At 38.6% G+C, this 144,179-nt stretch overlaps 2 long non-coding RNA genes across 2 annotated transcripts; both read right to left on the minus strand.

Annotated features, from left to right (window-relative positions):
* Window positions 1–29,208: 29,208 nt before the first annotated feature.
* LOC129147707 (uncharacterized) lies at window positions 29,209–92,329 on the minus strand. Its single transcript, XR_008554975.1, has 3 exons — window positions 92,221–92,329; window positions 89,703–89,811; window positions 29,209–29,357 (listed from the first exon to the last, which is right to left on the minus strand). It is a non-coding gene; the product is annotated as an uncharacterized LOC129147707 (long non-coding RNA).
* Window positions 92,330–135,288: 42,959 nt separating this feature from the next.
* LOC129147709 (uncharacterized) lies at window positions 135,289–137,251 on the minus strand. The gene is made up of 3 exons (XR_008554978.1): window positions 137,210–137,251; window positions 135,610–135,654; window positions 135,289–135,469 (listed from the first exon to the last, which is right to left on the minus strand). It is a non-coding gene; the product is annotated as an uncharacterized LOC129147709 (long non-coding RNA).
* Between the last annotated feature and the right edge of the window lie 6,928 nt (window positions 137,252–144,179).

The following is a 144,179-nucleotide window of genomic DNA, read 5'->3' on the forward strand; positions in this document are numbered from 1 at the left end:
CAACAAGGGCTGAATCACATATGTTATTGCCTGCTGGAATGGCTAAAGGCATTTCCCAAAACCTGAAAGGGATGCATTAAATTGATTGTTTGCTGCCAGACACCTCAAGGCATCTTAATCTACATGTTATTGCCTCCTACTGGCCAAACACATGAACAGCCATAGGCTATTCCCCAATCTGACAATGGACTCTGTAGACTAATCCTGGCCTTTGAAGTGTATATCTCCACCTTGCCTTAGGACAAATCCTATCTAATAAAAGAGTAATATGCAAATTGATCATTACTCCAACACACAAGATGGCTGCCCCCATGTGATCAAAGATGGCTGCCTCCATGTGGACACAAGATGGCTTCCACAAGATGGCCAGCAGGGGAGGGCAGTTGGGAGGGACCAGGCCTGCAAGGGAGGGCAGTTGGGGGTGATAAAGTCTGCAGGGGAGGGCAGTTAGGGGTGACCAGGCCAGCAGAGGAGGGAAGTTAGGGGTGACTGGGCCTGTAGGGAAGGGCAGTTGAGGTGGGGGAACCAGGCCTGCAGGGGAGGGCAGTTGGGGGGGACCAGGCCTGCAGAGGAGGGCAGTTAGGGGTGACCAGGCCTGCATGGGAGGGCAGTTAGGAGTGACCAGGCCTGCAGGAGAGGGCAGTTAGGCATAAATCAGGCTAGCAGGGGAGTGGTTAGGGGGTGATCAGGCTGGCAGGCAGAAGCCGTTAGGGGCAATCAGGAAGGCAGTCAGGCAAGCAGTTGGGAGCCAGCAGTCCTGGATTGTGAGAGGGATGTCCGACTGCCAGTTTAGGCCCGATCCCACCAGGCAGTCAGACATCCCTCAAGGGGTCCCAGATTGGAGAGGGTGCAGGCTGGGCTGAGGGACACACACCCCTGTGCATGAATTTCATTTACTGGTCCTCTAGTTGTGTTAATAAAAAGCAAGGAATCCTGAGACAAGGAGAACTTGGTTTTCTTCAGCCAGGCTCCTCTGACCCCCAATGTCTTTCAAAATTATCTTTCGTCTCTGGATTCTTACTTCATTTACACACAGCCTTTCTCCAGACCCTGGCATCTAATGATAATTATTCAGCAGAATTTGGGTTTTAAAATCAGCTTCTAATTATAGTAATAGCCTGTTGTGGCTGGTCATAAGACTTTCCCTAGATACTGCTCTTTATTTAAACAAGGGATGGTACTCTCACATTTGTTCTAACTACAATCTTATTTCTATAGAGTCCTTGGACATGGATATAATGGTAAGGGGAATCTCAGTAAATAATTGTCCTTAAACTTTGCTCTACCCACTCATAAACAGCAGTTACTAAATGTCAATTTAACCAATAATTATTCACTTTCCCTTGAAACTCTGCCAATAATAGTTTAGACTGAATGTGAAATGATAACAATGAAACTTCTCTTTGTATACATTTAAAATAAAACAAATGCCACATGTTTTTAAAATTAGAGCAAACTATTTTTTTTCATGTTTAAAAAAGTGAGATCAAGTCCAAATTATTAGAATTTGAATAATCTTTTTAAAAATCCTGCCAAAGAAAATAATAGTCACAATAAATAGAAACAAACTATTTATTCAACACAGATGAATCTTAAATACATTATGTCAAGTTACTAAGTGAGATAAAAATTACCAGGCCTAAAAAGCTATATAATACATGAATCCATTTACATAAGATTCTGGAGAAGACAAAGCTATGGGGCTGAAAAACAGATCAATGGTGACAGGGTTTAGAGAAATGTGGGGAGGGGGTAATTATTAAAAGATATCACAAGAACATATTGAGGATGATGGAGCTCTTCCATATAAAACTGGGAATACATGCTGTATGTGTTTGTCAAAACAAATAAGATTGTACACCATAATGAGTAACTATTATGGTATATAAATGTTAAAAACATATAAATCAGAGTATAGAGAGAAGATAGGAGGCACAGTGTGGCAATGACTCTAACTGTATTACAAATAAATCACATAACTACACTGAGGGAAATGGGGGGGGGAAAGGAGCCGTTCATGGCAACTTTGGAAAACAGTGTTGTGAAAGAATACTGTATGGCTAGAGACAAAATGAAGTGTACATGAACACTGTATTCCAGTTAGAAATTGATTAGCAACTCTTACATTATTTTATTTGTATAGTATGTTTAAAAAATAAGTAAATATACTGTTGATAATCAGAGCCAGTTTTCTCAAGAAAGTATAAGTAAGAAAAGAGGGGGGGGGATAGACTGAACCTTATGATTCTAGAATGATTTGTGTGTGTATGTATGTAAGCACATACGTAGATAGATGATAGATGATAGATAGATAGATAGATAGATAGATAGATAGATAGATAGATGTGTGAATGAATATATTAATATATATTCATAAAATTTCTGTCTCTAACCTCTGAGAGCTACTAAAAGCAGTGACACCTCACTAGAAATCAGTATTTTAGCTCCCAGTTCTTGGTTTCTAAATATCATTTTTTAATGAAAATAATTATGGCTTATTGGAGACCTGGGTCATTACAGGGCCAGGGCAAGAAAAAATATTATGAGCCTAGAGTATCTTGTGGTGCTGAAGTTAAGGCAGTGCTCAAAGCAAACAAACCAACCAACAAAAAAAGAAGGATGGGAACATGTCAGAAGGACACCTGAACCAAACTTAATGAACAATCTGATAAAGTTTTGTTGTTCAAGCTGAACAACATTAGTGACAATAGCAACAATGAAAATAGTTCAAAGAATAAAGCAATCATACATGATTCTATGTTGTTTAAAAAAAGAACTGAATAATTGTATTTATTTAATAAAGAATTATTACTGCCCTCGATGGTGTGGCTCAGATGGTTGAGCAACCTCCCGTGCACTGAAAGGTTGCCAGTTCAATTCCCTGTCAGGGTACATAACTGGATTGCAGGCTTGATCCCTGGTTGGGGGTGTGCACAGGTGGGAGGGGGTCCCTCAGCCCGGCCTGCACCCTCTCGCAATCTAGGACCCCTCAGGTGATGTCTGACTGCCAGTTTAGGCCCAATCCCTACAGGCAGTCAGACATCGCTCTCACAATCCGGGACTGCCCGCTTCTAACTGCACGCCTGCCTGCCTGCCCGCTCCTAACCACTCGCCTGCCTGCCCACCCGCTCATAACTGCTCGCCTGCCTGCCTGCTCAGTGCATGTCATAGTGACTGGTCATTCCAGTCTTTCTGGTCATTCCACCCTTCTGGTCGCTGGGCTTTTATATATATACTAGAGGCCTGGTGCATGACATTCGTGCACAGGGAGGTGTGTCCCTCAGCTCAGCCTACACACTCTCCAATCTGGGACCCCCTCGAGGGATGTCCGACTGCTCGTTTAGGCCCGATCCTACCGGAACTGCTGGCTCCCAACTGCTCACCTGACTACCTTCCTGATTGCCCCTAACCACTTCTGCCTGCCAGCCTGATCACCCCCTAACCACTCCCCTGTCAGCCTGATTGATGACTAACTACACCCCTGCCAACCTGATTGATGCCTAACTGCCCTCCCTTGCAGGCCTGGTCACCCATAACTGCCCTCCCATGCAGGCCTGGTCACCCCCAACTGCCCTCCCATGCAGGCCTGGTCACCCCCAACTGCCCTCCCCTGCAGGCCTGGGTCCCCCCTAACTGCCCTTCCCTGCAGGCCCAGTTGCCCCCAACTTCCCTCCTCTGCCAGCCTGGTCACCCTTAACTGCCCTCCTCTGCAGGCTTTATCACCCCCAACTGCCCTCCTTTGCAGGCCTGGTCCCTTCCAACTGCCCTTCCCTGCTGGCCATCTTGTGGTGGCCATCTTGTGTCTACATGGAGGCAGCCATCTTTGACCACATGGGGGCAGCCATCTTGTGTGTTGGAGTGATGGTAAATTTGCATATTACTCTTTTATTAGATAGGATAGATAAAAAATTCTAACTAATAAATGTAGGAGATATAGAGGAAATAGCATACTGCTAATGGAACACCACAGTTGCAGACTACATCTACCCATAAATGAGATTAGTGGGCAAAAGTTTAAGTAAAAACAAGGTATTTTCATAGATTGAAAGTATTTCTTCCAAAATATTTAGTATATGCAAAAAAAACCCATACTGATTTTAATTGTATAGCCATAGCACATACAATTTTAACCAAGTAATTGAAGTTAATATCCCAGCTCTACATACTGACATCCTGTGCACACTAATATAATGCAGACAAAGGTCATATTACCTCCATAGATCCTTACCAATAATGCATAACCTCAGTATAATCATGAGGAAATACAAGGCAGATGCAAATTGACAGACATTCAATAAAATAACTAACCAATAATAATCAAAAGTGCCAAGATCATGGAAGACAAGGAAAGGCTAAGGGACTGTCACAAATTGAAAGAACATAAGGAGACATAAAGAATAAATGCAACTTAAGAAACTGTATTGGAGCCAGGAGCAGAAGAGGAGCATTCATGGAGAAATTGGTGAAATCCAAATAAAGCTCTAATTTAGTTAATATAAATGTATCAGCCTGACCTATGAACCAGAAGGTTACAGTTCGATTCTTGGTCAGGGCACATGCCCAGTAGGGGCTGTGCAGGCGGCAGCCAATCAATGAGTCTCTCTCATCATTAATGTTTCTATTTCTCTCTTCCTCTCCTTTCCTCTCTGTAGTCAATAAAAATATATTTTAAAAATAAATGTATCAAAGTTATGTTCTTTCTTTAAACAATTGTATTGTTATGTAAGATGTTAACATAAGGGGAAGCTGAGTAGGGATTTACTAGACTTCTTTGTACTGATTTTGTTACTCTTCTACAAATTTAAAATTATCTCAAAATAAAAAGTTAAAAATATTTAAATTCCAATTATTGGTATTTTAAATCTCTTTTTTTAAATAAAATAAGTTCTACAAAAACTTGTATAAGAATGTTGTGAGGCTTAATAGAATTCTTGGCAAATAGAATAATTAAGCATAAATGGCTTCTAAGGAATCCTTTAAAAATATATTTTAAAAGTATGTCGCCAATCTCTGGGTTAAGGAGGATAAAAATAACAATAAAGTGATAAAAGAATGATGAAAAGTTTAAAAATAGACATTGTTGGTAACATATTCAACTAACCATTCAAATAATATTCAATATACCCCTTTCCCATGGATTTTATATTTACAAAACACCAGCAACATTTAAGACATTTATACCACAATGGACTTGTGGGTTGAAGGTGGAGTGGGGGAGGGAAGTAGGAAAGGGTACAGTTAATTTAAGGGGACTAATAAAAAAAAACAAAACACAAAACTTACCTGTGAATCACATCTGGTTTTGTTCTGAGACATTTGAGTTTATTGTAATGAATAGAATGCCAATTTTCTCATAGCCGTGTAATGTAAACTAGAAAATGGTTTTCGAAACAAATAGTATACTGTTGCAGACATATTTAACAAAGCTCCATGGAAGTGTATTTTATTAGGGTGTTGCCTGTTAAAAATCCTATTTTAGGATTTACCCAGATCACTTTAAAATTACATCATGGGGCAAAAACAATTAAAATGAAACTTTGCACTTCAACTATTTGGACTATGTGCCTAGAGTACAATAACCACAGTAGGAAAGGTAACGCTGGACATGTATAATGATAGAAAGCAGGCAAGAACCGGGGCAGAACGGATACAGCAGCTTTCTTAGCTTCTGGATGGATCCAATTTGACTGAAGCCTCTGATTCCGAGAATAGAGATCTAACCAACTTCCCTGATGCCCCCCCCCCGCCACACCCCCAACCAACCAAATGTGAGCTTTATAGCATCAGAATTTTGCAGACATTCAGAAAAGGTTTATGAACACCCTGGGCTCCATACTTGGAACTAGGCTTGAAAAATGCCAAGTATAGAAAAAGTTAACATGGGTTTAAAATGTCAGACCCGCCCTTTGTAAAAAGCAATCTCACTATTCATGAACATAAAATGACATAAGGAGGTTGTGCATGGGATTTTTAAGCTGTGAATTATATAGTATTCTAACATGTTACTCCAACAACCTAAAGTATTTCATGAGCTGTTCTGGCTGGCAAGACGCATGCCTTATCGTCATGAGTATTCTCATTTCTAAGCTGGTTTGAGAGCAGAGATTGGCCATCCCTGAAAGAATAGAATTGCTTTGGGGACAAAGATACATGGATTCATTTGTTCTCCCACTGGGTCCTCCATTTCAGTCTTTGGGACATTTGGTGTATTTCTAAACCTGTTCCATGGCACAGAAACACTTGGTGTTTTAACTCCAAGTATGAGAACAAGGGTAGCAGACATATTATGGGCTTTGACCATTTTTCTATTTTATTCCCACATCATTAAAAGAGGACATTTCTCAGAGAAGCATCGATCAGACTGCCAGACCTCAGAGGGAAGATAGGGGAGGGTGGGGGAAAGGAGGAGAGATCAACCAAAGGATTTGTACGCATGCATATAAGCCTAACCAATGGACATGAACACCAGGGGGGTAAGGGCATGAGTTGGAGGGGGGGTTGGGGGGTTAATGGAGGGATGAGGACACATATGTAATACCTTAACCAATTAAGAAATTAAAAAAAAATAAAAAATAAAAGAGGACATTTCTTTCACTGACCCATAATACTATTCAAATGTAAAACACTAGGGCAAAGGGCTGTTTTATGATTTGGTGTGATTAGTTATTATGCTAACCATGCCCACTGATACTTGGTTACAGAAAATAAGTTTTTTATATACTAGGTATGTGCTCTACAGCAAAACGAGGCTTAGAGCCAGGGTTTTCAGTGTAATGAAATGATACTTGCTGACATTTGGCTGAACAACATACACAGTTAAAGCAAGTCACACAGTTGGCAAACAGTCTAAGATCCAAATATAGTAGGCACTTCAGTATAATTTGGTTTATGAGCAGATTTTCCTTAGATTAGGCACATGGCAAGAGTTCTGTGTTTTATTTTATGCCCTAAGGAAGGCAGCTGATAAATACTATGCAGCTTTCTCCCTAGGGGGCAAGGTGATTCTTTAAATGTGAATATCACAAACAAATTAGGCTAGAAAAATATTTCTCTTTTCTTTTACTATTATTAAAACCACCTACTTAATCTCAAGCCTCTAGCATGTCACAATATTACCATTCTAAAATAAGGTATATATTTATTATATCCTATAGCATATAAGAAATAATGAAATATTCAACTACATAAAGTAGAAAAAAACTTTTGATTAAAACACTATTATTTTAAATTGAAAAACAAATAGCAAAACAAAATCGATGAGAATGGTCTTTCTACAGTTAATTAAATATCATAAGTGAGCTCTTTCAATTTTGAAAAGAATATCTTAATTTAGTGCTTGGTTTGCAGATCTTATGTTTTATAGGTAAAATAATCATAAATAGGGAAAAAATAAACTTGATTTTTAAAAATCTGTTGTTTATACATATTGAAATACAAAAATATAACATAATATTCCAGGTTTTATTTTTAAATCTATAGAAGCTATATCTACTTGGACAGTGGATCTCTTTTTTTGTCCCTTTATTTTTTAAAAACAAAAGACCCTTTTACGTTGTCCCCTGACGTATAGAAAAAGCTTGAGGATAGCCTAATACACCTCTATTCTTCACTGCTGAAAATGATTCACCACAGATGAGTCATGTCTTCCATTTTCAAGTAAGATGGCATTTTAGATTCACTAGTGACCTGGTACTATATTGGGAATACACGTTTTCAGATAAAACATTAAATGATAGCTTTGACATGCAGTTTGTTTTTTAAGGGGCAGGTACAGCCCAAATCAAGTAATTTTGCTGGGATTAGAGGATGATCAAAAGGATTTTAGAGTCTATTATTTTAAGAAGACAAACATGAAATTGCAACACCAATTGCTGATGGAAGTAGAGTGCTCTTTAATAAATGTAAATCACACTAATTATTAAATTAGAATCAGACAGAAAATAAATATCATTATTCACAGCTCTAGTGAACAATTTCCTAATAAGAAGGTCTGTATAGAGATTGAGGAACAAAACTGTTCAGAGACAAAAGATACATTATTCATTCCAACCAACAACTTATCTTTTCAAACAACTTGAAATGTCATACTTTCTTCCTTTTTTCAAAATGGAACAAAATTTGTGCTTTCAAACTAGATTGTCATACTCTCTTTTGAAGTGAAACAAAATTTGTATTAAGTGAAATATTTACTTTTTTGGTGACCAAAGGACTTTCAAAAACTCAAAAATCGTAAGAGTAAGAGAATATGGTTAATTACCAGGATTTACATTAGTTTGTCCTAGAAAGTCAATGCTAAATGTGATAAGTAATAGGACATTGGCCCTCGTTATTGCTTTGCCTGTTTTACATAGTACAAGCCTCTTGGAGGGGATGTGGAAGGGTTTGTATTACATTGCATTGTTTTCCACAGTAGATTAACACCACGGGGAGACTGAAGGCCATGACAGACTTGTCCTGAATTGAACCAGTTAGAAAGCAAAACAAACTGGCAGTCAATGACTGAGTGAAGTGATATTTTAAGGACAATGCCAGATGTTTTGACAGGGATTGTTTTATCTAAATGTTGAAAGTGGGAACCCTGCAAATATCTCAGGATTAAAAAAAAACAAAAAAAAAAAAACCACCCAGGACTGAGTTGATAGCAACATGCAAACATTTCAGCTCATAAATTTGAACAGCCACGGCACATGAGTGGGACTAAGTTGTTACACAGTCATAATCTAAACATCAGCGCTGTTCCTGGCACTCGGCTAATACTCATTTCTTCCACTTAGAGAGGTCTTTGCAGCTTTCACCACAAGCCACAGGACCCTCTCAAGCAGAAGGAATGACTGAAAGGGACAGATCTGAATAGGATCAAGCCTCAGAACATATCCAAAATGAACCTTGGGGGTTCAAATAATTTCCCTGGTTCTGATTTTATCCTTGACCAGAAGGGTAACAGTTAGAAACAGGTAAAGAAAAGACATGGAAGCATGCAACAGAATGAGGATACTCAGGAGGGTGGTGGTGGGAGGGCGGGGGGAAGGGGAAGAGATCAACCAAAGAACTTATATGCATTTATGCATAACCCATGAACATGGATAACAGTGGGGTGAAGGCCCGGGGAGGGGTGTGGGGAGGAGATGGTCAATGGGAAGAAAAAAAGGGGACATCTGTAATACTTTAAACAATAATGATAATTTTTTTAAAAATCTATTATAAAAGTGGCTGGACTCAATTAAAATATTATCTTATTATGTTTTTAAACCCTTTCAATGGAACATATTACACTCAGAAGAAGACAAGACTTTATAGTACAAACTCAATTTGTTATTCATAAACTGTTGGTTAGGAAATCAGAATGTCAGCCTATGGGAATAGAAGACATGATTTTCAACCTTGCAGTCTCAGTGGCATTGATGGGATTATGAGGCTCTGCTTAGCTTGCTTACTTTACCATAGTGACCTAAAATCTACATTGGCTATAAAATTATATATGTATGTATGTATGTATATATGTGTATATCTCCTATCTAACAAAGAGAGAATATGCTAATTGACCCTCATGCTGTTGCAAAGATGGCGGCACCCACAGCCAATAAGGAGGGAATATGCTAATTGACTGGCCCGCCCTCAAAAATGGCAGTGCCCACAGCCACAAGATGGCGGCTCCCAGTCCCCTCAGCCCCACCAGGGCGGCAGGCGCGTGGCAAGGCTGGACCCGCCCCCAGGCGGGCCTGGATGCTCGCGCCTGCCTCTAGAGTTCACCAGTCCCCTCAGCCCCCCCCAGCTGCCCAGGTCTGGCCCAAGGCACAGGCAAGCCTCAGATGGTGGCTGCCCAGGTAACCAGGGCTGGCCAAGGCTTGCGCTTCCGGCAGTAGCAGCAGCAAAGGTATGATGGGGCATCGCCTTCCCCTGATCACTGGGTCGCCTCCTGCCCCTGAGGGTTTCCAGATTGTGAGAGGGGGCAGGCCAGGCTGAGGGACTCCCCCCTCCAGTGCATGAATTTTCATGCACCAGGCCTCTAGTTGTGTGTGTGTGTATACACACACACACATACACACACACACTGGGTGGCCAGGTTATTACGATCTCTGAATGCATAATAATCTTGCCACTCAGTGTATATTCTATATAATAAAAGGCTAATATGCAAATTGTACCCTGGACCAGGAGTTCGACCAGCAGGCCGGCCGGCCAACTACCCGTGTCTCCTCCCCCTGGCCAGGCTGGCTGGACCCCACGCATGCACGAATTCATGCACCGGTGCATGAATATATATATATATACACACTGAGTGGCCAGATTATTATGCGTTCAGAGATCATAATAATCTGGCCACTCAGTGTAGTTTGTTCTCCCTGTAGAATAGCTCAGCACACATAAGGGAAAGAAAATTCTTTTACTGTTGCTCTGTTCATCCAGTGCTGGTCTAAAAGACTTCAAATCTCTCACCTCACATGGCTAAACTGATGAGATATGGAAGAAAATATAAATTCATTGACATATGTGTACTACTAGTATAAAATGTCCCCCACATTCACTTGGGGTATGGACACATTTTAAGGTGAGCATAAATAGTTTAATTCACCAAGTCTTGACCCAAAGTCCTTAATCCTTTAATACATGTGGAAGACATGAGATAAGAAACCAGACAAAACAGATGGCTTGTCAAAAGTACTTAGAAGATAGATAAATGAAGTAGGAATCTCACAAATATGTATTGTTTTATCTCTCACCCTGATTATGACTACAGGAAAATTAGATTCTGGTTTCATTATTTACAAATTGAGTTCAATATTATTTATTGACACCAAACAGATTAACATGTTAAAATATTTAAAGTCTCCAAAAATATTTGGAATTTCCTAAAATGTTTCCAGATTTTGAAATTTCTTAACTCAATGGAATGTAAACAAAACTTGCTTTAATTTTCCTTCCTGATTCTAATGTGCTATGTCAAATGTCTTTTCTTTGTCCTTTGATAATGAGAGCTCAGGAGAGACTCCTGGCTTTTAGGTCATGTTATTTATTTATTTTTTATTTATTTTTTATTTATTTATTTTTTAATATTTTATTATTGATTTTTTACAGAGAGGAAGAGAGAGGGATAGAGAGCCAGAAACATTGATGAGAGAGAAACATCGATCAGCTGCCTCCTGCACACCCCCTACTGGGGATGTGCCCGCAACCAAGGTACATGCCTTGACCGGAATCGAACCCAGGACCCTTGAGTCCGCAGGCCGACGCTCTATCCACTGAGCCAAACCGGTTTCGGCAGGTCATGTTATTTATTAATACAAGTGTGTTTTGATAATTACTATTGCTCTTGAGGTGTTTAACTTTCCGATTTAATCCAAAATTTCAAACCTGTATCTAATTCAAGGCTTCTTCTTTCTTCTTCATTTGTTATATTTTCCCCTAGCTAGTGAAATCAACATGGCAGAATTGTTAAAGCCCTGGGTTTTGTTTGTTTTGCTGTGTTGTCTACCTCTCCTCTTAACATACTTCATCCTCCTGAATTGAGAGAAAAATAGAGTGTTTAGAGGAAGAGGACACATTTTTTTGCATCTCGGTTGGATTATTTGCAAACTTTCTTTCATTGCCAAAATCTCTGTGTGTGGCACACACCCAAATGCTCTCTCTTCCATGGGCTGTGTTAATAGATTCCTCAAAATTTATCTTTTGAGAATGTACACAGTATAATTCCCTAATAGGACTCTCTGCTGGCTTCTTATAAGCCAGCTTTGTTTCCTGGATTCCTTGTGGAATCTCCCTCCAGAGGGAGGTAGTTCAGGCAGCTAGCTCTTAAGTGATGCCAGTTATATGCCATAGCATCTGCTTGACCTGCAGGAAATGCATACATTCATGCCAGAGTGCATTTGCTTGATAGATTATGGGATTGGCTGTGCATTGAACAAGTTGAGTGACTGACCCCTACAGTGCAAAAGGGACGTACTGGCTGCCATGGCAAACACTGGGAATGTAGGCAACATCCTGTTATTGCAGGAAGCTCCAGAAAATCTTCAACCTGGAGCCCAGAGAGAACAACGAACAAATAATTGTGCTCTTGAACAATCTAGAGTTTGTATCTATGGGAAGTTTCTTTATAATGGACTTAAAGAGAGCTAGCTATATTTAAGCAAGTCCTGAATGTTACTGTCTAGCTGTGTCTCTTTGAATATTGGTGTGGTTCTCTAATATTTTCGCTGCTTTTGAACTTCAGCCAAAACTTTGTGAAAAATGCTAAATACCCCATTCAGTACCCATCTACATTTATAAATCAACACGACAATTTGGGCAAAGTCTAGTCTTGCTACATGTGTTATGTTATGCTCATGTCCACATTATGAGTTTAAAGCTAATGTCTCAAATGTTCTGCCACCAAGTATGATGCTTGAATCAAGTTTCAAGCCATTGTTCTTTGTCAGATTTTAAAAGTTTCTTTTGATTTGTACTTTGATTTTAGATGGCCATCTGGGATGAGTAGATTTATTCATCTCAAAAAAATTTATCGTTTGCAGTGCTGTCAGCTGTGGATAAACAGGAAAGAAAACTCACTACAACTTAAGCATGTTTTCTTTCTCACATAAGAATGAGTTGGGAGATGGTATTAGATTGATCTGATTTGTTTCTTTAACATGTAATCAGGGATCCAGGGTTTTTTCATCTTTCACTGTGCCATCTTGCTATCCTCATCTAATTATATCTCATGCTCATGCTTTTACCTAATTGTCCCAAGGTGGTTGCTAGAATTTCAGATATCACATCATCATTCAGAAAAAGAAGAGATATGGAAGGGTGTTTCCAACACTTCTGTTCCCTTTCGCTGGGAGAGAAAAAGTTTTTCACTCAAGCACTCAGGCAAATTTGATACTATCTCATTGATTGCAATTGCGTCAAGGGAAGATATGAAAGAAAATTTAAAGGATAAATTAGTTACCAACTAAATATGCTTTTTGTTAGAAGGCAAGAAGAGAGAAATGGACATTACGTAGGCATATAACTTGTCTACAAAAGCATCCTTGAAAATTCCTAGGTTAAAACCAAATGGACTATGATGAATTTTTATGTTAATATTATCTTTTTTTATGTGGATTATTTTTTTTTAGTCTTTTTATATTTTTTATAGTCTGGAAAACTTTATAAAGTTGTGGAGTTGTTCTTCAGATATTTAACTGAGCCAGCTTGAAATACACTCTATCTCAAGCATAAACAATGCATCCATGGGGTTTCCTTTAAAAACTATTCACTTGATGCTCTAAAGATAAAGGTAAATTTATTTAACCTTCCATTCTGTTAATATGCACCAGCATATTTGTTTATTTGCCCTTCACAAAACTGGCTTTCTAGCATGGCTGGATAGAAAGATCCTCAACTAAACAAAACATCTGGTTTTGTTTGGTTTTCTTAAAAAAAAAAAAAAAAAAAAAAAGACAACTCCACATTCCTCTCCTCCACAAGCCTAGAATAATACATGACAAATAGTTCACAAGGCCATTTAATCACGCTCTTGTACTTTACCACTTCTTTCTGTCAACCATCCATGTAAATACAGCTTCAGGAGAACCATGTAAGGATTATGCTCACAGAAGTGCTGAAGCTAAGGACAGCTGACTGAAAATAGAGAAGCACAAAAGGACGCCCCGTGCTTTGCTTGTCATATGATTGCAGATGTGCTTCAAGTGTTGTGATTCAGCAAGTAAAGATATTCAAAACACACAGAGCAAGGCCAAAGCACCCGAGGCCAAATGCTGACCAGTGTCATCATGCCCTTAAACTAAACAATGTGTTCTCACCTCATGCTCACAAGGAACATGCCTTTGCACCTAATGCAAACACAAAAAGTTTTGTTTCCATGTCGTATCTTTAAGACGGTATATATTTCTCCTCCTATAGGATATAGTAAGTACTTTTCAAACGAATCGTGTTTGGGAGGAAAAACTGAGGAGGGCTAGTTCTTTTCTTGGTTTTATTTGACATTATATACATAACTAGAGGCCCAATGCATGAAATTCGTGCAAGGGGCTTGGCCCTTGCAGCCTTGGCCAGCCCTCACAGCCCCTTGCAGCCTTGGCCAGCCCTCACAACCCCAGCTTCATCTGGAAGGTTGTCCAGAAGGATGTCCTGAAGGTCGTTCAGCTGTTTGGTCTAATTAGCATATTAGCTCTTTATTATATAGGATTACAAAGTCCCTACAAGGGACAAAAGGACTCCAACTCTCCTGCTTTGTGACTTGCTATTTTGTAAATAGTGCTTACTAGGAACCAAACACAGTTTTAAACCTATCCATAACGGTTCATTTAATCCTCATACATTCCTGTGTGGTAAGGACTACTTTTCCCTCCCACTTTAAAGATTGAGGATTTAATAACTTGCCCCCAAATGAAACAGCCAGTAAAAGGAAGTGCTGGGATTTAAACTCAGTGTTTGCCTCTTGGGTGATCAAGCCTGAATGAATCTGCTCTGTCTTTGAACAACAGGAAGAAAAATTAGAAGAGTCCTCCACACTTCTCATTAAAGGATATAGATTGAACAGGTGGTATTTGAGTCCAAATCTGAGACTGACTCCTCAGGAAAATCTACAACTCAGGAACATTTCCAGGTGGTCAAGAAGTGAAAGCACCATATGGTTAATCTAACTCATCTTAATTTCTTCTTTAATATTTTAAAATGATATCAAAATTTAAAAGTATAAGAACATCTTTAAAACAGTGAAAATATAAAAATAAAAATGTCATTCATTTATTGAAGAGTAGCAGAAGTTTGGAATGCCATCGGTCTCTATTAGATGGATTGAATTTAGTTACCCAAATGGTTACATACTCTTGCTAAAACAAAGTATAGTTTTCATCATTTGCATGTGTGAATCCATGTGTTTCTACTGTGTAGAGTGAATATAAAGAATTAACTGTGTCTATTCCTTCTTTTGTAGATGACTGACACGGTCAGTAATTCAATCTGTCCTGCTACAAAGAAAGAGGAAAACATTAGATATTTCTATATTCAACATAATAATTTGTTGCTTTTCTTCTTTTATATCTATTTTATTATGTGTCTGATGTGTTTTCAATGTATTGGAACTGAGTGCTCTAAATCTAGATTCTTTTTTAAATTTCAACTTATTTTCTAGAGGCATAGTTCAAGTAACAACTAGGACAATCTAGATCTATGTTTTATTTGCTTTGGCTATCACAGCATATTTATTTCCTTTACTCCTCTAATATAATTATTTGATCCCCAAGTTTATAACTTAAGAGATGCTGGTAGGGACTACACATAGTAACATCATCCTCAAAGATTGCAAGGTCAAATTTCATTTCTTCTCAATTGAAAACATTTTGTAATGCCAGATACAGATTGAGTGGGGTTGTGCTACACAAGGTTGATTTTATAGTTTCTGTGAGTCAAGCTCATTGGGTGGTTGGATTATGACAGTAGAGATTCTTGTATTCCAATGTGGCATGGCATAGACATCATAGATTTACAGTGTGTTGAAAGGGACACAGCTGACACATTGTTTTGCTCAGTGATAAAGACAGTATAAGACAGCAAACGTTTCCAAGTACTTATAAACTAGTAACACTTGGCACAAAATTGTTCCACTCATTTTCTTGTATCTGCATTTTTGATAGAAGATAAAAATTAGATAAATATATTAAAGTCACTAAACTTTTCTTAATTTAAAACATGGTAATGTTTCTGAGATTTCAGAATGAATCCTAGTAATTACTCAGTAAGTAAACAATTAAAAGCTGAAAAGAATGGAGGATTGAACATTTAGTATTTAATAAGACTGAGATGCATAGACTGACCCTATGGTTCCTTCTCCCTGTATAACTTCATAATGTTTTTAATTGAGCCGTAGTTTGTTTTCACTAATTTTTTTTCTGCAGAATTTGTGCTCCTGAGGACAGGGACTCTGATTTTTGCTAAGTTGTCTATCCCAAGCACCAAGTACAATGTTTGTCAAATAAAACATAAAAAATGAACACAATCAACATGGTGAGTGACTCACCTAAGAGTATACAGCTGACGAGTAGTGGAACCAGCAATCACATCCAAGACTACCTGACTAAATTCCCAAGCCAGTGAATACGAGATTCCACTGCAAACACTATTTGATCATGATATCTTTATTTTGAAGTCTATTTGGAAATCTATCTGAAAGCATCTTTTGAGTGAGGCTTACACATAGAGAACTAAGGGAAGAGCTCTATATTAGAGATTTGTAAAGCTGTAGCACACGGGGCAGCATGGAAGCCACTGAGGTCTCCATGGAAACTGTTACTGATAAGAATCCATAAAATGGCCAATTTTCCAAAGTTCAAGACTATGGTTTGTGTTTTTAACAGAAGCACTTTAAAAAGATATGGCATTTCTAAAGTACTTAATACAGATTGTGAATTAAAGTAATGTACCAGTTTGGCAACAATTGAGAGTGAAATAATTGGTCTTAATTCTTAAAAAGAAGATACTGCTGGAAAAGATGTACAGATAGGGATGCATTCTAATTATTGATATTATATTGGTTTAATTATTAAAAAATGCAAATTATTTTCAAGCCTGTTCATTTATATTTAATATTTGAGGTGCCTTAAATAAAATATTTTATTTCCTGGTTTGAGTATGTTTGAAAATAGCTGTTATATTTTAAATGAACTAAATGTCTATCCTCTCAGCCTTTAATGCCCAAAGGAAGAGTTCAAATTCTATTTGAGTTTGGAAATCGAAAAAGAAAAAAAAAATCTATGCATAACAATAAAAATTCATTAACTTAAATTAGCTCTCCCAATCTCATTTGAAGCAGCTTGATATTCAAATCCTAATATATAAAAACCCAGGGTCTGTAATGACCGACCGAAGGCTGGACTGAACACTGGAAGTGAGTCCTGCAGTCAGTGCTGGGTTGCCATGGCGACCCAGCACTGACTACCACTGGTGCGGGCGTGGCAAACCAGCACTAACTGTTAAGGGGGCTATAGATCAGGCCCAGAGAGAGGCCTGAAGAGAGAGGCAGGGTCTGATCCACAGCCTCTGTGGCAGCTGTTGATCAGCTATTGCCTCTCTCTTTCTCTCTGCGCTTTGCCAGCAGTCACGCCTGTTTCTCTCTGGGCCTCCACCTCTGTTTCTCTCATTCCCGCCTCTCTGATAAGGCCTGGATATAGGCCTGGAGACACTGACTGGCATAGAAACTGACCAATCAGAACCAAATCTGGGTGAACTGTGAGGAGCCAATGTCTGCCTAGGAGGCAGAGCTTTTGATGCTGACTAGCATAGAAATCGACCAATCAGAACCAAATTGGCCTGCAGGGGAGGGAAGTTGGGGGTGATATCAGGCTGGCAGGGGAGGGCCATTGGGGGTGAGATCAAGCTGGCAGGGGAGGGCAGTTGGGGGTGAGATCAGGCCAGCAGGGGAGGGCAGTTGGGGGTGAGATCAGGCCGGCTGGTAGCTATGATGAGCACTGACCATGCTCAACACAGAAGCTGCTCCCTGGTGGTCATTGTGCTCCCACAGCCAACCTCCCTCAACCGGCCAACCTCCTGTGGTCCCTCCCCTGGCCAGGCCGAGGAACCCCATCAGTGCACAAATTCATGCACTGGGCCTCTAGTGTATTACATAAGTCTCTTTTTTGCCCCATTGACCTCTCCCCAGCTGCCCCCAACCTCAAGCACATGCCCTCACCCCCCTGTCCCCCGTCTGAGTCCATTGGTTATGCTCATATGCATGCATTCAAGTTCTTAGGTTGATCTCTTATGCTCCTCTTCTTGTCGTTCTGGCACCCCTATTATGCATATGTTGCTCTGTTTCATGTTGTGCCAAAGCTCCCTCAGGCTCTCCTCCTGTCTTTTGACGTTTTTTCTCCAATTGCAGTTCAGATTGCATGTGTTGTGCTTCCCTGTCTTCCAATTCGCTTCTCCTAGTCTACTGTTGAAAGCTTCCACAGTGTTTTCACAGTGTTTTTTTTTTTTTTTATTGTAGCTATATCACTCTTTATTTTCTCCTGATTCTTACATTGGTTGTTGATTTTCTCATCCATCTGGTTTATGAACTCTATAACCCTTATTCTGGATTCTTTTTCTGACATATTTCATGCCTCTGTTTCATTTAGTTCATTTTCTGATGATTCCTTCTTTCCTTTCCTTTGGGGGTTGTTCTTCTGTCTTCCCATTTTTGCTCTCACTGAAGGATCTAGGTGTCAAATCTCATGGGGCCTGTGGCTGCAGTGGGGGGTCTGCTGGAAGGTGGCACAGTCGCGGACAGTGGCTGCTCTTCTCGCAGTCACAGGGAGGCTGCTCCACAGGCAGTCTTGGAGTGGCAGCTTCACCCTGTGTGGTCATGGGTGGCGGCTGCTTGTTCCCTGCACCAGTTCTCAGCGGTGGCTGCTCAAGCGGCTGCTGCCGTGGTCGTGGTGACCAGGGCTAAAGCATCTGGCTGGCGGGAGGAGAACACACTCTGGAATTCATAGTAGCCCTTAGCCAGGGAGGTTAGAGTCTTGGTGTTTGAGGGTTTGCAGCCAAGGCAGCAGGTCGCTGGCCAGTGTGGCTGTAGGGTCCCGGGTGGTGTCTGAGGGCATTCCGGGTGGAGGTGAGGCTGGGCTCCCAGTCACAGCAGCTCTCCCCTTCAATATGGCACAGCCTCTGCAGCAGAGCCAGCGCTCTGGGAGATATTACTGCAGTAGCAGAGGCTGCCTGGTTAGGCAAGCCTGGTCCACCAGTCCCTGAAGGTCCTGCAAGATCTAGCTCACTCAGACACACACATACACACCAAAAGTCCACACACTCCCCTTTCACTCCTTCACTCACTCACACTCTCTCTCACTGCCATCCTCCCAGCTGCCATCTTGGAATCAATGAGTAGTATTAAATTTAAATAACTATTATACTTATGGATTGTGTGGGTCAGAAATTCACAGGAGGCAGACCTATATAGGTGTCTCTGCTCTGTAATGATTGGATTCTTAACTTGAAAGACTCAGATATTGAGTGGCTCCCAGGGCATTTAAAGAGGCATGAGGCCGGCTGGCCATGACTTTGACGTGCTTGAGAGGCTAGAGCAATCTGGAAGTTTTTCATATCAATTGACTGGCCTTGATAACTGTAAAGACTAGGGCTCAACTTCCTGCTCTCTACCTTAGCATCAGTATGCTGTTTTCCCTTATGGATTTCCTCCAAGTTTCGGTTTCTTAAATAATAGCCCCAGGCTCAAAGAGCAAGTGAACCCAGCCTTGGACGTCACATAGTGTCACTTCAGCCATACTGTGTTGGTTGACAGCCTGATGGGGAAGAGGACATAGATCCACCACTAGGTAGGAAGAATGTCAAATAATTTCTGGCCATGCTGTAGAGCACACACACTTATTCCACACTGTCAGAATATATCACTCATCATACTGATTGGCCCTCAGGGGCTAATATGATATTTTCATGCTGTGGTGTATGTCTGTGCTTTTTGTGCCTGAGCTATTTTTGTGTGGAAGTTTAAAATTTACTACTTTCTTTTGACATTTATTTTTGTGCAGCAAAAATAAATGACCAGATTAATTAATTTCCATCAGTTCAACTGGTATAGAGGTGCTTTGGGAGCTGTCTCCAAAGGTAGAATTGCCATAGTATAGTGATTATTTATTTGGTATCAGACTCAAATATGCTCTGCATAATTTGGAAGTTATTTTAAATTCTTTGCACTTCAATTTCCTCAACTTCATATAGGAGCCCAAGTTAATACTAAACATAGGGTTAGTGTGAGGATTAAATGAGAGAGTGTAAATAAAAGTACCTGGCATAGAACCTTTTACTTGGGAAGAAAACAATAAATAAGGAGTATCTCCTGGGCCCAAATAATGTGATTCCCTTAGCAAAAGGAATTCTATCAAATAACACATGATAACATGAATTCAGCCAACTGTTCACATTCTTTCTTCAGATTTGAAGGATAACCATGCAGAAAAGAGCCCGCTGAAAAATCAGTTTTCTCACCCTAAAAGTCAATTAGATTTTTACTTGAAACAAAACAGATTCCAAAATTATGGAGAACAAAGTTGACTCATAAAATGCCTTAGCTTTTGGTTCTACTTAAAGTGTCATTTTCACCTGTACACTTTTTTTTTAATCCTCACCCTAGGATATTTTCCCACAGACTTCTTAGGGAGAATGGGAGAGGAAAAGACAGAGAGAAACATGGATGTGAGAGAAACACATCGATGGGTTGCAACCAATGTACATGCCCTTGATCAAAATCAAACCAGAGACCCTGTGGTCCGCAGGCTGACATTTTATCCACTGAGCCTAACTGGCTAGAGCAACCTATTCCCTTTTCATTCGCTTCTGCAGTTGAATCTTGCTGGGCCAAATCGGTTCTTAATTTACATTTGAGCTATGTCCATCAGGAGCAAAGTATTTTCTTTATATCGTTTAGCATCCTGGAAAGTCTCATTCCAAATATGCATTTGGTTGAAGTTTACAGGGTGGATTTAGCAAGTGTAAACCAGCCAGGTTGAGACTGTGCATGCCTGGTGGGCGCAGGTGGAAAAGTCTCCACCAATAGGCTGGCATGACTTGCTGTAGCGAGCTGTCTTATGGAACTTGCATTTTTGAAATAGTGAGTCACACCTTTAATAGCAAAGTGCCTTACACTATACTTTGGCATCATTAAAGACTTTAATGCCATCTGGAAAGGAAGGAGCGAAAGGTTTCCTAGTAGGTGGCTTAAAAAACTCTTAAGATATTTAGTGATCACATGTAATGTTGAAACTATTTAAGGCACTTTTAAAGGAGCTATTTGAAGCACGCCAAATGATTACCTCTCCTAATTCACCAAGCACTTGCATGATTTGGGTTTTAACAAGCAAAACTGGTTTTGATTTATGAAGTGCAAAAAAGGCACCTGAAAAAAAAATCTACTTGAATTTTGCTTCTTTTTAAAAAGACCTGAAAGACAGTTTTGTAAAAAAATAAAAAATAAAAAAAAATAAAAAAACGTAAATTTTCTTGGGGTAATATTTCACATGCCAGGTAGAGCCTGGAACTCATTTATAGCTGTTTTATGAGTCATTAAAATAGTAATTTATAATGGAAAATATGACAATTTTAGTTATAACATGATGTACCAGGTATTATAATGAGCAAAGATAATTTCTCAAACATGTATAGTGTTTAACCTTTGCTAAAGGGCTGGTAGAGTGCCCATTATGATCATAATTCTCAGTTATGCCTAGATACCTACCTGCAAAGTTTCTTTTCTTAATAACTATTATCATTTTTTTTTACTTTTCTATTTCCCAAAGATGAAAGTGCTACAGCAAGATACTTGTGGAAAAATGAGAATCCTACTTTACCTATAAAATAAGGGCACAATATTATTAGGCAGTACAACATGCAAAATTCAACAATCACATGATGACAATTATTTTATAAATTTATTTTATAGTTATAGATTTTATCTACTAGCATTAGACTCTGGGGTAGCACTTGCATACCCTTCTCTAAAAGCAGACATCAGCCATCTCCCAGAAGTTTGCTGCAGGGGTCGTTAAGTGCTCTGAGAAGTCATAATTTCTTTTCTTTTAAAAAATATATATTCTTATTGATTTCAGAGAGGAAGGGAGAGGAAGAGAGAGACAGAAACATCCTATCTAATAATAGACAAATATGCAAATTGACCATACCTCCGACACACCCACAAGCCACGCCCACCATCCAATCAGAGCGAGTATGCAAATTAACCCAAACCAAGATGGCTACAGTCACAGAGGGCAAGGTTTCCTAGGTAACAGAGGAAGCCAAGCTTTCCCCCTGCCCTTGCCAGGCCTAAGCCTCCACTCAAGCTATAAAGTTTCAATTATAGAAGGTAAACAAATTCAAACAAATGGCGGCAGAATGGAGCTTGAGAGAGCAGGCCAGGGTTGCCGCTGGCAACAGGGGAAGCAAAGCTTTCCACACACCCTGGCGGGGCCCACCTGCTTAAGGCAACAAAGTTTCAATTATAAACCCAACACAAATGGCTGCCGGCCTTGGAGGGAGCCCCAGGCTTGGCTCCGCTCCAGGCTACAAAGTTTCAATTGTAGAAGGAAAATAAATTCCAGATACCAGGGCCTCCACTTGGGTTGCCAGGGGGCGTGGCTGGCCTGCAAACCACCACAGGCCCCTGGGTCAGGCCGCCCCACACCCCAAGGGAACCCCCACTTTATCCGGGATGCCCTTCAGGGCAAACCAGCTGGCCCCCACCCCTGTACCAGGCCTCTATCCTATCTAATAAAAGAGTACTATGCAGATTGATCATCACTGCAACACACAATATAGCTGCCCCCATGTGGTCAAAGATCCTGTCCCCATGTGAACACAAGATGGCAACCACAAGATGGCCAGCAGGAGAGGGCAGTTGGGAGACACCTGGCCTGCAAGGGAGGGCAGTTGAAGGTGATCAACCCTGCAGGGGAGGGCAGTTAGGGGTGACCAGGCCAGCAGAGGAGGGAAATTGGGGGCAAACAGGCTGGCAGCGGAGTGGTTAGGGGGTGATCAGGCTGGCAGGCAGAAGTGGTTAGGGGCAATCAGGAAGGCAGGCAGGCAAGCAGTTGGGAGCCAGCAGTCCTGGATTGTGAGAGGGATGTCCGACTGCCTAAACGGGCAGTCGGACATCCCTCAATGGGTCCCATATTGGAGAGGGTACAGGCTGGGCTGAGGGACAACCCTCCTCCGTGCATGAATTTTGTGCACTGGGCCTCTAGTCTATGATAAGAGAGAATCATTAATCGGCTGCATCTTGCATGTCCCACATTGGGGACCAAGCCCGCAACCTAGGCATATGTCCTGACTGGAAATTGAACTGCGACCCCCTGGTTCACAGGTCAATGCTCAACCACTGAGCCATGCTGGGCGGGCCAGACATCATAATTTCTAAGCTCTGACAAGTACAGGGGAGGGGAGAACCACCAAGGAAGGGCCCCTGGTTGTTAGAGTAGATGAGGGACCCTTCGGTCAGTCTACTTCTACAGGATCAGGAAGAGAGAAGGAACTGAGAAGTCACCCCTTGTTGCATGGTAAGAGTGCGGTGCTCACAAGCTCGTGATTTTGAAACTGGATTCCACAATGAACAAGTGTCTTTGTAAATAAAAAATGACAAGTAAATAGAAATAAATAACAAATTAAAAATGATTAGTAAGTAGAAACATCTTAATAAATACAAAAATGATTATTAGCATGAATGTCAGTGAAGGGAGACTGTGTTTATTATGACTTTAGCAGTGTGACCTTCCATGAACTATAATCCTACCTAATAATAGACAAATATGCAAATAATAGACAAATATGCAAATTGACCATACCTTCGCTATGCTCATGATTGGCCAGGAGGCGTGGAGGGGCGGGACTCGGGGTGGCTAGGGTTGCCGATTGGGCCGGAGGGTTGCCGATTGGGCCTCGAGCTCAGCGTCTGTGTCATGGCTGTGCTGAGGCACAGAAGGGGCCTCTGGGGCAGCGAGCTCACGTCCCGCTGCGGACCATCAAAAGCGGGGGAGCTGGGTGCCTGTCCGCTCCAGCACCAGGCCTTTCAGAAACCTCCGCTGCGCAGGAGGCTTCTGAAAGGCCTGGTGCACCAGAGGACAGGCACCCATCTCCTCCGCAATCGAAAGCGGGGAGCTGTGTGTCTGCTCCCGCACCAGCGGACCCCCTGCTATCAAAAATGGGGAGCAGGCTGCTAGCAGTGTCCACGGAGCGTGCTAGGCTTTGCGGGGCAGTGGATATGGCCTGGATGGCAGGTTAGGCCTAGGGGACCCTACACGTGCATGATTTAATCATGCACTGGGCCTCTAGTTAGTTAATATCACAGTAATGCACAGCCTAAAATGTGACTTTTTTTAAAATTTAAAAGTATCCTATATTTCCATCTCTTTAATTCCTGAAATTGAAATAATTTTATGGAGCACTTTGGTGTGAAGATTTTACTTGTTTCATTCTACTGAAAAATCATTAAATAGCAACAATACATGTAGGTATTATAATTATTCCTTTGTGTGCCATCCTGAAATATTAAATAAAATATAAAATATGAAATATTTAATAGTAATCTAATATGACCATTTAAAGAAACAGAGGACTGTTTCTATGTATAAAACTCCAACAATCAGAAACCTATTAAGTAAAAATCATAAAAATATTACAGGTATTTTATTACTCAATTTGGAGAGCATAGTAATTGAGAATTCTAAGTTTTATCAATGCCTTAGGTCATCTTGTAGACCATATCCTAGCTTCCTACCCACATTATTTAACTGTAGCTCTAAGCAATGATGATGGGTTGCATAATAAAAATATATAAATATTTGTATAATGCATGTTATTGTTAAGCCATTAGGAAAACAATGGTCATATTATGGGTAGTTCGGATAAAAACTGGTTTGCGATGGGGATGCCCCCTAATTTAGTCATGTCTAGAGAAATGTGGGCAAATTAAATGTTTTCCTGAACTGTTTGTAATTCACAGAGGTTTTTAATTACTGATTAAGATCAGAAAGTTACAAAGACTATTTTAAATTATAGGAACATTTCAGAGAAAAAAAATTCACCAATTTATTATAAACAGTGTTTGGATCGTTGTGGTCTATCATTTTTTCTGGCCTTCCTACTTAGTGGTCTTCTTTACTTTCACTTCAACACTAATGCATTGTGATGAACTTTTGCCATTTTAAGTAATGAATCTTAAATGTCTCATATGTGCCATGGGGATACATAAAAAAAGAAAGAATTAGGCATAATTTCTGTCATCAAGAGCTCAAAATACACTGGCATCTCTCTCAAAATATGCTGCAACAACCAATAGTAACATAAAAGTGTTAATCAAAAGTAAAATTAAAAAAAAATGATTATTGATAACCTTTCACATATTAAATGTTACACAGAATTATTAATACCATGTCAATTTTGGGCTCTTAGTGCTTTACAACAATGATTTAGTTCTCTCTCACACAACTGGTGGGTTGAGTGGACTCAGATGGACATTCTCACTTGGATTCTCTCATGTGGTTGATATCACATGGCAGCTGGAGCTGGGCTGGTTGTCCAAGATGGCACACTCACTTGGCTGGCCATTGAGTGGCCTTGACAGTTTAGCTGAGACTATTGACCAGACTGCCTACCTACGGTTTCTCCACATCACATGGACTTCTCACAGTATGACAGCTTCTTCGAGCTGGTATTCCAACAGACAGAAACAACTGGAAGCTGCCATCTCTGAAAGCCTGGACGGACACAGCTTCCCTTCTCCTATGTTCTATTAGGGAGCTTCCCAGATCCAAGGAGAGGGGATAAACATCCCCCTTTCCCTCACTGGGAAGAGTATAAAAGGATTTGTGGCCATTTTTTAATCATACATTTTTTTGTGTGTGTCACCAAATCAGGGTCTCTGGGATTCACGCCCTATTCAAGCCACTGCCGTGCTAATTAGTTCCCTTCAGGCTCTAACTCATTTTGCACAGACACGACTCAACTGCATCTCACTGTGAGCCTCTGACTTCCTGCCCTGGGCATCTCTGGCACTATTTTGTGAAAGGCCCATGGGAACCCACTCAGCATGAACCAATGTTTAACATGAATGTGTAAGAGAGTCAAAAGATGGATGTTCCTCCCTTCTCTCCAGGCAGATGGCTCTGGGATACACATTGTAAGACTCTCCGAATATTCGGTAGGATTGAGCAACCTGGTGCTCCCAATGGTAGCAGGAGTACAATATGCTTATATCAAGCCAGACATAAAATGCTAGCATGACACTATAAACTGCATTATGTCTCCCCCAAATCCATAAATAGAAGCTTCAACCCCCGTGTGACAGTATTTGGAATAAAGAAGAAATTAAGATTAAAAGAGATTAGTCTCCTTATATAAAGAGGCAGCAGAGAGCTCTGTCTCTATCTCCCTAACATGTGAGGATGCTTTAAGAAGGCATCCACAAACCAGGAAGTAAGTCCTTAGCAGGAACTGAATCAACTGACACCTTGATCTTGGACTTCTAGACTCCCAAACTGTGAGAAAACAAATTTCTGTTGTTTAAGCCACTCAATTTATGGTATTTTGTTATAGCAGCCTGAGTTGACTAAACAGATGTGTAGTAAACAGTCTTATTTAAATAAATAATTTAGATAAAATCACTCTTAAAGTAACATTGTCCATTCCCTCATGTAAAAAGGTAAGCCTGTTGATTCTCTCTAGGTTTGTGAGATGCACTGGAACATTTCTTAAAGGATGGTAGCATGAGCTGATTTTTTTTTAATGGAACATTTAAATGTGACATGGGGGTTTGAAATTAAGTCATATCTTTGCAGAAATGTTACAAACAACACTTCAAATATTTCTAAGTCACTCTAAAACTGACTTGTATACACAAGCCTCTACTTATCATCCTGTACAATCTATTATTTGGTTTTTATTCTCCACTATGACTGATGCATTGATTGGCCAGCTGCAATAATATGAGTCCAGGCTCTGAGAGGGTGTTCTAATGTTTAATCATAAAACAAGGTGAAGTGAGTAAAATGATAAGTCCACTGAGACTGCTGAAGTTCTGTGAAGTAAAAATTACTCCTTTAGTCACTGCGAAAACACTCAAATTGGTTTTTTCTTAGTATTTTATAGAAGATTTTTGTTCGTAAAGCTTTCAAACAGTTGTGAAAAAATATCCACCCTCAACTCCCAAATAGAGGTCTCTCTGGTAGTTCTTGTCCAGTAGCATATCCAGTATATATGGCTGGTCATTGTTAGATGACTCAAGTTTGCACAGCCATGGAAAATGCAAGGAATCCCACAAATCAATTTTTTTTTCCCATTTGAGGAACCCAAGGCTCAGAGAGAGAATTAAAGTATGACCAAGATCATAGAACCAGTTAGTGATAGAAACAACTAAGATATTTTAGGTTTAAGATTGGTACTATTTTCACTGTAGCTGTTATTCCTTCTCCTTCCACAGGTAGAATTATTTTTGGACTCTCTCTCCCTCTCTCTCTCTCTCTCTCTCTCTCTCTCTCTCTCTCTCTCTCTCTCTGTTAAACAACTATTGAAACATAGCATTAGCTTGGTGTGGAATTCTTCTCCTGGCTTTCCCTTCATTTTGTTTACTTAATTCACCTCTGGGATACCAGAGTACTAAATTAGGAATAGGAAAGATGTAATGTAATGCCATTTTCTTACATTACAATGAAATCCTCATTTCTAGATTGTTGTGCCCTGCTTTTAAGAGGAAGAATATGTAACAATAGGTACCAACACTGTAACCCACCCCTCTTTTCTTTTAATATTATTCTTGTTAAATGTGTTTTTTATTAAAGATGAATTGTTAACTACTATGTAACCTGTGGATAAGTTGGACATTTTTGTAAGAGCTCCAGAAACTAGCTTCAGGAAAGGAGGTCCAGCAACTGGATGTTCTGGCTTCGGGAGACTTGTTGACTTTCAATCATAAAAACTGGACCTCTGCTTGACCAGTTTCAAGATAATCATTGGAGTGGACTATGCTGACTTACACATAGAGAATTTCCCTTACCCTGTCTGCACTGACATGTTAAGATGGGCTATGGGAAGAGGATCCCCCCATCCTCAGGTGGCAGGCACTTGAATAAACTGCTTTCCTTTCCAACAGGACCTGTCTCACCAGTTTGGCTTTCCTTGAAGCAGACAGCTGAACTTGGGTTTGGTTACAACACTATAAAATAAAATAGTGTTTAATATTGTTTATGGTTAATATCTATATTGCAAAAAGGACAACATTTTATATTTATTCAGTACTAACAAAAGAAAGAATTTTTCTTAGTTCAGTTGAACCTCAGAAAAAATAAGTATATGTGTAAAAACAGTGAATTTGCAAAGTTGTTTTTGCAATTATATTTCCCCATCTTTTATAAAATAATTTAGAAAATTATGATTTTTTAGGGGAACGCAATAAACTATATTCTTAATTTAATAAATATTTTGATGGTGCTGGGAGGAAGAAGACTGGTGTCATTTGAGCTATTTAGACTTAACCTTTTGCACTTGGATGTCGAGTGTGACTCGACACGGTTAGCATTAGAATAAAGGAATCGAGAAAAAAGCAAGTGAGTGCAAAGGGTTAACTCAGGTCTCTTGTATGTACCGCATTCTTACCTCCTCTCCATTGGCTTTAGAGACTTGGATCAGAAAACCATAATGCAATAGTGTAACCTCATGTGTCCCAGACATGCCAATCTGAATCCAAACCATGCCTCCTTTGGTTATTTCTATTTGAAGTTAAATGGAATTTTAACATAGTATCACTTTAAACCTAACTCTAAAAGTAAAGTGCTCTTTCCAACTCTTGTTCCACCAATCAAATAGTTCATTTATTACCAATATTAATAGTTACATCTTTTTCATTCCAGACTCCAGATTAAGGCTGTTAAAAATAACCACCACCAGCCCTAGCTGGTTTGGCTCAGTGGATAGAGCATTGGCCTATAGACCAAAGGGTCCCCAAGTTTGATTCTGGCCAGGGGCACATGCCCGAGTTGCAGACTCAATCCCCAGTGGGGGGCATGTGGAGGCAACTGATCAGTGATTCTCTCTCATCATTGATGTTTCTCTCTCTCTCTCTCTCTCTCTCTCTCTCTCTCTTCTGAGAAAAAATAGTAAATATGGCAAATTCATGTGGATACTGGGTTTGGTTGAAAATCTTTGAAAGAACATTCACAAATTTCTTTAAAGACTTATCACAGAACTCTTAGATGGATTTTTTTCTTTGTTCATACATCATTTGTATTTCTCTAGTGTTTTTCTTTTCTTTTAAAAAAAATATATAAATAAAATTTTATTTATTTCAGAGATGAAGGGAGAGGGAAAGAGAGAGATAGAAACATCAATGATGAGAGAGAATCATTGATCAGCTGCCTCCTGAAGCCCCTCTCCTGCCAGCTGCCCCACAACCCAGGCATGTACCCTTGATTGGAATAGAACCCAGGACCTTCAGTCCACAGGCTAACACTCTATCCACTGAGCCAAACCAGCTAGGGCTATCTAACATTTTTCAAGAGATAAATTCATAAAATAGTAAAATCCTTAAGATGCTTCTATGTATATTTAGAAGTTTATGACTCTGTCTCTTGCAAATTAAAAAGAAAAACAACACAGTGTTTAAAGAAAGAGATTATAGATTACTGCTCATTATGCTGTTATTAATTTGGACATGTTAAGACTTCATGTTTTATATCTTCAAACAATCTCCCAGTACTTAATGTACATTTATATTGCCTAAGAAATATTTAGTTATGCTTCACCCCAAGGGTCACAGCTCCTTGTTAATCTTTGTTTCTGAAGGAAGTCTTGTTTGATTTTCTTCAATCAGGATCTAATATACACCTCACAACACTTGAAAGTCCCTGGGAAGACAGAGCATAATCAGTGCTAGCAATACATTGTAAAAGCCATTGGGGAAACAAAAACTATCTGTAATAGAGTAAAATTTTATCCAAGAAAATAATTAATGGCCCAGCTGGCATGGCTCAGTGGTTGAGCATCGACCTATGAACCAGGAGGTCATGATTCAATTCCCAGTCAGGGCATATGCCTGGGTTGTGGCTCAATCCCCAGTATTGGGGATGCAGGAAGCAGCCAGTCAATGATTCTCTCTCATCATTGATGTTTCTATCTCTCTCTCCCTCTCCCTTCCTCTCTGAAATCAATGTGTGTGTGTGTGTGTGTGTGTGTGTGTGTGATAAAAAAATAATTAAAAACAAAAAGACCCACTAAAAACAAAAATAAACAAAAGCCTATCTAAAAAGCTGTGTTTAACTCATCATAAGGGAGTAGAATTTTCAGATCCCATTGTAGAAGCTTTCAAACATACTTTATACAGACAATGGAACATATCAAACCATGCAACCCCTATTCAGTGAGATAATGGCAGTGAAAAACATTTATTTGTCAGTGAAAAACATTTTTCAAGCTTGAAGTCTGGAATATTTTTCCCCATAGACTTTGGAAAATCATTAATGCATTGGTCTATTCAACAATAAAACCATTATAAAGCACTTTAAAATGTCTTTCTCATATTGTTTTTTCATGTCAACATATTTATATGATAAAATAATACATATATTTTTATCATAAATTATTTATTTGAAAATAATTATTGATTTTTTTCAATATTGATGTACATTTGTTGATTTTGTTGACTGGTAACTATATTAATATTAAACTGTTAAACATATATCTCTAAACAGTTATACTAAAATATGTATATTTCATATTTTGCATATATATGTATAGATATATTTTTAATATGTCAGTTATGCTCTTCATTTCAGTTGCCATTCCTAAAATTCCTAGCCAAATCATAAAATTTAAAGTGATTTTCAAGTAACTTTGTTTCATGGCTAGTTCCAGTGTTTTGTTCCCAGTCTCATCTTCGTTCCCACTTTCACTCCTTTAAGCAAAAACTTCTCTTTAAATCCTCAAAACTATTTTAGCTTGCAGCCAGTTTCAAATGTTGACTCCTTTCTTTCCAATTTGTGTACATAATTAAGCGGCTCGGTTCACAACATCAGTGGTGTTTGAAGATTTATGCACACTCCGTCCAATGGAAAAGGAACAATACTGTAGAAGTGTCTAGTCATTTTTCTCCTGGTAATTGCTATCAGGCATGTTACATATGTGTGAAGTTTGTTTATGTTTTCCTCTACCACAATATGAGGAGTCCATACAAATTGCATGTCAGAATGAGCATTGTTGGGTTAATTACTCCACCGGTGACGCAGTGACAGTAGTACAAGTCTTCCTTTTACTAGTATAATACCTCTCTGAATTTAGCTTGGGCAGGGAAGAGGATGTAAGTCACTGGGTCACCCTCTAGTTTTAAACAACACAGTCAGAATGAACAGCAAAGAATATTCTCTGAACTTGTTCCTTCTTATCTGGGAAAGGATTCAACTTAAATTTCTCCCTCGGTGTTAAATCCACTTGTTTATTTTAAGAGAAAAATATTTTACTACCTCCAAGTTTCACCTGAGAATCCCTTTGGACAATGATTGGATCAAGATGATACATTCTTGGTAAATAAAGCAGAATCCATAACCAGCATATTTGGGGTTTGGTTTCCACCCAAGTTTCAATAGCTGGCTCTGACGGTAAGTCCTGCACTCATTTGTTCAGACGCTTGATCGTTGTGATGGCTGAGGGCAAAGTGTTATGCATACCTGGCTAATGATTGTGTGTAGGTGGCTCTAAGGAGAGTTGGCACTAATTGGCAGGAAGGAAGGGATTTTAGAATGAAAAGTTCTGTTCATGGAGAACTGTTATAAAAACTGTTATTAAAAAGTACAGTTTTCTATACTTTTAAAATGATCTCCCTAAAAACTAACGTCATAGTAAAGAGTCTGGCAGATGGTAGCAAACTGACAAAATTGTGTGTAACAAATGAGACTGACTCCAGCAGATGTGTTTTATCACTGTGGTTAACTCTGTGTAGCATCATTGCAATGAATGGGAATCATGCCCTGAGGATTTTGATGTGGAATTTCACTGAATATTTTTACACCTTTCTTTTAACATGTGCCTCTTTCACTATTTCTAAATCTTCAGTGGGTTTCCCAACAAAATCTCGTCTCTTAATTAGCGAAAATAGTGATTCTAGTAATGAATCTAAAACAAAATGGCCAACCCTTATGCCACCTGATAGGAAAGAAAGCAAACCGATGTCTCTCAATCCACAGGACAGCCATGTTCCCCTCGTACTCTTATGCTACATATTTTCTTAGTCCTTACTCAATATCAGGCAATAGTAAGAGTTTGAAATCTCATTTTATCTTCTGGTTACTAAATGAGATAGGTACCACCAATTTACAGCTGAGGAAATCAGAACCTAGCGATGTGAAGTAATTTCATCTAAGTTATACTTTTGTTAAGTTTAGGAAAGGGGTTCTGATTGCACAACCTGTAACTTACAGTAAAACACATATGTTGGATTTCTCTTAAGGCCTTGTCACTTAATGAAACAACACAGATACTACTTATACTGATGGTCACTTTAAAAAAAAATCAATGTGTTGTTCAATTCGATCTGTTAACATATTTCAAGTGAACTTTGTTTTGCTTTCTTGATGCTATTTATATGTTCAAAATTATTTTTACATTAAAATACTAATATTCATAGAATTTCATTTTGAAAATAGAATTACACATTTCAATTCTTCAAGGCTATAATAGTAGGTTCAATTTTCTGGAATACATAAAGAAAATATGGACTTCTATTATTTAAAATGAGTTAATACACATTTACAAGAACAATTGCTGCATTTTGGACCCAAAATAACCATGTGGAAGATACTTCAATATTGAGCATATCTATTTCAGAATTTCTAATTTCATTAAATCAAAAATTTCCTGAAGTTAGTTTTCATTTAGATTCACTGATGATACCCTAAGATCTCAGTTTAGAAGCACACACATTGATTGAAAATTTCATTTACACTCTTCAAAGTTTTTCAATCAGTAAAATTTATTGTAATTTTCATAAATATAGTCACTAAAATAAATCTAACATTTTATGATACTTGGGTTGCAGTCCCTCCTATATAAAAGCAATACAACCTTGTGCTATTCCTAGTCCTGATTCTATACCCACCTGTTTGTTATGACAATACAGTGATGGCAAATCAAATAAAAATACTGAACTAAGTTAAAAACTACATCACATGTAAGAAAATCAGATTTTATCCTTGAACCTGGCTGAAGTTTTTTAATCTTTTTCTGATGTATAGTCATATTTAAAACTGAAAAATACATTTTGGAATTTAACTAAACAATTGAAGTATATATACACTGAGTGACCAGATTATTATGATCTCTGAACACATAATAATCTGGCCACTCAATATATATATATATCTATATATATATATATATATCTATATACCTATATATAGATATATATAGATATATATACTAGAGGCCCGGTGCACGAAATTCATGCATGGGGGCGGGGGGGGGGGGGGGTGTCCCTCAGCCCAGCCTGCACCCTCTCCAATCTGGGACCCCGGATCGGGCCTAAACTGGCAGTCAGACATCCCTCTCACAATCCAGGCCTGGTGCCTCCCAACTGCCCTCCCCTGCTGGCCATCTTGTGGTGGCCATCTTGTGTCCACATGGGGGCAGGATCTTTGACCACATGGGGGCAGCTATCTTGATCTTGTGTGTTGGAGTGGTGGTCAATCTGCATATTACTCTTTTATTAGATAGGATAGAGGCCTGGTGCACAGGTGGGGGCTAGCTGGTTTGCCCTGAAGGGTGTCCTGGATCAGGGTGGGGTTCCTTTGGGGCGTGGAGAGGCCTGGGCGAGGGGCCTGTGGTGGTTTGCAGGCCAGCCACGCCCCTGGCTACCCAAGCAGAGGCCCTGGTATCTGGAATTTATTTACCTTCTACAATTGAAACTTTGTAGCCTGGAGCAGAGCCAAGCCTCCTGCTGGATCCGTGGCTGCCGTTTGGATTAGTTTACCTTCTATAATTGAAACTTTGTATCCTTGAGTGGAGGTCTGGGCCTGCCAGAGTGTGTGGAAAGCTTGGCTTCCTCTGTTGCTGGGGAAACCCAAGCCTCTCTTCTGGTAGCCATTTTGGTTGGGGTTAATTTGCATACTTTCCCTGATTGACTGGTGGCGTGGCTTGGCTGGTGGGTGTGGCTTATGTAGCAGAGTGATGGTTAATTTGCATATTACTCTTTTATTAGAGAGGATATATATATATATATATATATATATATATATATAATTTTTATATTTACACATAAAATTATAATATTTTTCATGTTACATGTTATAGTTAAATATGATCCAAAGAAACATAATTTAATGGTGTCACTATAAGAAAAATTAGGAAACAATAAAATTCTTATTCTTTAAAATGGAAATGTATAGGCAGAGTGTAGCTCTGATGTAATGGTACCCTAATGGTACATTTCAAAATATCTGTAAGCTTTGCTGCATAGTTCATTTCCATGGGATTGTTTTGGTGGGCTCTGAATTGAGTTGGCTTATCAATTAGATGACCTTTCAAAGATTCTTCTAGGCCTCTGTATTAGAAAAACAGAACATGAAATTTTAAAAAAGGAATGTGATCTTCTGTATTGTGGGAACTGCTTACAGTGTGAGTATATGGCCACTGTGTCTATGTCACATGCTGGTCCTGGCCCAGAACTTAGAGATGCTCAAGGTGACCAAATGGGAGCTAAGGGGTCTGTAGGCCCAGCTGCTGCCCCAGCGCAGGGAATGAATCAGAAGATCCAGTGACAATAAGTGTGAGCTACAGAAGCTGGTAGAGCACAGAAAATAAAGAAATGTTAAAAGGGAACCTATATAATAGACTTGGATAAATATCAAGTGATTGCTTATGTAGGAATCTTATTTGCGTCTTGATCCACATAAACTAATTATAAAAGTAACAATTTCCCAACAAATTGTTGAATTTTTGCATCTGACAGGTGAAAATGGAATAGTTTTTTTTTTCTATTTTTAATATGGAAGATTTTCATATTATTTTAAATTTGTATTTATCTTAATGTTAGTTTGAGCATCTCTAAATATATTTAAGATCCCTTTTCATTTGTTTTTCTAAGAACAGGCCTCCAACTTTATGATTTGCCTGCTGTTCATTTTGAACATTTCTCTCAAATTGTGATCCACAGAAGCAAATACACTTTGGTCAAAAGTGGTTATTTATGTTTAAAATCACAAAGACTTTTTGGAGAACATTCTTCATGTGCCATACGTGTTTAACATGATTGCATCTTCATATGTTGATTTTTTGCATGTTTTCTCAACCATCTTATAGATGTCTTTTCCTTGGTCAGTCCTCAAGGAGCTGTCGGCTTTTTATGAAAAGAATAGGAAGATAAAAGTAATTGTTAAATGTTTTCATCATGTCTGAAACAAGCTTCTGAAATCACTATGAAGGAGCAGATGAGAAAAGAACACAAAATCTATAGCATCATGTAGAGCTGGAAATGGAAGAGAGGAGGAATGAAACAATCTGGTGCCACCTGTCCCCTGGGAGCAGGACTGACTGATGATCTTGCAGGAGGTAAATGTTATGAGAAGAGAGAGTTCAGTCTCAAAATACTGGGGGTTACCTTCTTGCTTGGTTGCAGGCAGCTTTTTGGCAGCCTAGTCAACTCCCAGGCAGCTCATTCAATATCTATGGGTCATTTGCCTCCTTTAAAGAAAACCCAAAAGAGCCACATTAGGTGTTCATCTGTTCACTGTGGGTTACGCTCACATCAACAGTTGCCTGCGTATCGCCTGTGTATATTGTTTTGCACATGAACTATCCTGTGCAGAAATAGTTCTTTGGATGGTTAAAAAACATCCTTAGGAACACAAAGTGGAATGTAAAAAGGTTGACCCTCAGGGGTTTGTGACCATGGCTGGCACAGAGACCCCTGTGCTAACAGGGGTCCCACCCTTGGGTTTAGTGCTCTGTAGTTACCACATATTCTCTGAAAAGTTCTTAATAGTGTTGTCTGAATTTATGTGTTTCACATAAAATCCAAAGGGACAATAAAGCATGAACTGAGGGCATAGAGTCTCAGCTCACATACTATCCTGCTTCCTTCCACCTCTCTGGGTTGGGTTCTCTGCACACACACACACACACACACACACACACACACACACACACACACACACAACAGGGAGAGCTTCTAGCCCTTCTGAAAAAGCTGTTGACAAGGCTTCTCAATCCAATGTCTCACTGTATCACCGTGAGTGTTCTACCTCCTCATAGATTCTGTGAATAAAGTATATGCAGGAGAAGAACAGGTATGGAGCTCTGTTTCACAAGGAAAACCATCCATGATCCTTTGAAGTACAAACAATCATTTAAAAGTACATATACCACAGAGTTCTCATGATACGAATGGTAGAGCTGCTCAGACAATGATCCATTGGTTAGAAACACATTAATAAGTCAAGTGACTGTTTGGGGACATTTTCTACAAATAAGTTACTGTGCTTTATGGTCTTCATACATTTAGGACCCTATCCTAAGCGGTTGTCAGGAGTGGAGTGAGAAACAGAAGCAATTATATATATTCATTCACATGATTTGTTTATTCAGCACCTGAAATAGACCAGGTCCTAGGTTTTGAGGACAGAGCACAAAACAGAAATAAAAAGTCTCTCTCTTCACACACACCATGAAGCTTCTATTTGTGTGGGGTGATAAATGGAAAAAAAAATGTAATACTTCTAACTAAGAAATACCACAAAACATACTGTCCTTTGTTAGTGTATCTTTGTGTATAATCTGCAGACAATTTACATTAAAATCAACCATGACACTCACCAAAATGACAACATATTTCCAAGCCATACCCTGGAACTACCGACTTAGAATTTCTGAGTGAGCCAGAAAATATATATTTAGTAAGCCCACATGGAATTCTGAATCACAGTACTTGAGATGCTCTGGCCTGGGCAATGTAGAGAAAAGACAGTAGACATTAGATAATGGTGTGGAAAGGCAGATGTAGCTAATGATGACTTGCACAAAGTTATAATCCAATTGTTTTTTTTATTTTAACTCACAGTCTTTCTACATACGGGTTATTATGAAGTGACCAAGATTATTTCAGATTGGAGCAGAAAATCTGTTGAGTTTGCAAGTGTTTACAATTTCTGGAATATTTCTAAAAGTATGAAAACCTACCAGGAGAAAACATTTTCCACAGGAAAAGAATTGTTGAAACTTAGTATTTCCAACAATATTAAGAAATGTTTTCAGAAATATATTCTGGATAACAACATAGGATTATGTAACATGTTGCCTTAATATAGATAGAAAAACATGTTCTTGAAGGATTTACCTAAGTCTATTAGCTTTAATTTAAAAAAAAGAAAAGAAAAATTTAACTTAATACCAAATTGGATAAAGTACATGGGAGAGCCAATTTGGATTGAAATGATATAATGTAATTTATGCAATATAATTCAATTAGTAATCTGTCATGAGCTCCAGAGACTTAGAAAAAGGCATCTTTTATCTCTCAGATCAACTAAAATGGGCTTAATCCCTTTTCTAAGAAATATGGAGATTTATGATGTAAACATTATATATAACAGTTCTTTTTAGTCTAAATTAATTACAGCTGCAAAGCAGAAGATGAACATACATTAGCACATCACTTTGAGATGTTAGCAGAGAACCATTCCTTTTAGTGTTATAGGAAGATAAATTGACCTAGATGAAAGGAATTTGGACTCCTACACAATACCCAAGCCAAGAACAATGAGAAAGCCAACTGAACTGTGTGGTCAACTTCAGGATCACTTTTTCCAAATGAACGTAACCATTCCTAATCAAGAAGAAACATGTGATGCACACTCAGTGCAATGCACTCTACCCATGAAAATAAGGAACACTCCTTCTTCCCAGGACCTCAGAATAATCTGGGTGGGTCTAACAAAAGCCAGGCAACTGGTCTAAGGAAGAATTGGCTATGCTCTGCCTTTTAATTCTTTTGAGTTACTTTTCATGGGAATCTGCATTTACTGGAAGGATTACAAGGGTGTCAAACACAGATATATGTATATGTTTTAAAACTCAGTGATGGGGAAAAATAACAAGGGATAGTCACGACAAAATCAGATAGGGGGAGGTAGTAATAGATACTCTCTTTTGAGATGTTAATCCCAATTTAATGACCCACTTAAACAATCATTGGCAGGACTCTGAGGACAGAGTTTCCTTTTCCCACGTTTTATCATTCCAATGTCACATCAGTGGTTTTGACTTCCTTTCCACATAATATCAAATCCCCTTGATGTCAAATTTACGACCTACTCCCTTCTTTTTGATAAGATTAGGTTCTACATCACTCTCAACCCACCTTCTTTTTTTCTGATTCTCAAATGCCATTTTTTCTTCCCTCATGCATTCAATATTTTTCAAGGTAGAGTCAAGTCCAGCACAAGTTTGTTTTTTAGCAAACTTTTCAAAAATGTTCTCTTAAATATCAGGTACTAATAAATGTGTATTAGTGTACAGGTTGGCAAGTCAGTATTTTACACATCATAAGCAATTAACAGAGCAGTAATCTTGTTTAAAGTTCTAAAATCACATTAAAATAGATTAAAATCTACTAATAATTAATAAATATATATTTATTAATTACATATGTTGATACTTACAGTATTTAAATCTCATTTTTAACTTTCTAACAGAAAAAAATGTAAACATAACAAAATTCACCATGGTTTTCAGTTTCAAAATTGTTTAAAAATTTGTAGTCTAGACATATAGACAAAGCAATATAAAATATAAATTCAAAAATTCCATTCATTGTCTCCAAAAATATTAAAACATCTAGCAATAAATTTAAGTACTACATAGTACCTAAATAAAGACTCAAGACAATAAAATAATGTAAATAAAAATAATCTAAGAAAAATAGCAAGTCCTTATGTTATCATTGTAATGAGCTAGTTTAGTAATCCTATATAATAAAAGGCTAATATGCAAATCGACCAAATGGCAGAACAACTGGTTGCTATGATGCACACTGACCACCAGGGGGCAGATGCTCAACGCAGGAGCTGCCTCCTCATGGTCAGTGCGCTCCCATAGGGGGAGCACCGCTCAGCCAGAAACTCTGAGCCGGCTCATGGCTGGTGAGTGCAGCAGCAGTGGTGGGAGCCTAAGCCATCAGTCAGACATCCCCCAAGGGCTCCTGAACTGCGAGAGGGCGCAGGCTGGGCTGAGAGGACCCCACTGCCCCCAAGTGCACAAATTTTGTGCACCGGGCCTCTAATATTAATAATAGAAAAGTGCAATGGCAAGGCCAGACATGATAAGCATGGTCATCTGGCCAGCTTAACCAGGAAGCTGCAACTTCACATTCCAGAGGGAACCACCAGTCAATTCCCTGTAAATCTCTGGGCAAAGGGGAACAACAAAGGGGGAGATGGGTGCATGTGCAGCGAAGTCAGGTTAAGGTAAGGAAGGTTCATGCTTGTCAGTCTAACCTGGAACAAAGATAATTGGCTAGAAGGGGTAAAGCCACTGCAAGCACACGTAATTTGGGAATACATATTCCCAGACAAAGAACTCTCTACCTCTTGTTCCTCTTGCTTTGCTCCTGCTGCCTTGCACTTGCTGGCTCTTTGACCTGCACTCGCCCATGTCATGTGGCTTTAAGCAGCTGCATGGCCCGTGGCCATGTGGACCCCACACGGAGTGGACTGCAGCTGGGAACACAAGCTAAGCTAGCCTGAGGTTGGACTGGATTGTGCAAATATGGAGCTGAAACTCCAGGCAATGGCTTTAATCCTAGCTCTGCTGAAGACAAACTGGGACTTTTTCCATGGCTGGGTGGAGGGAGATGGGACCTTGAAAACCCAGGGGTTTAATTCCACAGGAATAACACTTAACATGATACCTCATCCTCCCATGGGGGTCTCAGGAAATTCTTATTCCTGTGACACCCCAAGAGCTCCACTTCCACCAACAACAGGTGGGGACACAGAGGAAACCCCTCCGATAACACTTGAATGGAACATCTTAATATTGTAAAGATGGCAGACAGTTCTCTTAAAAAAAATATTCAATATAGTATTTAAAACATTACAATTTACATTCCAAAGATTTGTTTCTTGAAACTTAACAAGTTGAATGATTCTGAATTTCAGTTAGAAGACATAGGAATAGAGCCAGGAGAATTATGGCCAAGGACAGGGGTGAGAATGGACAGGCTCCATAGCACTGGCTGTCAATCTTGGCTGCACATTTAAGATGTGAAGAACTTTAAAATATACTGTAGACAAACTTTTGATTTAATTGGTCTGGAGTAGGATGGCTTGAATTTTGGGATTTTTAAAATCTTCCCTGGTAATTCCAGTGGAGAGCCCCCACAAAAAATGCTGATCTACAACATGTAGACCTAATATATACATATAAAATAGACCTAATATATATCCAATAGCACTGTGGACTAACCAGCCACTAGATAGAAATATAGATATATTGATTTTGTAGATGATAAGGGGAAAAGAGCAGTTTAAAACGTATTGTGATAGGTTCTTAAAATGTAATGCTTCACATCTCAGAAATTTGTAGCTCACAACCAAACAATAGGGGTCAAGAACATCTCCCTGTTAAATTCAGGTGTCAAGAAAAATATCAATGCAGACATTTTGAAGAAACAGTGGAAATAAACCAGGTTTGAGTGTCTTAACTCATTGTTCCCCATGACTCATTACAAGAAAATACTTTTAAACCTTCTCCTTTTCAACAACTCAAGCATGCTTCAAGAGCATGACTTGAGGGGTATAGTGGTCTTCAGACACTTGCCCAGTGAGAAGGGGTTCTCTTTCTTGGATTCTAGGTGGTTCATAATTGCTTTGACCAAAGGAGTAGAGCAAACGTGATGATACGAGAGGGTCAAGGCTAGATCTTAAAGCTCCCTCCAGCTTCTGCCTGGTTTGCTGAGAGTACTTGGTCTTGAAACTGTGAACAATGATGTAAGAAGTTCAACTATCCTGAGTACTCACTGTTAGAGTGACCACTCTTAGGAGCCAGACACATGAGTGAACAAATAATTTTGGAAGTGGATTCTGCAGTATGCACTTGCTTTTCCAGTTCCATCGCCCCAGCCATTCAATCCATTGCTCATACAGGCTCAGATATTGTGGAGTAGAGAAATGCCATTCCCACGGCGGTCTTTCCAAATTCTTGACCCACAGAATGTGGAACATAAGAAGACTATTATTTCATGCTAGTAAAGTTGGGCTAGTTTATTATACAAGAATAGATAACTAGAACAGAAAGCTTTAAATTCTATCCTCATGCATTTAAAGAAGGTAGGGGTTGTTAGTATCTGATTTATCGCTTTGTAAGATTTATAGTGACAAAGTGCCAGGGATGAACAGCAGCCCATGAACGACGGATGAACAGAGACAGTTAGACTGTGAGGTAGAGGGCTAAGGGACAGCCCGGCTGAAGAAGCCAGGCAGCCTCGATTGCCTGCCTCGTTAGGCTTTTATTGGAATTTTTATCTTTAGATAAAATCAGTAGGGTGAGTAATCTTGGGAGGCCACATGTGTTTACATTGTCCTCTAGGCAAGGGCATCCAGGGATTAAGCATAAGGATGGGACTGCATATGCACAGGCTTGTTTGGAAAAGTCAAGGAATAATTAAAGGCGCCACCTTCAGCACTCCCCTAAGACTTCCCTAAGTGGGAATTCCGATAAACAGGGCAGGTGGCCTTCCACACCCTTCCCTTTCATCAGAATGTCCTCCTTACAAACTTTAACCAAGTCTCATGCTTTCTTACAACAAAGAAAAGAAAAGAAAAAAAACACAGAAAATGGCACATTTCACCACAAAGTGGAGAAAAAAAACTTCCCACAAATGTTTTGTGATTCAAAGGCAGGGTGGGGTGGGTGAGACATGAGGTTTGGTCAAAGTAAGATAGAAGGTTTTGTCAGTGGAAATGGGGTTCTGCCACGGAGTTGCAAGAAAAGCATTTTGGGACACGCATGGAAGGGCGAGGGGTAGTGGTACCATTTATTGGAGTAGAAATAAAAAACTGCCCCCAGTTTCTCCTCTCTGTCCCTCTTCTGTGGGAGAAATCCAGCCGTGTCCTCATCAAACCCAGAAGAAGGGTAAGGCTTCAGAGATTCTGTGCCATCAGTTTAGTCCATGACGAAGCTTAGTGCAGTGCAGTCTCTGTCCCCACTTGTGAGCTTAGTCTGTTCCCGGCTGTGCTCCCAACCAGGGCTTGGAGCCCACGCAGCTGCCAGCCCCCAAGGCTGTTACAGACAGAGAACACACAAATGAACAGGCAAACAAAGGGTGGGTGAACGCATGTATTACCGAGTGAGAGACCTCCCCCTGTGCCATCTTGGCTTCTACTGGGCATGCGTTCCGCAGAGAAATTTCTCCTTCATTGTTTATTCTTCCCCCTCATAGTCTGGGATAGTGGACCTTTATTGCCTGGGAAATTGGGAAGCCAGTCTTTCCTCCCTCCCTATACAGGGATTAAGTCCCGAGGGCAGAGGACTTGGTGGTCCCCTGATGTATGAGAAGCTGTCAGAAACAATCAAATCTGGGACGACACCAAAATGACACTTATAATATTGAGGGCTTGACATAGGGACACATGTTTTCAAACACTCTACATGCAAATCTAAGACAAATCTAGGGTTAATAATCATGACTCAAAATGAGACATGGTAGTGGGTATTTGGAGATTGGTGCCAGGAACAGTAAACCAATTTGTCTGAATGAAGTTAGTGTGGTGATTTTAGTGCCTTAGGTGGCCTCAAAATATCATGTGGAATTACATACACTTGCGCTAAAGCCAAAGGTGCAGGCACTTGAGACGTTAGCTCCTGATTGTCACTGATGGTGTTTGATTGTTAGGAAGAAAATGGATCTGGAGACAAACAAACCTAGAAAGATAGATGTCTTGCAAGAGTAAGATGCTGGAGGTAGGGAGAGAAGAGTTAGGGGTCAATTTTTTTTTTTTTTAAAGATTTTTATTGATTTCAGAGAGGAAGGGAGAGGGAGAGAGAGAAGCATCAATGATGAGAGAGAATCATTGCTTGGCTGACTCCTGCACACCCTCCACTGGGGATTGAGCCTGAAACCCAGGCATATGCCCTTGACAAGAATCAAATCTGAGAACTTTTAGTCTGCAGGCCGACACTCTATCCACTGAGCCAAACTGGTGAGGGCTAGGGGTCTATCCTAAAAGCATAATATGCAAATCGGCGGAACCACCAATCGGCAGGGGGCAGACTCAGTGAGCAGGTGGTGCCAGGCCAGCCAAGGCACATGCCAGTGGGCAGAGGGAGGGAACAGCAAAGGGGGGGGGGGTCTTTCACCGTCCCCTGATCGCCCGTCTGGTCACCTCCTGCAGAGAGAGGCCAGGTGGCACCAGCAGCGGGGTGTTGGGGGCAGTGCCATCCCCTGATCAGCTGGCCTGGTCATCTCCCACAGAGGGAGGCCAGACTGCGGCTTAGGCCCACTTCCTGTGGGGAGCAGGCCAAAGCTATCATTAGGACATCCCCTAAGGACTCCCAGACTGTGAGAGGGTGCAGGCCAGGCTGAAGGACCCCCCCGCCAGTGCATGAATTTTCATGCACCGGGCCTCTAGTTTTTGTAAATAATGATGAACCATCTATCATGAAAATCTAATATTAGGTGGTGAGCAGGAGAAATGCAAGAATGATTTAAATGTTTGAATATAGAGGTGATAGAGGTCATGAATGATTAGATTTAGAGAAAGTAAAAATAACAAAGTCAGATTTTTTAAATTAATAATTAAAAATAGGAGAAAGTAATTTTGTGAGTGGAAAGATAAGAAATTCAATTTTGACAGGTTGTTAAAATCTAATAGGGTTATTCATTACCAGGAATTTATCTATGAAGAAATTTAAAAATTACATTTTTATGTCAATAATTTATTCTTACATTTATGGTATTTTAAGGTATATTATATCAATTATTCTAACACACCTAGGTAACTGGAATGAACAATATATGTAATGGATAGTTGGCTTGGAAATTAATAAAAATTAAGCAAATTGGCAGAGAGTTGAAATTTTGACTCACAAAGTTGACTTAAAATTTTTCTCTGTGGACATTCTTAATCTCATAAACCAAAAAGTGCCCACAAGTCTGTGGGTTTTCTAGTTTCCCAGATGGTTTTCAGACATTGGAAAAAATCATGATTGAAGAAAATGTGCCAAAATCAACTATAGGTCTTGCAAAAAACATATGAATGAATTTAGCAATTTAAACACAGAAATGTAAGCAATGATGAATAAGGTTTGAGCACTTACATTTAACAGTGATAAATGGTTGTATTCTCCTTATTTGTTAAGAAGTATATTTAATATTTCAGCAACTAATTGAAAACAATATAAAAATTAAATATAAATATTAAAAATTTAATATGCATAATGCAAATAGGTGATTTTAGTTTATCTTCAGAGGCATAATCATTGAGAAAAATTAATAATTATTATTTATATCAAAATTATAAATAATAAATTGCAGGATTATTATTTTTATGCTGGTCTGCTCTTGATTTCCTAGGATTTTTTATCTAATCATTTAGCATGAATATTTTTTGAATGATTCTGAATTTTAGTTAGAAGACATCCTATATAATAAAAGCCTAATATACTAAGTGTCTAGTCGTCCGGTTATCCGTTCAACCAATCAAGCGTTAATTTGCTAATGATATGTTAAGGCCACTCAACCGCTTGCTCTGATGTGCACTGACCACCAGGGGGCAGACGCTGTGACGGGTAAGTTAACTTGCTGCTGGGGTCTGGCCAGGACTGAGTGAGATTAGCCAGACACGCCCTGGAGCCCTCCCACGGTCCCTCCCTGGCCTCGACCATGCACTAGTGGGATCCCTCGGCTTTGCTTGCACCCTCTAGAAAACCAGGACCCCTTGGGGAATGCCAGAGAGCTGGTTTCGGCCCAATCCTGCAAGCCAGGCCGAAGGACCCTAATGGTGCATGAATTCATGCACTGGGCCTCTATTAAGATTATAACTAGAATTATTACCAAGGACAGGCTCCATAGCACTGACTGTCAATCTTGGCTGCACATTTAAAATGTAAAGACCTGCCCTCGCTGGTTTGGCTCAGTGGATAGAGCCTTGGCCTGTGCAAACTGAAAGGTCCCAGGTTCAATTCTGGTCAAGGGCACATGCCCAGGTTGTGGGCTCGATCCCAAGTGGGGGACTTGCAGAAGGCAGCTGATTCATGATGCTCTGTCATCATGGATGTTTCTATCTCTCTCTCCCTCTTCCTTCCTTTCTGAAATCAATAAAAATATATTTTAAAAAAATGTGAAGAACCTTAAAAAATACTGTAGCCAGGCTTTTGATTTCATTGGTCTGGGGTAGGATGGCCTGAACTTTGGGATTTTTAAAATCCTTCCTGGTAACATAGTATGAATAATCCCAATTATAGAACTTTTTCTGAGTTAATGTAACCATTAAAAATCTGCCAATCCATAATGCAAGTGAAATTTCTAGAGAAAGGGATACATTAGTAAAAATTTTAATAGGTATTCCTGGAAGTGAAGCAATTTTTTCCTTCATTAACACTGCACTGCGTACACCTTTTTCCTCACTCTTAACAAAAATTAAAATTCCTCTGTTTTCATCCTTGGTAATCTCATTGTTGAAATTAACTCATAATGTGAAACCCTTGGGTTATTAACAATATTGATTATTTACAAGAATATATTAATTCTTTCTTCTATAGTTTACTGGTTCATGTTCTTTACCCATTCTACAGAGTATTGGCACTTTAGTTAATCATCATACCTAGTAAAATGGTAATATGCAAATTACCATCACTCCACTACGCCCACAATTGGGCCGTTGGGAGGCTGGGGGCGGGACTCGGGGTGGCCGATTGGGCTGACTCATGAGTCCCCGCCCCCCATTCCTCCTGCTGTCCCCAATGGCCAGTGCTGCGGGAGGACCCATGTGGCCAGCAGAAGGCACCAGTGGTGGAACTCGGGGTGGCTGATTGCGTGGCTGCCTGCACGGGTTTTCCGCCAGCACCAGTTTTCCTCTGGCCACCCGCTGATTGGGGTGCCTCCCGCCTGCGCGATTGGCCACCCAGAGTTCCTCCACCTGCGCCGCTGGAGGAACTCAGGGTGGCCGATCCGGGAGGCGCTCCAATCGGTGGGTGGCCAGAGGAAACGGCACTGGAGGAACTCGGGGTGGCTGATCGCGCTGGAGGCCAGAGGAAACGGTGCTCCGATCAGCGGGTGGCCAGAGGAAAACTGGTGCCAGCAGCCAGGTGAAGGAAGGTCTTTTGCACGAAACTTCGTGCAACTGGCTTCTAGTAAGTTATAAAAGGCATATATAGATGTATACGTATATATAAAAGGTATTAATTTATCTCTATACATTGCAAAATCTTTCGCATCCTTGACTGTTGCCTTAGTACTTGATTTGATATGCTTTGACAAGTAGAAGTCTTTAAACACTTAAATCTGTTGAGTTGCTATCCTTCCTCAGTTTGGTCTTTGGTATCACATGAAGCAAAGCCTGCTAGTTTGCATATGGTTTCAGTTTTTATGATTTGATCTTTAATCCAATTGGAATTTATTCTTTGTAAAAGTTGTGAAACAGGGATACAACTGCCATGCCATCTCCTCCCAAGCGTACAGCTAATTCTCTCCACCCAGTTCTTGACCAATCCAAGCTTTCTTCATTTTTGAAATGCCACTTGGATAATTCATTAATTCTGATACAGGCAGTTGTACTTTACTGAACTTTTAATTACATTATTTTGAGTATTAGTCATTCATGTCTTATGTTCCCCCTTAGCAGATATAGTTTTAATAAATATTTGAAAGACATCTCTATACAAGCCACCAAATCAGCGAGTACCTTGTATATGACTACTCTACATTAGGGGCTGGGTAGACATCACAAAGACTTTGTCTCATGGATTTCACACACATATGGTAAGCTCTCATATATTTTATTACTTTCAAAAATAACATCAACAACTTCTCTTTTATGGTTTAATGTACTCTTCTACTGGTTTCAAAAGATTCCTTTAATAAGATGAGAATGCTTCTAGTTAAAAGCAAAGTATCATAACTTGCTTTTTTCCTTAGCTAATATCTACTGACTCAGGAGAAAAGTAAACTCTCTTCTGTAGGCAACAGGACCAGCCACTAGAGGAAGTAAGTGCGTTGCATTGCTGGGCAGCAACACAGGAACTGACTCATGAAAAAAGTCACTGTCAAGATTTCTTTTTGTCTAGTAGAACATCCAGAAGTTCTAGGAAATGGACTTTGAATTTATAATTTGGGAATTAAGTGAGTGTATGTAATTACACACTTAAAAAAACCCACATGTGACTGAACGCAGTTATTAGAAAGTTTCTCACATCTTGTAAAAGGAACACCTTGTTTATCTCTACTAGATCATATACTTTCAATAATTTAATTCATTTAAAAAGAATTTAAAATTCTATATTTTCAATTAAAATAGAATTTTATGAAGAACTAGTAATGATGAAAATTGCTTTCTCTTAAAAAGTGACACAAGTAATTTGCCAGGATTGAAATATTAACTCTATTTTTTAAAAATATATTTGTATTGATTTTAGAGAGAAAGGGAGAGGGAAAGAGAGATTGAAATATCAATGATGAGAGAGAATCATTGATTGGCTGCCTCCTGCATGCCCCCTACTGGGGATTGATCCTGCAACCCAGGCATATGCTCTGGACTGGAATTGAACCCGGGACCCTTCATTCTGTAGGCTGACACTCTATCCACTGAGCCAAACTGGCTGAGGCAAGTCTATTTTTTTTTTTTTATTGTTTGTCAAAATGATTGTGGTCTTGAAGGCATTCATATATGCACCCGGGCACATAGAATTAGATGGCTACAAACTGAGAGAAACTGAAGAAATGTGTGCTTCTTATTTGTGCTTAATTTTCTTATATATAAAATGGGATGCACAATCCAACTTGAAATGTATTAATTATTTATTAAAAGATAGTCACCTAAAGCTTTTAATGGGCTGTAATGACCAAGAGAAAACTAGTTTGTTTATTTAATAAATACCTATTTTGTACAACTTAGCACCTCTGCATGCCAACTCTTGTGTTACATATTTAGCAGGTGGTCCAAAAATATACAAAAGGTATTTGTTTACTCAGCGCACATCTGTGTTGCGTGCTAGACACCTCACCTTACCCCAGCCAGTGGGCATGTTCTCCTTCGTCAGCAAGTATTGAGCAGGTCAATCTTTTTGCATGGCACATTCTTTCATCCCTCAACCACTTCACCTGGCAATTTCAATGTCTCTCCTGAGAATTCTTTCCTGACTAAGCACCCATGCTTAAATGTCCTTTTATTAGATAACACCCTCATTTCTAAGTCAACATATACACTGAGTGGCCAGATTATTATGATCTCTGAATGCATAATAATCTGGCCACTCAGTATATATATATATATAGAGGCCAGGTGCATGAATTCGTGTATGGGTGGGGTCCAGCCAGCCTGGCCAGGGGGAGAAGACACGGGTAGTTGGCCGGCCTGCCTGCTGGTCAAAATCCTGGTCCAGGGTACAATTTGCATATTAGCCTTTTATTATATAGAATATACACTGAGTGGCCAGATTATTATGCATTCAGAGATCATAATAATATGGCCACTCAATGTAGTATTGTGATCTCCTGCATAATCTTCTGCATTCCTCCACTAGAATGTAAATTCCATGAAAGCTTCATTAGGTCAAAAAGATGTATTGAACACATAGAAGGTACCAGTATTGGCCTGGCTGCTGGGACTATAGGAGTAGAAATAGAATAAAATAATACAATAAGATGAAATGAACAAAGACATTTGTCCTCTCTAATAGAGCACAGAGTCTATGACAGTGTCTCTCACATTGTGTAAATGAGCCACATGTACCATCCTTTTCAAGAGTGGTTAACAAAAAGGCACATTCCTGGGCCATATCCCAAGCTTTTGGGTCAGAATATCTGAGGATATATCTCAAGAGTATGCATTTTTGTCAAGTGCCAGAAGTGATCAATATGAATTCTGATGTTGGAGTTCTACCAGTCTTCAAAAACGGAGAGACTGTGTTTTGTTGTATTCACTGCTGCCTGCTCAGTATGAAGTAGAATGCCTGGTACAAAGTGGGCTCTTGTTAATGATGAGCTGAGGGAAGACATGAGCTGTTGCCAGTAGTTTACATAACTCACCTGTCACGGAGAAGCAGAGCAAATTCTACTAAAGCACGTAGGAGGACACGGCTGATTCTCTAGGGTGACCAGAAAGTATTCCCAGACGTCTGTGATGTGCACAACGAAAGGGTAATAAGGCTGAGGCAGGAAAACTAGGGAAAGAGTATTCACATCAAAGATGATATTTTTTTTTCCATTGCTTTTTAGAGAGAATGGAAGGAGGAGAGAGAGAGGGAAAGAGAGGGGGAGAGGGAGGTGGTTTGAGGGAGACACATTGTTCAGTTGCTTCCTACATGTGCCCAACTGGGGTGGGGAGTGAACCCACAATGCAAAGATGGTGCCCTTGACTGGGAATGGAACCCTTTGATTTGGGGACGGACAATCTAACCATTGAGACACAATGGCCAGGGCTCCGATGTAGTTTTTTTTAAGCACATTGCTGATAAGTTACTGAGTAGCTATAACACAGTTTTATCAATACAAGGACAAGCAGAGAAGTAAGCTCATTTTTACTTCCCCAAAGTTTTCCACTGTTTTCCCCATAATTTTATTGTGTGAACCTTGCTGATTTAATTGAAGTGACTAGAGAAAAGACCAGCATCTTTGACCTTAGCTCATAGTTTTAAAAGCAGAAGTAAATATAGATTCCAGGAAAGTTTCTTCCTTAAAATCTGTTTTAAAATTGCCCTCATCAACTAAATGTCTACCCTAATAAAACACTGGTTGAAGGGATAAGAAATCAGAAGCTTTTAGATGGCATTTTATCTCTGGTTTCTCTGGTTCATTGATGGAAAAGGACAAAGAAAGATGAATCATTTTGTCCTCTTTGGGAGGTAGAATTTAGGTGTTCTTGAGTATAAAAAAATCAGATTTACATTTAACCAACAACAATGATGGAGGCCAAAATATTATAACCACTCCGAATGGGTTGCTTCTGCAAAGTTTTAGATTTCTCTTTGCTCTGTAGAAGGTGCTCAGTGCAAACAAGAGGAGAAACCACTTCAAGTCTGAGTCAAAGACACAAGTTTAACTTGTATTTTCATAGACATTTAAACAGGAAGATGAGTCCATAACCCCTCGGAGTTTCTACCCAAAGAAGGATCTAAAGTCCTGTTTGCAATTATTTTGTCTGATCCACTTCTCCATTATGAAAAAAAGGTACTTTTTAAATACCGTTTTCCAACCTCAAAAAAAAAAAAAGAAATTTCTGGCTCTACAGGTTAGCCTAATATTGGAAGAAAACTGATTCTATACAAAATTGTGAATTAAGGGCATTTTATTTTAATATATAACATACCAAATAATAGAACATATAACTTAATAATACACACATAAACATATACATGGATATACTAAATACTAATAAAATTGCCCTAAGTGAGTGAAATTAAGAGATATTTATTTGACTTAGAGATTTGGAATGACTTCAATCAAATGGACAATATCTCACATACAGAACAGAGACTGACAAGAAGATAGCAGAGTTTGTTACCAATTGTTCTTCTATCCTCTCTATTGGGCCTGTGAAGTTTCATACTGACGTGTTGAATGAAGGTCTGACCTGTCTATCTTGCTTCCGATAACTGGTGCTTAGGACCAAAATGCCCAAAGCAGATGGAGGTCAAATTGTTCATAATATAAGATAGAGATATTCAACTGTCTTGTATATCATGTTGAAATAAAATATCATGTTCCTTTATCTTAGCATGCAGGTTGAAATATATATTTTTAATAATGATGTAAAGTGGCATTAAGTAGTTCAAAATTTTAAATTCAGTGTTTTTTAATCTGATGAAGCCAAAATGAGGTATGAGAAAATGTACTTAGGTGAAATTTTTCTTTGCTTTCAAAAATATGCAAAATAAAAATGTTTCCTTCTAGTGTTCCTGTCCATACAGTTTCCCCCTTTCACTCCTTATTGCTTTCCCTATGGTTCTTTCCATGAATATTAAAGACCAGTAATTTGGAATTTGGTTAAGGTTGATGGATACTGTGGTAAGTGGAGGCATATTGAAAATCATAATATTTAGAAAGAACTATTAAATGATTTCAGATAATTTTCCCACCATTAATTAAAAACAAGTTGTGCTCATGGAGTAAGATTGGTGCTCTCCTTTGCACTGCATCAAATCTCCAGTGACCTTTGCCATGCAGTCCCTGAGCATCATTGAGGCCATGAACCCCACAGGCAGGCTTTCCTCCCAACTTCACAGGGATGCAGTCCACAGTGAGGTGCCCCATGCCTGTACTCCATGTGGCCCCCTCACCATCTACCTCCGTTTCCCTGGTAAAGTTAAAGCATGAAATACCATGGGACCAGCTTAGCACCTACACATGAGCAGCCCAACAGTACTGGAAAGTTAGCCAACCATAGGGTATAACTTTCCCAAGGGACAGGTAAATGCTTTCCTCTTGTCTCCCAGTGGAGAGCCGGGGAATGTCACAGCACACCAGTCTCTTAGAAGATGATCCTGGGAGAATGAGCACCCTGATGTGTTTTATTGCAGTTGGTAGCCAGATCAGGAACAAACCTTTTTTTTTTTAATTCGCTTGCCCTCCTTCTCTGACCACTCTCTTCTCCTTCACCACCCTTCCTTGGAACTGCTCTCCCTAATGAAGTGTTACAACATATGATTTGCTAGAGGTCTACTTTCTGTGAGTCCTACACTAAGGAATTACATGAATTAGGGTCTGTTGCTTAAATACCACCCCATAAAAAAGCCTCACAGTCCACATTATCAGAAAGAGCACCCCATTCTGATCACTCGCTGCCCTCTAGGCATCTCCATTACTTGATATATTACATAATTCTTTATTATTATTGTGCGTCTTCTCCCACTAGAATATAAACAGTGGAAACAGACTGTTCATTAAAATATGGCTGACAGTCAATAATAATATGAGTTAAGTTTTGTTCAAAAGTCATCTTTATAAGACCTACCTAGACAAGTATAACTGAAACTGCAGTTCTCTTCTCAACTTTTGCAACAATCCTTTGATTGTTTCTATTTTTCCAAAATATTTATTTTCTAAGTTACTATATAAAATTTTATTATGACCACCCCTTACTAGCATGCAAACTCAATAAAGTCAAAGTTGCTTTGTTTTTCAGCTTTGTTTTCTCATTCATCTCTGTGTCCCAAGTGCCTAAAAGAGGCTCTGGCACATAGTGGGCCTTCTATTGAATTACAAAAGAGTGCTCAGCCTCAGAGTTATGAAAATGGGTTATTGGTCATAGTTTCTTCTCAACCAGAGGAGAGGATCTGGAAGTAACATGGAAGTTTTGTCGCTGTGAGTTGATTTTCAAGATCAGACTCACACATACAGAAAGGTCAATTAAATTTAAGGAGAATAAAACCAACTCAGCAAATGCTAGAAAAATACTTTTTATCATCACCATTTCCTCAATTATTTTCTTTTATTATATTTTTTCTCCTTCCTACATCTCACTTACATGTAGTTATGGTGTTTCAGCTCCCTCTGTAAACTGGCCATAGAAAGAATAGAAAACTGAGACTTCATGAATAGTTTTCTCATTTATGAAGAGACTCCAAAATAGTCTATGCTGTTTTCTTCTTTACCTTTACATGTAAATTGGAATACTAGTAAATATTTTTAATGGAAGCATCAACAACAATTTCAATCCATAGGACATAGAATTCTCCCTCTAAAGTTTCTTATAACATCAGGCATAATATAAATAGGAAAGCTTCATAAATATATAACCTAAAATGTTCCTGATCATTATATTTTCAATAGTTAACTTGTTCACCTTGTAATTTCCTTTAGTTTTTGTGTTACCTCCAGTCATACTCTGTACTTCAAACACTACAAAATTACTTGCTCTCCATCTGTACCAAGATTCTGTGAGGCTCTTATCCTAATTTTGTGCTTTACTTGTGCCACTGACTAAAGCAGGTGATGGGTAAAGGTGCCAGAATATTAACCAAATCATGGGCAAGAGCTTTGAAGCACCAGAGCTCTTGGTTGTCATCTCAAAGATGTCCCTCTCCATATGCATAAATATCTTTGCTAAGGTAGATGTCCCCTATGCACCCCTCTCTGATTAATTTCTGTTCCTTGACATTGACAGGCCACATTGCCCTAGAGACTCCTGAGTATTTGTGCTCTAGTGCATCTATGGAAATATGATTTTTATAGTTTGAGTTCTTGTATCATTTTCTATATTATCACTAGAGGCCCAATGCATGAAATTCACACAAGGGACTTGGCCCTTGCAGCCACAGTGGCTTGCCTCAGCCCTCGCAGCCCCAGCTTCATCCAGAAGGTTGTCCGGTAGGTGGTTTGGCTGTCTGGCCTAATTAGCATATTACACTTTTATTGTTATAGATAATGCTTGTGATAACAGCTCCCAGTTTGGAAACTACCTTCTCCCTACCATAAGGAGAGAAGGTAGTGTTCAGTTTAAATTGATTTACATATTCTACCACTCAGTGTTAAATTTAAATTTATTTATATTTTTATCAGTTAAATTTAAATCTTTTGATTTCAAAGCAGGGCTCAGAATTCTATCTCACTTTTTAAACTCCACTCCAGATAAAGGTTAACTACCGCATGCACATCATGGATATCAGCATAAAGTGTTGAAAACTTTCCTTTCTCAGCATAGTTTAACAACATTAACAGTTCTCATATGATTTCAAATAATATGGGATTTCGTTTGTGTTTGTGTCAGGGCTAAATATTTATTGATAAGATAAAAGGGAGTGTTAGTGATGATATCATGGCTGAGAAATGTGATAAAACTTTGGATGACAGACTATTACCTCCTACATTAGCAAACACAGAAAGAGCCCATGATGAGGGAGTAGTTGGATAAGGTAGCCAAGGTGAGAGAATTTACCTCCAGAAGGGGTTAGATAAACACAGCCTAGACAGCTCAACAAGTCAGGATGAAGTTTAAAGGGAGGCAACTTTACAAGTGTTTCATGGTTCTCTCCTGAGAGATAAGGAAGAATGTTGGCAACAGTTGTGATCTTTTCGTGCCAAGAGCACCTGTTGGCTAACTGGAATTTCATACCACTGACGTAGAGGGAAGGGAAGTCAGAGAAATGTACATTTTTAGAGACTATTTATTTCCATTTGCTATTGTTAAGGAGACCCAGGAACATTGCTACTCCTGTCCTTTTAAATTTTGCATCTTTTAATTCATCTTGATATCAAGTGAAATTGCACAAGTGAAAATTAAGTACCAGCTAGTATAGCAGTCAGAGTGGACTAAATTAAAGAGGACATACAGATGGCCAATAGACATGAAAAATGCTAATTGTCACTAATCATCAGAGAAATACAAATTAAAACCACAGTGAGATATCACTTCACACCTTCAGTACTAAACTAATTATGGAATTTCATTATCAAAGTGAACCTTTGGATATTATTATCTGCATTTGATAGATGTTAAAAAGGAAACTTAGGGAGGTTAAATAAATTTTCCAAAGTCATACAGGTGTAAAGTGGTAGAGCTGGAGGTGTAGATGGGTTGGACACTAACAGTCTGACTCCAGAAATTCTTGCTCTTTGCCACCATTCTGTTTGGCACTATTGAAATCTTGGAACTAAAAGCTTTAGGGTTTTTTTGTGATAGTGACTATTCTGTGCATTGTAAGATGTTTATCAACATCTCTGTTTTTTACCCTCTAGATGCAATTAGCATTTCCCTGGTTGTAACAATTAAATATGTCTCCAGACATTGTAAAATATCACGTGTGTGTATAGGTTTCTCCCCTCCCCCAGCTTGGGAGCCACTGCTCAGTGGCTACCTGCATAGTAACATTAGTAGTGTCACTGGTTCAACTTGATGTAGATTACAGAATTTATGTGTTGAGTTGCCAATCTAGAATGACTCAAGAATAAACAAAGACTACACCTCACTGGCATAAAAAGGAGAAAAATTGATAATGAAATAAATTGTGTTTGCACCATGGGGTAAATTATACACACCTTTTATTATGTACATATTCTATGTATATATTAAAGTATACAATCAATAATTTTAATATCCTCTGTCATATTGTGTCAAAAACTAACTTCATTTTAGACAAATTAGTGAAATTACCATTACACTATGGAAAGATTAAACCTTGAAAATAGTACTCATGGTGGCAATAATACAAGACACTTGTCAAATATTTTTTATGTGCCCAGACCTAGGCCATGGACATTACATAGAATATCTCATTGCCCACTGAAGCAAATCTATGAGGGAGAGACTATTATAATTCTCCCAGTAAGATGAGATACAGAGGAGCTGAAGTAAGTTGCTAAACTCTTAAAGGGGAAGTGAGAGACAATAAAAATTAGGCAGTTAGTCAAACTGAAAGTCTGTACTGCTGACCTGACCAACAGGCTACTATAGGCATCAGCCTTTAAGATAGAGAGAGTCCAGATTCAATTCACAGGGAGTGAAAAAACTTCATATATATCATATGCAGAACAATTAAAGGAGACTGGGAAGTTTTGTCTGAGAAAGAAAAGTCTTGGACATCCAGATAGGAAATAGTATACATTTATTAATAATTATTTAATTTGTTCTGTTTTGCTTATAGAAAACAGACAACTAGAGGAACTAAAGAGAGGCAGATTTTTGGTTCAATTTAGAGTTTTCTAACAGCTACAAACTGTTCAGAGATGTGATGGTCCCTCTTCTGAGGCAATGAGCCCCTCATGCATTAGTACTAACTTTGAATAACAGTAAGAATGGTAGGTGGTAGGTTCAAGCCTCACATTAGGGTTTCAAATAGATGACCTTTTATTTTGTTTAAATGCTAATTTCCCATTGTTGTGTGAGTATCAGTTAAGTGAATGATAGACAGACATTTACATGTAACTGTCAATTTAATTGACAGGTAAATTTACCTTTTAGAAATATTTTCAGGAACAGGGACATACAAAATAACTTGTGCACAGCACTCAGAACATGCTTAACATATAGTAATTGTTTGATAAATAAAGGCTGATGCTATACTTTTATGAACTACTCTTAAGTTATTTTGTGTAAATTAATCCCTAAGCGGGGAGGGCTCTGAGACACGTACTCATTTTAAAATGTTTGTGATGCTCTCTCTTTTAAAAAAAAAAAAAAAAATGATAACGCTTATGTAATTCAACATTGTTCACATGAGTGCAAAGTTGAAATATAATCTCTCAAATAGGAATATAAAGTCCTGAAATATAAAATGGTCCACATAGTTTAAAATATCTAAGTGTACATATAAAACAAATGACTTATTTAATATTAACCAGATAACACCATGAAAAGCATTTATTTGTCTTCTCCTTTGATTTAATATTACTACTTATTAAATTTCATGTTATTTCCCTACAGTTCAAGCCAAAGCACACATGTTGAGAAGGATTAAACTGTCTAGTCCATAATATTTTGTGGTGATAGAGTGGTGTTGAGAACAATGGGAGCATTATTTCCAGCCATAAACAGATCAATCTGTGTGCCTGATGAGAGTTACTGGCATTTCCAAGTCTGTTTGATCATGCCACTAGCTAGCTGACTCACTCACTAACGTTGAAATTGGAATGATTTTCTCAACACCGTGAGATTACTGTGCTTCTGTGCAAATTTCATTCAATCACAGTTAAAGATAAATACAGTAGCCAGATGTCACAATTAAATGTGTTTTAGATACACAAATAAATTAGAAGGTGATGTAGAGCTCTATTCCTTGGGTTTTAGTGTTTATAAATTAACATGAGTAATTAACAACGATTTTATTAATAACTACTACATATTTTTATGTATCAGGCAATGTACTAAGTGCTTTAAACAGATTATTTCATATATTCCTAAAAATAGTTCTATGAAGCAAATGATGTTTTACACTAAGAGTAATTATGCAAATCTTTGTCTAGTTATTAGAGGGGTGTATAATTTTCTTACTGATGTTATAGAATAATGAAAAATTTGGATAAAATTATTAAAATCATCTACTTAAAATCCTAATGAATTTTCTAAATTTCAAAGTTAGTTGAATATAATATTTGTTCAAATTTAATATGCAAATATGGGGAACTCATTGCCTCTGGTAGCACATTGGTATGATGTTAAATTGGTGTTGATATTTTTAAATTAATTATCTGGAGTAGGAAATGATATTGAGCCAAAAAAAGAAATGTGGGTAGGAGAGAGATAAGAAAAAACAGTCACATGAAAAATAAATTAGATATTTTCTGCTTAGTTCCAGAAGTATGATTTAGACCTAATGGATGTAGCGATAAGGTGGATTTTTGATGTTATAAAATATAAAATTGGTCTTAAATTCTAGTCATAGAATCTGTAAAAGAATAAGAAGAGAAAGAAGGTAGGAAATGTGTGACCTTGTAAGGCACTGAGCTCCTGCAATAACCCAATATGTTTAGATATTGGAAGTCTGTTTACCTGACTGTGCCATAAGATAGAGATTTCTGTGGGCTTGAGATCAAACCAAAAAACTTTATAACATCTATTTGAAATTGAATGTCTTAGTGTAAGTTTTGAATACTGCTTAAAGCCTAAATAATATTTTGTAGTAAAATAAAATATTTCCCTTCCAAATGTCTAGGTAATTCCAATTAAAGGATATTTTGCTAAAAGTAAATAGTAACATTTAGAAAAAAAATCTTATTTAGTTTGTTTTGTTGAAAAAATTTTAGACCCAAGATACCTGATATGAAGTCAAGATCATGTGTGACCTTTGTGGAATATTTTGGGAAATATATAAAGAGCACCACTACCATCGAAAGCAGAAGACTGGGTAGCTAGCATTTGATCCAGTCATTTATTTATATATTTTTTCTCTGTTTCTGATGACTGCATTGTCAGTTGAGTTAATTGGGCATTGTTGAATTAAAGACAAATTGATGATCAAAATACTAATATTAACAGACAAGGATTCTAAGAATGAAGTTATCCATGGTTGTATCAGAGAGATGTTCTCTAATCAACCAGGAGCAGCCTCACAAGAGAAGTCTGGGCAAAGGTTGGGATTTATGTTCCAGACGAAATGCCAAGTAATTGCTCCAGTTTGGGCTAAAAATGTTTACATGGTCAAAGAGTCCCTACTGTATTGAAAAATTAACTATTTAAAAGTCTTATTATGAAAGTATAAATATTCATGAACTTCTACTAACCTTAGAATGAAATACAACTAGATATAGACTTGGGCATATAACTTCATAGAAAAATGTAGAGTGCCAGCAATATTTACATTCTTATTTATATGTATGTTTCCGAGTTTGCATAGAATGTAAGTAATTAACCAAAGCCCTGAGGTCACCCATAGGACGCAATTTTATTTTATTTGAGAAATTTTATATATAGATGAAAAATATGAGCCAAGTAAGGGGCAAGAGAGACTTTTTATTGTCTTGATGTTCAAATATGTCAGTAGTGAAAACTTAAACCTCAGGAAATAATTTCCTTGAAAAAGTAGAATCAATATTGGATCTTCCTTTTCAAAGGTGAACTTTATATTTTTCATATTTCAGTTTCTAAAATTGTGTTATTTTTTTTTCTCACAGTAATCTTGCTAATAACAGTAGAGGGAATTTGCTAAAAGTCACAGTTTACACTTGCATCTTGGAAAGCCAAGATAGTAATAAGTTCTGCAATTTTACCTAGATTGAATAGTCTTTTAAATAAAAACATCACCTAAAGGTCTGGAATTTATCATATATATATATATATATATATATATATACATATATATATATATATATATATGCTTGAGTGGTAAAATTACATAAAATACTTTCATATATAATGAAAATCCTATAACTTAATCATAGAGTGTTGGAAAGAGAATATAAGAAAAATACACTAGAATATTTTTTTTTACTTGTTATTACCTTTCAGCTTTGGAAAAAGAGATCTGTGTTTTCTTGGTATAAAACATTTATATGTACCAAATAAAGACAAGTTGGAATTCCAGTTCCATGTGAAGAGGTGTGTCAATGCCTCCAATGGCTGAGAATTGGCAAGGCATTTCTGAAAGCAGGACTGTCCTGTACTGATCCTCCTTGATAATGTGAGTTACAAATTACTCCTTCCCCTGTGACTCCCATCCTTTGTTGCCATTCTTTGTTTGGACCAATGCTGCCAAATAGAACTTTAAAAAATGGAAAAAAAAACGCTCAATATCTGTGCTTTTCAATTTGTTAGACCCTAGCCTCATGTGACTATAAACACTGGAAATATGTTTAATGTGATTGTGGAACTGAATTTTTAATTTTACTTAATTAAAATCTCTATATATAAAAGCCCAGCCACTGGAACGGTGGGATGATCAGACGTTATGATGTGCACTGTGGCAGCTAACTGGCCTGATCTGGGCCCCGATTGGCCCCCCCAACCTCCCTTAACCCTTCCCCCTGGCCGGCCCCCCCAACCAGTGGCCAACCTCTGACGGTTTGTGCCCCCTGATGGCTGGCCCCCATAGGCCCTGATTGGGGGGGCAGCCGGCCAACCTCCTGGGGTCCCTCCCCCTGGCCAGCTGGCCCCCCGATAGGCCTTGATTGCTGGTTAGGCTGAGGGACCCCACCCATGCATGAATTCGTGAACCGTGCCTCTAGTTTGAATATAAATAGCCCTGTATGGCTGTTGGCTACCATATTGTGTAGCCCAGGTTGAGCCAGCAGACTGGCTATTGTGAATTCAAACATAGATATCAGAACTTAAGAATTCACCTCTTGTAAAAATCTTCCCTTGGTGCAACCAAGGATCCTTGGAAGTTTGAGCCTTCATTCTCAGTAACACAGGCAATCATCCTTATCCCCACATAGCAAAAGAATCATTACTTAGAGGCAAAAAGTTCTGGCATCAAGTACTCAAGATATAAATTGCAGGGGCATTGAAACTCACAGGTAGATCCCCCCCTCTCACAGTATTATTTAAGCTACAGTGTGGGTCAATAGGCAATCATGGTGGGTCTGAAAGCCTCAAAAAATATATACATCCATATGTTCACTGTAGCATTATTTGCAATGGCCAAGATATGGAAGCAACCTAAGTGCCCATCAATAGATGAATAGATAAAGAAGTGGTGCATGTTTACAATGAAATACGACTTAGCCATAAATATGAGTGAAACCTTGCCATCTGCAATAATAAGCATAGACCTGGAGGATATTGTGCTGAGTGAAATAAGTCAAACAGAGAAAGACAAATGCCATATAATTTCACTTACATGTGGAATCTAAAAAACAAAATAAATCAACAAACAAAACAAAAAAATATATAAATGCAAAGAACTTTTTAATGGTTGCCAGACGGAAGAGTTTTGGGGATGGGTGAAATAGGGGAAGGGATTAAAAAGTACAAATTGGTAGTTACAAAATACTTATAGGGATGTAAAGTATAGCATTGGGGATATAATCAATAATGTTGTAATAACTATGTATGATGTCAAATGGATACTAGATTTACCCAGGTGATCACTTCCTAAGTTATATAAAGGTCAAATCACAAGGCTGTACACCTGAAACTAATATAATATTGTATGTCAACTGTAATTGGGAAATAAAAAATATATAAAATATTTCCAATATTTAATAGTAAATGAACATGTAATTTACTATTAAAACAAATAATAATAATAAAACTTCCTAAGTCTTCCAAGTCCCAAGTATAAATTTTGCAACACACTTTTGCAATTACTTACTGATAAATTGGATAGTGAAATAAATTATATTTAACATATATTATTAGGGTGCTGGTAATATACAAGGTCGTGTGCCAATCATATCCAAACATGAGTAATACAGACCTGTTTTTAAAAAATGTACTATTGATGCTACACAGCAGTCAGAGCAAAGATGTGAAGAGGCCAATGGCTGAGAAAAGTAATAGTCTGTGAATCTGAAGGAAGTTTCAAAAGAATGTGTGGGAGGCTAGTAAAGAAACAAATATGGGATCTTGATTGCCCAGATCCATGTCCCCCAGATCCAAGAGCAAATAGCAGTGAGATTTTAGAAGTAACACATATTATATTTTTACACACGACTTTATTATAGAATAATAAAAGCATTCTTTATGTATGAATTAAAAGTGAAATTATTTATGAATGTTTTAAAGTCACATTTGGGCAAATCCTAGTGTTAGCACTACTTAGGCTCAGTGAGGTAGACATCCCCAGAACACTTTGGATAGAAGGTGCTGTATGGTCACCATGGCAGGAATAAGCTCAAAAATGGAGGTTCAGTCCTGTTTCACCAGAAATAACTAGTAAGTCTTCCTGACTGAGAAAGCTGGGCAGGGTTCAAAGTTAGTATACAGGAGCTCAGCAACAATATTATCCCTATATTGCTTTTCTTATTTGCTGAGTACCACTCTGGTATCTAGTACCAGATGTGTTAAATATAAAGATATTCATAGCTTCAGTGAATCAGTGAAACTTCACAACAATTTTATGAGGCCTATCTTTATTACAATCATGTCCATTTGAGAGCTAATTAACTTGCTCTAATTAGCATGGGCAAGTGCTTACTTGTGAATGAAGGTTTTTGGACCCTGAAGCTTATACCCTTTAATGAAAATATTTTATTATTTCCCATACAATGAAGGTATTATTTGAACTACATGAAATTATCAAACTGGTGTTAACCTAAAGATAATGGCAATTTCATATGGTTTAAACTAATAAAGCAGTTAGTTAGTGATGTCTTGAAAATTATCTGAATTCTAAGACAATTTATCATGAGCAATCTAGTCTATCTTACTTCCAGAAGGGAATTTTCTTGCATGATAAAAATCTCAGGCTAGCTCAGGCAGATTCTCATCCAGAGATGAGAGATACTCTTAATTTAGCCAGGACTAAAAGGGTGTGGTCTTCTGGCTGAAATTGTAGTTTTACTATTACATTATTATCAGGGATTTATTCTAGTTGATTGATGGATTGATTTAATTGTAATGTGAGCATACCCAAACTTCAAAACATTTCCAATTTGAAGTTTTCATGTGTAGCTTTGGAACAAAAATCTTTTCAATATCAACAAAAAGTTTGTCTTGGTTATCAGCTAGTAAACAAAGGATTCCAGGAGCGAGATGGTAAGCTCTTCGACTGCTTAGGTTATAGGTTTTTATAAGGATACTAATGAGATTAAACATAATTTAATCCTCTATTTCCCAAGGGGATAAGGAGACCAGAGGGGAAGGTAGGCTAAGCTGTGGTGTTAAGGGAAAGATTATAATGACAAGGAAGTCAGAAGACCTGGGTCATATTGCTGTCTAACTTAATTTTTCTGAGCTTGAGTCTAACATAGGACAGGTAATAAAATACCTACATTTCAGTGAAGTAGTGAGGCTCAATGGAAATGTGTAATGGAGATATTTGCAAACATGAAGCGCAATATAATTACAGACTGGATCTCAACTGATGCCTACTATATACATATTAAGAGAACAGAATATGTTGAATGTCTTTTAAAATATTTGTAACATGTCATGTTTCATTAAAGATTTAAATACATTATATTTTCTGTAAAATAAAATTGATCTTCTCAGGATATATATCAAAGAATACATACTCCTTTATATAATTTCCTAAATGAATATTGACATTAACATAAAACAAACTTAAAAGTAGGCAGTTGCTGGACCTCCAGATTCTCATGTTTATCTGGTAGGGCCTGAAATTCAATCTGTAATAATTTGTACATAAACCTTAAGGGAATGTTTTAGTATACACTTTTGTTAAATATGTCGAATACTTCCTTCTCCTTCTATGTTTTTTAAGAAACTATTACATTGTTTTTTGGGCATGGCTTAGATAAATAGTCTTTGAACTTTCTGCCAAATGAATTTTCCTTTATTTTGTATAGCCTGCATTTTATGAGTAACATTCTGATTAAGAATGAGTATTGTCTGAACTCAGACTTTCAGTCCTATCCCTAAATTAAATCAGTTTCTTGTACCTCAGGGAACGACACTTCAGAATGTTTCTTCCTTGTCTTATGATTATCTTAACAATCTGGAGATTCAAAGACAAAAATAGTTTAAGTATAAAAGTCATGGTCTGTTTCTAATCTCTTAAAAAAACAAACCTGTTAGGGTGTAAAAACTCTGAGTCATCAGGATCATTAATTAGAATGCAAATTCTTTACAAGAACTACTAAATTGCAACCATCGTTTTTATGATTAATGTAGTTCACATTTAAAAGTTTATGCTTTGCAGAAGATTTTCCTGACAGTACAAGTAGATGTGTAATGAACATAATCCATCTTATGTCATAGTTATTTATGTAGTCATGCATTTTCCTTAACAGATCTGAAAGCCTTTGAAAACAGGTAGAGTCTATGTCTCAATTTAGAGCATCAAACAGTATGTATTTTAATGAGATTCCTTATAAGTAATACTTCCGATTAAGAAATATGAGATAATATTTAAACAACTTGGATAATTATCCTTAATTTCAGTAAGTGGTCTTTAACTCAATGTAATATTTATTTTTGCTATTAACAAGTGATAGTAGAAATAATTTAGCAAGAAAAGGTATACTATTATTAGCAGAATAAATGCACTGATTATATAATACTGGATTATATTATTTGCCAAATAATGCTTCTTAGTTCTGTAATAATTAGTTAGGCTAAGTTTAAGAAGAGAGAGCAATGTTGAGCAATATTCAGTTCCTGTAGTCTAGTCAGTAGCGTAGACATTTTTAAAAAATCAAATTGATCACACACATGGTTTCTGAAACCCCTGTGGGTCTTTTAGTAGATCCATGGGAACAAAACCTTTTCTTTTAAGAATGCTAAGACAGAATTTGTGTTTTTCACTCTCATCCTCTTCCAAGTGTATAGTGGAATTTTCCAAGCATTACATGGCATATCATGATGATATCACCATAGCTGACAATGGAATGTATTGCTTGTCTATTTTTTCTTTATTTCATTTATTTTCCATCATCATTTATTTCCCTTATACCTTCTTTCACCTCCACCCACCCCCTTTTCCTTGCAATCACCACACTGTTGTCTGTGATTATGAGTTCTTTCTTTTTTTCTTTTATGCTCAAGCCCTCCACCTTCCTGTATTTTAAAATTATCAAGAGTGTAAAGGGGGGATTCAGAACAAAAGGTGTAACAACCTGCTTTTCTAGAGAAAAGTTTAACCCATGGGAAGTACTATAATAGTAATTTAATAGAACAACTATGCTACTTGACATTTACTTTCTACTCCTGAAGACATAGGGTCCTGGTCTTTTAAACTTACAGAATGTATTTGCAAGAATGATGTTTTCCATCTTTTTCTCCCTATCGCAGCTATAACTGAGGGTTGCCAGATGATTTTAATAAAAAGTAGATGTACTTGATAAAAATATGTCTACTGAAAGAAAAATGCATGTGCTAAGGGAAAATTATTGCCCTTATATGTAGTACAGATTATAACATTTTAAATTTCAGCAGCTCATCTTTTGTTCCCAAACAGAGGAAAGGCAAATCTCTCATATTGCCAACTCCAAACCAACAATTGCATCACTTACCCTGACCCTAATAATATTTCATACAACAGAAATTAAAATAAAATATTAAAGCACTTTAGAAGCAAATCTGGAGCAGCAGTTTCTTTTCCACTATTTAAAATATGTTCCTTTAACAGAAGGGAACATCATGTCCAAAGCATTGGCTTCCTCATACTAAAAAATTGGAGGATCACTCTTTCTGCATGGTGACAATATCCAGATCTGAATTCCTTCATCAAAGATGTGAGTCCCTTGTCATTAGCCAAACCTGTGTTCCAAGTATCATATCATGAAATTTTAACAGAAAAACCACTTCTTAAGAATATCTGAGCACTCTTGAGTACACTTTCATGCCTTCAAAGTTATATTTACTGACTCATAAACAGGCATCCTTTTTCTCTCCAAATGGGTTGTGAAATTATTATTAAAGAAAATGAAACCAAGCACACATTTTAATAGTAAAGGTCAGAACCTAATATCTTTTTATTTTATAGCTACCAGTCTGCTTTATTTGAAGCTTTCATAAATTCTTAGTCTCAAAGTACCCTGAAGAAATGCAACTAATGAGCATTTGTTAAAGGACATTACTTTTCAAAAAATATATTATTGATTTGATGTAATGAATGGTAATCAGTACTATTACTGCCCTTCCAAGATTCTCTTTACTGGCCTGACCACTGTCAGTGCTGGGTCTGGTTCATCATACACCTTGTCTTCTTTTTGGAGAATCACCTGTAGGTGATGGTTGTTTCCTGTTACATCACCCTTACTGGAGGCAAACATAGATACGGTGGTATAAACTCCTGCCACCTTGAAGACTACTCTGTGATTTACACCCTAGTAAGGCCCCACAGAAATGTAGGTATGCTTACAAACAAGGCCAGTTCACTGAGTATCTCTGCATAAAGGTACATCAACAGTCATGCTAATAAATTAATCAGCAGAAGATGTACTGAGCCCCCATTGTGTGTCAGATGGTGTTAGGTGTCAGAGACAATGGCGCAACAAACATAAAAAGCCTTGTCTTCATGGAACTGAAATTCTAGTGTATGAAAATGACAAAAACACAGACGCAAACAAATAAAATAAACATTTGTTGTAATGTGACATGAGACCAAGTTACTCATAGGAAGAGATTTGCTTTAGGTGGCGGAGGCAGCAGTGACTTTTCTGATAAGATGTCCAAAAAAGTAAAAGAGAGCATAAAGCACCATTCAGAGCAGAAATAAACAAACAACAACAAAAACTCAGAGAGCACCTGTGGTAGTGAGACAATACAAAAGTCTGCCTTAGCCAGATTGGTAGAGGCTGTGGTCATCAGGCTAATGAGGGATGGATGGACACTTCCAATCCAAGCTCTGAACAAAGACATGCAATGATTGTATCTGAGTGAGATCATTCTGATTAAAGAAAGCCAGAAAGGAAAGAAAAGATTCTCATTCAAACACAGACTGAGACCAGATTCCCTGGGATAAGAACAAACTAAAACCCACCTAAGAGAATCCTAACCAAAGATGCAGATGGTTCTCCTTACCACTCTATGGCCTTAGGAAAAACAAAACAAAACTATACTCTTGCCAGCTGGTGTAGCTCAATGGTTGAGTATTGACCTATGACCAGAGGTGACAGTTCAATTCCAAGTCATGGCACATGCCCAGGTTGTGGGCTCGATCTGTAGTGTGGGATGTGCAAGAGGCAGCTGATCAATTATTTTCTCTCATCATTGATGTTTCTATCTCTCTCTTCCTCCTCCTTCCTCTCTGAAATCAATAAAAAATATATTTTTTTAAAAATGAAAAAAACTACACTTTTTAATGAAAAATTTATTTACTTTTGTATATATTATATATGTCATTAATTCTTGTTTGTTCTCTAAGTTACAAAATACTTTGCTGTTGCACAAGGTAATTGTATGAAGACATACAGAAATTAAACAAGTCCTACCAAAGCATTACATTTCAACTTTTGGTGCTTTATAGGGGATAAAACCAGGTAAGCAGCATTCACTTTTTAAAGAATTTCATCGTAAAGCTTAATTCTTCCTTGGAATATGAATTTTATTCACATGCTCTTGTAACTGGGCATGTGACTGGGTCTTATGGAGCTTTTTCAGAACTTTAGTCCCATATATGGGGTGGGGCAAAAGTAGGTTTACAGTTGTAAGTACACAAAACACAGAGTTTATTCTTGTGTTATTATTTATTAATTATTGTATTATTTTCCATACAAAAATGTAAACCTACTTTTGCCTCACCCTGTATTTAACAAAGGACCTAATTGATTACTGACATCTAGAGTAAGAACAAAGAGTATGTTAAATACATTTACTTTTATGAGACATGCAATATACAGATGAGAAGTATGCTGGGGAATTTCAACATAACTGACAGATGAAGGTAGTATATTCAAATCCAGTCTTTAATAAATTCTAATTTTGCCTAAGTGATATCTCTAAGGTACCTCCATTAAACATTAAATTTGTTTGTATGCCTCATACTTATCTGTCATGATAGTTAAAAAGCTTGTTTAATTTTAATTGAAAAATGTATGAAACAATATATGTGTTATATTTTATTCTTATATAGTGATACTTAATACTTTGAAAAATATGAATGCAGCTTGCATTTGCACTATATGCAATAATTTGGGTAAATTGATTATTTCTGCTTGTTGATGGATTAATTAATTCTTTCTCATTGTAAAAAATAAATCCAAACTGTTGTCATTTACATTTTCCATAGCACCATTTCCAGCTAAGGATTATAGGAGTCACCCAATGAATCAGTGTTAACCATATTTATTTCACTAATATAGAATCTTACTCATTGGTATCCTGCCATTCTTTCCCATGTTCAATTTTAAGGAAATCCCAAAGGCAAAAATGACTGTTGAACAGCTCATGTATTTCTTCAAGTATATAAGAAACAATAGTTAATTGAGTCATCTCTTCCACTTCAGCTATTGATATATCAAAACAAAACAAAATAAATAAGAACATTAAAGTACCATAAAGTGTCCTATTATACTAAGCAACTTTACATTTTATAAAGTCAATATGTGACAGAAGAAAGGCCAAACAAAGTAAATTAATTCATATATCATCTTGCTTTCTAATCTTCAAATCATATGTGTTAGGGAACTTGGAGAGACTTCTTATTTATACCAACTCGTTTTTCTTATCCCCCTTTTAATTTTATGTCCTTTTGGTATTACTGATGTTTTTTATTCTTTATTTTTTAAATATATTTTATTGATTTTTTACAGAGAGGAAGAGAGAGGGATAGAGAGTTAGAAACATCGATGAGAGAGAAACATCGATCAGCTGCCTTTTGCACACCCCCTATTGGGGATGTGCCCGCAACCAAGGTACATGCCCTTGACCGGAATCGAATCTGGGACCCTTGAGTCTGCAGGCCGACGCTCTGTCCACTGAGCCAAACCGGTTTCAGATGTTTTTCATTCTTTATTAATCATAACTTTCCAAGGAATTATTGTGCAAATCTAACTGACAATATTTTCACACCTGAAGGCCACTTTACTGAAAGCTTATAAATATGTAAATATCTGTAATATTCATAACAGTTATAGTGTCTATTTTTAGAGATACCGAAGTACTGTGAATTAAATGGTTGGCTTGTTTGACTATATATTTTTACTAATTTATTAATATGCCACACATAACCTAGGGATCCTATACTTTGAATCAGAGATAATGACTGATGAAACCTTGGGATCTACTTCTTTGGAAGAAGTTGAATGAGTTATACATGTAATAGTAATCAAAGTAATATTGGAGACTGTAGTAGTAGAATGTAGATTAAATAGTGGGCCAAATACCTAACAGAAACTTCTACAAAGAAGATATATAGATGCCAAATAACCATATGAAAGAGGCTCCACAAACACATCATCAGGGAAATTTAAATTAAAACAACAATGAGATACCACTACAGACCTATTAGAATGGCCTAAATCCAGAACACTAATGACACCTAATGCTGGAAAGAATGCGAAGCAACAAGAACTCTTATTCATTGCTGGTGGGACTGCATTAAAATAAAACAACCACTTTGAAGACAACTTGGCAGTTTGTATAAAACTAAGAATACTCTTACTGTATGATCCAGCAATTGCACTCCTTGGTCTTCACCCAGAAGAGTTGATCACATATGTCCACACAACAACCTGCATGCAGATGTTTATAAAAGCTTTACTCAAAATTGCCAGAACTTAGAAGCAACCAAGATGTCCTTCAGGAGATGAATGAATGAATGAACTGGTACATTCAGACAATAGAATATTATTAAGCACTAAAGAGAAATGAGCGATTAAAGCATGAGAAGACACGGAGGAATCTTAAGTGTATATTACTAAATAAAAAAAGATGATCTAAGAAGGCTACATACTGTATGATTCCAACTGTATGACACTCTGGAAAAGGCAGAACTATGGAGATAGTAAAAATATCTGTGGTTGCCTCAGATGAGGTGTGGGGGAAGGTAAGGGATGAATAGGCAGAGACAGAGGATTATTAGGATAGTGAAAATACTCTGTAATGATAATACTAGAGGCCCGGTGCACAGATTCATGCACCGGTGGGGTGCCTTGGCCTGGCCTGCAGGGCTTGGGCTGAAACCGGCGCTCTGACATCCCCTGAGGGGTCCCGGATTGCAAGAGGGTTCAGGCCAGGCCTAGAGACTCCAACGGTGCACACTCGGGGCCTGAGAGGGACTGTGGGAGGGCTCCAGGGCATGTCCGGCCCGTCTTGACAGTCCCAACCAGGGCCGATTGGGACCTTGCCCAGTCCCAATCTGGGCTGATTGGGGCCAGCCAGCTGGGCAGGGACTGTGGGAGGTTGGCAGGCCTGAGAGGGACTGTGGGAGGGCTCCATGGTGTGTCCGGCCCATCTCACCCAGATCCAATCAGCCGGACCACAGCAGCAAGCTAAACTATCGGTCAGTGTCTGCCTCATAGTGGTCAGTGCACGTCATAGCGACTGGTCGAACAGTCAAATGGTCGGAGGGACAATTAGCATATTAGGCTTTTAGATAGATAGATAGATAGATAGATAGATAGATAGATAGATAGATAGATAGATAACTAGAGGTCCAGTGCACAAAATTCATGCATGGGTCCAGTCCCTAGGCCTAGCCAGCAATCAAAGTGCGAATGTCTGGCATGGAAGGGCAAGTCCCAGCTTATCTCTGGGCCCTGGGCAGCACCTGGGCCCCTGGGCCCCCGCGTGCCCCCTCTGCCTGAGTCATGGTGCCCGAGTCCCCATGCAGAGATGTGGTGAGCATGGTTGGATGCTGTGAGCTAGGGCACAACATAGGCCTCTGGGCTGCCCAGCAGCGTTGCATGGAAGCTGGACAGACAGCATGCTCTCTCCTGGCCGGCCTCTCAGACCGGCTCCTGTGTGAACTGACAGGGAGCCCGACCGGCCCCTGCAATCCAGACCGCTGCGGCCCGGCTCACCCAGAAAAGGCTGCGCAGGTGCAGGGTGGGCTCCTTGTGGGTGCCTGCCACCTGAGCACGTGAGCTTCCCTGGCACACAAGCCCTGGCATCCAGAGGGAGGGTAGCAGGAGGAGTGAGAGTGAGCTCGGCGGACACCCCTAATCCTCATCGCACCTCCATCCCTGTCACCACTGCCCCCAGGTACCAGTGAGAGGTTGCAGCCCCCTGCTGGGTCGCCGCGGAAGTTTGGTCACTGCCACACACTTCCAGTTTCCTATCCCAGCCTGGGGCCTGGCCCCAATCTGGCGATTAGGGCCTGCCAGCCGCTGGTTACTGTCTGCGGGGTGATCAGTCAGGGCTGGAGTTCCCTGCCTGGCTCCCTCAGTGCCTGGGAGCCAGGTGGTGGCCCCGCCCCCCACTGTCACCACTGGTCACCGTCTGCAGGGTGATCTGTGGGGCGACTGGGCGCTCGCTCGCAACTGCCTTGGACTGGCACTGCCCGCTCCCCTGCTCCACTATTCTGCCACGATCCTCTTCTCATCATGGCCCATTGGGGCTGGCAGCACCTCCACTGCTGCCTGCTGCCAGTGCCACATCACCAACGCCTGCCATGTTCCATGCTGCCCCCTGGTGGTCAGTGCATGTCATAGTGAGCATTGGAACTCTTGGTCAAACTCCAAGTCAAGGGGACAATTTGCATATTAGCCTTTTATTATATAGGATAATGGATACATGTCAATTATACATTTGCAAAATCTATAAGATGTACACCAAAAGTGAACCCTAAATGTAACTATGGAATTTGGATGATTATGATTTTTCAATGTAGGTTCATAAGTTTTTGTACCACTCTGGTTGGATATGTTGGTAGCCAGGGAGCTGTACATATGTGGGGGCAGTGAGTATGTGGGAAATGTCTGTACCGTCTTCTCAATTTTGCTTTGAACCTAAAACTATGTTTAAAAAAATACAGTCTTTATAAAATAGTTGACTGTCAGAGAGAAAGCAGTATTCAATAAACACTCTATTTGCCTTATTGTGTATGTTTTTCAGTCAACTTGAATAGCTTATGTAATTATTTCTAGCCAATGAAATATGAGCAAGAGTCATATGTGCCACATTGAAGTTGAGGTCATGGAAATTTATACACAATTGTCCATTTTCTTTCTTACTCTACTGAGGTTATAGCAAGGTTGTATGCTGATACTGTAGTTATAAGATGATGAGCTACAAGATGAAAACTTATAATGATGGTTGAGTCTTCATCAGGCAGGGCTCTATGTGGGCAGTGACTTGCTAACCCACATGATATATGTAGCATGAATAAAATGTTAACTTTTTCTTTATTAAACCAATATTATATGAGGAATCTTTTTGTTATAGGAACCCATATTGACAGATATTATTTCAGTTCTTTTAGATTGTTTCAGTTTTAGGGGAGATTATATATCTATACCTATATATGTATATATATTTATAAATAATATAACATATATTAAATAAACAAATGCATTAGGATTTAATAAAATATACTAGAATTTATTTACATCAATTTCAATTTTTAAATAGCTTGATCGTGTTAAATCAATTAGCTAAATTTAAAGTGCTCCATCTTTTTTCATTCAGTGACATTAAATGCCCATAGAATTAGAAATCTATTCTTTATTTGTATTTATACCATTAGCTTGAGAGCTATTATTTAATTATGGGTCTTAAGAGATAAATAGCCTTTATAGTTGCTGATCATATTTCAGTAGAGAATATTTAACTCAAGGGATGTTTCCATGTTAAAATGCTCAATTTTAGTTGGAAGTACCATTACTCACTGAAATAGTTTTGGTTCTAAAGGGACATTTAATTAATTCTTTATTGCATCTGTGCAAAAGAAATGGCTAACATAAAAACTTAAACCTGTCCCCTGTCATCCTATCTTTTTAGTTTTATTCCTTAGAAAACTGACTCTTGTTTAGTTAACATTTTTAGTTACACTTGGAGTTCTTTTAGTTAACATGTGTCTGTTACGTGCCCAGCTAATAGCATAGCAAGAATTTGTTACCTTATAGGTCAAAATATGTGGGATAGAAGAGAATAAAAATTAATGATATTTATAAAGCATGTGAAAGAGCTCCAAATAGAAATAGTTACAAATGACAGATTTTCCCAAGTTTAACATTATTTAAAACAATATACCAGACAATAGGCAATTCAGAGACAGGAAGAGACAGTCTGGCCCAGTCAGGATTCAACCAGAAAAACAGAACCAGTAAGAGAGACAAAACGTGAAAGGTGGGGTAGGAGAGGGGTTGGCAATACATCAGCTTGTGTGATCATGGGGGCTGGTTAGGCAAGTCTGAAAATCAGAAATCTGAAGGGCAGACCTTGAGGAAACCTAGGCTGGAACTCTCAGGCACTGGCTGAAGCTACTATCCACAGGGAGAATTTCCTTCTTCCTTAGGGAAACCTCACCACTGCTCTTAGTCCTTCGGATTGATTAAATCAAGCCCTCCCCTCTCCGCGCCCCCCCCCCCCAAATTATCTAGGAGGATCTCTCTTACTTAAAGCCAAGTAATTATGGACTTCAATCATATCTATAAAATACCTTCACAGAAACACCTAGATCAGTGTTTGATTGAGGACTGGAGCCTCTCCACACTGACACATATACAAGACTGATTTGTCTTGTCAGGTCCCACACAGAAGGGGATTCACTGATCAACAGGGTAGAACCTGGCCCCTTCGTGTCGAACCAGCTGCCAATGAGAAGAGTTGTTGCACTAGTGGGGGTTGGGGGTTGGTAATGCCTCATGAATACCAAAAGGAGCTGGGTTGCTGCTGCAAATGAGGGCAAGAAGGACTACCCTTTGAACACAAGGGCATTTCATGGCGCATTCATTTCCAATGCTAATTGTAAGTGTGCAATTGTAGCAACCACAGCTCAACTAATGTTAAATAACGAAGGTCTAAAAAGACCTTATTCCCTGACTCTTCAGTGTGAAGGCTTCAGAACAGATTGTGGCTGGTCTCTTCCTTAAAGGCTCTGGGATGTGTTTGACTTAATGGAGCTCATTAGGTGGGTCTGAGGAGAAAAGGGTACCACGTAGGATACCTCTTGTGTTTACTGTAAAGAAAGGCCTCTTAACTCTCCTTTACTTGACCAGCTTCACAGAGGTGTACTTGCAAACATTTTGCTTCATCTCTGCCAAGAGTCTCTTGGTTCCTTCCCCAGGCTTCTCTGAGGGGATGGAGAGAATGTACTTGGCGCAGATGCTTAAGCAAATGTAAACATTTGGGAAAGTTAACACCTCTTAGGGCTATCCTTGACCAAGACAAGTAGATAAATATCCTCTTTCTGTCCTTGAGGCAAACAAACTTAAGGTGCCTCTGCAGTGAGTCCTAGTTGCCTAAAATGATGACCACCTTTTACCTCATTTCCTGTTTCACTCTTCCTCATCACCCACTCCTGTTCTTTGGGGCCTCAGCATAAAACAGGGAAGCGGGAAATGAGGTTAAACAATCTGATCATATTTGTGGGAGAAAAATCTTCAATAAACTAAGGTACCATTTCTCTACAGGTAAAGAGTAAAACACCAATATTTGAAGAGTTTAATTTTGATAAAAATATTTTTGATTAATTTACTTGTAAGAGTTCACCATTTGAACAGCAATCACAATTCACAAGTAACAGCGAACCACTATTTATATATTCTAAATAAAATCTTATTTGTGAGCAAAGAGACAACTGTCTAGCCCTTAGAGTCAGGGCCTGGAAAGGTTAGAAGTTTTAGAAAAATTTGGCAACATTACTGTGTGGAGATTTAATCAAATTGACTTTCATTGCTATGCATGCAAATCACTATTCAACACAGAAGATTTTTATCTTTTTTTTTTGTCAGTTACTAGAATAAATAATTTTTAATTTCTGCCAAAACTGAGAATATATTTAAGATCATAGCACAATCTTATAATAAATTCTGTTGCTTTTGAAGTCTATTACCTAATAAAAAGCATATTTTCCATCTGTTTCAGAAAGCAGCATTACTGCCCGTGATTTTTTTTAAGAAAAATCTAATGCACCATTTTCCAAAACTAAGCTACATTAATATTTCTCAAAAATATTTTGCTTTGGCAAAGTGAAAATCAGTCCAATATATTTGCTTTAACCCGTTGTAAAACTGCTTTGAAACCCGTGTTATTGCGAACATTTTCTAGGATAATGTCTAGACATCTATAGTCCATTTGGGACAGTTCATTTACCTGCAAATGTTGCCTTGAAATTGTCTTCATCCATGGTATTTTAAAGAAAACTCCCTCAAGATATCCTGCCCTGCTCTGAAGGACAAAATGGCCAGTTTTGTAAGATTTGCATTCATTCATTTTTATTTCCTCTCTTTTACCTGTCTGCTTCAGTATTACCAAAAAGTTTAGAAAGAGTCAGTCTGTAGAAAAAGCAGGCTATAAGAAACATGGAGGGGTGAGGTGGGGGGATCTAGTGAACAATGAAATAATATTTTATCGGCTCTCTAATTTGGGAATTGTATTCTATCCTTGAAATTCATCCAGTTGGATAAGGTTTTCTTTTATGAGTCTAAAACCCTGACATCTAGATCAAGGGTAAGCATATAATGGTAGGATCTCCCTATTTCGGTAGAGGAAGGAAACTGCTCAGCCAGATGGACGTCAATTGGACCGGATCTATTACTGAAAAGCTGCTCCTCTCAAGTGGGAAGGAAAATGTACTGGTTGCTAAGCTACTGATAGGCTTTGCCCTTCCTTTGCTCAATGGGCAGGCACTGGGTCAAGGTACAAGTGATGACGTTGGAGCTAGCTTTTCCTTGCTAATTGAATGGTAACATAGGAAGTGGCTAAGAGCTGCCTCTAAATTAGCTACTGCCCCTTGCTATTCTCTAACTTCTCCTCTGGAGTGAATGAAGGGTGGGGACACAGGCAATGCCAAGATGACTAGAGTCTGGAGATGCAAGGGATCGAACATATACTAATAGTAAAATTAGCAAACATTAAAAATACAAGTGTCAGCATAAGAAACATCCAAACCTGTGGAGAATTTTTATAAGACAAACTGAAGACTTATGCCAGGGAGCAAGATCTCAAATGCTCTAAACAGTTTTACAGCTTCTTTTATTCATTTGAAATTGAAGAGGGGACCTAAGGAAGATTGAATAACGCAAAGCAGGGAATGGAACACAGGGTTATGTGCTCTTCTGAACGTTAATACCCTCTTTGAGGGATTTTACCTCTGGCATTCCAAAGGTGTGTTAACCTAGATGCAGGAGAACAATGGACAAGGCTGGCTTAAAACCTTTCATTGAAGAAGTTATAAGCCTGGGGCATGACTACCCACCATGACCTGCCCAGCTAGGAATTTATAATCACATCACCCTGTGAGGTTACTTACCATAATACCACACCCCCATCTTTTTTATCTACACAATTATTAGCTCTTCTTTACTCTCAGACTTTTAGTACGTTATTGCTCACCTGAGTTCTGGTTGGAAGAGGAGGTAATAGGTTCCCTTTACAACTTAGAAGTAGGAGACAGCAAAGTCTCTGTAACTTGTAGGCCCTTACTATGTGCAGGTAGTGTGTGCTAGGTACAGGGCATACAGTGGGAGACAAAGGAGATGTGTAACTGCTATTGTAGTGTTTACAGCCACGCAAAGTTCAAAACGGGACTCCAGTTAGGGTCCTCAGGCTGATGTCATTAGGATTATATGGAAGGGGGTTTGGGAAAGGTCTTTATTACAGCACAAGGGTGTTGATGTATTGGGAGTTGAGAAGAGTTTAATTATTACAACTGTAGGGGAAGAAACAGAGCTTTTACTAAGTATTTTGGTGAATGGACTGTCACTTGAAAGTTACTAATACTAATTTGCACTGGTAGATACATTTTCATTTTGCAGCAACTTTCTGCCTTGGAAAAGTTACTCAAATGGTCATTATAAGACCATTAGGAATAAGATAAATCTCTTTTTAAATTTATTAGAATGAGTGACATTTATTAAGGGCTGGACTCAGTGCAGATGGAGTTGTACTATTTCATATTCCATTATACACAGACCGTAATTGCTTCTATTGAAAGATTTTCAAAATTGTATAGGCTTAATAAGTCATCTGGAAGTTAATGAATCAAGTTTATTTTTCTTTGTAGCTTAAAGTGATTGAAGCTTATGAAGATGATGAGTAGTTCTGACCTAGACCAGATAGAAATAAAGACCTATAAAGCCATTGAGTCATAACACACACACACACACACACACACACACACACACACACACACACACACAATTATACAATGTTCACTTCACATATGGACATGGAAATTGAAGAATTCATATACTAGTTTCCTAGGAATGTTATTAAAAAAGTGCCACAAACTGGAGAGCCTAAAATGACAGAAATTTATTGTGTTACAGTTCTGAAGACCACTGAAATCAAGGTCTTAACAGAGCCATGTCCCTCAAAAACCTGCTAAAGTATCCTTCCTTATCTCTTCCTAGTTCTTGGTAGTTTGGTGGCACTATTGGTCAATTCTTTGACTTGTGGATGCATCACTCGTATCCTCTGTCTTCACATGGGGTTCTCCTTCTGTCTGTCTGTTCATATATATATGAACACCAGTCATATTGGATTATGGGCCAGGCCAGGTTGCCCCTAACTGCCTGCCTGCCAGCCTGATCACCCCCTGCCAGCCTGTTTGCCCCCAACTTCCCTCCTTGCTGGCCTGGTCACCCCTAACTGTCCTCTCCTGCAGGGTTGATCACCTCCAACTGCCCTTCCTTGCAGGCCTGGTCCCTCTCAACTGCCCTCCCTTGTAGGCCGGGTGCCTCCCAACTGCCCTCTCCTGCTGAACATCTTGTGGTGGCCATCCTGTGTCCACATGGGGGCAGGATCTTTGACACATGGGGGCAGCTATATTGTGTGTTGCAGTGATGATCAATCTGCATACTCTTTTATTAGATAGGATAGAGGCCTGGTATAGCTGGTTTGCCCTGAAGGGTGTCCCTGATCAGGGTGGGGTTCCCTTGGGGCGTGGGGCGGCCTGAGTGAGGGGCCTGTGGTGGTTTGCAGGTGGGCCACGCCCCCTTTATTACATCTACAATGACCCCATTTCCAAGTAAATCCACATTCTGGGATACTGAAGGTTATAACTTCAATATATCTTTTGTTAGGGAGAAACAATTCAACCCATCACAGAACAGAACTTCAGTTTGAACAAGTACCTCACTCTGCTACCAGGTCAGGAGTTGTCCCAATTCTTGTATACCTGCATTTGGTAAGTATGATAGATCAGCAAACACCTTGTGTTTGGACTCTACCCTTTTCTGAACAAGAAGTTTATTTTTGGTTATTTAGATTTTACTTTCTCTGTCTCTATTGGATTTAGGTCAAAAGAGTAGACTTGGGAGTAGCTTATATTTTAGGTTTCAAGTTTCTTGGCATGGATAATCAATCTAACCCTAATTCCACTTGACCTCATTGTAAAATACCGAATTCTACTCTGGTCGAGCAGTTGCACTAAATTTATGAGTGGTCATTCGTGGAAGGTGAGGTACATATTTTATGCTTGAAAAGAATAGTATAATGAATTTATGGGTCCTTCAAAGTATTAATTGTGCTTGTAAAGGATAACTGACAGCCAAAATCAACAAATAGAACTGAAGGAAGGGTGACGATGGGACTATAGAAAAGGTAACTCTAAAATATCCATAAGGCACATCTTCTTACGAAATAAAATAGAAATAACTAGAAAGAATATGGGTTTGTAGGAGGGTTACATAGCCGGGAAGCATAAGAGGGTAGGTATACTTGCAGAGGGCCAATTTATATAAAAGGGTTGGGTGTGGGACAATGCATGGATATGCTCTATGGAAATGCCATTTACAGCCACCACAGAAAGACTAAGATTATGTAAAAGAAAAAACCTTTTCTAAAATATTTATGTGATTATTTCAAAACCAACTATGGACCTTAGTTTATAAAAGGTCATTGTTAGCAGAAGAAGTGATCTAGGATAGACAATAATTATCATTACTGTGTTACTCTCATTTTATACAGAAAATCTCTATAAAGAGAATTAAGGTGTGTTTTTATTATTTTTAAGTCATACTATATATAAAACAGAAATGGGATTTTAAGTCTTTTTTTAATGCATTTATTTTAAATGAGGTATGTATTCCTCTGCTGATATATTTATTTAAACATTAAGATGTATTTCTTAGGGCCACATGGAAAAAGAATAAGAGAAAGATTCAAGCTCAGAGTTAAGTTTTTATTTCAGAAGAAAAAACTAGAGTTCAGAGTCTAGCATTTCCCCTAGGCATTTCTCTCAATCCATTTATTTAATTTGAATCATTATAATAAAAATTAGAGAACCTGTATTTATATTCTAATTTAAATTAAAAATATATACTATTTCTACTATTTAATCATTAAATTATTAATTTATCAATTTACTAATTACACAAGGACACACATTAAATCTTTACTATATTCAGGCAGCTATGCTTAAAACTTATAAAGTAGGTGAGAGCAATAGTTCATTATACACATGACAAAATTAAATAATAGAGAACTGGAATTTACCTAACTTAAACCAGGCAACACAATTCTACTTTCAGTTTTAAAGTTTAGCAAAAGCATAAAATTTTCTTACCCAAACCAGAGACATGTAGCTTGCAAACCATTGTAACTGCTTATTACATGTTTAAACATCACACTTAAAATTACAGACAAAGGTAAATAGTGTGCAAATTCTGTACCTCATTATTAGAATTTCAAGTTGTTTCAAGTGCTTCCAATGAATTCAGCTTTCCCTGTCATTTATTTCAAAACACTATTTTGGATGCATGAAATTATGAAATGTTGGTAAATATAGAACTTCACTTGAAATCATGGTTGCTTTTGCTCTGAGAGTTCGTGTTTATTCTAACATAGCTTTTAAAGTTTAAAAAGTAAATTCTCCTGAGAAGGATCTAGCCTAACAGTAAATCACCAAATACCAAAAAAGAGAAGGCAAGAAATAATTGCACTGTTTAGAAACATGAGCATCCATAAAAAATTGTCGTTTATTCGTTTAAGCAACCTTTTATTCAATCAACATTTATGAACAACTACAAGCACTTGGTTCAGAGCTAAATCTTGAAAATATAAGTGGATTATTATTATAATTTTTAAATTCATATAAATAATTCAATAAAAATTCTGAGCCTCAAGGTAAAAATGGTACAATATACTAAGTGAATTTAAGCAGCATTAATCTAGAAGACCAAGCAAATTCTCTAAACATGCTCTGCCAATCATGCCTCTTCTTGTTCCTTCCATGAATACTTGAAGAGGTACAAGAACATTTGAAAATGAGATAATATTAATTGAGTTCTTGAAGAATCCCCCATGTAAAACTACTCTAGATATCAAATTGCAATACATGACTTAGGTGTAAGAGCCTACTAGTTCCTCTTATCTTTATGCTACCATTTGCAATATCCCAAGAATGGGGCTTGTATGGTGAGATAAAAGGAAATGGCTTATTTGGAAGAAGGTGCTGGCTTGTCTGAAATAGCCCACAACTATGTGTTCTGGAGTCTAAAAAATCATATCATCATCCCTACCCTGGAGAAGGAGGGACTGACAAAGGGAAGAGGAGGACATAGGAGTGTCCAGGCTGAGAGTGTTCTTCCTGATACCATTTGAGAGCCAATTGGAAGGTGAACCTAACATATCTAGGCTGGAAGGGAGGGCGCAGATAACAATTGGTAGAACTTATAGGAAGAAGTGATATATAAATTGAGTTTGGAGGCAAAAATAAGCTGAGTGAAGCATTTGTTGGTTGGGAGGAGGAGAGTGGCAGGCAAAATGGGACTTGGTATGATCAAATGCAAAGTGCTTATGCACTTAAAGATAAAGCAGGAGAGGTAAGCTGGGGACAGATAATTAAACAATTTTATATTCGAGGTAAAGAGTTTTATGCATCTGGTAGTTTTGCGGTCAATGCAAGTCATGAAATAACATGAGTAACATTACTTTTCTTATATTATGTTTTATATCTACACTAGAGACCTGGTGCACAAAATTCGTGCAGGGTGTGTGTGTGTTCCTCAGACCAGCTGGCACCATCTCCAATCTGAGACCCCTTGAGGGATATCCGATCCCGGTGGGATCAGGCCTACAAGGGCAGTCAGGCATCCCTGTCACAATCCAGGACTGCTGCCTCCCAACCACTTGCCTGCCTGCCTGCCTGCCTTCCTGATTGCCCCTAACTGCTTCTGCCTGCTAGCCTGATCACCCCCTAACACTCCCCTGCCAGCTTGATCAATGCCTAATTGCTCCCCTGCTGACCGAATTGCTCCTAACTGCCCTCCCCTGCCGGCCTGGTCACCCCTAACTGCCTTCCCCTGAAGGCCTGGTCACCCTTAACTGTCCTCCCCTGCAGGCCTGGTCATCCCCAACTGCCCTCCCCTGCTGGCCCAGTAATCCCTAACTGCCCTCCCTTGCCAGCCTGGTCACCCCTAACTGCCCTCCCCCACAGGCCTCGTCCCCCCGAACTGTCCTCCCCTGCAGGCCTGGTTCCCCCCCCAACTGTCATCCCCTGCAGACCTGGTTTCCCCCAACTACCCACCCCTGTAGGCCTGGTCTCCCCGAACTGCCCTCCCCTGCTGGCCATTTTGTGGTGGCCATCTTGTGTCAACATGGGAGTGGCCATCTTTGACTCCATGGGGGCGACCATCGTGTGTGTTGGAGTGATGGTCAATTTGCATATTACCCTTTTATTAGATAGAATATGTATTTAACCAAAAAATACATCTCCAAATTAAATTATGTCTAATATGCATTTTAATTTATAATAATTTTTAAAAGAAACTCTTTCAAAACTTTTATTAGTCTAAAAATCAGTGTCATTCCCCCACTCTTGATTTTCAACTATCCAGCATGAAGATAAAATTTATTTACAGTAGAAATTTCAAGTGAGTTTGTTGTTTTCAAAATTCAAATCCACTTCTAAAAAATAGAATATATACCACCATTGAAAATTCTCAAACTAATTTATTTCCTTCCTTTCTTCATTTTTCCCTTGTATCTATCCAAATTTTTACCATTATTTTTGAGCATCAATTTTGTATCAAATTGGGAAGCCCTTATAAAAGACAAATCCCTGACCTCACAGAGTTTAAAGATCTATGGAGAGTATAGGAAATGAGGAGTTACACAAATAAAGTACTAAGTATGCAATATCATAAGAACTATGAGGTAATAAAAGAGAACGATAACACAGCATTTGACTGGGGAAGAAGATACTGTGGAAAGTTGGGCCAGATATACTTTCATAGGAGGTTATATTTAATTGAGACATGGAGAAAAGAAAGGAAGTAATCATGCAAACTGCCAAGTGAAGAGCAGCCCGAGTGAAATGAACAGCAATTGCAAAAGTCCTGAGGCAGAAATGTTAGTGTGTTAAAGCATCATAGGGAAGCCACATGACTGATGAGAGTGACCAAAGGAGCATGGTAAGAAATTAGTTCACAGAAGTAGGAAGTTGGCCAACCATGCTAGGCCTTGAGAACATAATAAGGAGTTTGGAATTTTTTTCCAAAATGTCATTTGAAGTCACTTCAATGGTCTGAACTTTTACATTATTTAAAAATATTTCACATGCTGGGCCAACAGTAGACTTGAAGAGGGATAAGAGTCAAATTGTGCAAGTCATTTCGGCAGTTGCTGCAGTAATCCAGGTCAAATATGTTGTTCACTATGACTAAAGAGATAGCTCAGAAAGTGGTGAGAATTGCCAATGTTTGAGACATTTTGAAGGAGGTTCAAATAGGACATTCTGAAAGATTGGATGTGTGAAATTCAGGAAAGACTGAGTAGAACTTTATGGCTTAAATAACTCATTGAGTAGTAGAACTTTTCACTGAAATGGAAAAGAATGAGGGTCATCAGGTTTGGAGAGATAATGGAAATGTTATCTTTAAAAGATGGGAAGTTTAAATATCAACCAGATGTATAAGCACATTCCTAAAATACAGGGAGAAATAAGTGAGTTTTGTGATTGTTGGGGCTGAAAATAGAAATTTGGGGATCTTTACAGCCATGAAATTATAAGATGAGCTAAAGAGAGCTTTTACATGGGACACAAAAATGGCCGAGTTCTGTGTCTTATGGCACTCCATCTTTTGGGGTTCAGAAACAGAGGAAGAGTCTAACAAAGGAGCTTGACAAAGAGAAGCAAGTAATGTAGAAGAAAAGCCAGGAGGCTGAGATTTCTTGAAAGACAAATGGAAAATGTGTTTAAGAAGAAGGAATTGATAAACACTAACCAATACTGTGGAGAAGAAGGGTGAAATGGGGATAAGAGCTTGGGATTTTGCAGAATGGAAGTTTTTGACAATAGCATTTTTAGTAGCATGGTAAGAATGAAAGCCTCATTGAGACCCTTAAAGAAAATTAAAGTGGAAGATAAATATTGTTCATTTCTCTTGAAAACTTTTGCTATAAAGATGATAAACGAACAAGGTAGTAGATGGAGAAGGGTGTGGAACCAATGGAATGCTGGTTTATTGTTGAAGATATTTAGCTGATGTTGCTTTTGCTTTGTTTAATATTTTATTTTAAACTAGAGGCCCGGTGCATGAAATTCATGCATGGGGGTGGGGGGCTGTCCCTCAGCTCAGCCTGCACCCTCTCCAATCTGGGAGACCCCTCGAGGGATGTTCGACTGCCTGTTTAGACCAGATCCCACTGGCAGTCGGACATCCCTCTCACAGTCCAGGACTGCTGTCTTCCAACCACTCACCTGCCTGCCTAATTGCCCCTAACTGCTTCTTCCTGTCAGCCTGATCACCCCCTAACCACTCCACTGCCAGCCTGATTGATGCTTAACTGCTCCCCTGCCAGCCCGATTGCCCCTAACTGCCCTCCCCTGTTGGCCATCTTGTGTCCACATGGGGCAGCCATCTTTGACCACATGGGGGTGGACATCTTGTGTGTTGGAGTGATGGTCAATTTTCATATTACCTCTTTATTGTATAGGATGTGAGAGAAAGTAAGGATTATCTGTATGTGTTTAGAAATCATCCAACATAAAGAAAAATTTGATCATGGAGGAGAGAGAAGAGAATACAGCAGGGGTAAAGTGCTTGGATAGATGAAAGGGTGTAAGAGGCAAGAAAACAAATGAAGAGGGGTAGTCTGGCCTGAGATTGGACCTAAAACATTCTTTTATTTTGAAAGGGGAAAAGACAATACATGTAGAAAGAGAAATATATAGGCCAAAAGAAATATGTAGGTAATCACATATGGCAACCTGTTTTTTTCAAGTTGTGGACAGAAAATAGAAGCTGCTCCACAGAGAAAAGAATAAAGCATAGAGAGAAGAGATGGGAGGGGAGAAGGTTTTGGATTCTCTGTTGCCTTGATCCCTGACTCTAGTCTGTTCCTCAGCCCAGCTGCATTCTGTTCCCGGTGTGACACCCCTATGTTTTCTGCCATGTTCCAATCAGTAGTTAGGCAAGATATAGTGAACATCTGTTGCTTGCAACCAAAAAGTCATAACTAATACAAATGGGAACTGCATTTTCTATTCTGTGGTTTTGATTCTCAAAAAAATCTAAAAGCCTCTCTATAAGACACCCACACTGGGCCCCAGGTTATCCCTGCAAAGGGAGCACTCATAATTGTATGTCTAGATTTCCTCCTTTAGAGTGGTTACTTGACAATATTTCCTATAACTTGTCCAAACACTGATTTACTTTATAGTATGAATATTAAAATCATGTGCTGGTGTTGTGCACAAGCCAGTTCCCTTCAAGCCTTTATTTTATTTCATTTGACTTGCCTCCATTTTTTTAAACGTGCATATTGACCTAATTATAGAAATATGACTAGTAGGGGCAATGGCAATCCAGCAGCCCTATAGTTCTTAAACTATTCAGTGATCCTAAGAATTTCCTTTCATTTCCAATCACACCAGTGAGATTTTCTTGGCCTTGAGTCTGTGAGAACTGGGTAAAATGTTGGCCACTGTAATGTCAGCACAATGCATTTTTGTAAATCATTAAGTTCCTTGAAATTCTTCCACATGAGAGAGTAAAGCGTCTCTGTTGAGCATATACAATGCAAAGTGAATAAACATGGAGCAAGTTTGTGGAACACAAACTACAACAATAAAACAAATAGGTTGGTTTTGTGTGTGTGTGTGTTTTTGCCACATTCTTAAAGAGAATAGTAAAATCAGATCATGTGACTTCTAGCTAATTTACTACTAGAAACCCACCCAACTTGCTCTGTTGTATCAGTCCTTCCTTTGTGTTCCTGGCCAGTTTTCACTGAAAAAGGGATGTTGTTTATTTTTCCCCAATACATTTGCATCCCAAAGAACAGTCTCCAATTTAATAACCTGGTATGCCTTAAAAAGCAGTTCAGGTCTAGAATGCTGATGACAAAGGAAATCTCAACTCATACCCAGACCCTAAATTGGCAGTCATTAGATTAGCACAGGTGACTATGTTTGGCAAGTAATTTGTTAGATCTGCCTGGGGAAATGATGGATGTGGAAAGTAAGAGGATATGAGAGGTCACAAATAACAAGTTTGAAAATTGTTTTCCATTCTCCCAAGAGTTCTTGGAGAGAATCAGAAATCTCAGTTGGGAGCTGGGCCACAGGATGAGATTCAGCCTAGGGACTGTGAAAGTGTACCGCCCTCACTTTTGGGAGAGTGGTTTGCATTCCACCTCAAATCAATGCAACCCTCAGTATTGACCCACATTGCTCCTATTTCTAATTCTAAAGGCCCCTTCAATTTACTCTCTATTCACTGATACCCTCTATCAGACGGGTGGCGATGAATAAGGAATTGATTTAAAGTTAGTAAATGTCAATTTGAATTAATAAGTTTTATTAAAATATGTTATTTTTGTACCTAATCAATGTGTTTCATCATCTGTAGTTCCTGACTGTGGCAAAATTAACCTAAGCCAAGTTGTTGATTCACCTTCTTTGGGAAAATAATCTGAAAGTTGTAGCAATTAGATATGAGTAGGAGTTTTTTTCCTCCATCAACACAATGTCAATAAGAAGCTATTGGAAACAATAACTTGTTAACAGGGAAGAGGGATGTTTATTAACAAGCAAGTGCACCATCAGTCCTACATATTTTCTGTCCTTGTGCTTTGACTGTGATGCTCCAATAAGTGTCATGAAAGGCTTATTCTTGGGCAGATGCCATGTTAAACTGCAGGACGTAAACATCATATACTGAAATATTTAAAATAAAATTATAGCAAATATAACAGCAAAATATCATAGCACTCAATAGATACCTGTTGAATGAATAAAAAATGAACCATATAAATTGGTAGAAGGTATAATATATCTCTAAAAGAATTCCCTAATAATTCTTAAAAAATAAATTTCATGGACAAAGAATGTACCTTCATTCATGGGATTGGTAGAAGTCATTCAGTTAAATGGATATTCATCTCTGAGTCATACTGATTGAAGAAAGCCAAGATGAACTCAAGAACCATATCCCCTGCACTGCTCACAGAGTGCCCCTACCAGAGCTGTGTACACGTCACTCTTAATTCACTTAAAATAATGTAAATACCACATTCTGGGCAGAAGGCAGGACATATTCAATTTTAGAGTTATCTATATACATAAAAGCCAAGTGACCAGAACAACCAGAACAACCAGAAAGAACGGTCACTATGATGCACACTATGGCTGGCCAACCAGCCCGATCAGGGGTGGGCCGACCAGCCAACCTCCCACGGCCCCTCCCCTGGCCAGCCTGGCCCCCGATCAATGTCCCCCACCTTGATTAGGGGCAGGCCAGCCAGCCAACCTCCCATGGCCCCCACCCACAGGCCTGGCCCCCAATCAGCTCCCCAGCTCAATCAGGGGCGGCCCCTCCCCCTGGTTGGCCATGCTCTCAATATCTCCCCTGATCGGGGGGCAGGGCTGGTAGGTCAACCTCCCTCGGCCCCTCCCCTTAGCCGGCCCGGCCCCTAATTGGCCCCCCCATCCCAATTGAGAATGGGGCAGGCCAGCCAACCTCCCATGGCTCCTCCCCCTGGCCAGCCAGCTCCAATCAGGGTGGACTGGCCAGACCCCACCCATGCATGAATTCGTGCACTGGGCCTCTAGTAGTCAATAAGAAAGTGAACAACTGTCTTTAAGAGAATCTTCACATATTTGACTGGTTCCTTAGGAATGCATTATATTTTTTTGAATATTTTCCTCTTTCACCTATAAGCAATATTAGAAGACAAGAAATGAGATTGGTTTCCCTATTGTAATGCAGGTCCTTCCTCCTTTTTTAGACATTTTATTTTGTTTGTTCTCTTTTTTTCTTTTCCCCAGGGGGCACCTAATTCTACAAAGCACCTCTTAGCACGTGAAAATGGAATGGCTTTTAGCAGAGGGAGTGATCAGTAATAATCAAGGCCATGCTTTAATTCAAAGGACTTTCCTAATGCTTTTCACCATGACTTTGTGAAAGTTCCATTTGGGAATGAATCTTTTCTGTGTAAACTGGATGTGCTTTTTCGGTGCCAGTGATGACAAAGGTTAAATTAATACACCCAGCTGTTTCCCACATGCTGGGTTGAGAGAGGACAGTGTCCAGCTTCCTTCCCCCGCTGATCTCTCCCCTGTATTCTTATCTCTCTCCCCTCACCACCCCCAGAGTGACAGGCCTTGGCTTGGTCTCAGTGACCTGGGTAAACTGCCATGAAGCAGGTTTTGATAAGAGACAGGATGTGTGATGGTTCCTATCAAACAAAATTGGATTCCAAATGCACCATTCCCCATTCCCTCCCACACACCAGGCATTGCACTAAATGCATGCATGTGACCCTGTCATCAATTCCACCATTACCTGTTTAAGGAAAAACACAAGCAAGCAATGAGAAAACTTTGAAAAAATAAAGTCCCCATGATCAAATTACTTGATGGGGTCACATTACTGATGATCTGGTAGAGAAAGGAATTTTAAAGTCAGAGTTCTTTTTTGTTTTTTGACACCTTTTTTTTTTTTTAAACTTCTAAGCACCATGTCATAGATAGACAGATAGATAGATAGATAGATAGATAGATAGATAGATAGATAGATAGATAGATATGAATTTGCATAGTATATTAAGCTAAATAATTAACTCCCAAAAAATACATACCCACATTTCTGGAAGCTATGATTAGCTTATGGCACATGACAAAAAGGGACTTGAAGATGTAATTTAAGGTTACAGACCTTAAAATAGGGAAATTATACTGGATTATCTGGATAGGCATAAGCTGATCACTCGAGACCCAGCAGAGCACTTTCTCTGGCTAGTGTCAGAGGGATGTGGTGAAGAGGAAGGCAGCCGGGGAAGTCAGGGCACTTCCAAATGAGAGAAGGATTCAACTTCAACATGTCTTCCCTGGTTCTGTGATGTAGGTGACCACAAGTGAGGACTGGAAAGACGGTTCTAGGAGATATGGCCGGCCCCCAGCTGACAAAGGATAAGGAAATGGGAATCTCAGACCTAAATTTGGCCAACAATCTAAATGAGCTTAGAGGTAGATTCTTTTTAGCACCTCAACCTAAGGAATAATGGTGCAGAATGGTAGTAGGTAACTGACCTTTGCCCCCCCAAAGCAGACATACTTTCATTCTAAATCTCAAAATTAACAAATACTTAAATACACCACTTAATGATCTATATGTGCCCCACTTTCTCTTCAGTCATGAAATCCACATTATAATAATCCTTTGGCTAAAAGGGTGAGTATTCAGTAAAAGAAGAAATTCATACAACTTTTCCTCTCTTTTATAGAGATTTTCAAAGTGAAGCAAAAAAATATGCAAATAAAAACCTGATAACGACTTTAAAAGTCTTGACACATAGCAACACTGCTGTTTGAGAGCATCAACTATAGTATCACGATGTGGAATTATCTAGTGCATTTTGACCTCTCCTCCCCTGAGTGTACATCTTCTTCAAACATAGGTAAGTCTGGGAACACATCACATGCCACAAGCATTTCATCAGGGAAATCACAATTCTGGAAATGTGCAATGGGAAATAAACATCTTAGAGGCTCTGACGAAAAAAATTTCCAACCACTGTCATTGATCTTATGTTGATTGAGTTAAGCTAAGACATTCTGGTCAGAGTGAACACAGCCAGGGGTGTTGTTGGGCCCCATCTGAGAGTTCACTGTCCCAACGTTACATGAGTCCTGAGTCAGACTCAAAACATCTGCCAAGCTATCCCTGCAGCTCAGAGCTCCCCAGCTGACCACAGCTGGAATGTGTAGGCTGGTGGAAAGCAGGGAAGAGAGGGCAAGCTCTGGACTGTTGTGTAGCCTGGAGGAGGCCTGCCATTGGCAAGGGTAATGGCATGGCAAACACTTTGCTACTGACACTCTAGAGCCAGCTGTCTTGCCATAATTCTGCCAAAAGAGGCCGGGGAAGTTCAAAAAGCACCATTAAGAATAATTAAGGCCATGGAGGGTTGATTTAATAAGGAGAGATTAAAGGAATTTTACATGTGTCGCTTGGTTATGCAAACATGAAATGAGAATATGAAAAATATCAATAAATACTTGAAAGGTCTAAATTTATTGGGAAGGACATGGGAACATTAAATAACAAACAAAACTTAATAATAAGGCACAACACACCCAACTAAAGTTAAAATAAATAAATATAAAAAGCAAAGTCATTTCGAAGTTAAAACTAGCACAAAAGGTACACAAAGCATTAGCGCTTTATTCTCTCCTATTAAGGAAAGACTTAGAAGCTAAAATCAGAGTCTTCAACTCTGTCTCTGACATAGTGAAGGAGGTAAACATAACACTACTTTCGAGACTAACAGACTCTATGTGGCTACTCCTCTGTGCATCTCAGCAGGATCGTGGATAAACCAGGATGGGTTTTGAGGTCAAGCTGATTCATTGTGCCCAGAGACTTCCAGAGAACACACTTGGTATTTCCAGACAAGCTGAAAGCTGACCCTGTCAATTGCCATCAACATCTTCAACAAGCTGCTGCTGAGAGGAGATCGTGTGTGCCTCAAAAAAGTGCACTCCGTCTATCCCCTATAAACTGCCTACAAAAGCAGATTCATCCCTCTCCTTCTCATCCTGCTCCAATGCAAAGTTCCTCATCTGTATGGGGGACTGGATAGACCAGCTGATGCAAAAAAATTGTGGTGTTTTTCCGCTGATTTTTTACAATTTTCTCAGCACATAAGGGAATAGACTCAGGAGGTCTGGACAACCAAAACCAATAGGGAGTCCCCACCACAAAGCAAAATTGCATGACCACAGGTCCCCGAACAAGTTTTGGCCTCTTTCCCCTCCTCCCAAGAGTACAATTCCATTGGTTATGTCATAATATAATAGGGAACATGGTGGTCGTTTTTTTTTTTTTTTTAATAATCTGTTCTCAAGAACTTGCAAAATGGTCCTGAAAAAAGCATGCCATACATTACTTAAAATTTGAGGAAACAGATTATTTGGCTTCCAAGTAAAGATAGGAGATAGAAAATAAATTTATTTTATGTATATGAATGTTCATATGGGAATCCATAAAAATGTTGTCCTCAACTAACTCAGTGTTGTTGTTTTTTTACTGTTTTGACATTTTATGCCATGCTTTAATATATGTCCTACTTGTGGGATAGCCTTCAACCAGTATCTTAGAATGTTGTGTTAAATTCAGCATGGTGTTAACCCAGGGATTCCAGGTCCTTCCTCAGTGCACTACTATTGTAATGAAGAGAATATCCAATCAATAAGAACATGATCAACTTCAAGCAGTGAAAATATGAGTGAATCATCAAATACAGTAGTGACCTTAAAACTTAAAACTGACCAATGAATTGTTCCAGTCAATAAAAGAAATTTTTACATGGAAAATTGACCAAATCATCTTTCAAGTTTGATAGTTTAAATTTAATAAAGTTGCTGCCCAGCCAACATGACTCAGTGGTTGAGCATCAACCTATGAACCAGGAGGTTACAGTTCGATTCCCAGTCAGGGCACATACCTGGGTTGCAGGCTTGTTCCTCAGTAGGGGGGTGTGCAGGACACAGCCAATCAATGATTCTCCCTCATCAGTGATGTTTCTAACTCTTTCTCCCTCTCTCTCTTCCTCTCTGAAATAAATAAAAATATATTTTAAAAATAAATTTCAAAAGTTGCTACAAAATTATAACCTTTCTTTGAGGTAATTGTTTTCCACCTCTTCCACCTGCAGAAAGAGAGGCAGAGAGACAGAAAAAGAGAGAGAGAACATTACAGGACTTCAGAAAGTAGAATGAGACATCTGCCCCTCTTTTCACAAAGGTGAAGGATATTTTCCATCAAAAGGGTCAGCCATCATGATGATGGTGATGGATTAATATGTTTTCATGTAACTTACATATGAAAAATAAGACCTCACATTTCACAAGTTAATATCCATCTGTAATAATAAAAACATAATATGCTAATTAGACCAGATGACTTTCCGACGAAGCTGGGGCTGCCAGGGAAGCCTGGGTCCTGGGTGCCAAAGGGAAGCCAGCGCAGGCAGCCGGAGGAAGGAATGCCTACTCTTGCAGGCATTTCGTGCATCAGGCCTCTAGTATTATTTATAATAACCTTTTCTAAATTTATGTTTTATTACTAAACTACCACTGAAAAACAAACATACTAGACTTTCTTTATTTAAATGTGTGACTCATTGCACAGGTCCTCATCTTGGCTTGCAATCTCTTGTACTCAGCTTATCCTATGTTTATTTTTTCTCCCCTTCTACTTCATCTATAAAGTTTATCATGTCATGATGCATGGGTTGTTTAAAAAACTATGCCAAGTGCTTTCCAAAGAATTATCTTGTTTCAGCATCAGAAATACATATTGTGATGTGGTCAAAATTTCACTGTTATTGCAATATATTCTCTTTTAAAATACTAGTGTCCCAGTGCATGGATTCATGCACATTGAAAGGAAATTAATTAATGGATTTATGCATATTGAAAGGAAATTAATTAGAAGAAATATTTTAATACCACTATTCGCCCTTTCTTTATAATAGAAGTGTCAACCAAATTCACAGTCAACAATGACAGATCAAACACATGCATGAGATTGGTTACAGCGAGAGCTTTATATGTATCATGCATGTGCGAGTCAAGTTAGCCTTTTATATATATACTAGAGACCCGGTGCACGAAATTTGTGCACGGGGATGCAAGGGTGGGTGTCCCTCAGCCCTGTCTTGGCCTGCAAAGATTCCAGCATCCCTCACCCCGGCCTCTAGCCAGAGGTTCCTCCCCTCCTTCTGCACAGCCTCTGGGAAGATGCTTGTCCTGGGGCCTCCTCAGGGTCCTGGCCCACGACGCCCTGCAGTTCGGGTACTCGGGGGCTTGGGCTTTCAGGTCTGGCTTCCTCATCTGGCATGGTGAGCATCAGCTGCCATGGGAGCCTTGCCTTAGGAGTCACCCCGTTGGACCATACTACTTGCGAGTGTGTGTGGTGGGGTGGCCTCGGTGGCAGTGATTTGATGCCTGTAGCATGCCCGCTGACACCCACCACCACAGCGCCACACTGGTCCCGTCTGGACTGCTGGCAGGGGGCTTCTAGTCTGCAACTGGGGCTGATGGGCTGCGACTGGGGGCTGCAGGTGGAGGACCCCAGCACCCATAGGGCTGTCAGCATCAGGAACTGGAAAGATCCATTTTTCTGGTTCCTCCCTTGCTGTGCGGATGCTGAGCTCCGGGCCCCAAAGGCCCGTTCACTCCCGCCGCACGGCTGGCCGGGGCAGGGGCGCGTGCACACGGCGCCGGGGACCCTTTAACTCCTGCCACACAGCTGGCCAAGGTGGGGGCATGTGCACACGGCGCCGGGGACCCTTTAACTCCCGTCGCACGGCTGGCCGGGGGGGGGGGGGCGCATGTGCGTGGCCCCGGAGGCCTATTTACTCCTGCTGCACGGCCCACTGGGCTGCAGCACAGCCATGGCGCAGACGCAGCTCAGTGTCCTGCTGGCCCCATTTGGTCCCTGCTCAGCAGCGTGGCGGCCGATCGTGAGTCCCCGCTCCCCGCTCCTCCCACCAGCCCAATCGGCTACCCTGGCCACCCCAAGTCCCGCCCCCCCCCCCCCCCCGTGGCTCCCGGCCCAATTGCGGGCATAGCGGAGGTACGGTCAATTTGCGTATTACCATTTTATTATGTAGGATATATAGAATAAACTTGTTTAATTAGACTTGCTTTTCAGTTTAGCTAAACTTTTCCCAGCCCAGTGAAACACCCCAACTTCTCTTTTAGGTAATTGTCAGCAACACAACAGTAAATATCAACACAAAGCAGATTATTATTGTAGATCACACAGGGAGAACAAAGGGTAAAATATTTAACTGCAGCAGTGTTTGACTATATTCTGTGCAGTGAGAAAACCTGAAGTCATTTTCAAGTTCCACCATTTCTTACTTCTTTACAGTCTGGTCAAGTTTCTAAACTTTCTAAATCTCCATTTTCTATCTAATGAAAAGAAAATATGATTCCACCGAGTCTCCTACCTACCTACTCCAGGACTTCTGTGAGGATCAAATGAGATGAGGCATGGGAAAATGCTTCACAAACATTTGGTTAAAGTGTAAAATGTTTGCACCTGGCTACAAAGCAAGTCATGTTCCTGGGCTGACGAAACTCCAAGGAGGCTAGTCACTAGGGAGAGGAAGCCGGGCATTGTTACGTGATGCCATTACCTGGCAACCACAGTGACTGTTTCTGGGCTGTGCTGGGCTGTGGGCCACATTTTGTGCCATGGGGTCTTGGTAGTGTTGGCTGTGATTTGGTGGGCTGTTGCTCTGGAGTTGTGGCAGGGCCTGTGTCCCACTTGGAGAAGCCAAGTGTTGGTTTGTGTGAGCCAGGTCTTTGGTGCCATTTATTTTTAAACTAGCGTTCCCGTTGCAGGAAAAATCCTGCAATAGGATTTCCTGCTGCACTCTACCCCGCCTCCGTTCCTCCCTTGTCGCCCGTCCCGCCTTCTCCTCCAGCCCGCCTGCGTTTCCCTTCGCCCCCGGCCCCGCCTCTGCTCTGCCCTTGTCGCCCGCCCCGCCTTCTCTGCCAGCCCGCCCGCGTTTCCCTTCGCCCATGGCCCTGACTTCGCTCCTCCCTTCTCCTTCCACCCGCCCCCCTGGCTTGCTTGCTTCTTCGAAGCTTTACTCCCTTTTGCAGCTCTTGGCTTCTTTGGACACTGTCTTGATATGCAAATTAGCCGCCATCTTTGTTGGGGTAATTTGCATACTCATCCTGATTGGTTAGTGGGCATGGCTTGGCTGGTGGGCGTGGCTTAGGTGTAGCAAAGGTGTGGTCAATTTGCATATTTGTCTATTATTAGATTAGATGGCCAGTGCAAGTCATGGCAGCTCCTGCATTGAGCGTCTGCCCCCTGGTGGTCAGTGCAAATCATAGCTACCAGTTGGACAGACACATAGCCTTTTATACTAGTATATATAGATGTGTGTGTGTGTGTGTGTATTTATATACATTAGAGGCCTGGTGCATGAAATTCGTGCACTGGGGGTTGTGTGTCCCTCAGCCCAGCCTGCACCCTCTCCAATCTGGGACCCATCAGGGGATGTCCGACTGCCGATTTAGGCCCGATCCCTGTGGCAGTTGGACATCCCTCTCACAATCTGGTACTGCTGGCTCCTAACCACTTGCCTGCCTGCTTGCCTGCCTGATCATCCCTAACCGCTTCTGCCTGCCAGCCTTATCACCCCCTAACCACTCCTCTGCCAGTCTGACTGATGCCTAACTGCTCCCCTGCTGGCCTGATTGCCCCAACTGCCCTCCCCTGCTGGCCCGATCACCCCACTGCCCTCCCCTGCTGGTCTGGTTGCCCCTAACTGCCCTTCCCTGCTGGCCGTCTTGTGGTAGCCATCTTGTTATGACATGGGGATGGCCATCTTGTGTGTGAGGACGTGATGGTCAATTTGCATATTACCTCTTTATTATGTAGGAGATATATATATATATATGTATATGTTTGGTTTTAAAGAGTAAATGGGGGAGAGAGAGATAGAAACATCAATGATGAGAGAAAATTATTGATCGGCTGCCTCCTACACACCTCACACTGGGGATCAAGCCCTGGGGATCAAGCATGTGCCCTGACTGGGTATTGAACCATGATCTCTTGGTTCATAGGTTGACCCTCAACCATTGAGCCATGCTGGTAGGGCTCAATGTATTTTTAACCTGAGACAGAGAAGAGAGGGACACATACAATCTCCACTTACTCTGAAGGATGAGCCTTACTACACTGTTCTTTAATTCCTCTTTTACTCCACAAAGTTATTATTCTCTTGAAGGCAGCAACTGACTCTTTTTATCCTCTGATGACCCCTGGGCCAGAGTTTGTTGATTGCTTCATTTTCAAAGACTTGAAATATGCATTGTTTTTGTTTGTTTTGTTTGTTTGTTTGTTTTGTACTTTTAAGTTACTTTTCCAGTTAATTCAAATACAAAACTGAAAGAAAAGTGTTCTGCTATAATATTCTGCAAGGGCTTCTTTAATTTCCTCTTCTTTTAGTCACTTGTCATTGATTTTGCTGTTGTTTCATTTTGTGTGTATGTGTTTTGCCTTTCACAGCATACATATGCTACTATCTTTCTCATATGCCCTCTTCTCTACCTCCTTTAGAGAATTTTGAATGTTATGTTTATACATGTGAGTCATCACAATTACCATAGATTAATATCCAAGAAACACATAGTCAAGCTAAAGCTCTTCAAATTAAAATTATAGTTCTAATATTAGAACTCATTTCCCCAATATACTAAAATTTCTGGAAGAAGAAAATGCTGAGTACATCATTACTCCAGCAAACTTTTATACTGTTTTCCAAGCTTGTTCTTAGAAGATTTGCCAAAGATGTTTGGATCAAAGTTTGCTAATTATTTGTTGAGGGCTGGGTCATTTTAGTAAAGCTTAAAGGGTACTGAACTGCAGCATGTTTGCTGAACTTGGTTAAACCACTTAACTGGTTTAGACATCCATTTCCTTTCTGCTGAAATGAATAATGGGGCTTCTGACTCTTTTTAATATATAAAAGATGCTCTTAGTTATTAAAGAAAAGGCTATAGTCTCTAAAGCACTTTTTCTTTGGAAGTTGTTTTAAATACATATTTTCAGTAGAAAATGTGCCAAATAATATGATTACTATCCTTCAGTGTGGCCCATAATGACAGATAATTATTTAATTATAATTTTTTAAATTAATCTTTATTGTTAAGATTATTACAGATGTCCCTCTTTTTTCCCCCCATAGCTCCCCTCCACCTGGTTCCCACCTCACCCCAAGCCCTCACCACCCTAATGTCTGTGTCCAAAGGTAATGCATACATGCATATAAGATCTTTGTCTAATCTCTTCCCGCAACCCCCCCACACACATACACATCCCCTTCCCTCTGAGACTCGTCAGTCTGTTCCATTTCCATGCCCCTGATTTTATTCCATTCACCAGTTTATTCTGTTCATCAGATTTTTCATTAATTTGATTTTTAGATTCAATTGTTGATAGATATGTAATTATAAAATATTATGTATAGAGATTAAATCGAGTTGGACATATTTTAAAAAGGGGCACACTCTTAATTCAAGAAAGAGTCTAATCAAAAACCCTACCTAAAGCAAAGAGAAATCCAAATATGACCACAGTTTATCCAGAAATCTTGGGGTTCTAGGAACTCTACCAACTTAACAATAACATAGGTTGGTAGTATACAAGAGGGTAAATAATTTTCTTCCCCAAGTTCCAGTTAAAAAGTAATTTAGGTAATTGTTAGTCTGTGATGACATTCCAAAATTTATGAAATTAGCTCTCTACATTCTAAAGTATAATTGCAATATACCAGGTTTAGGGAAGCAATCATGCAGGATAATATCTGAAGACCACAGAAAGAAGCAAATATTATCCATTCCACAGCAAACACTTCATTCCATGCATTACAGTGTAAGTCCTTACTGTGTAACAGTAGTATGATACATTTTTGTAATAATCACTAAGTTTTGGCACCTCTCATGTATAATAAGATCTTGCTATGTTTTTATTATTATAGTTTTTTAAACCATCTGATTTCAGTTGCAGCCAATTATCTACCATTCCACTAACAAACACAAAATCTGTGTTCCTGCTCATGCTATTGGTTCCCTCAGAATGTCAACATGTGCATCCTACTTTAAACTTCCTTGACAACTTATTTGACCACTAATAAATTCCCATCCTAGAAAAAGTAATTGTTTCACGATTTAAGACCCCCTAGGGCATTAAAAAAATTTCTTCAAAGAACAAAGACAATGCAATAATACCTTGGGTATGTATTATTTGTCTCTTTTTTATTAAAGGCCTTATATTCTCCTCCTTTGCTCCATAAAAAATAGATAGTACTGTTTTATAACATTATTGTGATAATATTTTCATAATAACCCATGGTTTTCTATTTATATATCCAATAACCTCAAAAGATTGTAAAGACTATGAAGTCAGGTCTCATTTTTTATAATCTTTTATACTCAGACATTACTATGTTGCATGTTTCATTATAATCAAATAGAAGAGGGAATGAGAACACATTCTTTAATTTCTTGGGGTTTTTCTAGATATAAATTGGGCTAACTGCCAAAAAGCCAGAGAGAAGCTATCACACAAACATATCAACCTATGAATAATGTATTACACAGAATAGCCTTCCCAAAACATGAGAACCTTAACATTTTGAGTAAAACTTATTAATGTGTTCACTCTGGAATTGACAAAATAGATATGCTTTGTAGATAGGATCCTGAAAGTTTTCATTAGACCTTCATTATAATTAAATTTCAATATATCTTAACTTTTCCTATAATACGTTTCAAGTGTTTAGAACCACCATATTCCTTCCTAAAGGGAAAATTCAACCAAAAATTCCATATTGATGTCTTAGGCCAGGTTTATTAGAAGTAATCTATAAGAGGAAAATTCATGTGTGAGATTTATTAAGACTCAGAGGAAGCAGAGGAAAGAGTACAAGGGAACCTTAAGAAGTTCAAGCATGTGTGTGTTTTCAGATAAATTCCCATTGTCAGCCTTATCCTACAGGGGAACTGTGGACTGTGAAATATGCCTCATGTTGAACCCAAGGCAAGAAATAGACCTTCACCATTTTAGCACCAGTTCTTGATTGCCTAAGAAATGTCCTCAGAGGAAGACTGTAGGCACAGGGCATTACAACCCAAACATGGAAGAGCATATGCTCACACACTACCAGTAGGAAGGAGACATTCAATGTGTAGCACCCATAGCATTTGCTACAACAGTAATTGTAATCACTGCTAGCTTAATCATTGTTATCAGACATGCTGAATAATAGGAAACTGGTTAAATAATTTAAATAAAATATATTCTTCATGAGAGTATAATGCAGGTGTTTAAGTGATGATGAGAAGGTATTTGTATTGACATGGAAGTATCTTTATGATACATTAGGTGTAAGATAGGTTAACAAATGTTATCTAGAGTACGGTCCCATTCAAATTAAATCTAACAATGTTACAGTAGAAATCCAAAAACATTACCAATGGTGGGATGACTCCTGCTTCTCATAATTTCTCTCTTATTTTTATATTTTAAAACTTTTATATATAAAAAGTATTAGTGCCGCAATCCTTTTTATAATTTCATTTTGAAATCCAGCAATGTATGTCAAGATTTAGAAATATGAAATAGATGTGATTTTCACATGAGATTAAATCTTTAAATACAGGCAACATGAAGGAAATAATCTAGGCAGGATGCATTCGAAGATGTCACGACACGGACTATGTTTCCAATGCAATTTTAACAAACACATGGGCATTAGGCAGACACATTAGTTTAAAGCTTATAGGCTGAATTCAGATCCTTTTCCTCTAGAAAAGCTCTCACCTCTAAGGATGGAGTTTATCAAGTCCCTAGCAGGACAATGGTACCAGTACTTCTATTCAAGAATTAATGGCAGTATCCTGGTCTTAAAAATAGATAAGCATTCTTAGAAGATGCTAATGGACACTTAGAAGAAGGGTTCATGTAGAGACTCAGTCCTACAAAAGAGACAAATACATAGGGAGGGAAGTGCTACTGTGAAGGAACTGGAGTCATTTCTAAGAACATTAAGCCTTTTGGACTTGTTAGTCTTGAAACAATACTGCTGCCTTTTTAGTAGGTATTACAAGGACAAGCGAGTTCTCCAAATTGCATTAACATGTATGTTAGGCCTCATTTCATTACTACTAATAGAAAATTCAACTCAAATCACCTACAGAAAGAAATAAAGGCAAAAAAGGGCAGAATTTATCAGGCAAGCTAGAACAAGGGGGAGCAATTAAGACTTTTAAGCTTTAGCTTCAATCTATTCTATTTGCTCTGCTTTCCTGCAGGGTTTTCAGTCCTGGTTACTAGATAGTTGCAAAATGATTAAGAAATACACTCTATCTTTTTCAGCATCTCTTAGCAGAAAGAACAATGTTCTTTTTTTCAACAGTAATTTAAAGTCTAGCAATTGAGTCTCATTGAATGGCATTGGGTACCATATCCTTGCCAGGACAATCACTGTGACCAGGGGGATGCAAAGTTCTGGGGTCAGTGTCAGGGTCAAGTTATAGTAAATGAATGCTCCATGGAATCAACTGCATTTAAACCTGGTGGACTGGGGATGTGTGGGAATGATGAGCACTGAAGGAAAGTCAAAACTTTGAGACTATCAGGAGGACAAATTCTCTCTTTTTGAATATCCTTTGTCCTTCAGATGAAATTGGAACAAAGAGTGGAATGACACTCAACTTCCTAGTGAGGAACATAAAAGAATTAAGTTGATAAAGCAAAACAAAAAATAAGAAAGCAGAAGGCATTGTTGACAATAGCTGTTGCTATTTATATTTTTTTGCTATTTAAAAGATGGTGATAACTATTTTGGATCAGGTAGACAAATATATATTTTATTGTTTTATGTTTTATGTTTCCTAAAATATGATTCATCTAGGATGTCTTGATTTGAGTAAGTTTAAAGCAAAGTTTTTTTTTATAACATTTATCTTAATCTTCATTTCAAAATTGTCTTTAATAAATACTACACTTGAGTTCCTGGATACTAATTGTAAAAAACAAAAACAAAAACAACAAACAAACAAACAAAAAACAGATAAAGGATACTTAGCACAAGTCTATTTTTAAATGGACTTTCAGAAATGTTATTTTCAGTAAAATTATATTCTAAAATATATAAACCTTACCACTTCATATTATTATTAAGTTTCTAACACAATGGCTTTATATGATTTCATTTAATCATATAAAGGCATTGTGTTAGAAACTTAATATTCCATTTTTAAAACAAATGACCATTTGATTGATAATCACTTAGCATATATAATGAGTTTAAATGTGAACTCTATTTTCCATGCCATATGTACTGTCATAACCAAAAACAAATTATAATTAATGCCTTCTCCAGACCCAAGAAGAGTTGGTATTAATGAAAGAGTAGAGTCAGAATAATTATAATTTAACAACATTGAATGCAAATACACATGAAATTATACATATATATATATATATATATATATATATATATATACCTCTCTCACCTTTATCTCTATTTTTCCTGTCATCCTTATCACTTTCACATTAAACCTAAGAGAAGGGGTGGTGGTTGTTCACTAACTGAAGAAAGAAAAGATGTCTTATGAAAGTATAATTCATGTTACCGTATACAGTGATACACTGCATATAATTACACATTCTGTTAAGTGGTTTAAACATTCCAACCTATTGACCCAGAGGAAGTTTCAATTATGTGGGCAACCAACATGTGGGACTAGTGCTTGGGTTTGTGTGCCTCTGGTCAGGAAGTTATGAAATGCAATTCCAGTGGGTTTTTCTATGAAAATTACTATGTTTTAGGTAATTGAAAATTCAATGTAAGGTAAAATATCTAGTAAATAAATTAATAGACATGCAGTATCCAGAAATTCTAGGTGATGAAAATGTATTGTTTAGGAAAAAGGGGATTGGGTCGTTCACCTTTTTAATTCTGTCCAGCAGAGTAGGACCGACCAGTTAAAATGTGTAGAATCTATATCAATTGAACAGTATTTATTTTAAAATATTTTGACTGATTTCAGAGAGCAACGGAGATGGGGAGAGATAGAAACATCAATGATAAGAGAGAATCATTGATCAGCTGACTCCTGCACACCCTCCCCTGGGGATTGAGCCAGCAACCCAGGCATGTGTCAAGCCTGGGTGTTGCACCATGACCTCCTGGTTCATAAGTCAATGCTCAACCACTGAGCCATGCCGGCCGAGCTCAATTGAACAATGAACTGAAGATACATAGCAACTGGAAAGTAACTAACTTATTCTACTTTAAATAACCCCCACTGGCCTATAAGACTAGGCAGACACTACTTCTGGGAAGCTCAAAGTCACAAATGAGATGTGTAGGTGAGAAAAAGAGAAAAGCATATTGTAATATAAGAAGAACTTTCTAATAACTATACCAATTCAACAGAGGAACAGTTCTATTTGGAAGTTAATGGGCTTCCCAGAACTGGAAGGACGAATAAAGAAACTTGTATTTATGAACCAACTATTTGTTGGTCTCTATGATCAGAATGTTGTATATTAAATCCCCACAAACCCATGAAGCGGACTATATTACCCTCATTCGGAAAACAGATTCAGAGGGTTCCTCTGGACCCCCAAGCTGAAGAGAAGTGCAGCTAAGCTATAAACTCAAGTCTATTTGACACCAAAGACTATAACAAGTAGAAATGGATTGAGCACCTGCTAAAAACATAAAGGAGTTTTTTTTTCTCAGTTGATGATAAATAAACTAGATGTTCATAAAGGTCTGAAATAGCATGACTTGGTAAGGGGCAGAGGTTTAAGCTTAATCTTAATGCAACATTTTCAAAGTCTACCTTTAACCACCCCATAACTGGTTAATAATATCACTGGAATGATGAGTAGAATATATATGTAATATGTAGTATAACATCACACTATTGTATATCAAATATAATATGATCTGTATTGTATAACACCTGGTGAGAAAAATCTATTTACGTCATATCTACCTATTTATCTATCATCTATCTATCTATCTATCTATCTATCTTATCTATCTATCTATCTATCTATCTATCATCTATCATCATCTATCTACCTATCATCTATCTCTATCTATCTATTTTTATATAGGTCTATCAAGATAGATAGATCTCTCTAGGGCTATCTTGCCTGGAATGGACAAGACAGCTTTGATAGGAGTTAGCTTTCTTCTAAGAAAATTTTCCTTCAGATGGTATACAGCTTTGGCATCTTCATATGTAATGACCCTTCAGCTGAAGGAAGAGTCAGAATGAACAGGTCATTCCTTGTCTGGAATTGATAAGAGGGCACAATATGCACCCACACTAATTAGGATACACCACTCAGCCTTCCAACAGTGACTGGCAGATTTCCACACAAGCTGACAATTGCACCAATAGACAGTTGTTGGGTTTGCCCTCTCAGTCCCATGTCAAGGTGAAAACTTCTCATATTTAAACACATTCAGAGTTGATTAGAGACAGTGTTTAAAATAATGACATCTGCATATACCTGGGATAAAATTGTCTTTCTTACGAGCTATTGAAATCATACCAGTTTTGGTATTGAGATTTTGAAATTTCAATGAAATATTTTTTCTATCAAATAATTCCATTTAATTAAAATTAAGGCTTCAAGTAACATGTCGGCCAGCGCAAACTTCCTGACAAGGTATTTGACTCTAAACCTGAAAGGAGATGAATGAAAGAAGAAGGGGATGTTAAGGGACTTCACTAGAAACTTTGGTAAATGTTTTAATAATAATTATATTACTTATTGAAAAAGTTAAAATAAAAACTGAGTTTTATTTTTCTTCTTAGAATATCTTATCAAATTAAGCAACAGGTACTGGGAAGTATAAAGTGACAAAAGAGGGGAAAAAAGAAATAAAAAGGTTATTTTCTCACTGTATTTCATTTGGTAAAAAAACAGGGGGAAAAAATAGGAAGAAGGAACCTCAGGAACATAAAAATGAACAAAGAAGGGAGGCCAGGATGACTGAGAAAGGGGAGGCCACTTTTGAAACCTTTCCCTGGCGCTACTCCGACTTGAACCTTCCTTCATGCATAAAATATGACGCTGCTCACATTTATTTGCATTTGTGATGTAATCTTTTTATTATTTTTCAACTGCATTTACAGTGGTTAGAATCAAAGGACCGCTCAGTTTTTTAACATCCTCATGTTCTCTCTCTCTCAATAAATATATTGGAAGTGGCTATGCATGTGCACCGAACTCTAACTTTCAGGCGTAAGCATCTCCTTTCCTGTTTTCTCTTTTGCATGCACAGCTTCAGTGTTCCTCTGCTAGGGAACAACCCTGCCCTTGGCTAAGTCACAACATCTGGATCCTGATCTCATGTCCTTGGAAGATAAGCAAAAAATAAAATTGTTCTGAATTCCCAATGTCTTCTCTATAAGGCTTTTATAAGAGAATAATAGTCTCTTTGGGAAATAGCGGGGTGGGAGGATGATTGAAATGCTCACATTCAACCCTGGACTGAAGCTATAATTAGGAACCATCTGAGAAAGGGAAGAAAGATTGCAAACAGTGCAGGAGCCCTGACATTCGTGCAGAAGCTGAAGGAGTGACAGGAAGAAGCAGCCACGGAGAGATTGGAACTTTTGGCACTCAGGAAAATAGTTCTCCTGGCAAATAGGCAAACTTCAGTCCAAGCACCAGAACAAGTCTATTAGGAACACATGAAAGGTTGGATTATAAAATTTTAGCAGCTTCATTTACATGCAAACAAGAAAACATCTGTTTAGCAGAAATGCCCATAATGTATCCTCAAGTTTAAGAAACAGGGCTACACAAAGTTGTTGTTTTCCCAGTTAGAAGAAAAATAGCAAATTATTGAAGTGACTAAATAATGCAAGTGTCTAATAAACAACTCTAACTGGTCCAAGCCAAATACATATTCAGCATAGTTCTCTTTTTTTATAGTGTCAAGCCAGCGACATTTGGGAAGGGAAGCGGTCATGGCAAATGGGTTATGTGCTGACAGTTAGGTTTTTCCTCATAAACATTTCTTCCTTTCAAATAACCTATTTGACCACATTACAATGAGAAATCATATATTATATATGTGGGTAGACAACTACTTCTCCTTAGGTTGCTTCTTCCATTCTCTCATCTTCTTTTCAAAAAGTTAAAACTGATAGAAAAGTTGCAAGAGCAATAAAAAAAAAAATCTTACTTATCTCCTATCTCCTACACCCAGATTTTCCAATTGTAAGATGTTACGATCTTTCCTCTATCATTCAATTTCTCTCAATCTCTGTGTCTTTGTGGCTCTGCCTCTGTCTCTTTCTCTTCTCTCTTTCTTACACATGTGTGTGTGTGTGTGCACACACACACATACACACACATACACACACACACACACACACACACACACACAGGGACAGAGCCATTGTGGTCCTTTTAAAATATGACCGCAGATTCATTGGCATTTCTCCTAAGGAGATGATGTGGGTTCTTTTATTCTGGGTGGGACTGTGATGACTTTGAAGACAGGATATGGTGAAATTGACACTATGTGACATCCAAGACTAGGTCATAAAAGGCCTTGCTACTTGAGATGGCTTTGTCATGTGTTAACTTGGCTTAGACAGAATCTGAACTACATATCCCACAATTTCTTCCCACAGGTGTGTCTACACGGGTGGGCCACAAGGAGGGAAACATAAGCAGAAGCCAGTTTGCAGCTCACAGATGATCTGCTGACCCACCGCACTGGCATAAAGCAGCAGGAAGCCTGTAACATCTCTACCTTCCCAAGAATCCTCCTTCAGCTTCTGGACTCCTAGGCCAGGTGTGAGTGTGTATGTGTGTGTGTGTGTGTTTAGCACCACAAGCCAGGCTCAGTTGCTCTCAAGTCAGGTTGGTTAAGTGTGTGTGGTCACGTGGCCAGTTGGCTGAAAGCTGGTTGTCGGGGGTAATTGAGACCGGCAGGTTCTGTCCATGTGTCTCAACCTACAGCAAGTTGCCCTGGGCTAATTTCTCAGGTCTTAGCAGACTCCCAAGAAACCAAGCAGAGATATTCAGGGCCTCTGAGGCTTAGGCTTGGAACTGGCCGGTATATATTTCATGGGCCAGTAATGAGGAGTGAGCTCTAGACAGACTCTGATCCATATAGTAAGGACAAACTCTAGTTCACCCTTCCTTTTAAAAACCCAATATATTCTCTTACAGGAGTCTGTATACCTTTTAGAACAGAGGTCCTCAAACTTTTTAAACAGGGGGCCAGTTCACTGTCCCTCAGACCATTGGAGGGCCAGACTATAGTTTAAAAAAAACTATGAACAAATTCCTATGCACACTGCACATATCTTATTTTGAAGTAAAAAAACATAACGGCAAAAACACCCGCATGTGGCCCGCGGGCCGTAGTTTGAGGACGCCTGTTTTAGAAGGCCTGACAGAAGGCTCAAACATGCTTCTGTATTTCTGTGTGTTTTTATGTGTATGTGTTAGTGTATTTGTGTGCTTGCATGTATATGTGTTTGTGTATTTGTATGTGCATATGTGTTTGCATGTTTATGTATTTTTGTATGTCTGTGTGTGTATGCTTGTGGATTTGTGTGTGTGTTTTGTGTGTTTTTGTGTCTTCATGTTTGTGTTTTTATGCTACAAGTGCAATAGTTCCCCAGTACTTATTTTGCTAAAGCCAGACAAATGTGGCTATCATTGTGATGAGCTTCTTCTCAAAGTAGGGACACATATTATTCACCAACAAAACATACGCACAAAGCACTTGAAAAGAGAAATAACATCAGAAATGAAAGTTGAAAACCACAAGGACAGGAAAGCACATGTTTGTTAAATGCAAGGTTTGGCTGGTTTGTATGTTCATTTTAGTATGCCTTTCCCACTCACAGGATCCTGAACGCCTTGTGGTAAGACACTTCACTGTTAAGGGATTTGAGACATTGGAGAGGTTGAAACTGACAGACTGAGAAAGTTCTTTGTGGCCCACAGACCTATTTCTTTTATTTACAAACTGGTTTAGGAAAACTGAATTCACTTTTTTTTTAACTGGACATGTTTTCTGAAGCTTATCACATCACAATCTCCATCACTCTCTCACATCACAGCTACTAGGAAAAGGCATCATTTAGTTTCCCTGGCTAAGGCAGAAGTCACCCAAATTTGTAGTTCTTGCCTGAGGGCACTAAGAGTGTTGGAGGAATGGGGTGTGTGTGTTCAGATTAACCTCTATAATAAAGGTTTTCTAAAAAATTGTTTTTGTTCATAAAATAAAGTTATACACACTATGTATTAGTTGCAAAGCATAGAAACATTATTTTATTTATCCTATATAGGCAATAATTCATAGTCTACAATTACATTCAGTTCATTTTTTCTTTCTTCCTGTGTTGAAATTAGATGCTTCAAAATTCTGCTCTGTTGCTGACAATTCGCATGAATTAAGTTAAGAAGTATTTCCTTTTCTTCGGGGTCTGTTCTTCCATCCAAATATTTAATGTCTTTCTGATTATGACTTGGACTTTTGGTTCCATAGTAGACATAATGCAGTTGGAATACTTAAGATGGAAAAAAAGTTGCCTATGACCATTTTTAACCCATTCAGTCTGCCACAGTGGAGTAGATAGGTGTTCACCCTCCTTGGCCAATCACAGGGCTCCGTGGCCTTAACTTTCACTCTAAGGAACCTCGTGCGAGGAGAGCACTGTGACCTGGCACCATCCATCCCTTTTACAAATGTCTTCGCTTACTTCCTGGGAAAGGATTCTGAGCATAGGGCTTCCTTTATCTTTCCCAGAGATGCTTTGCCAAAACCTTTTCTCCTCTTTTTCACCACCCTTTTCCTTTCCCATCTCCTACTTTCATCTTTTTCTAATTATCCTCAACTGGAATGACTCAAAATCCACATACACTCAAAGTAAAATTCTTGTGGTTGGGGACAAGGAATTCAGAAGTAAATGTGTGCGGATTAAAATGTCATGTAAGGGTAACTTGAGGTTGGGGAGGTGTTGCTGAACTGAAACATACATGATAACACAACCAGCTCAGCAAAATAGAAAGAAGGCGTTTTAATGTGTTTAGCACCTCCAAACCTGCCTGAGAATTGATGCATCCCTCGATCCCGATGGTTCTTTATCCTTTTTAAATGTCTTTCACATCCATCAGCACGTACGTGAATCGCCCACCTCTCAGCTCTTCCCTAATTTCACAGTGCGCCTCCCCAAACTTCTCCTTGGTTTGGAATTTGCCCAAGTGTTCGCTAAGTTTGAAACCCATCCTTCCTCCTATCTGGTTTCTCCCCAGTTAAGTTTTGTACCTAAGTGTTCTGTGTATATTTTTAAAAGTAAAATTAGTAGGCAAGCACCTGTGGCATTTCATTACTAACTCTGAATATTGTTCACTCACAAATAACGTATTTCTTTTCCTCACGTGTGTTTGGGGTGTGTGTGTGTGTGTGTGTGTGTGTGTGTGTGTGTGTGTATGTAAAATGTAATTATTAAAATAATAGAACTGACTGGTGGTATGTTTAGGAAAAAGAGGCTTCTTAAGTGCCTATGAGATTTTTGACCTTCCTCAAATGATGTGCCTTTCTGCGCTTTCTGTGAAGATGTTAACTAAATTTTCTTAGGTGATAAAAAGAAAATACATATCTTCCTCTAAGCTCCTGAGTACTCTGTTTCTACAACACCGTCATTTTCCTTGCATTTAACTGCAATATAAGCTTTGATTTGGACATTAACCTCCACGTCAACTTTTAACCAAGATATTCTTCTTCCCAGGGTGTGAATACCATTGGTATTTGTGTTGGAAATAAGCCAGGCAGGGCGTGTGTCTGTTTGTGTAGGCCAACCACATGTGGGTGGGATAATGAAAACAAAACCTCAGTCTCACATACCTTGAGAAAAAGGTGGATCAAGAGAGATAATGCGTGGTATAAATTAAAAATGACCTCAGATGGAAATTTTGTGGGTATTACAAAAACATAAAAACAATTCATCTGTCAGCAGAGAATTTACTATAATGGTGAATCCCTCATTTTTCACTCTTAAGCTGGTATCTTCCTAGCATTCTGGAGCACAATTCACATTTGTGACATTCCTTGTTTATTTTCTATAGAACCACGAGATTCACACAGGGATGGTATTATGCTTGCCCTGGCCAATTTTATAACATAGACCACCTTTTAAGGATTAAAACAATCAAACTGTCAAATATTTTGAGGTTGGTTCTCCAACATTATGGGTTAATGATAAAACTGTTAAAAGAGAGTTATACGTAGTAGTTTATTGATGTAAATAATATATATTTTTATATTCAGGAACAGAGAGGTAGATACAAAAATGCCACAGAAGAAGACACGCACAGTGGGAAAAGGGGATGCTATTGGATCATGAAGCTCAGGTTCTCAAAGTCTGTTTCTGGCACTTTCAGTTGGATGAACTGGGCAAATACTTAAGCAGTCTAGGTCTCAATTTTGTTACCTATAAAATTCATGTAATAAAATCTATTTTGAAGAGTTGTAAGTATCAGTGGTAATATATTCCTTAGTTATTAGAAATCTATATGTATGATAGATGATTATTGTTCTATTATTTATTTTATGGAAATAAATCATTATTATCATTTTATTGATTCTATAAAAACCACTGTAGAACATTTTTGAAGAGAATTGCAGGTGTAATTGTATTCATAAATCATCTGTAATTTCAGTTGAGAATCATCTGTAATCTCTTAAACAGTCATAGTAATACCATGTTCATTTCAGTAAAAAGTCATGATTTTTCCACATGAATTCTTTGGCCTTTTTTGGCTCTCACACTAATTGAACAGCAGAGAGCTTTCAAGCTGCCTTTCCGAAAGTCATTGCTTCTCCTTCGCAGACTTTCCAGGTTGCTATACCCAGCTTAGCCAGACCCCAGCAACTTTCTTAATCTGTTTCTTGTTTTAATACATTTGACCACGACCTTTGATTATTAACTTAATGAAAATCGCCCTCTCTTGATAACTAAGATATCGCTTTTAAATTTTACTGGATTCCACTACATTTATCTCTGTCCAAAGGTGGTGGTAGGTGCATTAATGTAAAACTCTTATCACAGTTCCTGGCTCATAATAACTGCTCAATAACTGACATATCTATAGCTATTACATCATCATTATCATTGTCATCAGGTGATTTCTTTGTTGGCTTTTCTCCTTCCTGATCTGTAATAATAATGGCCTCCCAAGTATCAGTTTTGTTTTTTAATCTTTGTTTATTAGGTTTCTCTTAAGGAAAACAGCCATTCAGTTAGCTATTTTATATTAATAATATTCAGATGTAACTCTCTAGCCCCAACTACTTACCAAGGCTTCAATTTTATATTTTCATCTGCTTCTAAGATCTTTACTCAAATAAATATCCTGTTATCATTGCCAAATGAGCATGCACACACTGACCTAGATTCTTTTCCAAACTCTCCCATTTGCTTTCCATCACACCCCTCACTAACCTGACAATTTGCAACTCATTCCTCTCCTTTTTCTTTCAAGAGACACCTAGGCCTTGCTTTGTTGTTGTTGTCTTCCTATTTAGATGCTCACAACCTTACAATCCTTTTAATTCAATTACTTTATAATTGCCCAATACCATGCAATTACTGCTAGAGAAATCATTTTGAATATCTTTTTAAAATTGTTTGTTTGTTTGTTTTAGAGCCTATGAAGCCCCTAAAGGGCTTTACAGTCCATGTTATATTAAAATTTATCTATATAGTTTTCATGTTAATAATGTTTGCAACTTTTATTTATCCCAACTTTTTTTGCTCCAAACCACTCTGTATCATCTACTTTCAAGCATCCTGATCCTACTGTACTACCTGAAGCCGTGGTTAACTATTGAGTCTAGACCATTGGCTCATGCTTTGACTTCCTACTTGGAAAATTTCCCACATACTCTCTATTTTTTATGTTTCTTGAGAACCGCTGCTGTAGAGCCTAAGACCATTAGAAAACACAGATATTTACATTACGATTCATTAACAGCAGCAAAATTACAGTTATGAAGTAGCAACGAAAATAATTTTATGGTTGGGGGTCACCACAACATGAGGAACTGTATTAAAGGGTCACGGCATTAGAAAGGTTGAGAACCATTGTTCTAAAGCTAAAGCTGTGCCATTTTTAAAACCTGCTTATAGCAACAGTGACACTCATAGTGGTCTCTTACGAGTTTAGTAAATATCTCCTTCTGTTGTGAAGCCCAGATATTTATTTATTGTCCTACAAATATCTACACTAATAAAAGAGAAACATGCAAATTGACCATACCTCTGCTATGCCCACAAGCCACGCCTACCAGCCAATCAGGAGCAAGTATGCAAATTAACCCAACCAAGATGGCTACGGCCATGGAGCGAGGCTTGGGTTTCCCCAGCAATGGAGGAAGCCAAGCTTCCTGCCCAGCCTAGCCGGCCCTGGCCTCCATTCAAGGCTACAAAGTTTCAATTATAGAAGATAAATAAATCCCAGATACCAGGGCCTCTGCTTGGGTCGTTGGGGGTGTGTGGTTGGCCTGCAAACCACCACAGGCCCCTGGCCCAGGCTGCCCCATGCCCCAAGGGAACCCCCACCCTGATCTGGGTCACCCTTCAGGACAAACCAGCAGGCCCCCACCCATGCACTAGGCCTCTATCCTATCTAATAAAAGAGTAATATGCAAATTAACCATCATTCCAGCACACAAGATGGCTGCCCCCATGTGGTCAAAGATGGCTTCCCCATGTGGACACAAGATGGCCACCACAAGATGGCCAGCAGGGAAGGGCAGTTGGGAGGGACCAGGCCTGCAGGGAAGGGTAGTTAGGGGTGACCAGGCCTCCAGGGAGGGCAGTTAGGGATGACCAGGCCTGCAGGGGAGGGCAGTTAGGGATGACCAGGCCTGCAGGGGAGGGCAGTTAGGGATGACCAGGCCTGCAGGGGAGGGCAGTTAGGGGTGACCAGGCCTGCAGGGGAGAGCAGTTAGGGATAATCAGGCTGGCAGGGAAGCAGTTAAGCATCAATCAGGCTGGCAGGGGAGTGGATAGGGGGTGATCAGGCAGAAGTGGTTAGGGGCAATCAAGAAGGTAGGCAGGTGAGCAGTTGGGAGCCAGTAGTCCTGGATTGTGAGAGGGATGCCCGACTGCCCATTTAGGCCCGATCCTAGTGGGATCAGGCCTAAATGGGCAGTGGGACATCCCTTGAGGGGTCCCAGATTGGAGAGGGTACAGGCTGGGCTGAGGGACACACAACCCCGTGCACAAATTTTGTGCACGAATTTTGTGCACCGGGCCTCTAGTATAAAATAACTTTCTCAACATATAGCTAAGTCTTGGAATTCCATTCTTCACAATCATCTGTCAACAGGATTTTCTGACATTTTTTGTTTAATTCTTTGATTTTCTCTACTTCTGGGATTTGGTCTTTCATATTTCCTTGGTTACTTTTGTTTAGACATTCAAGCTCTTAAATCAGTATTAATACCATTGCCTCATAAGATGCTCTGCTTTCCTGTAATATCCCACTCCAGTTCTTCCTGAATGCTACTGTAATCATGATTGTCCCAAAGTACACCTTTTTGATTCTCTTAGGCCATTTCCCATTCTGCCTGTCTTTATAGCAATTTGATTATATGTCTTTTGCTTCCCTTTGGAGCATTAATGACTCAGTGTCTATGTACACATTACCCCTGTAACTCTACAGAATATGGACATATACTGTTCAAATGACAAAAAACTGAATAATTATTTCCATACAGGTGAATTATGAAAGATTTGAAAACAGTATTTGGCTAAAATTAAATGATTTAATCACTAGATAGCATACCACCAGTCATTCAACGGTACCATAAAACACCTCTTTAAAAATGTGTTGAGTGCCAGGCGCCATGATTAAAGGTATAATAATAGACAAAACAAATTTTCTCAATATATGATGCAAGAGACAAAGAATACCACAATAATATCAAAATGTATTTTAAAAGTTAAATACAATAAGGGAAAAAATATAAGGCAGATGAGGGAGGTATGAGTGGGGATCTTGAAAAATGATATCTCCTCCATTGCTATTACCTATAAGCTAAGGATGATTCAAAAAGTATTTTTAAAAACCTGCCAAATATCAATTTTGTGATTTTTAAGTATGAATTGTTTTGTTATACTCATATCTTGCCTCCCTGTGCACATTTTAAGGTAAAATACTAATTCATTTGAATTACATTTGCTTCTTTTAAACATATAAAAAGCTCTTATTTTCGTATTTCATTCTTAAATTCCTTTGTCAGCTTCTGAAATAAAAAGCATTCATAATTATAAGCTCTCTTTGTGGCTTCAATGGCAAGGATGGGCATTTTCCAAGTTTTTTTTAAAAAAATCATCTGCTTCAATAAACATCAAACCTAGAATTCAATTTCTAAATTATAGGCTGCCTACAAATTCCTGTATGATTGTTTGCTCCTTTCTCCAACTAACACCTTGTGTGTCTGACTTTCTTTTTTTTCTTTCCAAACATGAAGTAAAGAGTAGATGTATGAATGAATGAAACTGAAACTCTAAAGATTGCGTATTTTGTGGATAAGGACCACTACTCTTCTGTGAGCCTAGTTGCCTTCTCTAATGGGTAAATAGATGGTATGGTAGGTATGGTAAAGTTTTAAAAGTCTAAAGAGCAAGCTGGCTTGGATTTGTATTTCAACTATGCTTCTTGCCAATTGCAGGTTTTTGTGCAAAACACTTAAACTCTACCTGCCACTGTGTATTATACCCATCTAGTAGACTTTGGAGATAGATGGGCCAATAACATTTATACTCTGGCACATAATGACCATATAACACATTTAAAGTATTTTATTGTGTTCATATTTCAAGATCCTCTTCACTAGACTAATTACCCAGACATTTTTATCCATTACTATATAGCTATCTGAAGCTATAAATATTTTTCCTGGGATTTTCTTAGTTCCTTCTTCCTGAGAATTTACTGACAGATTTAAATCAATGACTAAATAATACTCCATAATTCTCTCAGTAAAATTAATTTATTCTTACCTTCCACGGACCATCTTATAGCCTATTTCCTTTCATTCTATATGGAAAATGTTAACTTTTGCTTTAAATCTACTAACATACTTATATACTACTACTTATTATTTATACAGCTTCCCATTGGACCATGAAGGACTCAATTGCTATGCATGACTTTGCTGTATATTTTTTTCTGTATATTTTCCTCTGTATTTACCTCTCTTTGTTTGTCTCTCTTGATGAATTGAATGAATTGCCTAAATGGGCGTAGATGCTCTTTCCTGCATGGTTCAAGTAGATCATAATAAACTTTGACTGAGGAAATTTAGAAATAGAAAGTAAGTCATACTTAGTCTTGCACAGCAGAGGACGAGCCATGGTCAAGCTAGAAACTTTTTGGCACAGAACAGATAATTTACCAAAGGAAAAGAAAATAAAGGTTCTCATTTTCCTTGGATGGCTCAGAAAACACATATTTTGAAGTTCTGAATTTCTACTGTTACATAAGCAAACATGAAAGATGTACATTTTATTTGGAACGATCTAATTTGTGAACACATTAAAATATATTTAACAATTTTCTTCTTACTGAAATTAATTAAAAAATCACCCATCTTGTTTCTCCAAGGTAAATATTTTCATCAAGAAAGGTTTAACAAAAATGCTGTAGGATGGCATCATTTTCATGTAAAGTGCCAACTTCACATGTTTTGTAAGTTCAGATGTGTACAGTGCGGTAAGATTGTTAAACCACAACTCATAAAATGAAAGAGCTAACGGAAAATCTCACTTGTATTTCTCAAATAAGCTAGCTGTTTACACTTACATATTTCAACTCATAAGTTATAACTCAACATCACACAATTCTGTGCATTGCACATAGTTTCAGCAGAAAAAAAAATGCAAAACATCTTTCCTCACAGACTTTGTTCAAAATTGGAAACTATGTATAATATGTAATTTTTCTACACAATAATAATATTCAGGACGGATAACAAAGGGAATCTAGAATATATATATATAATTTAATATATATATATATATAATTTAAGTAAGAGATTGTTATATACACAAAAACAATAAATCTAAAAGTTTATATGCAATGTGTTAATGGTACTTTAAGAAAAAGATCATAGGATTTTACCTTACAGTCTATACATTTATGAATTTCTAAAATATTTTTACTTGAATATATGTTACTTTAGAAATTGGGTGGTGGAAGAAACGATGCCACTCCTTTTTCCTGCAAGAACTTACTGCACTTTTTAATTTTTTTCCAATTTTTTGTATTATTTTCACATGTACAGCTTAGTGGTTAGACAATCATATACTTTACATAGTGGTCCCCTCAATATTTCCAGTACCCCAACTTATACCACTCATTTAAAATGTATTTTATTCTCTCACAAAATCGGGAGCTGTGTGCACCTAGGAATAGAAGTTTAACCTTTTGGGAGTACTTAATATCCATTTAAACCACACACACACAAAAATCAATTTACTAACAAAAAACTTTCAATCAAGCTAGATGTGCTCAAATACAAAATCTCTGACAAAGACTGATGAAAATGTGTTTAAATTCAAAGAACTGAAATGCATTTCTTTTCAACTTCCTTTGATGGCATATATACTACTTAATAGTATTTTAAGGACATTGTGGCTTATTTTCAACCAAAAGTTTCTATTTGATTCAGTGCCTTTTAATTAGAACACATTAAGAGTCTACATAAAACCTTAACTTTGCCCTTCAAATGTCACTTAGCTATTATCTCAGTTAGCTATTATTATGATACTATGATTGCTCACATGTTAGCAGGTAAGCTCAAGTAGCTCCTTCTTCTTCTTTGCTTTCTTTGTTTTGAGACCAGAGGGCCACTTGCTTTTCTGAATAAACACAATAAATGTGGTTGGAAGCACCCCAAAGGGTCAGAAGCATGATGAATTTTGGGACCTAGGTCAGGTTTGGCACACAGGTATAGGCTACAGTGGGTCAGTGGAGGGCAGAGAATACATTTTGGTGAGCAATGATTGAATCAACTGCAGCTGTGTCTACCACTATGCTAGGTACAAGAAATAAAAACAACATTCTGTCATGTGTTAAATGTCATAGACTAGAGAAATGTGAAAAATATGGAAACAGAGAGCGGATCACTTTATTCTTTTGGAGCAGTTGGGAAAAATCTTTATGGGGTCAGTAATATTATGACCAGGTCTGCAGAAAAAAAAAAGTGTTCACAAGGAGAACAGGTAGGTGTGAGTATTACAGTCAGAGGGCACAAAATATACAAAAAATAGAAATACAGAGTCAGAAAATATTACTTGATTGAGAAAACAAGGGCAGTATATGAATTAAGAATAGATCATGAGGGGTGAAGTAGCAGAATTGAGAATCAGAATTGCAAAAGATCTAAACATCCAGGCTAAAACATTTGAAATTAATTTTGTGGATTATACTGCATACCAATCTATTACAAAACATAATGGCTAAAACAACAAGCAATTGACCACATAACAAAGCAATAAAATATTTAGTGGCTTCAAATGACACCGTTTATTTAGTTAATGGTTCTGTGTGTCAGCAACAGGGACTGGGTTCAGGGAGGTGGTTCTTCTGTTCTCACTCCAGTGGCAGTAGTTTCATTGGGTAAATAGGAAACTGGTTTGATTATGAGCCACATGAAATCTCATTCTTCAGTTGACTAGCCCAGGCTCATGTATGTTGGGAAGACAGAGGTCCAGGAGAAAAGGTGGGATCATGTAAGGCCTCTGGAGACCTAGATTTGGGATTTGAATATTGATACCTTATTGCTTCATTCCATTGGCCAAAGCAAGTCACAAGACCAACTCAGGGACAATAGACTCCACTGCTTGAAAGTAAGAATTTCAAAGTCACATTGCAATGGAATGAAAATTAAAAGGAGCTGCCGGGAACCAATTCCAGCATGTAATAATTACAAGAGTTCCATCAAAAGGTTGATGGGACTTAGGGGACTCAACAAGGGTGAGCCACATAGGAGCTACAGATTGTGTGTCCATTTGTGTAAATTACCAAAAGGGACTTTTGAATTATTTTATTGGTACCATGGGTATAAACTGCATGCTAGATTTAAATAATATAGTTTTTTATCTCACTACCCAGCTTTCAGATAACTGAATCCTGAAAGAAGCAAAACCAAGGACTATAGAATCTGAAAATATTAGAGCATTGTTAAGGATAGTATGAAATTTAACATAATGAAATGATTTTATTAATATGAAAAGTAATGAAGTCTTCCATTCATTTTATCCTACTGATCAAAAAGAAAGCAATCCCAGTTTTTTTTAAAAAAATTCCTCATATCAAGTGTCACATACCAGTAATATCACAAAATACAGATTAATTTCAGTTAAAAAGTGTTTCTTTTAAAACTATCCTTGTGGATGACAAAAAGGGTAACTATTTTATACACATAAACCATATTCAACATCAATTGGAATAGCTGTATAATTTAGGGGCAATGTGTTAGACCACAACTTGTAGGAGAATGAACCTGGTTTTGAAACATCAGCAGGAGTGTGAATCCAGTTTTGAGCCTTTGTACCATTTACTGTTATTTTCCAGGAAGGGAAGGAAGTCAGAAGGTGGGAAGATCACCAACTTAGACAGGGAGGGTGGGATGCAGCACTGCTAAGACCATTTCTTCTCAGTCAGCCCAGGCTGAGTGTCAAGGGGTTGCTAATCCTATATAATAAAGAGATAATATGCAAATTGACCATCACTCCAACACACAAGTTGGCTGCCCCCATGTGGTCAAAGATGGCCACCCCCATGTGGATGCAAGATGGCCACCACAAGATGGCCAGCAGGAGAGGGCAGTTGTGGGCAATCAGGCCAGCAGGAGAGGGCAAGTGGGAGGGACCAGGCTTGCAAAGGAGGGCAGTTGGGGGTAATCAGGCCTGCAGGGGAGGGCAGTTGGGGGTGACCAGGCCAGCAGGAGAAGGCAATTAGGGGCTACCAGGCTGGCAAGGGAGGGCAGTTAGGGGTGACCAAACCAGCAGGGGAGGGCAGTTAGGGGCTACCAGGCTGGCAAGGGAGGGCAGTTAGGGGTGACCAAGCCAGCAGGAGAGGGCAGTTAGGGGCAATCGGGCCGGCAGGGGAGCAGTTAAGCGTCAATCAGGTTGGCAGGGGAGTGGTTAGGGGGTGATCAGGCTGGCAGGCAGAAGCAGTTAGGGGCAATCAGGCAGGCAGGCAGGCGAGTAGTTGGGAGCCAGCAGTCCTAGATTGTGAGAGGGATGTTCCAGATTGGAGAGGGTGCAGGCTGGGCTGAGGGACACACATTCTCCCATGCATAAATTTCATGCACTGCACTGTGCCCCTAGTAAGAGTATAAAAGAGGCATGGATGGTGCCAAAGGAGAATGGAGACTTTGGTCCTTGACATGGCTAGTTTCTTTGTTAAGATTATTTTTAATTTTCAGTGACTGTTATTTGTTTCAATGAGGCTTCTGAGAGACTTATGCTATATCCAGAGGTAGTATTTGTTTGTTTTCATTTTCTCTTAAGTATACTTCTGCAGGAACATATGTTATTAGTGGCATCCATCCTGTCAACACAACACTGCATATTGCAAATTAAATGCTTGTAAGTTGGGCTGAGTAGCATTCTTCCTCCCACGTATCTATTGACATGCAAAAAGAGAGTGCTATATAAAGATTTCAACATATCAAAACACATTTTAAGAAAAGACATGTCCTTATTGAAACCAGATTATAATAAGGATAATAAAAGGGAGTTATTAGAACTATGGTCTTTTGAGGGGAGCCCTGGTTCTGTGCACAGGGTGGAACCCATACGTGTGAATTCATTTTGGGGAAAATGTTGCGAGTTTTAGTACCAATGTATTTTATCCATGGGCCCATGGGAAAAGATAGCAATGATTTGAAAAAAATAACCAAAAATTCTTATAGGCAAAAAATACTAGAGGGGATTGTCATTCGTGGACCAGAGGTTATAATGCAGTTTTTAAAGACATAGACTTAGTTATAGAGAGAAGAGCAACCTGGACTACAAGTGAAAAAAGAATTCAGGGATGGGAGAGGTGCCTTTTTTCCATGAGTATTTTCAGCCTCTAAACTCTGGGCTATAACGTATTGTCCATACAAAGATACTTCTGGGAGTAACATGGTACAATAAGCATAAGGTAGGACTTTTCTCAGCTACCAGGGATATAAGGTCATGCTACTCAGAGTACAAAAGTGTGCTGTGGAAAGTAATTGGAGAGTTGCTAGAACTGGGAATCTGAACAATGAAGGAGTAGGAGAGGAACCCCCCTCCCCTCCAAATTGCCTGTTACTTCTTCCTGTTCTTAGAATGTGTGAGAAGCTGAATGGGACAAGAAAATTAATGCAAAAGAGTAAGTTTATATCTTACAGTTGTAGCCATATCCTGAGGCTGAGCAAGGCTTCCTGTGCTTAAGCTAACCCCAGACTGTGTAGCCCTGTTTCCAGATGGATTTTCTTTCCCTTCCTTCCTCTCCTTTCCCCTTTCTTGCATAAGGCCTAGATGTATGTTGATTATATGTAGTAAAGCATTCATTTGCATCTTTGATAGTAATAAACAGACTAATGGGAAAATAAATTTCAATTGTCACAAACAAGTTGAGCAGTCACTTATTTCACGCATCCTAGCCACCAGATGTCTACTCGGGTGGTCACAAAATTAGAAAAATATCATTAATCCAGAATACATGAAACAGCAAGAGAATCTGGTGAGGCGCATTTTCTCACACATAAGTCAGTGAATTCACCTGGAACTTTGAAATTCATAGTCAGACCTTATCATCCTCTTCCCAAGAGCTATGTCAGGGGTTTTGGCTTTTCCTCTTTTAGTTTTATTGTTTTAGGACCCGCTTCTCACCTTTAAGCAAACATTTCCACATCCTGCTTGTTGCCTTTAGAGATAATAACTGGAAATCACAACTTTTTGTGTCATCAGTCTTGATGTTTGATGTATCAGCTTATTAAGTTTTAGGATATGACTGCAAAAAGTAGGAAATGAAATGAACATTGGCAGTTGTATATGAGTTTTTAATAAAATATGAAGTATTTAGATGTATTAGTTCTTTGTTACGAGTTTCTCATGGTTGCATTATATAATTAGTGAATTAGACTCTGAAATTATTAAATTACAAGTGCATCTTATTAAATAAAATTTCAGCCAAACAAGACAGAGAACGAATGGTTATTGAATGTGTAAATCATAGCACTAGCTTCCAAGTTCAATTCTTCCTTTCGATCAAGTTTAATTGACTTCATTTTTTATGTTTAGAAAAAGTACTTCTTAGTGACGAAGGAAGAGAAAATTGGTTTGAAGTCAGAGGTCTGGCAGCCCCAAATATGTGCTTTTTCCTCTATACCTTTATGTGGTTTTTGTTTGTTTGTTTTTACTTTCAAAGACTAGTTTTAACAAATTACAGCAGCTGTAGCAATTGTAAAAGTAGGCCATTTCTCAAAATTTATTTGATATCCATCAGATGTTAAGCTTTGTTCCTAGCAGAGAGCATGTTTTTTAATTCCTAAGAAAAACATATTGGTTTTATTAGAGGGTGAAATTATATCTTAAATGAGATCTTTCCCAGTGGCCAAGGAATATAAAGGTTTTGGTATAAGAATATCAGTGTGATCGTTATTATACTAATTAGCAATGCTAACTTGGGTAGTGGGACTAGTTTAAGGGTCAAAAAGAGTAAAGATTTCATAAGGACGATTGCTAGGTTGCTGTGCTTGGACTCACTCTTCCTTCCCAGAAAAGCAATGGGTGGAGGTGGGCTGATTGAGAAATCATCCCCAGTCGAATAAGAGAGGTTTTCACAAGCACACTCAGCAAGCTTGACACATATTTCCTCCAGGGGGAGGCTGAGGTGACTCATGCATCCCAGTTGGAAGTGCAGCTGGACAGTAACTGCACTTCCAACTGGGAGCAGGCAGGTCAAAGTGCATGAATTCCAGGGACAGTGCGTGACACATACAAAAGGAACATTAGCCTGTGGGGTCATTCAAAATGAACCCTACCTAAGAAGACACTCTCCAATAGCCAAATGATGGGAGTAGTTAGTGGGTCCTAGAGGCAGAAACTACAAGGGATCCATATGACCAGAAAACTGAACACATCACTCACATCATGGAAGCTATCGTCTGAGGACACCAGCACGTTGCCTTCAAGGAACCCACAAAGGACCCTGCAAAGGAAACCACAGCTTTAGATGTCTGGTAGGCCTGCATGCAGTAGCAGTAGTAAAGGAGGAACTTAATTAGCCTCCTTTTCCATCTTCCTTCCCTTCAGAACAACCCCTCTGGGCTTAAAACTAGCATCCAGCAGTAGGGTGACACTTGAGTGACAAATAGAATGAAGAATGCTAAGTTCCATTTTCCAGAAAACCAAAAGCCCCCCATGAAGGCTGGCCCTAGCTGGCAGAAGAATGGGAAGGCAAGTTATCTTGAGTGAAGATGAAAATGCCAATTGATGTATGTGACTGGACACTTTAATTTACTGAAATAATGAGATTGTGTTTGCAACTTAAAGTGACCAAAGGATTTTATACCATCCAACGTAACTAGAAATGTATGGGGTCTTCACCAAGCTTTGATCCAATGGCAAGGACACAACAACACCCTCTGTACAGGTTGAAAGAAACAATGAAAGACAAAAATAAATTAGCTCTTCATTACGTCTACTGAGTCCTACTAGATTAACATATAGATTACATGTAGACTTTTACTCTCCTTCACCATGATATGAGAAATCAATGATTAAAAACTCTCAAATATTAACTAGGAAGGAAGGAGGGAAGGAAGGATAAAAGAAAGAAAGGAAAGAAGATATAGTGAATATATACATACTAGTGACCCAGTGACAAATTAATGCACATTGAAAGGAAATTAATTAAATGGTGTTCGGTGGGGTTGGACTGGGCGAGATGGGCCGGACGTGCCTTGGAGCCAACCTCCTGTGGTCCCTCCCTGGTGTCTGCGAAGTGAGCAGGTTCCCTCTGGCAGGTGGGGTCCCTTGGCCTGGCCTGCGAGGATCAGGCCAAAACCGGCTCTCTGACATCCTCCGAGGGGTCCTGAAGTGCAAGAGGCCACTCTGCAAAGTTGCTGTCTTACAGGGTATGGAACACAAACGCAAGTGTGCAGTTAACCAGATTCAAAGCTAACAGTGCCCCAGCAACAACATAACCCATGGCTGAAGGTGGAATCATGTGGCCCTGTGAGGAATCGGGCTTCCTCCTCTCTGGTTTCAGGGTGCATCACCCAAGAACTGCCACTGCCAAGTCACTGCAGCTCAGCAGCTCCCATGTTGAGCATTTGTCCCCTGGTGGTCAGTGCGCATCATAGCGACCGGTCCGACAGTAGGAGGGACACTTAGCCTATTAGCTTTTTATATATATAGATATATACACGTGATTGGCAAGGGGGTACCTAAACATTCTAGGCAGTATATGGCATAACTGTCTCCCTTCTGTGGATATACTAGTAAATACAATCAATCCTTTGAATAACTACAGTTTTTTACAGTTTCACTTGTCTCACTTTATTAGTTACTTAAAGCGTATTTTTTGAAATTTGTTGAGATCTAAAATCTATTAATAGTCCACTGTTTTTCATCCCTTCCCCTTGCCTTTCCATCTTTTCCTGATTCCTTTCTTGATACCTGAGCCTGGACCTATTCATCAATTATTCTATGTACACTCTATCCTTGGATCGGATTGCTCTCCATCTTATCCAGAGCCACACCTGCTCTGCTAAACCCTCAAACACTGATCATTGTCACCATTTGTTTCCTATTTATCAATTTCCTTGATACTGAACATTGCTTGGGAATAGTTCATCAGCTTACTGGTTTGTATCTTTCCAGGTTATTATCCCACCTTAACTGCTCCCTCAATATTTCTGGGCAAGTTGTTTTTGAAAAGCCTTAATCACATCCTTTATCAAACCATTAAAACGCCTCTAACATCTAACCACCCTCTCATTTATAAATGGCTGTTCTTTTATTTTTCAGGGGAAAAATAGAGGCCTTCAGGTATGATTATACCCTCACCAAGCCCATGTCTTCACCCACCCTTCCTTTTGTCTTTATTACCTTCTAAGACTGACTTTGTATGTGCTATTTCTTTATAAGTTATTTTCTAGGAATGTTTTTTTTTTTTTTTCTTCATTACCATTGTTTGTTTCCTTAAAGCTGTGCTTTTAAAGTAGGGGAGGAGGAGGAATTTGCCCCCAAGGGGCATTTGCCAATATGTAGAGACATTTCTGACTGTCACATCTGGGGAAGTAGTGTTACTGGTATCAAGTGTGGAGGGGCCAAGAATGCTGTTAAACATATTAAAATGCACAGGGCAGTTCCTACAACAAGGAATTATCAGGTCCCAGAAGTCAATGTGTTGATGGTGAGGAGCCCTACCCTAAGGAGACAAAGTTCATAAAACATTTTAAACAGGCAGATCGATAGGTAGATGATAGATAGATAGATAGATAGATAGATAGATAGATAGATAGATAGATAGATAGATGATAGATAGATGATAGATAGACAGATGATAGATAGATAGATAGATAGATAGATAGATAGATAGATAGATAGATAGATAGATAGATGATAGATAGATGATAGATAGATAGATGATAGATAGATAGATAGATAGATAGATAGATAGATAGATAGATAGATGATAGACAGATGATAGATAGATAGATAGATGATAGATACATAGATAGATAGATAGATAGATAGATAGATAGATAGATAGATATAGATGATAGATAGATGACTCTCGTTGGTAATTTTTCCCCATACAATTAAATCCTACCTCTCTCCTTTTGTTTCACTTCCAAATGTATTAAAAATCACAGTATGCAGTTTATATCTTTTATGTTGTACATAGTATCAATTTAACTAAACTTGCTTTTAAATAGGGCCTTAATTACCAAATATGGCCTCAATTCCAAGTTCCTAACTCCTCACTGCCGATATTTGACATTGAAAAGCTCCTTCTGCTTGAAACGCTCAGCTCACTTTCTGATGATGTAGTGAAAAAGGCATGCGCTTGGAACTAAAACATACTTTCAAAGCCGGGGTTTAAACTTCACTGCCTGGGTTAGTTGGATCAGGTTGTTCTATGTCACTGAACTTCATGTTCCATATCCCACCCGTTTTGGTTTTAGATCATATACTTTTCTCTTCTTCCCAGTTCCCAACATTTTACTTGGCTGATATTGAGTATTCGATGAGTTGAAAAAATGACCAAATATACCTATGGGTACTAATTCTATTTACCTATCCCTGTCCTTCCTTTTGACATCTTTGACCTGTCATTTTATGACCATTTCTAAGTAGCTCTGAAAAGTCACTTTGTTCCACTTTCCCTCAACTTATCCATGTTATCTGCCAATTCTGTATTATAACACATCATCGTCCCTCCCTTGAATTTTATCAATATTGTAAAATAATGGAAGAGGTGGTGTGTGGTAAAATTATTTAGATTTATTCTAGTAACTCCAGAGAATAAGATTAAAATCAGCATTTTAATGTAAGGAAGACATTATGGTACTAACGATTAAGCTGTTCAAAAATGAAAATGGGTAGTATGTGTGGGTTGGTGAACATCCTGTTACTAGAATTGGATGAACAGAGGCTAATGCTAGCCGGTTAGCTTAGCAGGCTACGCTGAATGACTGTAAGGGGATCATGAAATAATGTCAACAGCAATAGATACAAAGGAACGCAAAATGGGTTAAGGCCTATTTGCCTTATCTTAGCTACATTCACATTGATCAAGTTATTTGACTTACTTCTCTAAGCTTCAGTTTCTTATCTGTTAAATCTTATTAAATTGGTGTCAGATTTGAATAAATGAATAGGAAAATTCTTGGTAATATATAAAGCACTATATTTTTAAGTTGTTATTTCAATGATTTATTTCAGTATTTAAATTCAATGTTTCAGTGATGACATCTATATATATAAGTAATAATAGATGAAAATAGATATTTGTACACATATATGTATGCACTCATTCTCATTCTCATATTTTAATAAAAGAAATATGAAACAGAAAATTAGTTATTTTATAAAAAATAATACTACACTCAATAAACACTGTGCCACAACAGCCAGGGCAACTCACTTACTTTTTAAATTATTTATTAAAATGATCACTTAAGTTTTGTTTCATTTAAATACAAATATATAATAAACTTCAAATATTTTCTAGAAAGTTTAAACATTAATCAAGTAAGTATTAATCAAGCAAACACCTTAACAAAAAAAATCATTGATGACACTCTAAGACTACCCTATATTACAAAAAAAAAAGGATGTGAGAAATGTAGCTTTTTCTCCTTTTTTCCATTGTTTCCTACTCTGCCTTCCCGGTCTCCCTTACCAAACTGCAGGATCATTTGGCACCGTTCTAGTGTAATCTGTTGAGAAAAACAAGAACACAGTTTCTATCTCAAGTTTGAGTTTTCCAGGATCTGCTATTGCCACATCCCTTCTTGTTTGAGTTAATCACAAGGGTGGGGACCCAGGCCAGTTCAGGACTTCAACAATTACTCCTCTTGCCTCACACCCATAGGGCCACTCTATAGATAAAGTAATCATCTGCACCACGTCGAACATGCCTCTCTGACCATCCTTGGGACAAGGAAATGTCAGGGGATAAAAAGAATTGGGACCCCTGGTTCTTTATATTGCTTCCAAAAACTAAATATGCATTGGGTTCCATAAGATGTAAAAAATAAAATAAAATCGTGGTTTAACTTTTATTTTGAAAACTAAGCAGGAAATATGAGAAAAGGTTTTCCTCAAACCAAAAATGTTTATTGTTGTGGGTTTTATCCAAGAAAATTCTCTCCAAAAAAGGTAATGCATCATAGTTCTTATGAGAAAGATTTTTATGTTTCTTAAAAAAAAAAAAACTTTAAAAAATGTCGTTGCTCTTTATTTAAAAGCACAAGTTATTAAGTCAAGTATCAGTTTGGTGACATTTCTAATGTACCATTCTGTCTTGCAGGTTCTGTGTGTTGTCTTAAAAAATGCCTTTGCTAAGCATTGACATTGTAAAAGCAGGGTGGATTTAGCCAACCTCTAAGCTTGAACAGAGCTCCAAAATCAATTTGAGATGTGACGTTCCAGGGAACTGAACCCAGACTGCTAAATCTGTCCTCCTGCTTCAGTTGTACTTCTCCCATTTACAACTTTTCTTCATTGCCTTCTCTTTAGAAATTGCTCTGCGTGTAGAAGGTATTCATACAACTGTTTTTATTTCTCTTGGCATTCCATATTCATGTAGGGTTGATTTTTCCAAATATATATTTCAGCAATTTTTGCTTCAGGTTCCCATGAAAGTTTCCTGTGATTGAACAATGGGTGAATAGAAACAACATTGTGGGTTATTTTGCATATAGGTTAGACAAAACAAACTTTTTGCCAATAAATTGTTCTCTCCATTTTCACTTAGTTCTTAGACTGAAAGGCTGCTGAATGTTTAGGCTTCCTCCATAAACACAGCTCATGTCTGGATCATGGAAGCAAACTAACCATGCTTGGATTAAAAATTTAATTAAATGGATCTTGAAATGTCTTGTCCCAAGAAAATAAATTTTGAAAAAAAATATATTCACAGTAAGAATTGTTTTACAACACAAAGTAGAAGGCCATCTATTGAAACGTAAATAGACAAAAACAGAAATAAGAAGATACATGATTCAGATAAACAAAAATGAATCAAGCCAAAAGTTAAATCATTTATTTAAAACATGAAAGAAGCTGATGATGCTACTCTTCGGGGTGAAAACAGAAGTCTCTGACTTTTTATCTCATTCATCTCCCACCACCTTCTACACCTCCAGGATGCCTTTCCAGCCTTTCTGTTTTGGCAATTTTTGTAATAAATTGAGAAAGTTGGGAGAATAAATTAGTCATTGCCAGTGATTTTATTTTAAGGCTTTAGGCAACTTCGTTTTACTTGCAAATCAACCATCTCTGTGGACTTTTAAATTAGTAGAGTGGATTGAAGAGATTATCTGTCATGCTAAGAAAATTTAATTTGTGCTAAAATTTTGAAAAAATAATCTTATTTGACAAGTAATTGGCAATGCAAACCTTAAGTTCCTCTGCATTTACCTTTAATTGAACAGTAAATCCATTTATAAAACACATAAATTAGAAGTCAGATTTTCTCGAAAAAATGCTAAGAACTTCCTACCCATAACTCACATCTTTTGACTAATAGAAAAATCCATTGAAAAATGGTATTCAATGAAAGTCACTCAACCTTCTTCAAATTGTTTGCAGTCTTTGCAATTAACGCCTATAGCTAAATTTCTTACGTTAAGGAACTTAGTTGAAAATAACTTCCTTTACTCTTTTATCATTTATGGCATGGTTTTCAGATCTTTAATAATACATCTATTTCTCCTGGAGGTAACCAGTTATACAACCTTTTCTGAAATTGCCCCAATCTGAGCTAAGTGCCCTTCATATAGCTTGACATAGGAATCTGTGATAACCTCTAATTGATATAACATTTAGCTCTCTGTATTGTAATTTATTTATTTTTACTTACGTGTTTCCACAACTGGCGGAAAGAGTCTGTGTCAGTCAAGGTTCAACTAGAGGACCAGAACCAGGATAACCTACATCTTAAAGGATTCGTTGCAAGTAATTGGCTTAGTTGACTTTGGTGTCTGGCAAGGCATGTTTTCAGTCTGTAGGGCAGGCCTTCAGGAAGTGCAGTCTGGAACTTTAGGGCAGAACCTGAAGCTTCAGTTACAAACAGAATTTCTTTTTCAGGGAAAATCTCAGTTCTGCTACCATGAAGCCTTTCCATGGATAGAATAGGCCTGCCCAGATTATCTGGGGGTAATCTCCTTTACTTAAAGTAAGTGGATAATGAATAGTAATCATACCCTCAAAATATCTTCATAGGAAACTTAGATTATTGTATAGGTTAAATAACTGGACTGTAACCTAGCTAAATTAACAAAAAAATAAAGAAATAAAATAAATTGACCATCATAGGGTCTGCATTTTCCCCTAATTCTCATAATAAAAATTTTCAAACATGCAGAAGAATGGAAAGAAACTTATAAGAAAAACCCACAGATTCCTCTAGATTTAAAATGTGTTAACATTTTCGCAAGTATATTTTATGTGTATGTATATTTTTGAAATTATTTGAAAATATATTATAATCATCATCATGATATAATTTTAATAACTTTAGCATGCATCTCCTAAGAATGACATTCTTCTACACAACTACATTATCCCCACAAATAAATTAACAAATATCTTATGAAATCATCTACTAATGTGTTCATATTCAAAATTTCACAAATATTCATAACAAGGAAGGAAAACTGGGGAAATATAGGAATAGAGAAATGAAGAAAGCAATAAAAAATGAGGGAATCTTGAGGTTTCCTTCTAAGACTTAAAGTTGGCTAAGGGATGCATATCTCTAAAACATCTTTTATATTATATTCCCTAGGAATCTGAGTTCAATGTTAAAGTAAGCTCGATGTAAAATAGATCTGACAGAGAAACAGAGTAGTGCCTCCAACCCCTACTCGCACCTCTGGGTTTCTCAATAGGCTGCCAAGTAATACATATATTACATCTAAATCTGAGACATGCGCTTTCATATTTCATGCATTTAAAGTTCTAAGTTTAATTAAAGGTAATTCCTAGAAATCAGTTGTTGAGTCCCTACTATATACCAGGCAATGTGTGATAATGAAAGGGACAAGTAGATTATGTCTTAATATGTTTAATTATGTTTTACACCAAAAAATGCTATAAATTTATTTTTATACCATCTACTTCAAGAACATCATTACTTGAGTAAACAGAAGTATTTTAAGTAATTGGATTAAGTAATCTGCTCACTTTTTACAAGTGTGCATACATTTCTTTATAGATGCAGTTATAACTTTGAAAAAGTCAGGATGTCATTTTTTCTATCAATGAAAATTTGAAAAGGTATGAATGTTTGAATTATTATTATTCTTAGTCTTGATCATATGAATATGTTGTGTACGTAATATTGGAAGTAATTTCTACTTAATGCATAATTATATTTATTCTTCATTCAAAACAATGCTGAACAACTATCAAGTTGCTTAATAGAATTTAAAATTAGTGTTAAGACATAGCCCTTCTGACATAGATGGATAGGCAGATTTTGGGCAATGAGAAATGGAAAGATGGAATAGAAAGTATAGGTAAAACTTGGTGAATCAATATCACATTTCTGTATCCAGTAGGCTGTTTCAATTCTCTTCTTCATTTAAACTTCCTTCTCACAAATCCTCAGCCTCTTGCCTGCCATGAGTTAGGAATTACGTGGTTTAACAATCCTCCATCTGGATGTACTGGCATTTTGAGGAGGAATTCCCCTTAGACAGTCCTTTAAAGATAAAAATTGTGTGCATGACAAAACTCATTTTCCTCTTCATCCATTTAATTCTACAAGATGTTTACACACTTGCCCGTTACATAAATCCAGTTTGAAATGGGATTTGAAGAAGGATTACTTCAAAGAATGTTTTCTAATACATCTCAAAATGGTAATTGATGACAGAAATATTTACTTAGCTAGATAGGTTGGTTCTCTGGCTATGGAGAACATTCTGTTGCTAAGAGGTAATTTCACTATATAGCAAGAGCTTAAGAAAATAGGAAAAGAAATAAGCATTCTAAAATTATTAACCTTGACTGATTTCAACCTCAGTATTTTGTGCCAGGATTCTGAGATACAAATGAATGGGATGTTTTGCTGGACCACTGGAGAAAGAGTATTTATCTTATTTTGCAACCATACCTGGATTTTCCTATTGGGAAAAAATGTATAATCAATGAATACTATCATCTAAAAAATTAAAAAAATTGATGCCAAGCATAATCTAAGTACCAATTAAACTAGTTTTGCCATACATGGCCAAGAAAATTGTCCTTGCCATGGAAAAATAGATAAATAAAGTTGAAAGCAGGGCATCTAATAAAAAATATTAAAAGCCTAATAATTCAGAATGTATGCAGAATGTGAAATAGTTATACTGCAAATCACTAGGATTACAGCTACTAATTAAATGTGAAAAAACACAATAATCATTATTTTACATCTGAAAGTATTTCTGTTTAAACTCGAAATACTGATGTGCTTCCTTCTCTAAGTACACACTCTCTCTCTGGATCTCATCTAGTCTCATGCTTTTAAAAGCAATATACCAAGGAGACCCACAGTGATAATAACAATCTGCTCCTCCTCTCTGAACTTCAGAAGTATACATCACTACCTATGTGACATTTTGCTTAGTTCTAATAAGTAGGTCAGCCTTACCACATCGACTCCTCATCCATTTCCCAATCATGATAAATGATATCATCAACTGCCCAGTTGTTTATCCAAAAATCTTAGAAATCATTCTTCATTTCTCCTTATCCTTCATTCTCCCTTTTAATCTATAGACACATCTATAAATACTGTTACTAAATCTACCTGCTGTCTTGTACTACTCTCTGCTGCCCTTGCTGTACTCCAAGTCTAAGTCTCCATACTGTGCACATAGACAACTACCATATATTCTTACTGGACTTCCTGCTCTCAAATCCTTTTGTCCAGAAGCAAACAGCATGGCTTTCCAAATATTCAAACTGGATCATGATATACCCTTGTCTAAAACCTTTCCATAGTTTCCCATTTCACTTAAAATGTATACCTTTTATAATGACCATAGTCTGATAGGACCTGGTTCCTGCCTAACTCTCTGATTGCATGCTATGCCAATTACACTTTGCTCCCTACAACCACATTGGCTTTCTATCTAGGTTTGCAAACACACCAGGTTTGCTTCTACTTAAGGGTTTTTGCATGGGGTGGTCTTCTTTTAGTGATCTCCATACGATTGCTTCCATCTTGACATTAAGTTTCAGTTTAAATTATAATCTGCTCTGCCGAAACCGGTTTGGCTCAGTGGATAGAGCGTCAGCCTGCAGACTGAAAGGTCCCAGGTTCGATTCTGGTCAAGGGCATGTATCTTGGTTGCGGGCACATCCCCAGTAGGGGGTGTGCAAGAGGCAGCTGATCGATGTTTCTCTCTCATCGATGTTTCTAACTCTCTATCTCTCTCCCTTCCTCTCTGTAAAAAATCAATAAAATATATTTTAAAAAAATAAAATAAATTATAATCTGCTCTAATCACACAGTTTGAAGAAACTGAAATGCTTACTTTTAAATTATATTTCTCTTTTATTTTTCATATGGCCTACCACTACTTCAAAATATCTTATTTATGCATTTATCTGTTTATTTTCTATCTCTTTATGACTAGAATAATAGTCTCTCACTCTCTTTCTCTCTCCCACACCCCAAACAAATAGTGCTAGAATCTTAACAAACCTTGAATATCACTTAAGGAGTTTTAAAATAACCCATGTAGGAAGTGGTTATAGGGTTAAGCCTCGGACTGACCTGCTGGCAAAGTCGCAAACAAGTCCCAGCTTGGAGGGCACAGCCCTCTAAGCATAATTAAGCTTGATCTTGTGACTGCTCCCTAGATCTTTCCTGGGTAGCTAGTGGGCTGTGGGAGGGGCAGCAAGTGCTGCCAAAACAAGTGAAACTTACAACAACATTGTATATTACCTTGTTTGTCCCTGATTATAAATAAAGCCTCAGCTTTGCAGTCTGGATCTGTTCTGTGGCCTCAGCCAGGCACAGAAGATCCACCTAGACCCAGCTTTTTCTCTTTGTCTATCATTTCTCCATCCTTCATCACCCCTGCTCAGGCTCACCAAACCCTTGGCTGTGCTGGCACAGCCCAAGTGGCACCCAACGTGGGGCTGAGTTTGGCACAACCCATGCCTCGGTTTCCCCATCTATTAAGGAAAATAACCTTAAACAATCTTGCCATATTATGTCAGACAAGTCAGGTAATAAAGGTGAAAATACTGCTGAATAGAAAGAATTGCTTATAATGAGAAATTGCATTATTATCGTGTGGTATGAGTGTGGATAAAATCATAGATCATGGCAAGTTTTTTTCTATTGGAATATTTTATGGTAAATTCTGAACTGTAGAGCTCTGTTATGCACCTATCATCATACACTAATTAATCTAAATTTCTATATGATCTTATAATCAGGTGACCCCACGTCAATGCTTAGTATCTGCACTCAAATAATAACCCTTAGAAATGTTGGATTGATTCAAGTTAGTTCATAATGCATGCTAACCCTTAAAAAAAGGCAGTTAAGAACCTGCTTCCCTATGCTTTTTTTTCCTCAAACATGTCTTCACAATCAATTTCACTCTGTAAGAAATACTCAGCCCCAACAGGGGGCACACGAAGACATTACAATCTTTAAACTTCATTATATGCATCTATATAAATGGATGAAAAACACAAACTCTACTAATAATAAAGCTATTATTTAAGCAGCAGAAGACTCTGATGTATTTACTTTTTTAAAATATATTTTTATCGACTTCCCAGAGGAAGAGAGAGAGCGGGAGAGAGAGAGAGATAAACATCAATGACAAGAGAGAATCATTGATAGGCTGCCTCCTGTACGCACCACACCAGGATCAAGCATGCAACCTGGGCATGTGCCCTGACCAGGAATCAAACTCTGACCTTCTGATTCATACGAGTACATCGATGCTCAACCATTGAACCACACCAGCTGGGCTGGTGTATTTACTTTTCAAATAAAATTGAAGCAATTAAACTCACAACTTTTTTAGGTGTCTCCTATTCTACTACAGATTAAATAATTGTAGGTCAGTTGGGATTGGTTCTTAATATTGATCTTCATAAACTGAAATTCCAAGAATGTTAAACAGCTGCCATTCACAAAGATAAGCTTAAGATTGTTAAGTTGAAAGATGTCAATGCCCAAAAAATTAGTTGTCATTAACAACAATATAAAAGTACTGAAGTGTATTAAATAAACTGAAAAAAATATATACACAAATAGACAAGACAAATAGTTGCTAATCACCATCCTCAACCTCAGGGCCATAGATGACCTTGGAGATATTCTACCTCATGGCATCTGTTTACAAGTAAAAATGATTAATTTTTACACGCTGACGCACACATTATTTTGTAAGCACATTGGGTAGCTTTGGGGTTAGATTATCTTATATAACATATTTAGAAGTGAAATGGCAAAGTCTTTTCTGCTATTTTCTTCCTATTAGTTTCCAAAATTACACCAAGATTACTGTGAATTTTTAACTTCCTGCAATTCATTTTTTCCTCCATCACACAAATCACTTTAATATAAAGCTTCTAATGAAAGAAAGTTGGCGCCACAGTGCAGCTGAGTGGAGCCCTTAGTATGTGACAAGTATAAATCAGTGGGGACACGCGGCTGAGCAGCATCCTAAGCACATGTCACGCGCTGACCTTGCAGCCCCCGGTTCTATTTCTGCTACCTCCGGTTTCTATTGGAAGGAATTGAAAATCCTGCAGTTGTGCCAGTGTTTATTTTGGTGGTCAGCAATCAAGTGGCATTAACACGGGAAATAAAGAAGTGGGTTTTATATTATGGTCTAGATTGTTCAAGCTTACAAGAATTTATTATATTTTTTGAACAGCCTTAAATATTTTTATTTTGTTTTGGTTTTGACAAGTGGGAAATAAATTCAGAAACCCTAAATATTAGTAAATGTTTTATGTGGGAGTTCAAAACTTTAGAGATTAAACAAGCTATGAAATATATAGGGAGTGGGAAATGCCTAGAGGAAGTCTTAGTTCCATATTGTGGTCGATTAATTGTAAAAATATCCCCAATTTTTCACCTCCTGGTATGGGACTTTTCAAAATTCTTCCCATTAAATGGTGGATTTTATTTAACAAGCCTTGAAGATGTGCTGGTCTTATGACTTGCTGTGTCCAAGAATGCAGCAGACATAATATTGTGCCAGTTTCAATATTAAGAGGCCTTACATAATTCTGCTCACTCTTTTGAAACTCTTTGTATGCTATGTAAAAAAAATTTTTTTAAATATATAAAATAAAAAGAAGTAATGGGGGGAGGGGGGAGTCCAGACTGGCATGCTGGAGAATAAGAAGCCTAGTGGCAATGCTATGCTAGACCTTGCTCTAACCAATGCCATCCTAGACCAGCTTGCAGCCAAACAACCTCCAAGCATGTGATCTAGCCCAATCAAGATTAGCAAAACTGCTTTCCCAACCTGCAGCTAATTGCAGATACATGGGTGTAGTTCATTCCTAACTGACCCAAAACTCATAAGTAATAATTAATGCTTTGCAGTGAATTTTATTGTGCAGCATTATTCTATCAATAGATAAACGATTTGTGTAAAAACACCTCTGAGAGTCCTAGCTGGTTTGGTCAGTGGATAGAGTGTCGGACTGCAGACTGAAGGGTCCTTGGTTCCATTCCAGTCAAGGGCACATGCCCAAGTTGCGGGCTCGATCCCCAGGAGGGGGCGTGTAGGAGGCAGCCAATCAATGATTCTCTCTCATCATTGATGTTTCTATCTCTCCCGTACTCTTCCTTCCTCTCTGAAATCAATAAAAATACATTTTAAAAAACAAACACACAGAAAATAGGCCCCAGTTTGTAACTGGGCTCAGGTAGAAACAGGGTAATTAACCATGGGACATCAAATGACCATGTGACCACCACTGCCCATATTAAGAACCAATCTCAACTGTCCTACAATGATTTAATCTGTAGTAGGATAGGAAACATCTAAAAAAAGTTGCGAGTTTGTCTAAATTTTATTTTAGAAATAAATACACCAGAGCCTTCTGCTGCTTACATAATAGCTTTATTATTATTTGTGTTTGTGTTTTCTATCCATTTGTATAGATGTTATAGTAAAAAACCCACAAGATCAGGAAGGCCTACCAACAGTGCATTTTAGGAAGGAAATGGTATATTTGAGATCAGTCCCAGAAGGCAAAATTAAGCTACACAGCAGAAAGTGCAGTAATTTACATCAGAGTTAAGTGAACAGCATGTATTTGGCTTTGAATATTTAGATTGCCAGTGCAAGCAGCAGCCTCACAAATTATTTCCATTCTGTGGGAAAGTTTTCTATTAACTTTCAGGTCACATAAGCAAAATATTATTTATACCTAGCCAGAAAAGCACTCTTTAGCAGATACTCACAGTATTTATTGAATACTTATTATGTGCTAAGCACTAACTACAAATCATAAGACATGTTTTTATATTTAAAAAAAACTATTATGTTACATTCATTGCCAGTTTTGAGGGTTTTTGTTCTTTTTCTAGAGAAAATGTTTTTCTCAGTTTAATAAATGAAAGTTGGATGTTTGCCAGTTTGATTACTATTAAGGAAGCCCCACTAGACTAATTTGCCTTTGGGGGAATGGGCTGAGAGGAGGAATTTGACACATTTCTTACTGTTATTGTTTCCCTGACAACATTCAACATGGGTTGAATTTAAAGTCACAGAATATCGATTTACAGTGACCAATGAGTGCAACCCCCATAAATTCAAGGAAGTTAAAACCTTGCACAAGAGTATTATGTACCTCTAAGCACAGTGCACCCTGATGTGTAGACAGCACACTATCATAACACAGGGACTCGTGATGTCTTTTTGCTACTATCCTTCCTGGAGGTTCCTCCTTCGACATTCCCTTCCCTCTGAGGAAGACCAGTAGTGTGACAGAGAATTAACTACTCACTAAAAGTGATTTGTATTCCAGAGCTGGAGAAGAGAGGAGCGGGAGAAGTTTTGACCGATGAAATGCGGGTGAAAATAACGTAGATCATTTTGTTAAAGCACCTTGTTCTCTTGTTTGATGTCCACATTCAGTGTGTCACCAGGGAACTTCAAGAGTCCTCAGCACTTTGCAACACTTGGCAGTAGCAGGCGATACCAGATTGAAGGCTTGTTGACCCTTGAAGTTGGGAAGCGCCCTGCTGAGGGTTGAGTATCCGCATTAAACTTTGTGGGGCAAGGATCAATTTACTCTCCGATGAGTTCTGGGAGATTATATTTTACATCAATTAGCCTCCACTGATCATTAGAGCTAGTGTTTTGGAACAGTAGCTAATGTTTAAGAAGCTTCCCTATCTATAGGCTCAGTGCAAACAGCTGAGGAACAAAATCACTAGTTACCTGTAAGGAGGAGTATTGAGATTATAAAAAAACAATAAAAGTGGTGATACACCTGGTTTTTCCACCACAAGAGAGACTCTCAGTCCCACAAGTTCATCTACCCACCCTTTTCCCAGATTCAGGTCCTTGCCTGTTTCCTATGAGATAGGCATAATGATAACTCTTGGGCGTCCCATGTCTAGAATTGCTCTACCACCACTATAAACTGGGGAAACTCTCATGCTCTGCCTTGGCTAACGGGGAAAGACCGCCCCACCTTTACAGTAACCAGAGTGGACCCGGAGAATATCTGGTCCTCTGGCTGCCCAGAGGGGCCAAATTGCACAAGCTGAAAATGTGGGCAAGCCAATGCTTTGTGAGGCAACCTTAACCACTTAAAAAACAGGATGTCAAATTTTTCTTCTTCAATAAGATCTTAGAAATGCAAATATAAAAAGCACCTCACCAAATCAAGCAAATAATTTTCCAAAAAACACCCATGTTTTCTTGTGTATAAATAGATTGATTTGGAGAAATGACACTAACGTAAAATCAATGTCTCAGTGAGTAAAGGACAATTTTCTTGTGAATAAGCTCTTTGGAGCTAGAAATAATGTGAATAATTTCAAGCTGAAGTGGGCAGGTGCAGTTTTATACTTCTGGTAAATGTGTGGCTTCTGTGCTTTTAAATTAGCATTGTAACTTTGAAGCCACATTTTGACTTAACCCTGGAATGTTCTAAAACAAATCATGGCTTAGGAAAGTCAAAATTATAGAGAAGCAGTTGTGTGTTAAACAAATAAACGAAACATTAAAATATTCTGTATTGACAAAAGTAAAGCATTTTAGCTTACTCAAGTAAAACACAGCTTAATGATTATGAGTGTAATCATGGATGTGTTTGTACATTTTCAATTCTACCAGAACTTTGGCTGCTAAATAATTCCCCCCAAATGTGCCCAAGTTTCCGTTAAGTGATCTGTTTAGATGTTTGCTTTTGCTACTAGACTGATCATAAGCACTTTAAGTTAGAGACGGTTTATATATTTTTTTCTTTTTTAAACATTAACGTTGTACACAATACCCATTAAATAGTAAGGACTCAATAAAGATAGTGAGACTAATTTAAGAAAAAATACAACCACTTGAAGCTGAAAATTAATTACTCAAAAAAGAAGTATTGCGGGAAATAATTTAAGGATTAGACATTTTATTCATTCATTTTCCAGCATTTAAAAAAAATTGTACTATAAAAATGCCTTTCAGAAAATACAATATGAAGGGATATTCCACACGGAACAATACATTTAAAAATATCATAAATGATGCAAAAATATAATTCTTACTTGCAAAATGATTTTTATCAGTGTAACATAAACTTTCATGGGAATAGGATCACTTGAGGACAAAGAATATTGGATTGCTGCAGAACCATAAATTACAAATTCCAACCAGTTGACAGATTCAGCCTAAAAAAAAAAAAAGAGAAAAATGCAAACTCAAAAGCTCAAAATGTAAATATGTTGCCCAAAACCATTAAACAGTTTGCATGATACTTTCAAAGCTGCTTTTCAGAAAGGCTATTTGTTAAGTAGATGGTATTGCTTACCCTTTGAAGCCAGTTCCCAGGGAGAAGAGGCTGCCGTTCTATTTGCTATGAAAATAAAAATTTTAAAAAAATTATTTCATGTTTCTGCTTAGAGTTGTCCCACATCTGCACTACAGCTATTTACTGAGTGATTCTAAACCTTCCTATATGAAGCTATTGCTATAGGAATCTCTTTCTGGAGCATTCATCTCTGAGAAGCACATCACTCAGATTTAGCAAGCAAGTCAAGAGGATAGCACAGGGTCATCAGATTTGGAATTTTTCTGGTCATGAGATAATCAGTGAGACTCTGTGAGCTCTTGGGTATGAGTTCATTTTGGAAATATTTGCCCTGTGCTGGTTATTGAGTAATTTAATAATCTAATTTTGGGGAAAATCACCACACACTACTCTCACTCATTTATTGTCACAGGATTTTGTTATAGGGCCCTCATTTTGTACAATGCTGCAAGTGTGTGTGTGTGTGTGTGTGTGTGTGTGTGTGTGTGTGTGTGTGTGTGTGTGTGTTTGGCAAGGGAAGAAGACTACGTTATAGACTTGGACACGAAGGGACATGTGATCTCATAGAGAAGATGGCCCATGAGTCCAATTACCAAGGCATTATAGAATGTTCTGAGAGCATTGATATCACTCACGGCTCACACCCCTCCTTTCCCTCTATACATCTGTCTCTTCTCTCTCTTAGTTCAAAGTTCTATACTGAGCCCCAGATTGTCAGAAGTCTGAGACATAGATACCCTGTTTCAAATACAATGTTCTCCCTTTCAGGTCTCCTTGTTAACCTACCCCCACTGGAACTCTTTTTTAGCTTCCCTTGAATTTAAATTTTATTAGCTCTCTTGATGTTGTCTTCATCCAACTGCTTCTTCCTCTTTGTGTTACAGCCTAACAATCTTTCAATTGCTTTTGTAGAAGTACTCAGTCTCTTTGAATTTTGCAATTCAACAAGTCTGCCGAAACCCCAACCCAATTCAATAACCACTTTCACTTTGCTTTTACCTGTAAAGCTCAACATAGCATATTGGTACCAGTGTGAAGTTACCTTAATCTTAACAAAGTTTAGACAGGCTGACAATACTAGGCTGTTTTACTGCTTGATAGCCAAAATATATATTGCAGTTTTAGCACATTACCCCTCAAATTTATCTTGTTGCCCCAAAATAACACTCTCCCTGATATTCTATTTCTCCTTCTGTTTCTCATTCCATTATATGTGAACACATCTACCTGATTATTTAAGCCAAAAATCTAGGTCTCACCCATGACAGCATTGTCTCCCTTACTTGACAACTTTAATTAATCAAAAGGTTGAGTCAATTCAGGTGGATATTTCCATCTACTTTTCTCCATTCTTACCACCTGGTAAAGCCACCATCATGTTTTGTAATCATTAGAACAGAGTCTCAACTCACAGACCTGCTTCCAATCTTGCTTCTTGCCAAAGCATTCTATGCACTGCTGCCTCAGCGAATTGAAAATGCAAATTTGCTCATTATTCTGTTTTGCTTAAAACACTTCAATAGTTTCCCATTCTATTTAGGAAAATATCAGATCTCACTATGACTTATAGGCATGTTATTATTTGGCCATGCATACTTACCCAGTATCACTTCTTTTGACTCTCTTCCTTTTGCAATTTATATCTGGCAATAGTGAAATATTTTTATATATTTTTATTTAACTTCTTGGACTACACCTTACTATTTCTTTATTCTAAAATTTTTCTGTAGCTTTCTCTTTGGCTAGAAATTCGATTACCCTTCAGATTCATGAAGTCTTTGACTAAATTCGATTACCCTTCAGATTCATGAAGTCTTTCTTAAAGCACATTGTCCTCTTATCATTATACCAAACATGTTTGCTTCTAAATTATTGCCTAATAACCACACTCTTCACTAGACTATGGGTTCTGTGAAGGGAACCTGGCCTCCCCTTTATTCAAATGATTCTGCATTTGTAAACTGGCTCAATTCTGGGAATTGATTAAGGAGCTGTGACTTTGTTTTTTCAGGTCAAGTTCACTTGACCTAGAACTTTTCTGTTTATACAAATCAAGTAAGAATGTCATAGGCTCCCTATCTATTTCACTTCTAGGAACACCTCGATTAACTAGCCAATGCTGTAATTTTGCATGAGTCACACTATTCTGATGGCGGGGTGACTCTGCTTCCCATTAGTGCAACCGCACCCACCTTGTCTTTGGTGATGGAGAACTGCCACTTGGCTCCTGCCACCCTGGATCCAATTACTGCCATTGCATTTAGTTTTTCCAATTGAGGGGTTGTAGTTCCCACTGTAAGGTTTGGCTTACAGGAAGGAGTAGATACGGAGCTATTCAAGGATGCTGAGGCTCCCTTCACAAACTTATTTCTAAGATGAAGGTGGCCTCCAAGGCATTCAGAGAAGCTTTTAGGTCACTTTTGTAGCAGTATGGCTAGGGTTTCAAATCCCTGAGCTCATGTTCTTGTTTCAGCACTTTGTCCAGCAACATTAAGAAAAACAAATCAATGTCATTATTTTCCTTAACTTTCCAAAAATGTTTGCAAGTATCATACACTGGGTAACTTAGCTCCTTGCTGCTTATGCCTGGTTGATTAGGTGTAGCCATTGTAGATATTTTGTAATATCTATAAACAGTTCACACCATGGACTGGTAAGTGATCTTTACTACTGGGCATAGAATCATTAGCATTTTAAAATTTAATCAAGTTAGAGAATCAATTCCAACAACCCAAAACAAACTCAGAAAACTCATTTTTAAAATTCTGCTCCTCTAAAACTGTTTTCAGTACCAAAATCTGCAATAGTCAGGGCTCTTGAGAAAAACAGAACAAATTCTACATAATAAAGAGGTAATACGCAAATTGACCATCATGCCCTCACACAAGATGGCTGCCCCAAGTGGTCACAAGATGACCACTCCCATGTAGTCATAAGATGGCTGCCCTCATTGTCACAGATGGTCCCCACAAGATGGCCAGCAGGGGAGGGCAGTTGTGGGCAATCAGACCAGCAGGGGAGGGCATTTAGGGGTGACCAGGCCAGCAGGGGAGGGCAGTTGGGAGCAACCAGGACAGCAGGGGAGTGCAGTTGGGGGCAATCAGGTTGGCAAGGGAGCAGTTAGGTGTCAATCAGGCTGGCAGGGGAGTGGTTAGGGGGTGATCAGGTTGGCAGGCAGAAGCGGTTAGGAGCAATCAGGCAAGTAGGCAGGGGAGTGGTTAGGAGTCAGCAGTCCTGGATTGTGAGAGGGATGCCTTACTGCCGGCAGTCAGACATCCCACGAGGAGTCCCAGATTGGAGAGGGGGCAGGCTGGGCTGAGGGACACCCTCCCCACCCCCCAGTGCACAAATTTCGTACACCAGTCCTCTAGTAGAATTTAAATGTGTATGTAGAAGTAGATTTATGAAGGGTTGGCTAAAATGGTTATGGAGGCTGAGAAATTTCCAGTCTTCCACCAGCAAGCAGAGGGCCCAGGAGAGCTGGTGTTGTTCTAGCCCAAGCCCTTAGGCCTGAGACCCAGTGGTACTTATATGTAAGTCTCAGTTCAACTCCAAAAGCCCAAGAAAGAAGATTGCTTATGTCCAAGGGCAAGAGAAGATGGATATTCCAACTCAACTCAAGAGAGTGAATTCACCCTTTCTGGGCCTTTCGTTCTATTCAGGCCCTCAGTAGATTAGATGATGCCTACCCCCATTGTTGGGGACAACCTTCTTTATTCAGTCCATGGATTCAAATGCTGATCTCATTAAGAAACATCCTCACTGACACACTAGAAATATACAAGGTATCATATAAGAAATATTGAACAACTTTAAAAAGTTGGTACCAAACTGGTTTCTTATCTTACTGAAATATTAATGGTTTTTATATAGTAATTCAAATGTCTTCAACAGAATTTCCCTCTCCATAAGCATCATGCCTCTCCATGTAATAGTGTGAATTTATAATCAGCTTCCATAGTATTGCTTGATAAAGAAAGAAATCACAAATTCCATGTATTAACATTTACTTAATTCACAAATGTTAATGTCCTATTCAGCATCCTGTTTATTGAAACTGACATTTTATGCAGAGCAAGACTTTTTTTGTTACACAAAGTAGTGTTGACTGCATTTTGGTGCAAAGTCAGTATTTGAGAAACTATTCCAGAATGTTTTCTGTCACAAATATTGTGCTATCAAAATATACTCTTACACAAAGCTTGATTTCCAAACCACATTGGTTAACCACTCATAGCTTTATACAGTTCAGATCTAGTCATTTTAAATCAAGATGAAGAAAAAATGCCATCTATCAACATCATGTTGAAAATGCTATATGCTAAAAGAATTGCCATGTTAGCAGTATCAGTGAATTAGTCTACTTTCAATTAAAAACACTTTGATGACTTTAATTACCTGGTGGGTTGATTTTCTATATTATTACCTAGTCCCTGAATACACAATATCACTGGAAAGTGATATTTGATTGACCTCCTACCAAAGACATTGGTTTATCGAGGTATTATCTTTAATACCATATTTCACTGATGTGTCGGCAATTGTATGTTTTTTTTTTTTTTTTTTTTTTTTTTTTTTTAATATATTTTATTGATTTTTTACAGAGAGGAAGAGAGAGGGATAGAGAGTCAGAAACATCGATGAGAGAGAAACATCGATCAGCCGCCTCCTGCACACCCCCTACTGGGGATGTGCCCGCAACTAAGGTACATGCCCTTGACCGGAATCGAACCTGGGACCCTTGAGTCCGCAGGCTGATGCTCTATCCACTGAGCTAAACCGGTTTTGGCTGTATGTTTTGTTTAGTCTCAGCAACCCAAACTGCTATTTTACAAGAAGCCCACATGGCACCAATATTTATATGTGAAATGTTGAACATCTGTTTCTGTCAGCTTTTTAATTCAATAGTCTTTTTTACAAATACCATTTTGGTTTTGAACATATTTATTTATATGTTTTATGTAAATACCAGTTAAGTTTTGATGATTCCATTCCTTAATTATGAAATATATCTCCACAGATAATATATTGTGGCTTTAGCACATTATCATTAAGTATGGTTAAAAAACTGATCTCAATATATTAGGGATTGAGTGAAATGAGTATGAACTCTTGATATTCATAATGACTTCCATTGCCATCATTTGATGTACAACTACTAAAGCATTCACAGAAGGTTCATGTCCTCTTAATAAGCTCAAGGTAACTTATTTTTCCCTATGTAAATTAGGAGTAAAGATAAATAATGCAAATTGTATTGCCTCAAGATAACATAATGTTAAAATATAATTTGAAAATCAGGTGTAATTAGAAGTGTAAATGCTTCTAAAAATAACAAATTATAAAAACAAAAGCTTACATTTTCTCAAAATTTTATATATATTCAGATTAAAGTACACAAATAACCTTAAAAGGTCACATATTGCAATGCGGTCCTACTACAGGTGACTAGCATGCAGCTCATACTATGTATGACTCACACCACCCTAACTGTTTTTTTATAGAAACAATCCTACTATTCACAAACCTGCATGGCCTGGCAATTTCAAATTGCTGCAAGCATTTTGTCATGCTTACTCTCAATGCTTATACTTATCTTGCCCAAAACTAGTAACAAAGAATTTTCCACTGGCTCCAGTCCATGAGATTACACTTTGAGTACCCAAGCCTAGAAGGCAAAAGAAACATTCAAATGATGATGATGATGATGATGATGATGATGATTATGATGATGATAATGATGCAAATGTAAATAATTACAGATTTTTATATAACCATGAAGAAAAATACAGGGTGGTATGAACAAATAAAATAGGAATCCTAATTTATATCAAAAGGTGAGGAAGATTCTCTCCAAAGAAGAATGAATGAAGGAGGGAAGCTTTCTGGGTAGAAAATGAGGTGACATCAAATAGCATAGAATTTAGGAACTGAAGAGAGGTCAGACTGGCTATAGGTTGTGAGACAGCAAAATGTCCTAAGAAATAGGCAGGGTGAGTGAAGAAAGCCCAGAGCCTGCAGGGTACTCTATGCCGTGACAGTGAGTCTAAATTTTTTCTAAAGGCTATGAGATGCCTTTAAAAAGAGCATAGGTTGTGGTTATAGGGCATGGTATAATCATGTTAGAAACCACTCTAGTGGAAGGAGCCTGGGATCCAATGTTAGTCTAGGTCTAGAGCATAGAAATGAGAAAGAGGCCAAAGATGAGGCATTTTTATTTTTGACCATTTGTTTGCCATGCATGTGTGTTTCTAGTTGTGATTGTAGTGTATTTTAGGAACTCAGCAAATATTTTTGGTAAGTTAATGAATGAATGTATTTTGTATACTGTACAAAAGTATAACTTTTTTCTAATACAGAATTTTCTAGTAGAAATAAGAACATAAAGTATATCAATAATTCATAGTATTCCTGAGAAAGTATAAAAGTACTTGCATCACATAAAATTATAAAACAAGGTTCTGATGGTGATGCCCATCTTCAAGTTACTTTAAGAATCAGTAGCACTGGAAAGCTTTTTATTAAGACCTGAATAGACATTTCTCCAAAGAGGACATACAAATGGCCAAGAGACACATGAAAAAGTACTGAGTCACTAATCATCAGAAAAATTCAAATTAAAACCACAAAGAAATATCACCTCACACCTGTCAGAATGGCTATCATCAAAAAAATCAACAGACAACAAATGCTGGCAAGGATATGGAGAAAAGGGAACACTAGTTCACTGCTGGTGGGAATGCAGACTGGTGCAGCCACTATGGAAAACAATATGGAGTGTTTTTGTTTTTTTCAAAAAATTAAAAATGGAACTTTGGTTTGATTCAGTGATCCCACTTCTGGGAATATGTCCTAAAAAAAACCCCAAAACTCCAATCAGAAAAAAAAAAATGCACCCCTATATTTCATGGCAACGTTATTTACAATAGCTAACATTTGGAAACAACCCAAGTTCTCATCAGTAGATGAATGGGTAAAAAAGTTGTGGGACATTTACCCTATCCTAATATGTAAAAAGCCAGGGGCTGTCACAACGAAAACAACCAGACAGACAACCGAACAGCAGGATGCATGGAGCAACCAGGCCAGCGGGGGGGTAGCGAGGAACGACCAAACAACTGAACACAGGCTGTGTGGGGCTACCAGGCCAGCAGGGGAGCAGTTGGAGGCGATCAGGCCAGCGGTGGGGGGTCATTTGGGGGCAAGCAGGCTGGTGGCGGGGGGGCAATTGGGGGATGATCAGGCCGGCTGGCAGAGGCAGTTAGGGGTGATCAAGCTGGCAGGGAGGGCAGTGTGGGGCAATCAGACAGGCAGGCAGGTGAGCAGTTAGGAGCCAGCAGTCCAGGATTGTGAGAGGGATGTCCAACTGCCGGTTTAGGCCCAATCCCGGTGATCGGGCCTAAACCAGCAGTTGGACATCCCCCAAAGGGTCCTGGATTGGAGAAGGTGCAGGTTGGGCTTAGGGGACCCCCCCCCATGTGCACGAATTTTGTGCACTGGGCCTCTAGTCTATATATATAAAAGCCTAAGCGACTGTTAGGACTGAAAGATGAAATTACTGGTCGCTATGATACACACTGACCACCAGGGGGCAGATGCTCAGTGCAGGAGTTGCTCCGTGGTGGTCAGTGCACCCCCACAGCCAACCTCCCATGACCCCTTCCCCCAAGGGACCCCACCCATGCACGAATTTGTGCACAGGGCCTCTAGTGCAGCTACAATATGCAACTATAAAATAGAGGGATCTCTTACCTTTTGGGACAACATGGATGGACCTGGAAAATATTATACTAAGTGAAATAAGCCAAACTGAGAAAGACAAACATCATATGATCTCTTATTAGTGGAATCTAATGAACAAAAGGAATTGACCAACAAAATAAGACCAGAAGCAGGGAGGCATGGAACAGACTGACATACCTCAATGTGGGGTTGGGGGGCCAAGAAGAAATAAGCCAAAGAATTTATATACTTACTAGAGGCCTGGTGCACAAAATTCGTGCACAGGGGTGTGTCACTCAGCCCAGCCTGCACCCTCTCCAATCTGGGATCCCTCTTATAATCCAGGACTGCTGGCTCCCAACCACTCGTCTGCCTGCCTGGCTGATTGCCCCTAACCGCTTCTGCCTGCTAGCCTGATCACCCTCTAACCACTCCCCTGCCAGCCTGATCGATGCCTAACTGCTCCCCTGCTGACCAGATTGACCTTAACTACCCTCCCCTGCTGGCCCAGTAACCCCAAACTGCCCTCCCTTGCCAGCCTGGTCGCCCCTAACTTCACTCCCCTGCCAGCCTGGTCACCCCCAATTGCCCTCCTCTGCAGGCCTGGTTGCCCCTAACTGTCCTCCCCTGCAGGCATGGTCACCCCCAACTTCCCTCCCCTGCAGGCCTGGTCCCCCCAACTGCCCTCCCTTGTAGGCCTGATAGCCCCCAACTGCCCTCCCTTGTAGACCTGGTCCCTCCAACTGCCCTCCCCTGCTGGCCATCTTGTGGCGGCCATCTTGTGTCCACATGGGTGCTGCCATCTTTGACCACATGGGGGCAGCCATCTTATGTGTTGGAGTGATGGT

The sequence above is a fragment of the Eptesicus fuscus genome, chromosome 3, assembly GCF_027574615.1.
Source record: "Eptesicus fuscus isolate TK198812 chromosome 3, DD_ASM_mEF_20220401, whole genome shotgun sequence".
Lineage (NCBI taxonomy): Eukaryota > Metazoa > Chordata > Mammalia > Chiroptera > Vespertilionidae > Eptesicus > Eptesicus fuscus.